The sequence below is a fragment of the Leuresthes tenuis genome, unplaced genomic scaffold (assembly GCF_036924035.1).
Source record: "Leuresthes tenuis unplaced genomic scaffold, fLeuTen1.0.hap1 SCAF_5, whole genome shotgun sequence".
NCBI classification, from domain to species: Eukaryota; Metazoa; Chordata; class Actinopteri; order Atheriniformes; family Atherinopsidae; genus Leuresthes; species Leuresthes tenuis.
Genome location: NW_027325359.1, coordinates 32,801,464 through 32,941,506, shown reverse-complemented (window position 1 = coordinate 32,941,506; position 140,043 = coordinate 32,801,464). Strand labels below are relative to the sequence as shown.

At 44.0% G+C, this 140,043-nt stretch overlaps 4 protein-coding genes across 4 annotated transcripts; 3 read left to right on the top strand and 1 right to left on the bottom strand.

Moving 5' to 3' along the window:
• Positions 1–12,907: 12,907 nt before the first annotated feature.
• klhdc4 (kelch domain containing 4) lies at positions 12,908–24,682 on the top strand. Its single transcript, XM_072386695.1, has 13 exons — positions 12,908–13,120; positions 13,320–13,411; positions 15,629–15,707; positions 16,216–16,314; positions 16,658–16,794; positions 17,010–17,102; positions 18,167–18,329; positions 18,408–18,486; positions 18,578–18,786; positions 22,155–22,386; positions 22,493–22,684; positions 22,855–22,962; positions 24,341–24,682. Exons 1-13 carry the CDS (start codon positions 13,022–13,024, stop codon positions 24,514–24,516), a joined length of 1,758 nt encoding a protein of 585 aa, XP_072242796.1. The 5' UTR covers positions 12,908–13,021; the 3' UTR covers positions 24,517–24,682.
• Positions 24,683–39,576: 14,894 nt separating this feature from the next.
• Positions 39,577–90,017, top strand: jph3b (junctophilin 3b). The gene is made up of 6 exons (XM_072386694.1): positions 39,577–40,218; positions 56,535–57,021; positions 60,858–61,223; positions 73,609–73,733; positions 75,340–76,292; positions 87,106–90,017. The coding sequence occupies exons 1-6, from the start codon at positions 39,837–39,839 to the stop codon at positions 87,184–87,186; spliced, it is 2,394 nt and encodes a 797-aa protein (XP_072242795.1). The 5' UTR covers positions 39,577–39,836; the 3' UTR covers positions 87,187–90,017.
• A 1,217-nt stretch (positions 90,018–91,234) lies between these two features.
• Positions 91,235–124,170, top strand: zcchc14 (zinc finger, CCHC domain containing 14). The gene is made up of 14 exons (XM_072386693.1): positions 91,235–92,499; positions 94,714–94,920; positions 101,966–102,173; positions 106,178–106,248; positions 106,349–106,420; positions 108,321–108,388; positions 109,609–109,787; positions 114,087–114,123; positions 117,571–118,042; positions 118,153–118,250; positions 120,263–120,360; positions 120,438–120,590; positions 121,014–122,189; positions 122,471–124,170. Exons 1-14 carry the CDS (start codon positions 92,005–92,007, stop codon positions 122,524–122,526), a joined length of 3,390 nt encoding a protein of 1,129 aa, XP_072242794.1. The 5' UTR covers positions 91,235–92,004; the 3' UTR covers positions 122,527–124,170.
• Positions 124,171–127,187: 3,017 nt separating this feature from the next.
• On the bottom strand, positions 127,188–139,652 carry map1lc3b (microtubule-associated protein 1 light chain 3 beta). The gene is made up of 4 exons (XM_072386692.1): positions 139,398–139,652; positions 134,552–134,607; positions 129,821–129,927; positions 127,188–128,190 (listed from the first exon to the last, which is right to left on the bottom strand). Exons 1-4 carry the CDS (start codon positions 139,435–139,437, stop codon positions 128,013–128,015), a joined length of 381 nt encoding a protein of 126 aa, XP_072242793.1. The 5' UTR covers positions 139,438–139,652; the 3' UTR covers positions 127,188–128,012.
• Positions 139,653–140,043: the final 391 nt, after the last annotated feature.

The window sequence follows — 140,043 nt, the reverse complement described above, 5'->3', positions numbered from 1 at the left end:
AACGGCTGATTCAGGGTGCTGAAGGTTCCCTGCTGGCACAACTCTGACCATGTGCTCATAGACATCCAACATCACAACATCTAATCAAACCTGGATGAGACTCAGAAACGGATATTAATGCCCCACAAACATCAGCAATTCATTTGGGATGAATGAAATGATTAAAAGGTCCCTGCATCTTATCTCAAGCTCAATGCAAGTCAATCCAGTTAATTATGAGCCGCCTTCAGCACATCCTGCTAACATCCTGCTGTTTACCTTAAACCTACAGACCTGCAGAAACACCTTTATGATGTCACTCTGTTAGCCATCGACACACCTGTAGGGCAAATAAAACGGCATCATCCAAACTTTTTATATGTGCACTGAGGAAAAGGTTTCTTTGCATGTTATTCATTTCCTCTGGGCAACGATAGTCAGAATTAATGGTGTTTTTAATGATAATTATATATAATTGCATATCTAAACCGAGTGGTTGAGATGTTTACAGCTGGTTTACTTGCACAAACTGTCAATAAGATACATAAAAGTCCCTGAAAATGTGATCTGTCAAATGGCAGAGAAGAGAAGAGGGCTGTGTGGTTAAGCTGCCTTAAAACACACTGAAAGCCCAAAGAGTTTAAGAAAGGACCCCGAAACACCGAAGCTGTCCTGTAAAAACGGACAAACTGTCAGGTTCATTTCTGAGCCTTTGAAGCGGATCTACATGGAGCACATAACTGATCCCTGCTGTTACTCCCTCTTATAACACGTTGGCCACACGTTTTAAAATGGCGACACTTGCTGCTATCTGCTCTTTAATGAGTTAAAGATTCTTGTTTCTGCCTTATTTACCACCAGCGTGGCTTCGCTATGACCTTTTGAGCTCATGGCTTGTCTTGTGTGCTGGAAACGTGTTTTATTTCCACAGCAGATGGAACGTAAGTGCCGTTAGATTTAGTTCAGATTTGAGTCGATTTGAGACGAATAAAACAAGCAAAAAAGAAAAGTTTCCTTTTGTTTCCATAAGTCAGTCCTCTGTTGAGATGAGCAGCAAAAAGCATAACCTACATATACTGTTTACATCTTTTTGTCCAACTAGATAAGTTGTGTGATCTATTGATAGTTTAAAATGACTTTTCTCAGATCAGTTAACTTCATAGAAGCCTGGTGCCTGTTTGTTGTATTCGGTTTGCTGTCTTTGTACCTTTGCTAATCTGCCTCTAAGTCAGCTCTGTGGCTTCTTCGGTGCAGAAGAACGACCTGTTTTAGGTTTATTTCCATGCTCTCTCTTTCATTCTTGCAGTCCTCAACAGAAAAGTTCAGATGCGCAGGAGCCACATCATCAAAGTTATGAAATATTTACAGAGTTTGTGCCTCTGCAGAGGAGAAAAATGACCAAAGATGGCTGCTTTTCTGCTCTAAACGAACACAACTTGTTGGGTAATTCTCTAAGAGTCCAAGCACACTGAGCTTTGTGAGTTCAGATGAGTGGAAGAGCAGCATTTACCCATTGTGTATTTCATGTTTTATCCAGAGAACAAAATAAAAACAAACAACAATCACAAAGTTTGTCTTTATTCCAAGATGAAAGTTTGATAAAATGTCGAGCCTCAGTTCCAGAACCCAGCGATGATCACGTGAACTGCGTCAGATTAACAGCAGAAAGTTCAGTTTAATCCCGTAAAGTATTCTGAGCATTCGATGCAGCGGGCGAGGAAGTCGACTGAACCCGGGTCAGTTTACAGTCTCGTGCTGGAGCTTATGAATGAATCCCGAACAATGCAAAGAAGAAGGTAAACGAGGCTTTACGCAGTTTTCAGCACTTTCACCTGGAAGTTCACGAGCTGCAGCAACCGAACAGTTTCTTCACTCATATCTTAAATAATTAGCTGATGAAAGTGTAGCTGCTCGTCCTTTGAGCTGATGTCATACAGTATGTAACAGAAGTGAATAAACCCCTGTGCAACATCACTAATGACTGAATGATTAAAGAATGGCATCACCTACCTTTGTTTATAGCTTGTTAAGTGGAGTATTTCCACTTATGAACGATCAAAATAATGTCTTAGAAACAAAACCTGACCCATCTGTGATTTCCACCCAGTCACCAGTGTGATGATGTAGTTAAATTTATGTTCTGCTTGGCTGGGTTGGAGTCTTCCAGAACCCCGAATGCTCCTCACAAGCACAGGCCAGACAAAGTGTTGCCATGACATGTACCCCTGGATAAGAAAAATGCTGAATGGCATTGCCTTTCCCTGGTGACTGGGCTGATGATTTTTATTCAGCCTTTTCAGCTTCAGCATGGTTATAAAACTGTGAGCTCCAGAACCTTCTCAGTTTCAGATCCTCCGGGCACGTCTGAGTGGTGGCTGGCCTGCTAAAGGCTTAAAGGGGAACTCTGGTATTTTTAAACCTTATTTCTGGCATGAAATACGTTCATCTACTCACGAGAACAGTTTGGTGAAAGTCAGCATCCTTCGGAAGATATTTAGATAACTCGAGATCCATATAACGGAGTGAACGGGGCTTAGACGATGCAACATCGTCCACAAGGACAGCACCAGTTAGCATCTATTCGCGGACATGCAGCGGCCTGTTGTTCTCTGGCCAGCTGTTCCTCTCTCTGCTTCTGCTTCCTCCTTTCCAGGAGCTCCTCATCTGTATACTCTGGCTCACAACGGTAAGAACGTCCATCGTACTCAAAGTCGTCGTCCACGTCGTCAAAATCTGATAAATATTCAAACATATTGAACAAAACTATCAGCAGCCAACTCCATGTGAAGTTAGCCGACTGTCACAGAGCACGGAGTGAATAAACTGTGCTGCAGGGGGGCGTGTGGATGAAGTGGTCCCAGTAGAGTGCCTGTGTAGAAATCCCTCCGTTAGCTCTCCTATAGCCACAAGTAGCCACATAACAGCAGCTATGAGCTAACAGAGCTATAGCACACGTTCATTCATTCATTCTTCTTAAAGTGTTGGTGAAATAAAGACAGATAATGCCTTATTTAGAGGCTGCATCGTCTGAGCCCCATTCACTCCATTATATGGATCTCCAGTTATCTAAATATCTTCCGAAGGACACCGACTTTCACCAAACTGTTCTCGGTGAGTAGATGAACGTATTTCATGCTAGAAATAAGGTCCAGGTTTAAAAATACCGGAGTTCCCCTTTAAAGTGGACTTTCCCTAACATTAAGATAACTGGGACAGTTGGTGCTGTGAGACTTCTTCCATAACTTCAGACAAACCATTTTCAGAGGAAAGTCACCACAGCTGCACTGGTTTATTTTTCCTGCTGTTGAATATTTAACTTTTTAATTGCAGGTGTTATTGCTCTTATGAGACTGGCCATAAAAATAATCAATTTGCTTTCGTATTGACCCTTTCGGCTCTTCTTTCAGAATATTCCTCTTTTCTGTTTTGTCTCGCAGGCATTTGCTTCTCTGCTCTGCTGCCCGTTAAAAAACCCCCCTCAGGAGCTCTCTTAAAGGGCCGTATTGATTTTTATCATCAGGGTGTAGCTGGAAGTAGTCATGAAGAACCTCTAAGGGACAGTCCTATATTTCCTAAATTCCTAAAAAGTTCAAGACTTTTCTCAGAAGCTATATGAATATAGCATCTGATATTTTCTCGTGATGGTATTTCTTTTTTTTTTTGCCTCCAGTCAAGTCAAAGCTTCGGAGGATGTTGAAGTCACATGTGCAGCACCAGTTAAAGTCTGAAATATGCCAGTAAAGGTTTTCTGCATCTGAAGAACACAGCGGAGCTTCAGAAGCCAGTAATACAAAAGAAGGTTGTGGGAAAGACGTGGCTTACAGCTCCAGAACAGCTTCTTAACAGCTGCATTTACTTGTTCAGGAAGTAACGGGGAGTGTGTGATGCCCTGTGGACCACTCGATAAACCAAAGCTAACATTGCAGGACCCTGATGAATGCAGCGGTTTGGAAACTACAAGTCTTTTAGACCAACTTCCAACAGAGAAGAAACAGAAGTATTTAACTGGTTTCTGATTGTCTTTGCACAGATCTTTGTGTGTTTTCTTTCACCCTGAAACAGCTGCTCCAGTGCTCTGCAGGGGTTGCACACACGCAGCAACGCTGACATGCTTACAAGTCAAAAAGAGCTGCTTTCATTGAGTCAGCAGCAGAGGAACAAACTGTTACTGCTCAGGAAGCTGCAGCATCTCTGAAGCCGCTGCAGGTTGCTGCAACATTTCACAGAGAGGCCTCAGCTGACCCGACAAACAGCCTGAGTGTGAGAGCAGATCATGTGACTGTTAAATGTGTGTGTGGGGTTGGGAACAAACGTTCATTTACACACACAATAAAACAACTGTTTGAATACATTTTTCATGGAAAATACTTTGAATTGATGTACAGAACATGTTTATCGGGCAGTTTTTTTATCAACCGGTGGAGTAAAACATGCAGCCAAGAGTCATAAAAGCTGTTTTCATTCAAGAGCAACAAGATGTGTTGTACCTGTCCTCAGGTGTCCTCCCGCAGAGTCACGATAGCCAGTGTTGGTCATCTTACTTTAAAAAAGTCATAAATTACAGTTACAAATTACTTCTCCCAAAAAGTAATTGAGTTACTAACTCAGTTACTTCTTTTTAAGAGTAATTCAAGATATTTTTCAAGAGTTACAGAGATTTGCACCACTTAATGGGCAGATTTTCCTTTTTTTATTTTTACCCAAGTTTACTTTTATTTTTGCACTTGAATTTAATTTTTAATCATTATTTTTAACATATTTTTATTTCTGTGCATGTCACATGGCAGGCTGCAGTCTACTGAGTTCAAATAAATATAAAATGTTGTAAAATACTGTTTATAGTGTTTTTATTCTTCAATCTGTCTTAATCTGATCGTGAGTAACCCGATACGATCCGTTTTCTTGTCAGATTAAGGTGTCTACATGAGCTGAATAACTCAATCTTATTGTAATTTAGCCATTAATCCGATCCGATGTGTCACTGAATGTGTCATAATTTAGCAGAAAATGTTGCTTGTTCAAAACCAGATGCTGGCATTTTCTTTCAAAAAAGTAATATGGAAATTAATAAGAAATAGAGCAATATGCATTTTCAAAATGATGAAATAGTGTGAATTATTCATTTGTATTCTTTACAGAAAGAACAGAGTTATAGAGTCATTTCTAACCCTATAAAACAGGATAAATTAGGACGAAGCTGTTGTTTTATTGGACCTCATTGTGAGCTTGTTCTGGGTCACAGCTGCTGATGAAGGCCGTGTGAGAGGAAACCAGATAAGACAGCGAATGCCGTTTAACAAACAGTCTGCATCTGCAGACGAAGGGGAACATCGACAGGTGTGAGCTCGGATTTTCACTTCCCTTCACAAACAGACTCACTCTGGTCCACACATGGAGGCGTACACACATGCACGTAGACGCTGGAGATCAAACAGTCGCTGTTTGCTTGTGTTTGTCTTTCTCTATTGTTCGTGAGGTTTAAAGGAGCAAAGAGGAAGAAGAAATGAAACACAAACGAAGAACAAATGCATTTCAACTGCAACTTCTTATTTGTTTGTTTTTTACAGAAATTAACAAAAAATCACAATTTTCAGCACGACAGATGCAAGGGTGAGCGGTTGGTGTTTGAATTACCAGCTAATCTACAGCTAACATCTGTGCATGATTGGATTACTGAAAGCACCTAACACACATCTGCCCTCAGCCTCTGTTTGAGTCAGGAAAACCGAGCAGGTAAGACTTCTTGTTAGAAAGACAAATCACAATGAAGCAAAGAAAAATGAGTCAAAACAGGCCCAAAGAGACTCAGTGGGATCCAAAAGAGAGATAAAAATATAACTAAAACTGTAAAGAATAAAGAAAATCAACCCAAAAGAGATGCAAAATTAACACTAATTGATGTCCAATCACAACAAACACCTGAGAAAAAAATTCCAGATGACCAACAAGAGCCAAAATGATCAGAGAGACAAAGATAAAAAGCTAAATGAAGACAAATATGTCAAATGACTGCATGAAATTAACTGAAAGGAGATGCACAGAAATCACAAAGATACTCTAAATAATCAGAACATGATGCCAAACAGCAAGAAAGAGACTGGCTAAAATTCAAAAACATTCGTGTACAAATTCAAAATACACTCAAATAGTTGTGAAGCCAACAGGGATAGACACCAAATTACCACCAAAATCAAATACAAACGATTACAGACACATAAAAAAGCAAAAATGAACACAGACTGCAATAAGAAACCAAAATAAAAAGCCACAAATAGTGAAAAAGACACAAAAAACATCTTTTTATGATCATGTTGTGCTGCTTTCAGTGTGTAGAGGGATCAGAAAAGCCTCCACATGCACCCATTGTCTCATTATCTGTCCATTCATCTGGACATTATTTGTTTGACTGTCTGAGTCACATAAACAGGCAGAATAAAAGGCTGAGCAGTCACATTTATGTGAAACAAAACAATGAGACTGTGTTTTCTGGCTCAGACTCTTCATCAGAGGAGGTTGGATTGGTTACCTGGAAGACGGGGAAAGCCAATTAAGCTCTGCTCTCAATAAGAAAAATCCTCCAAACAACAGCGCTGCAGCTCATCTGTTCACAGGTCGTATCCTCTCTGCTTAATCCACACACAAACAGGCTGCCAGACGCCCAGTTTGTGCGTGTTCATTTGTAATTTCCTGTCTCCTCAGGTGTCATCATGGTTACTCATCCCTTTATTCCCTTCTTCCAGCGTCAGTCACGACCAGACGTCCAGGCTAACAGGCAGGCAGCATGATGCTGAGTCACAACAGCGTTTGTGTGCTTTAATGAAGAGGGTCCCAGGTGCCTTTCAGCTCACAGGTGCTCAGAGGAGACGTCCGGGCTCCCTTTCAGCTTCACCGCCCCAATCTCCAAAGGTACGTCTGTTCAGACGTCATGTTGAATCAGATCATGATGCCAAACAATGCCAACTTATTGCAAATGTAATCTAATGAAGAGCTAAACACTAAAAGCAAATTAAACTAGAATAAAACGCACAAACTTAAACCAAAGACAAGTAGTTTAAAATCCAAACCAACTGAAATCCATCAAACACAAGTCAAATGAAATCAAATTAAAATCTAACAAACTGAGGTCAATTCTGTTAAAGTGAAGTTAAATAACTTAAACCCCAAAATTTCATCATCTGCACAAAATAAAGTCAATTAAATCTATTCAGTTCCAAGTAAAAATGAGTTAAAGTGACATCAAGTGAAACATAAACTAAAGCAAACTTGCTGACCGTCGCCTCACAGCAGAGGGTTGCAGGTTTGATTCCCACCTGGGGCACATTTGCATGTTCTCCCCGTGTATTCATGGGTTCTCTCCGGGTTCTCCGGCTTCCTCCCACTGTCCAAAAACATGCTGTTAGGTTAACTGGACTCTACAACTGTCCTTAGGAGTGAGTGTGATGGTTGTTTGTCTCGTGTGTCTCTGTGTGGCTCTGTGATGGACAGCCAGCCTGTCCAGGGTGTATCATCTCGCCTGATGACCGCTGGGATCGGCTCCAGCCCCCCCGCGACCCGACAGACGGATTAAGCAGGTATAGAAGATGGATGGATGGACAAACTTACTGTTAACAGGTGCCAAGCTCTGATTGGCTAAGGCTTCAAGAGCCCGTAGAGGATTGGCTGCCAGGGAGAGGACTTGTTGATAAAGACCTGGGATGATGACAGCAGGTGGACTCGTCTCCTCCCAACGAGCCACACCGGTGCTGTTGAGGTTTAAACCAGATTGTATGTTGGAGTTTGTAGGGGTGGGCTGCCATATTATTTTCCTGAGTTTCTCCTGTTTTATTAGTCTCGGGAGGTAAGTGGTTCTCTTTTGTTTTGAAGTTTGTTGCTCTGGCTCATCCTGAAGCCTATTAGTTTATCTCCAAGTGGACATTATATTTAATTTAGGAATAATAAATACACTTTTATGTTAAAATAATGTCTCTGTGGCTGCTTGGAGGTTGGGGAAGGTTGTGCCTTGGTTACCCCTGGACGGGCCATAACACTGTTTATGCGTGAATCTTGGCTTCCACACAGATTATATTATAATATGTTCATGGGACAATGCTGTGGAGAAAACAGAAGACCAATAAGAAGAGAAGCAGTAAGTTCAGGGGTTGTTCTGCCAGCAGTGTGGTTGGTTTAGTGAAATATGTTGTTGGGATATATGAACCTTCTGTAGATGCTCTTCACACAGTAGCAGCTCAGTTAAATATGTCCACTTTCACATTGAGATAGAAGCATAAACACGTAAAACACATATAAATAAAAGAAATTACCATACGAATAAATGATCAGTGGGTTAACTCCTATGTGTATGCAGAGCTATGTCTTCATTTGATAATTACACCTATGGGATGCCCATCAAAGGGAACCCGTGGTGCATATTTACTGTGTTTGGCTCTGACTGGTCAGACCACAGTGCTGCATCGGCTCTTTGGATGTTAAACGAGGACACTCCCCAGAGTGCAGAATGCCTCGCCAACATCCATTATTCTTTCTTAGGAAATGACTAACTCTAGATTGCCCAAAAGAATACGAACTGAGCAGCTTCTTTGTTGTTGTCGTCTTTATTCTGGAGCACAGGAGACGTAAGTCTTTGTCCATTAACGTGGTAAATGAGCACGTCTGTGTCATAGTCCTGCTGTTTATAACACTGACTTTAGGTTGGGTTACACAGGCTGAGGCTCCACCGAGGGCAGAGTCTGAGTTCCTGCTCGTTGGCTCACCTGTGCACCAGAATCATCATCGACCAGCGCTGAAGGATCAGCTTGAGCCCAGATTATCTCTCTTTTCCCATCCTTGCCTTCATGTGTCTTCCTACTGCTAATGTCTTCAGCTACCAGCACGGCTGCAGAGCAACACTTCTACCTGATTCCTGATTTACTCTCCATCAAGTCAGTCCATCCTTTGGAAGATCTCTTTGGGAATATTTATCTGTCCTGTCTCACCTCCCATATCCTTAGAAACTCCTCATGTTCAAACCAGTGGCCTCCCCAGCGAAATCTGTCTTAAATAATCAACCAAACCTGTAAGGTTTACTCTGATCTGGATCATCTCTGTGATTCCATCTCTGTGTTCTGGGAACTGTGAAACCTTCTGTATCGGGTCCTGCTTTAGACTCCGTATTAAAGCTGCGCCATACCTGGTGCAAACAGTCTATGAGTGGCGCTCATATTTTCCATGAATTTTGAACTAATGAGGCTGTTTTTAACTGGCGAACGTGAGGCGAGCGCAGCTCTTTCTCACAGCATTAAACGGCCTTAAACAGCATTAGTTCAGCCATGTTAGAGTTAGAGCCGCAACACTCCAACACACAGAAACTGGCAGAAAAGTGGCAAAAATATGAACACAAAAGCAGGGTTCAGAAGACAGCTTTAAAGGAGTCAGTGAGGCTGAATCTAAAAGATGGACTTAAAGTCAGAGGAGAGCAGCTGAACTTTTGTTTTGGCCTTGGCGCAGACAGCTCTTTGCACTCACCTGTGTTACGATCTGATCTGAGATGGTGCTCCCACATCACATTTAGTCACACAGCTGCTGCTCTGGTTCCTTTGGGCTTGGCTTTGAATTTCCCTTTTTCTTTTTACCCATTGCTGAACTTAAACCTATATCATGCAAATGGAGAGACTGAAGATTTCTGCAGAGAGGACAAGAGAAAACAGAACGGCTGCAGACTGAACAGCAAGCTGGCACACGTTGGATGCTTTGTGATTGAAAGGTGCTGATTCCCTAATCTACTGGCACCAGAGTATGGTTTTAAAAAACATTTAATCTAATTTATTATTGTTAATGTAAACTGAGTTCTGCAGTTTATGAGAATTAAGAACTAATTATGTGTTAAACTGACAGACTTGAGGGCAAAGTTGTTGTATGTAAACATGCAAAAATTACTCTTAAATGGACTCAGTTAAACTCAAATAAACAACTTTTGATAACAGTATAATTTGTATTTCCTAATAAAAGAGATGGATGCGTAGAAGTGGATGTTGTCTGCTCAGACTGTTTGAATAAGGAGGACAAAGAGCTCATAGAAATAGTGATAATTGAATGTGAATTTGTTCATTAGTTCATTTTACGGCTGCAAACTCGGTTAAAACTCGGAAAGTGCACTAATCAGATTTAATCTGTGAGAGCTACATTTTGAGCTGGTTCCTGTGAAGTGTGAACAACACTGTATTTGAGACTGGAGCAAATCTCTAACCTCGGTTAGAAGAAGCAGTTTGGGGCTTGATGTGTGTTACTTTGTCTCCTGATCTTGAGCCTTTAAGTTGTCCACTAAACCTTCCCTTTTAACTGAACGAGGCATCTCTTTTCGTCTTTTACTATAAACAATAAAGGCTCGCACACACACAGGAGACATTGTTTCGACTATGCCTGTTAAGGGGGTACGATTTTCCTCAGGTTTTGACCTTTACTCAGTCAGCTGCACACAACCCCGGTGCCTCCGGAAAACTGCAACTAGTCAAAAGTGAGTGGAGTGATAGGAAGGGAGGTCATGTGCTGTGTTTGTAGTCAGCTGATGTTACCTCGTGTGTGTGTACGAGGCTCTGTGAGGGTTTGTGTTACTGGTAAGGGAAATGAATATCACAATATGGTGACAGATGGCTGGAAAGAGCTGAGGGTCACATCAGAAGCGGCTCATTTGTGAACACAGTGGATTCCATTTTAATCGCTATCATGAGATATGAAACAATAAGAAGTGATGCAGATGACAGATTAAACCTCCATTCATCAAAACAGGAAGCAAAGAAGACTGATAAAGTGGCAGGATTTCAATCCTGAGGTTGGCAATATATCTGAAAGCACAAAGACAGCAATATCCAAGTATTGCTTTAGAGGGACGCCTTATCTCTGTGAGCGTCACACAATGAAACATGTCTCTGACCTGAAATGTAATTCATCTACGATAAGCCATGATCGAGTCCAAAGAATCACACAGCTGCCCTCTTCTGGTCATCACATGCACTCTCATCCATCTTTAAAATGATTTTCTAAGCCCAGAAATCAATAGCACAGATAGTCAGATGAGAAAGTAGCAAGAGAACCAACTCTGTGTCCTTCTTAACTTTTCATCTTTGTTGTATGAATTACATTTAGAACGCTTTTCTTTCCCTGCTTTCAGCCCGTAGCTCATTTTAAACGAACACATGATGTAAAAGTACAGTAAACATGCAGATGATTTGTTGTCAGTGCCAAACAGATGCTGTATCAGGGTGTTAAGATGTGAGTTTCTCTCTGTTACATTCCACACACACTAAAGATAAATGGACATGTGCATCCGCACACTTTAACCACTCGTGACGAGGCCAACTCCCTGCGGTAATCATCCCTGTTCGTGACAAAACTTCCAGGAATAAGCTCACAGGACCTTGTGAAATTCTAAAAATATAGCTTATCAGCTGGAGAGTTTCTGTGTTCCTCAGAGCTGGAATCAATCCTTCGTTGGCCTGCGTCCATGCTTTGGGAATCTTAAACATTTCACTGGATTGGGTTTAAATTAGTCCTGAACATCCATGAAGAGGATATCTTTAAACATTTATTGCTGATAATCCATAATTTATTCCTCTTGCAACTAAGTTTTGATTCTGATTTATTTTACAGTAATAAAAACTGACCTTTCTTATTGTCACTTTAGACATGAAAAACCCCACTTTTAAAAGCATTATTATTCTATTTCCCAAGAAAATACACAGGAGGAGCAGCACCTCATAACGTCTTTAGTATTTTTGTGTTTTTGTGATTCAATTCAATCCATTACAGCAGCTTAGCGACAATTTCTTTTGCACTGGCCATTTGCAACATGTTATCGTCCCTCTACCTCTTTACTTTCACCTCTATATGATATAGAAAATATATGTAAATAAAAAATTATTCAAAACTAGAAGAAGCTGTGAGAACAGCAGTAAAATAGTTCAATTTTAGGATAAAACCAGTTGCTGAAGTCTTGGTTGAAGGAATTTGAAGATGAAAAGACAATAGTGGAACACTGCGAAGCTGCTCGAAAAAACTCCAGCATTGATTAAATGGCTGAAAAAATTGCAGAAGTGTCAGCAGAAAGAAGCTGAAGCGTTAAAAACAACAGAAGGATTTGAAGCATAATGAAACTAAGTGAAAAAGAGTGAAATTTTGCTGATTCATTCTAAAATAGGGAAATGGAAAGTATGTCCCAGCTTAACTGGAACATTAAATTGAATTGTGAAAGTGCAAAACTGAAAGCTGAAGACCATTTCAACACAGAGATGAACATTTCTCATGAAAAAGGTCAAAGGTTAAATAGGCCAACAGAGCACTCATCTTAAGTGGGAAACAGTGAAAGAGAGAAGAAAAAAGAAAATGATTTAATTCATAGCCGCTAATTTCAACAATGGCCTGGGAAAAACACATTTTACTTCAAGGTTCAGGATGAAATTAGTCTAGAACTGGATAAATAGCTGAATGTCTTGTGACCCGTTTAAAGGTTAAATGGTGTCTCTATCTGAAAATATGCTGAAGCAGTTAGGTTGAAAAGAGGAGGGAGCTTTTTAAGGGTTCACAGCATTTTACATTCATTTCAATGGTGGCAAAATTTGAATAACAGTTAAATATTTTAAAAAGTACAAAAAATAAGAAATATCAAAAGTCATAGCATAAATCTCAGAGCGAAGCTGAACATTTTGATACATAAACTGTTAAATTCTCTTTAAGTATGCAAAGCTAGTTAAAGTACAAAAAACGTACGGAAAATATAATAATAAAGAGAAACAGGATCATTATAGTGAGAACGCTGAATCAGATTCTCACAATTCAATTTAAATTACCAGAAATGAAAGTAAACTGTTGATATGTGTGTCTAGCCGTTAGCTTGTCATCCGATGCGCTAGAGAGCGCTGCTACGTTCTGACAGCGTGTGTACGTCACGTTTGTTGCCGGAAGTAAATCGCAACCTGTCATAGGAAAAGCATGGTTGGTCTCCCTTGAGGCGCAGAATTCAGTTAAATGAAACAGCAACTTTGTTAGTAGTTTAACGACATTTAGAGGAGAAATGGGGAAAAAAGGAAAGAAAGAGAAGAAGGTAAAAGGAGCAGAAAAGACCGCCGCCAAAATGGAGAAAAAGGTCTCAAAGAGGTCCAAACGAGAAGAGGTAACACTAAATATCTGCAGCTACATGGTTATATCCGTGCTTTTCGTGTGACACAGTAGTTTTGTGTCGTTTTACCCTGGTCTACTTCGTTAATGGATTACTTTGAATTCCAGTTATGAGAGTTAATGACTGAAGATGGTTAAAAAAACAAACATTTATTCTTATTTAAATCATTCAACCTCCTTCCTTCTGTCTCCAGGAAGATTTGGAGGCTCTTATTGCTGAGTTTCAGAATCTGGATGCAAAGAAGACCCAGGTTGTAGAGACGACATGTCCGCCTCCACCACCAAGGTGAAAGATGTTGTTTTATGTTGGACCTGTAAAGATATTTAAATACGATACAAAACGTTATGCGGAACACATAACAATAAATCACCAAGCATAGTCCCACACAGCGTAACCACAGAAAGAGGACACATACACTCAGGATTATTTTCAGAAGTCCCAAAACAACCCAAATGAGATTCAAAATGACCAAAATAAGACATAAAACTACCAAAAGAGGCACAAAACGACCTTAAAGATTCCACAAAAGGACACAGATTGACGCTGGAAGGTAATCTGACCTCCATTGTCCCTTTTAACTACAGTACTGTGCAAAAGTCTTGAGACGTCCCTTATTTCTGTATATATTTCCATGAAAACTGTAAATAGCTCTTCTTTGGATGTCGGCTGCCTTTTGTTCCGTTCTCTGTCAGATGATCCCACACTGCTTCAATAATGTTGAGGTCCGGGCTCTGGGGAGGATTCATCCCTCCATAAGAGCTGTTGCCACTGATTTTCAGTCCACTTCTTGTGTCATTTGGCATAGCTCAGCCTTTTCTCCCTGTTTCCCTTCCTTAAGAATGGCTTCTTGACAGCCACCCTTCTTGACAGGCTTGGGCCAACAGTAGATGGATCAGCTGAAGGTCCAGATGCATCTCTCAGGTCCTGTCAGGTCTTTGCTGGATTTTTTCCTCTTTCTTAAGGACATCACTTTCAGATCCTGTTCATCTGCTGTAGATAGTTTTTTAGGCCTGACACTTCTTCTTTTGTCCTCCACTTGTCCAGTTTCCTCAAATGTTTTAAGGACACACTGCACACCATGCTGAGATATGCCAAGTTTTCAGCTAATAGCTCTTTGGGAATCACCTTGTTGCTGCAGAAATCCTATTTTCTGTCTGTCAAACTGTGTTTTCTTTGCTGTTTTTCATAGATGCAACTAAAGAAATGGGAACAAATGATGTGTCTTTGTGACAGGCTGCTGGTAGCAAAGTGCCTAAAGATCCAGTTTAAAATGGCTTCTTTGCTAAGTAGTCTGTTCTGTGTCGACACAACACTGGTTCATCCCTTGAGTTAGGAGCCTTTTTTCTGCCTTCATAGCTCAGAGTTAAGTGGCTGAACAAAGAAAAAAACACATTCCTCTGAAAGTGCTCAGGAACAAGGACTGAAGATGAGTGAAAAAGCAGAAAATGTCCAAAGAAAAACTGAAAAAGCTTCAGAAAGCTGCAGAACTGTTGATCAGGATACTTTAAAAGACTAAAGAAAGTCTGGCTGCTTGGAAGGAAAATAGAAAGAAATGAGGGCTGATCAGGACTTTAGCACACTGCTGTATAAATGTAAATATCATATATATATATATATATATACATATATATATCCATCCATCCATCCATTATCTGCCGCTTCTCTGGGGGTCGGGTCGCGGGGGCAGCAGCCTGAGCAGAGAAACCCAGACGTCTCTGTCCCCGGCCACTTCCTCCAGCTCTTCCGGGGGACCCCGAGGCGTTCCCAGGCCAGCCGAGAGACAGTCTCTCCAACGTGTCCTGGGTCTTCCCCCGGGTCTCCTCCCAGTGGGACGCACCTCACCAGGGAGGCGTCCAGGGGGCATCCTAACCAGATGCCACCTCATCTGACTCCTCTCGATGCGGAGGAGCAGCGGTTCTACTCCGAGCCCCTCCTGGATGACTGAGGCTCTCACCCTATCTCTAAGGGAGAGCCCAGACATCCTGCGGAGGAAGCCCATTTTGTATCCGTGATCTCGTTCTTTCGGTCTCTACCCACAGCTCGTGACCATAGGTGAGGGTAAGAACGTAGATTGACCAGTAAATAGAGAGCTTTGCCTTCTGGCTCAGCTCCTTCTGGCTCAGCTCCTTCTTCACAACGACGGGTCGGTGCAGAGCCCACAACACTGCGGACGCCGCACCAATCCGCCCGTCAGTCTCACGCTCCATTCGTCCCTCACTGTGAACAAGACCCCGAGATACTTGAACTCCTCCACTTGGGGAAGGATCTCATTCCCGACCCGGAGAGAGAGATATATATATATATAGTGTTTAACTCTTTTAAGAGTTTCAGAGATTATTAAACAAAGTAATGACTGAAAATTCACCGTTCAGTCTGATATGATGGTGTTAAATTTCACGGCGACGCATCCGTCAGAAGACAAAACCGTCAGTGGCAAATAATTAGCTTCATATCAATATATTTTGGTCTCATTAATCACTGACGTGTGTTCACTTGTTTTAGACTGAATGCGTCTTTCTCTGCCCACCCCGAGAAAGACGAGCTCATCCTGTTCGGAGGAGAATTCTTTAACGGGAAGAAGGTAATGGATGAACCCCCTCCTTCATCAATGATTCATTAAACGTTTTGCTTTGGATGCAGACGAGCTGCTTATTTGATGGTTCATCACGTTGATGTTTGTCACCTTCTTCATCATATTTACAGTTTCTTCTGCTGTATTTTTCACTGGTTGTTGCTTGTTTTGTGTTAATTTATCTGTTTTAACCATCTCTTACACATTCTACTCCATACATCACCCTGTTTAGGCTCTGCTTTGCTCATTTAACTTGAACCAATAATAAACCAACATAGAAGCTGTGCTTTCTGCTTAGTTTATGTGCAGTTTTGTCACATCTGTTTATTGTAAATATTCTTCAGACGGATTAAAACCCAGATCCACATGTTTTGTGTATGATTTGTCCGTTTTTAAGCCCTAAAGAAGACACTGAGCTCTCTACTTGCTTATTGACATCTTTTGTGCTCCCTGCAGTTTTGAATGTGCTGGCTTCATGATGAACGGCTTTAAAAACATGTTATTGTCCTTTTTGCAGACGTATCTGTACAACGATCTGTTTTTCTACAACATCAAGAAGAACAACTGGGTTAAATCTGAGATTCCCAACCCTCCTCCACCACGCTGCTCTCACCAGGTGCGCCTCCCCCCAGGAGGACTCTTATCTCCCAGTCTGCTCATGTTTCACTTTCTGCTGTTGTACAGTTTCATAATTCAGCTGCCAGAGAGCGCCGTGTTTTCCTTTATGTTTTTCCAGAATAATAAATTGGCATATACGAGGAAGGATTTTGTGATTCTTTATTTCAGCCACAAGGGGGCAGACTGCACAGCTCAGGAGAAAGTGAAACTTATCAGCAAAGTCATGGTAGTGGGAGCTGATTAAACCTGGGGACAGCAAACCTCCTTATCTCTCTGTTTATGCAGCCGCCCGTCTCCTCCATTCTGTCTCACCCCTCCTGCCCTTTTTTCCTCCCCCCCAGGCGGTGGTAGTTCCACAGGGTGGAGGCCAGCTCTGGGTGTTTGGGGGCGAGTTTGCCTCTCCAAACGGGGAACAGTTCTACCACTACAAGGACCTTTGGGTGCTGCACCTGGCTACACACACGTGGGAGAACATCAAGTACGTGCAGAAGGTCATGAAAATAAAGGCAATGATAAATTAAAGATGATGACTCGTAGATTTAGGGAGTGAATTTAACGACCCGAGTGTGGCTTTAAGGCTCTTTCATTCAAGTTGTTTTCATTTTAAATGAATGCAGGTGATTGTTTTTCTTCTACGAGGTATTTATAGACCCCATTTTGGTGTTATTAGATGAAGTTGTTGTGTTTTTCCAGAGCATCTGGTGGTCCATCGGGTCGAAGTGGCCACCGGATGGTCCTCAGCAAGAGGCAGCTGCTGGTGTTTGGAGGTTTCCATGAGAGCACCAGGTAAGCAGGCAGTTTGTGTTTAATCGTCAATATGTTGGGCTTCGTATTAATAATGCATGAAGGCAGGGCAAGTTTATTTGTACAGCACAATGCAACAACAGGGTGATTCAAAGTGCTTTAAAACAGTAGAAATAAAAAGCATGATTTCAAATTTAAATACTTTAAACTCTCCATTCACCATAATGTGAACATTAATCACATTGTGCTCGTCTTTAACATCCAGAAGTCATTTTATTTAGATGCAGAATGCAGTCAGTCTCAGCGTGCAAAGCGGATTTAAAGTGGTCATATCAGGCTGATAAAGCTGTGATGTTTTGCTCTGTTGATGCTTTGTTTCTTATGAATAAAATCAGTTTTCTCCTCAGTAATGACCTGAGTAAGCACTAACTCTGCCTTAAACACCTGCAGAATATGATCAAATGCAACTTTACGCTTCATTTAATTCCTATTCCACAGTTTATCAGCACTTTGCTTTGGATTTGCATCCAGCAGCATCACTGTTTTGGCTAATTTTTTTGTTCTCTTTAACCCTTTATCTACTGAAAAAGCCGCCCTCTATTTGATTAACACTTTACGACCCCTGAAGCCAGAAGCAACGTGACACAAAGAGAAGTCTTTAACCTCTCAAATGATCAAATGTTTTAGTGAGCAGAAAACCGGCAGACAAAGACTTTGTCACAAAAGATTAACATTCAGTGGTTCAGTTCTGCGCCTGTGAGCTAAAAATGGACTCCTGACTGTCTCTGTTTCTGTTTGATGTGTAAATGTGCAACATATGGCCAGCTTGAAAGTCAGCACAGATTCATAAGGCGGCCCGAGTTAGATGCATGAATTAGATCATTAAAGATAAGTCAAAGAGGCTTTAAAAGCCGCAGTTTTAGAGAAAGTTGGACTCATGTGTTGGATCGTGAACATGAGTCTCATCACTCGCTGTCCTCTACTTTTGGCTCATTTAGATAAATAGAAAAATAAACAGATATTTATTTATTTATAGATAGATAAACAGAAAGATGGATCATTATTTTATCCGTCCTGAAGGAAATTTTCTCCCCCTTTTCCTGCAGGGATTTTATCTACTACAACGACGTGTTCTCTTTCTCCCTGGACACCTTCTCCTGGTCACGCCTCGCTCCATCAGGCTCCGCCCCGTGCCCGCGCTCGGCCTGTCAGATGACCTCCACGCCAGACGGCACAGGTGTCATCATCTACGGCGGATACTCTAAACTGGTGCGTGTGCGGCCTGCGACCCTCCTCTGTGGTGATGTTACACTTTGTGACGGCCGTCCTTTGTGCTGCTTTTTGTAGCGAGTGAAGAAGGACGTGGAGAAGGGGACCATCCACTCCGACATGTTTCTCCTGAAGCGGGAGGGTAAAGATGACCAAGGTGGGACATTAGTCCAGCAGATGTCACGTGGCTGCGGTGCTCGCTGATATGTTCTGATATGTTCTGTGACTCGTTTTGACTCGTCTTGCAGAAAAGTGGTCGTGGTCCCGAGTCAGCCCCTCTGGTAATAAGCCGCCTCCTCGCTCCGGTTTCTCTCTGGCTGTGGGTCCAGCGGGCCGGGCGGTGCTGTTTGGTGGGGTTTGTGATGAGGAAGAGGAGGAGACGCTTGAGGGTGATTTCTACGGTGATATCTACCTGTATGATACGGTGAAGAACCGCTGGTTCCCCGGCGTGCTCAGGGTAAGCTGTGGTGTCGGTTTGTTTTCAGTAAGAAGCCATATTTCCCTGACTGTGTGTGAGCTGAGCGGTCGCTCCCACCCGGCTTTCCACGCCCGCCGCTGCCGCACAGCTCATTCACTCCTGTAAGAACGTCCTTACCTGATAAATATCCTGCCATGTTGCACAAAACTATCAGCAGCAAACGCTGTGTGAAGTTAGCCGACTGTCACAGAGCACGGAGTAAATAAACTGTGCTGCAGGGGGGCGTGTGGATGAAGTGGTCCCAGTAGAGTGCCTGTGTAGAAATCCCTCCGTTAGCTCTCCTATAGCTGCAAGTAGCCACATAACAGCAGCTATGAGCTAACAGAGCTATAGCACACGTTCATTCATTCATTCTTCTTAAGGTATTGGTGAAATAAAGACAGATAATGCCTTATTCAGAGGCTGCATCGTCTAAGCCCCGTTCACTCCGTTATATGGATCTCGAGGAATCTAAATATCTTCTGAAGGACGCCGACTTTCACCAAACTGTTCTCGGTGAGCAGATGAACGTATTTCATGCCAGAAATAAGGTCCAGGTTTAAAAATACTGGAGTTCCACTTTTAGGCGAGTGAAGAATGAGAATAAGAAATGAAAGCATGTATAAACTCCAGTTCCTCGGCAGGAAAAAGGCAGTTTTGGACCAGTTGTTTGGGGTGATGGTCTAAGATAGGGATGTCAAACTCCTGCAGGTTTTAGATGTTTCCCTGCTCCAACACACCTGATTCAGATCAATGCCTCATTAGCTGGTTTGTGCAGAATGTAACAATCTTTTGAAGAGACTCAATTAATCTGAATCAGGTGCGTTGAAGCAGGGAAACATCTAAAACCTGCAGGACAGCGGCCCTCCAGGACCGGAGTTTGACATCCCTGGTCTAAGAACACCGACTGGTCAAATACAACAGCGACATGTCTCAGTGTCGACTGCGGAGAGGAGCCCAAAGAGCCAATTTGTTGCCTGATCTGTGGAGTCACCCTGTCAGAGGCAGGGATTCTGTCTTATCTGCACTTAACTGAAGGTAGTTACCTGTTAACCGCTCTTTGATGTCTGTCCAGCATCTCTTTAAATGTGTCAGTTTGTAATATAATACACGTGTGATAACATCTTGATTTGATTTTGATTTTATTAAAGATGGAGTTCAGGTTTCCACACATTTAAATCCAATCCCTTTCTCTGACGCTTTACACACTTTACACGATCTCGTTAGATCACACAACTCCTTTCAGACCCTTTTAGCCTCGTTTTTCCTACTCATAACAGTGCTGATCACTTTCTGAGTAGGTCAGGCTCTCTCTGCCCCTCACAGAGCGGGAGACTTTGCATCTTTGCATTGCATAAAGATCAATGAACAAGGAGCCAGACGTCTGACAAGGATGTGAGATGAAAATGAAGGTATTCTGAGGACACGGTGATAGTTTCCAGAAAAATGGGTTTTATTTACCCAAAAACTATACAGGGCCCATAAAAAAAGCTCAAATTAACAAAACTGAACTGAAGTCATGACAGCAACTTAACCAACTTTAAACTGACTTCGATACAGGCTGATCAGACCAGTCTGACACATAAAGGGAAACTAAGAAGGAACCAAAACGGTTAGTTTAAACTAATTCTAATCGAGCAAGATAAGTGAATAACAGCAGTAAATAAAGACAGATGAATGAATGTATTATCCCCCATGATGCAGCAGTTCTCTGTGGTCCACTCAGCTCCTGCTGCACGCCACACTGCTGCTCCGGAAACCTCTTTCATCCCAGAGGTTTCCGGCTAAAAGAAAACTAAAGTGAACTGCATGTTCAAACAGAACTTATGTGTTTAAAAGGTGCAGCTGCGGCCTTCACCCCTCTGATAACAGCGACGGATCATTTAAATGCACCAACACGAGCGCCTTCACCTGCCGACCAACGATAAAGTGGCTGATTAAGGTTTTTATTGTCAGCTAAAGCTCAGATCACATATTATAAATGCTTCTGACCGTGACGATCGATTTAGTGAGAATCAGAAACAGCTTTTCTGCAGTTATTTCTTTATTCTAAAGAGCTGCACTCTGGCTTAAAGTTGGTGTGAAAGGAACTGTTGGACTGAGGTTTCTGTAGTGAAACCATCTTCTTCTTCTTCTTCTGTTTTAACAGCGTGGAAGACACCCAATAATTCCACTTCCTGTGATAGTGATTATCTATATTCCCGTCTTCTTTGCTGTTCTCTCATTCGCTGCGTGTGCACGTGTGCACGTGTGCACGTGGTTAACTGACGCAGTACCCGCAGCGACATAAATCTGACTTTCACGCTTTTATTGGTTCTCGTCATGAATCTATGCAGCATTTGATGTGTCCAGTAAATGCAGGAAACCCCCCTTTGGATTTATTTACAGAACTCCCTGTAACATGACATTTAATTATCGTTTTAATCTGACTCTTTAAATGCACGTTTACATTTACATAAACTGAATTACTCAAAGCTGGACTAATGCACCCAGAATCATTCAGTTGGGCTCAAACTGGCCTTGTGCCTGCAGGTTTGGACCTGGAAGTAAAAGAAGACGCCGAAAACAAAAGAAAATAAGGACAAGGGACAGCTTACGCCTCATTTCTTTTATTTGAATTAAGCATTCGGCACAAACAGAATGTACAGACCTGTAAGGCTGCCCGTCACGGTTTGATACGGTTCATTTTTCCCAACACGAACAAGCTGAAATCACACTTATTTCCACCCGTCGTAGTGGAGTTGGACATAATTCAGCCAATAGATTCTCCCCTCACACGTTCGTATCCTGGTACAAGAAGAGCAGCCCCGATAAACGATGAAGTCATCATCTCCTCGATGGAAGCAAAGCAGCTGGTGACCTAATCCAGGGAACAAAACGCCCAGTCAGGCAGCCGAATTCAGTCTTTATCTTTGAAGGATTTAACCCGAGAACGTACAGAATCTCATCAAATATATTAAAACAGAACACTGAAGTGCTCTTCTTTTATTTCCAGCTCTACAATGCCTCATAAAACAAAAAGGAGGCTCTAAAATCTGTGAAAAAATGAGGGAATTGATAAAAAATGCTAATGATACGGAGGGCTGGGAACTTGTTCTTTGGTTCCTGGGACGTGTGCATTGTACGAGGAAAACTGGGCTGCAGCAGAACCAGGTGAAAGTGGTTCAGAGCGGAGGGATAAGAGCCTAACTCCTGACTCTCTGAGGCAGTTCTGTCCTTTACGAGACTCCCTCGGTACTCCAGACATCCTTCAACACGCCTCCTAAAGCCAGCTGTTTCTCCTCACCTGCCTTTAGATTCAGGATTATTAACGCATTGAGAGCATGTTGTATGAAGCCGGTAGTTGTTTAGTTTTTATGTCTTTTCAGGGAAATAAAACGGAGAAGAAGAAACGACGGAGGGGAAAGAAGGGTGGAGGAGAGGAGGAGGGAGCAGAGACAAAGAGGGAGGGGGAGGCGGCACCTCAAGGACCCACTGAGGTCATCAAGGAGATCGTCACCGAGGACGGCACAGTGATGACCATCAAGGAAGTGATTCCTGGTCCTCAAGAGGAGGAGGAGGAGGACGAGGAGGAGGAGGAGGAGGAGGAGGAAGAGGATGACGAAGGCAAGATTCCACCCACACACAAAACTGTGGGCCAAAGCAAACAATACACCTAAAGGAGCTCAAGTTTAGCAGAATTTATGCTCAGAAGTAGTTTCCCCGACAGGTTCGGCTTCAGCCCCGCTGGTGGAGCCCTGCCCGAGGTCCAGCGCCATGGCAACAGTGCGTCAGGGCAAGCTGTTCCTGTACGGAGGGATGTTTGAGGTGGGAGACCGGCAGTTCACTCTGAATGACTTTTACTGCCTGGACCTGCATAAGATGGACCGGTGGGAGGTTCTGGTTGAAATGGATCCAAGTAAGTGAATCAACAAGCACCCATCTGAAATGTCATCAGCATCAGCCCACGCCGGCGTGTTGGGCGACACGCCGGCGTGGGCTGATTTGTCACATCGGAGGAGTAAGATGATGAGATGGGGGAGAAAGAGTGTGAGGTTTCATTTGGATTTATGATTTCTGTCTCTCCAGAGACGCAGGAGTGGCTGGAAGAGTCTGAGTCAGAGGAGGAGGAGGAGGCGGCGACAGGTGCTGAAGGAGAGGAAGAGGAGTCTGAAGAGGACAGCGAGGACGAGGAAGGCAGGAGATTATTCAGCATCTTTCATGTTTCTCACTTCTCGCCTCTTACTTAGCAACAAGTGCAGTTTGAAGATGAGGACGATCATGATATTAAACAGTTACAGGTGCAACACGTCAGAATCAGAATATTATTAGGATATTATCAAATTATTATCAGAATATTATCAAATTATTGTCCGAATATTATCAAATTATTGTCAGAATATTATTAGATTATTATCAGATTATTATCAGGTTATTATCAGAATATTATCATATTATTATCAAATTATTGTCAGAATATTATCAAATTATTGTCAGAATATTATTATCAGAATATTATCATATTATTATCAGGTTATTGTCAGATTATTATCGGAATATTATCATATTATTATCAGAATATTATCAAATTATTGTCAGAATATTATCAAATTATTGTCAGAATATTATCAAATTATTATCAGAATATTATCAAATTATTATCAGATTATTATTATATTATGATAAGGTTATTGTAAGAATATTATTATTGGATATTATCAAATTATCAGAATATTATCAAATTATTATCAGAATATTATCAGGTTATTGTCAGATTATTATCGGAATATTATCATATTATTATCAGATTATTATCAGAATATTATCATATTTTTGTCAGATTATTATCAGGGAAACTGGATGTAATCTATGTTATTTATGGGGATTTTATTATTTTTCAGTGAACTAAAATGTTCCGTCTTACTTAAACTACTTAAACTCTTCGTGTGTTTGTTACTCAGCAGCTCAACTTTAGTAGACACATATTGTACATTTAAATTCATTCTATTTTTACATCATTATTTCTATTCTTAGTTTGTTGTGTTGCTGTAATATGTAATATATTTTCTAAAAGTGGCCAATGAAGTATTATTTTTTATTAGAATATAGTGGTCGTTTCCCTCAACTTTTACCCAGGAACCAGGAGCTAAACGGAGTTCTGGGGATGATGGTTTACCCCCCAGGTCTGGGTGAGACGGCCATGTGGAACATTTCTGACAGTTTGAGCATTCTCTGTGTTTCATGTCCTCTGAGACTCAGAGTTGCATCAACTTCTGTCCTGTTCCACCTCCATGTTTAGCAAAAGGTCGGTCGGGTTCGGCAAACAGTGTGAAAAAAGCCGAGCTGTAACCCTGACTCGACTCTTTGAGTGGGTCAAGATGCACGTTTTTACACGTTCGTATCTTCAGAGGCGTTTTTAAAAGAATGCAAACGGGTCAGACCGTAGAATCCCTTCTGCAAACAGACTTCTGCCCCGTCAGGTCAGATGAAGCTGAGCCGCAGCTGCTCTCCAACTTCAAGCATGAATATTTTAAACTGCACCTTTGAGCCTTTCCGTCTGACTGTGTGTTTCCAGACGATGAAGCAGAGCACCCCGCGGTGCAGGAGGGGGAGACGGTGACCGACTACCAGACCCGCACGGAGCCGTACTGGACGGGCCTCGCACGCACCAACATGGGCCCCGACGCCAAGGATAAAAAGGTGGCGAAGGTTGCCCTCGCCATGGCTAAAGTCTTCTACGAAGACCAGTAGGGGATCTCACAGAACTGTCTGAGTTCTGAGTACTTTTACCTTTATGACCTTTCATGGACATCTTTGGAACTGTGGAGCATGTTGGAAGAATTTCACATGTCTTAAAAAAAGCACAAATGATCCAATGAGCTGTGTGAACCATTGCATTTAAGGTGGTATTTACGTTAATTTTCAATAAAAATATCTTCATTCGCTGACTTTACGACAACAGAAGTGGTCACAGTTAGCATGTTAGCACACAGAAGGGAACACAAACATTGTGTTTACGTCACCCTCCTCACTCTGGATTAGTTTCCAACAACGTGGCTCCTCTGCTACTAATCGTCTTCCTGTGTCCGTAAATATGGCTGCTTTATTGTTCCGAACAGGTACCAGACAGCAAAGTCTACCAGAGGCTTTCCTTTTAGTTCTGAATGTAGCTTTGAGTTGGGGCTCAGCTTCCACCTTACATCCAGCTACAGATGTTGATTATGGCAGATTTAAATGGTGCCGGGATTCAAACGGATAGTTCTGATCAGAAATGTTTTACCAGCAGACAGCAGACACGACTTTTCCAGGTTACAATGAATCAGTGGCCTCAACACAGTGCGAGCTCTGTCCAAATGTACCTTTTTCTCCAGCTGTTTCCTTTGAGGTGGGAGCGTATGCAGTCCCTATGCAGGAAAGCTGCTGGCATCATCACAGCCGCGGTTTCTTTCAGTCTGTCACGATTTAGGTTTGATTCATGTCTTGTCTCCTCATTTCCTGTTTTATTTTGAAATCACGAACTTCTCGTTTCAGATATCTTGCCCTTCCTCCTGTGCCAAATTGTCTGATTGTCTTCCCTGATTCCCAAAGTGTTTCCACCTGTTCCTCTTGTGGTGAAATAGTCTCCCTCTGTCAGAGCCAGTGTGTCGTGTTTTTTCCACGAGCCTCATGCTAGCGTTTTGTCCCTCAGATCCTCCTGCAGAGCATCATCCTTTTATTCCACAGCCATAGTTTATTTCTCACGGTAGGGTTTCATAGCCTGTTTTGTTCCTCTGTTTTTGGAGCGATTCTGATTTGTTAACTTTTCATAGAAACGTTTTCTGAATTATCGTTAATGTTTCTTATCGCCTCCATTAGAAGGAGAGAGTTTAGTTTCATAGAGCCTCTGTTTAAAAGAGTCTTTTGTTTAACAGGAGAGCGGGAGAGTTTATTTTGTGATATTTAATTGTTCACAGCCCTTTTGTTTTCCTCCTCGAGTGGAGAGGGTTTATATTTGGAGAACTTTCATTGCTGCACTCCTCTCCACCACAGTTATTGAGGAGAGTGCTTCAGGTGTTTCACAGCCCTTTTGTTTGCTCTGTGTGGAGATCCTCAACCTGCCTGTTGTTAATAAACTGAAACTGACCCTGCATCTGTGTCCTGAGGCCGTGACGCAGCCAACCTATCATATGAGTGGAAATGCTGACCCTGACATGTTAGAAATGATCATGGAAATCCCGTCCACCTTCAGTGGGAACAGATGGAAACTCAAACATGGCTGGTATTATGGTGATGAGTCTGAAGCCGTGTTAAATGAAACTGACCCACAGGTGACACACAGATGCTCTCTGGGGCTAATGGTCCCACTGAAAATGGTCTCTTTTTCACCTAAAACACTCCAGGAAAGCGGCCTCTTTGATATTCACTGTTCTGCTGCCTCACGCAGGCAGACAAATGGAGTTGTGACAGTTCCCTCCGTTTGGTGCTTTAATGTGGAGAAAAAAGTCAAATAAATAGTAGACTGACAAATTAATCATACGAAGGTATGGAGCTGTGCGAGTTACACTTGAAAAAGCTGTTAAAGTGGAGATGTGATGTCAAGATTTTTCATTGAATCAAACAAGCGTGGAGTCAGGGAAGCGCTGCGTGGTCAAACCGACCCGGCAGATACTGGACTGGAGACCGTTTGTATGGCCAGCTGAGGGGTAATGGTGTGAAATACCAAGCTTTAAGTCATCTGTCCCATATCAGCTCCATAAACGCTGGGCTTCCCTTTAGCTCCATTCCTCTGAGCCCATTTCTGATGAGGCTTGGGCCAACAGTAGATGGATCAGCTGAAGGTCCAGATGCATCTCTCAGGTCCTGTCAGGTCTTTGCTGGATTTTTTCCTCTTTCTTAAGGACATCACTTTCAGATCCTGTTCATCTGCTGTAGATAGTTTTTTAGGCCTGACACTTCTTCTTTTGTCCTCCACTTGTCCAGTTTCCTCAAATGTTTTAAGGACACACTGCACACCATGCTGAGATATGCCAAGTTTTCAGCTAATAGCTCTTTGGGAATCACCTTGTTGCTGCAGAAATCCTATTTTCTGTCTGTCAAACTGTGTTTTCTTTGCTGTTTTTCATAGATGCAGCTAAAGAAATGGGAACAAATGATGTGTCTTTGTGACAGGCTGCTAGTAACAAAGTGCCTAAAGATCCAGTTTAAAATGGCTTCTTTGCTAAGTTGTCTGTTCTGTGTCGACACAACACTGGTTCATCCCTTGAGTTAGGAGCCTTTTTTCTGCCTGAAGGGTTCATAGACTTTTGCACTGAACAGTAAATACTGAAGAGAATATGCTGTTGGTAGCAAAGCTTTATCCTTTTGAGGCACAGTGAAGCAGCATGATGTGAAGTTGTGGGTGGAGATGAAGACACATTTTACTCTCTGTGATGTAACCTTCAAGGTTTTCCTTATGGGCTTTTTTTCCCGTCTCTTTTAAGACTTTTAAAACTCCCCAAACTCATTCGTTTTCATCCTCCACTCACGCCAGCTGGAATCTTCTTCCCTCTGTGTAACAGAATAATGGATTTCCAGATATGATTGTCTGCTGTACCCCCTGCAGACAGCCTCAAGCAACACATTAGCTTCGTTTGACTTTTATTCCTCTCCAAGAGGAGGAAGAGGACAGGAGAGGAAGCTGAGGAACGACTGCAATCACCAGAAGCTGGGAGGGATGTGAGGAAGCAGAGGAGAGCCCGAGCGACTGAGGAAGATGGGATGACAGGATGGCGGAAACGGCACGAAAGGGGAGGATGATGAGCAGGGGATGCAGGGGCAGGACGAGTGCACGATGTGTCAGGAAAGACATCAGTCACAGCAGGAGCACCAGCCTATCCCTCTGTGACCTATTTTATCCTCCGTCAGCAGGCTGAAGGAGGGATGAGAAGAGGCTGATGAATAATAGAGGCGAAGGAGAGATGGATGAGAATGAGGCTGCCTTCCTCCCTCAAAGACCCTCTTCTCCCCTTTTTTTTCCGACTGCGGGACAAAAAAAGACTTTTATAAATAACTAAAGAGATTTTTTGGGCGTGCTGCTGACGTGGAGGAGTGTAACCGTCAGAGATATGTCGGCGAGGAACGAGTGTTTGACAGGAAGAGAAACCTGTGGAGTGCCGTTCTATCGGTTCAAGGCAGAGGAAAACATCTGTCTGAACTTTAATCACAAGAACGAGGGAAATGTTGAAGTTCCCTTTCTGGCAACCAAAATAAATGTGTATTTTTGACTTGTTTTGATCATGAGACGGAAACTTCCTGCACACGCTTATTGACCCCTCAGAGAAGCGCTCTTATCGACTGCTTGGAGATGTAACGCTGTTCAAACAGAGCAGACGGGGAGCAGACGCAGCGAGCTGCTTGATTGGTCTTATTTCACTGGGCTTGTTGCATCACATATGGAAAACCTGGCCTTTGAAATGGCTCTAAAAGTGTTTTAGAGCTCAATTACGCGTCTGTACCTCTCACACCAGTGTGTAAAGTGTGTAAAGTTAATGAAGATGATCACAGAAAATGTGTTTTTGGTTGTGAGGCCAAGTTTACCCCAGGTTGGGAAAAGGTTTGGGTTTGTTCGCTGCACCTCAGGGACAACAATGAAGAAGACCCAGTACGACAGCGGCTCTGCAGGGTGACTGAAGCTAAAAGTCGAGGCTGTTCCAGCTTTAAAATGCTGGAGTCTGAGCTGCAGATAGTGTCTGCGCTGTGCTGGCATCAGGCATGCAGACGGATGTGGCAGAAACCTCGTGGTTCCAGAGGAGAAAAGCAGCGAAGGAGGCTGATGGAACTTTGTGAAGGAGACAACTGAACGTATCCGTTTGCTGCTTCTAAAACTGCACAGAAACAGTTACATGGTGGCACCGAGCGTCCTGCTGTGATCCTCAACAGCTGTCATACGGACGGATCTCGTCATGTCATGTTTGAAATGGGGTAACTGTAGTAGAGCGCCTTCCCAAGTCACCGCCATCCTGTAGCAAACCTCCAGGAATTCCACCAATCACAGGCCAGATCCTGTTGTTCTCGGGAGGAGGCCTCCCCCACGAGAAAGCTCTCCCTCAGTCTAAATTAATTACAAACTTTTTATGACGTGTGCAAAGCTAATCGAGAAGCATCCAAGATAAGGAATGAAATGACAGGAAATAATCATGACGTGTCCACTTTAAGCCTCTTACAGTTAAGCTACTTTCTTTAAATGTGATAATACACTTTTTTTCCATGATAAAACCGTAAATGAAGACACAACATTGGCCGCAGATGTTGTCAGGGATCTGAGAGCCGACTTTGAATGTCAACTTCTGTGGGTGGTAATCCCTTTGTCCCTATCAGGGAATCACACTAATGCTCTGACTCTGTCATTAACCTGCTGGCGTCGGCCTTCCTTTCCTGCTTCCCTCCACCTTTTCTCACTGTCCTAACAAAGAGTTTGAGGGCTTTAGCCTTAATCCCCAAACTCACGGTGATTTTATTACCGTAATCTGGGCTGGAATTGGCTTAGCTTGTCCAGACACTGGCAGGCAGAAGGACAACAACAGCAAAAGGGCAGCTGCAGGGGAGGAGCCGAGGACGCCAGAAGACAAAAGGTCAAAGAGGTGTTGCTCCATGTCAGAGATGGATTTTTATATCATTTCTATCACACTCAGTGGGTCCACATGATGAGATTAACTGGATTACAGCTACAGTTGGGTTCTGCTCCTTATCTGAGGGTAATTATCCTTGGATATATGGCGGTGAATGAATGGAATCACTGGCACAAAGCATGTCATACCCCGGTACCATAGGTGGCGCTGTCCCCATTTCAGCTATCGCTAATAGAGCCACTTCCTGTTGACGTCTTCACCACCAACAACAACAAACTCAGGCATTCAGAAAGATGGCGAACGCAGAGCGAGATGAAGCTGCGTCCCTCTCCATCTGTGATGAGCTGGTTATGGCACAGACGATGCACAGCGGAGCATTCTCCATCGCGTTGTTTCTTTCTTTCTGACGACAACAACAGGAACATCGTCTCCTTCCACTTCCGGGTGACGATCGCGGGAAAAAATCTGGAGCATGCGCAGAACGCTCGATCAGTGGGCAATCGGATCGAGTTATCTCGGGTCTTAATCCAATCGCCAGTAACCCGATCCGTTTTTTTTTGTCAGATTAAGGTGTCTACATGAGCTGAATAACTCAATCTCATTGTAATTTAGTGTTTAATCCGATCCGATGGCGCTCATGAAACCGTTCTGAATGTCTTAAGATGAATTCAGAAAACCCAAACTGACACAAGACATATATAATATTAGCTAAAGACAGTAGTGATAGGTACTGAAATGAAGCTCCAAAGTGGAAGCAAAACCACTTTGTTCGTCACGGCTGGATTTATATGGGAAGGTGCAGTAATGTGTGCTTATTTATGTGGATTTTTAAAGAAAAAAACCAACTTGTCTTTGCAGTATTTTGATTATCATCTTATAGGGATTCTGTACCTGTGATCTCATAAGCTGCTTACACTCCATTTAACCAGTTCAGACCTGAGCAGCCCTCTGAACATGGCTGCAGAAACCCTCGTCTTACTTTAGGGGTTTTCCCAGTCCTTCATGTGTTAGATAACAAATGACAAAATGGCTTTTACTATCTGTGGCACCGCCCCCCTGTTACAGGTGGAACATCACTGAGGAGATCATCCTCAGCTGAGGCCCTGAGGATCAGCGGGGAGCTGTGAGGTTGTACCGGAGGTCAAAAGTGTTACCCCAGGTCATGTGATGCACCTGTACTGTCTGTCTAAAATGAGCCCCTTCTGTAAAAAACACACGCTTATCCTTGATGGAGGTACACACACCTTCTGTATGTGTGTGTTTCTGTGGATAACAACCGGCTGAGAACAGGCAAATTTCTTCTCTTTTAGCGAGTGCTGATCTAATCGAACCCACAGTGACGCCATCCACGGGAGAACCACCCGGAGAGGTCCAAGGGCTGAAGTGTGAAACTGATTCAAACCTGATTAGTCAAAGATAAATGTTTTGGAGGCCGACATTTGATTCAAAAGCAGAATAATTAGACGAGAAGTACCACCAACACACTGATCTAAAAGAGTTGATCTCACCAAAGGCACCAAAAATAAGTAATTTACTGACTTTAGATGTTTCACTTTTTTTCCATAACAGCCTAAATTATTAAAGTCTTTTTTTGTATTTTTGTTCATTTTATATCCAGGCAACAAGATCCAGCTTAGAGAAGAACCTATGAAAGCGTGTTGGTGTTTAAATGCACCCAAACTGCAGAGATTAGAGTCCATGAGGAGCAGGACACTGTTAACACTGTGCAGTACGTATATTACCTCATTATTCATCTTTAGTTTTAACGTCACGACCAGACCACCTTCATGTAAATGTGCTCTCAGTTATCCTGCTAAAGATGATGTAAAGGAGAGATTTTTTTCCACGGGAACAAAAGACGAGGCTTGACAAACAAAAAAGTAACATAAATGATAAACTTTTGGATTGTTAAACTCAATAAAGTGATGTATTTCTGTGTAGACAGTCTAAATGAACTTGAAACTGGAACCATATCAAGCGATAAATGAGCTTTTGTACAAACTGTAAGCTTTTCTTTCACATTGTGAATAAGATGCAGACTATGATTTGTGGCTGTTCTTAGTTGTTACCAGTTTCTTCTTCTTCTGTGAATTGTTTTCTGTTAGAACCGTGGAGCGTGTACACGGTGCTTTGGCTGGTTTGAGTCCAGTTAAATGTATACATGCAGGAGAAGTCTTTTTTTGGTATGATTTAGGTCAGATTAACACGTTTACATCTACTTTCAAAGTCCTTTTTTTCCCAGACAAAAAGAATAATTACATTTTTTTTTTTTTAAATGTGCTGTAAGTACTAACTATATTAACAAAAGTACTCACTCACCCTTTCAGATAATTAAATCCAGGTGTTCAGTCACTCCCGTGGCCACAGGTGTATGAATCCAAGCACCTCGGCGTGCAGACTGCTTCTACAACAGAACGGGTCGCTCTCAGGAGCTCAGTGAGTTCCAGCGTGGTGCCGTGTTAGGATGCCAAACGAGCAACAGGTCGTGAAGTTTCCTCGCTGCTAAATATTCCACAGCCAGCTGTCAGTGGTGTTATAACAGAGTGGCAGCGACTGGGAACGACAGCAGCTCGGCCACGAAGTGGTCGGCCACGTAAAATGACAGAGCGGGGTCAGAGGTCGCCGACTTTCTGCTGAGTCAGTCGCTGCAGACCTCCAAACTTCATGTTGCCTTCAGATTAGCTCAAGAACGGTGCGTCGAGAGCTTCATGGAATGGGTTTCCATGGTAACTGCATCCAAGCCACACATCACCAAGTGCAATGCAAAGCACTGGATGCAGCGGTGTAAAGCTGCCGCCACCGGACTGTACAGCAGTGGAGACGCGTTCTCTGGAGGGACGAATCACGCTTCTGATGGAGAGTCTGGGTTTGGCGGTTGCCAGGGGAACGGTACTTGTCTGACTGCATCGTGCCAAGTGTAAAGTCTGGTGGAGGGGGGGTTATGGTGTGGGGTTGTTCTTCAGGACCTGGGCTTGGCCTCTTAGTTCCAGTGAAAGGAACTCTGAATGCTTCAGATACCAAGAGATTTTGGACCATTTCATGCTCCCAAGTCTGTGGAAACAGTTTGGGGACGGACCCTATCCTGTCCCAGCATGGCTGCGCACCAGAGCACAAAGCAAGGTCCATAAAGACATGGATGAGCCAGTTTGGTGTGGAAGAACCTGACTGGCCTGCACAGAGTCCTGACCTCAGCCTGATGGAACACCTTTGGGATGAATCAGAGCAGAGACTGAGAGTCAGACCTTCAGTCTGACCTCACTAATGAGCCTCTGGAAGAAAGGTAAAAAACTCCCACAAACACACTCCTAAACCTTGTGGAAAGCTTTCCGAGAAGAGTTGAAGCTGTTCTAGCTGCAAAGGGTGGGCCGACGTCATATTGAACCCTCTGGATTAAGAGTGGGATGTTAGTTAGGCTCATATGCATGTAAAGAATGCATTGTAAAACCAGGAAGCTACAAATATTTTACACAAATAGCTAATTCTTGTCTTTTAGTCCTGATCTCCGAGGTGAGAGAAGCATATTTTTCAGTGCTCACTTGTTTAATAATTATGTTGTCTGCTCATAAAACTGGAGAGGAAACTATACAGTAAGTCACAATAAACAGCAAGATGCACAATGTTTACAATAAACCAAATGGGATGTAGAACACAGCCAAGTCATCCCATTTCAAGCGGCGCTCTTTCCTTTGGGCACCGTCAAGAGGTTTTTGCTGAGGTTTCAGCAGAAATGGGGAAAAGGCAGAAAATTATGTGGTGAATAATGGGATGCTCCTCTTATTGAACGGGAGTATGAATCATATTAGCTTCCAGCTTAATGGAAAATAAAACATCAGAATAATATGGAAAAGGCTGAAAATAATCAAATATTGAGTGAGGACGTTGTTGGCACAATAACTCAGAAATAACTGAAATATGACACGAGCTGTACGGAATATAATAGATCTGCTTCCCTCAGCCTGTAACCCTTCTGTGGGAGACTGAGATCATTGCAATCACCTTAAACTCCAGCTGTATTATTATCTTATCATTATATTTCTGGTTCTTGTGAATCAGATGTTATTTTTTATGGCTCTTTTCACCCAGACTGAATGAAGTATTGCAAACTAAAACTCTTTGTCTCTTGATTTACTGACCTCTCAGATCTTTTCAGAACTTCTTAAAAAGCTCCTTCCAACAAGTTCAGAATATATTTTCTATAATAATAACCATCTTACCAGGATGAGGTCTTTTTCTTTTTCTAGAAACAAACTTCTGTCTCTGCTCAGCAGTACTCACACAAACATACTTTGTGGTTTCTGAGTGTTAATCTAGTGTTTTGGCTCCCGAGAGGGCACTTGAGGGCAGTTTAGCACACGTTTTGGCTCCCAAGAGGGCACTTTAGCATGCGATTTGGCTCTCGAGAGGACACCTTAGCATGCGTCTTGGCTCCAATGAGAGCAGTTTAGCACGCGTTTTGGCTCCCGAGAGGACACTTGAGGGCAGTTTAGCACACGTTTTGGCTCCCGAGAGAACACTTGAGGGCAGTTTAGCAGACGTTTTGGCTCCCAAGAGGGCACTTCAGCATGCGATTTGGCTCCCGAGAGGACACTTTAGCACACGTTTTGGCTCCCGAGAGGACATTTGAGGGCAGTTTAGCGCACGTTTTGGCTCCAATGAGGGCACTTGAGGGCACTTTAGCACACGTCTTGGCTCCCAAGAGGACACTTGAGGGCAGTTTAGCACACGTTTTGGCTCCCGAGAGGGCACTTGAGGGCAGTTTAGCAGACGTTTTGGCTCCCAAGAGGGCACTTTAGCATGCGATTTGGCTCCCGAGAGGACACTTTAGCACACGTTTTGGCTCCCGAGAGGACATTTGAGGGCAGTTTAGCACACGTTTTGGCTCCAATGAGGGCACTTGAGGGCACTTTAGCACACGTCTTGGCTCCCAAGAGGACACTTGAGGGCAGTTTAGCACACGTTTTGGCTCCCAAGATGGCACTTTAGCATGCGATTTGGCTCCCGAGAGGACACTTTAGCACACGTTTTGGCTCCCGAAAGGATACTTGAGAGCACTTTAGCACGTGTTTTGGCTCCCGAGAGGACACTTGAAGGCAGTTTAGCACATGTTTAGGCTCCCGAGAGGATACTTGAGGGCACTTTAGCACGCGTTTTGGCTCCCAAGAGGACACTTTAGCATGCGTTTTGGCTCCCGAGAGGACACTTGAGGGCACTTTAGCATGCGTTTTGGCTCCCAAGAGGACACTTTAACACACATTTTGGCTCCTGAGAGGGCAGGTTAACGCACATTTTGGCTCCTGAGAGGACACTTGAGGGCAGTTTAGCACACATTTTGGCTCCTGAGAGGACACTTTAGCACACATTTTGGCTCCTGAGAGGGAAGGTTAACACATTTTGGCTCCCGAGAGGACACTTTAGCACACATTTTGGCTCCTGAGAGGGAAGGTTAACACATTTTGGCTCCCGAGAGGGCAGGTTAACACACATTTTGGCTCCTGAGAGGACACTTTAACACACATTTTGGCTCCCGAGAGGCCAGGTTAACACACATTTTGGCTCCTGAGAGGACACTTTAGCACACATTTTGGCTCCTGAGAGGGAAGGTTAACACATTTTGGCTCCTGAGAGGGCAGGTTAACACACATTTTGGCTCCTGAGAGGACACTTTAACACACATTTTGGCTCCCGAGAGGCCAGGTTAACACACATTTTGGCTCCTGAGAGGGCACTTTAACACACATTTTGGCTCCCAAGAGGACACTTTAACACACATTTTGGCTCCTGAGAGGGCAGGTTAACGCACATTTTGGCTCCTGAGAGGACACTTATTCATTTCAATAAAAAACACAAACATGCTCAATTAACTGTTTTGGACCTTTAAAACATAAACATAGGTTGCAAATATGAACAAATAAATGTAAAATTAAAATAAAGTAATGCATTATACATTATTTACCATAAAAGCACGTATAATTACAGGCGTTTTTTACCTTATCACCTTCAAAACAAAGTAAGTGCAAAGTAATACAGAGAGCTACACCAGTGCTTTGTATTCCCAGAGTTCCAAATAGTGGAATATTATAGGTAAAATTGAGATGTAATCAAACTATATACAAATATTTCAAACAATACAATATGGGACAAAGTTTATTTGTTTGTGCCACTCTGCAAAGCAGTTTCTGTCCACAACCAGACACAGCGCCACAAGTCTGGCACTTCCAGGGGGTGAGATTTCTTTTTTTGTCAACCTGGTGGCAGTTTATGCAACTCCTGCGGCCTTTCAGGCTGGCATCTGTTACCACGGTAACGGGAACAGGAATGTGGTCATCCCTCCTCTTGGTGGACACACCCATCCCGTCCACCCCACACAGCTGGGACACCAAAAACATGGTGTGGTTCTGCGGTGGGTGGAGTAGTACTGCAGCAGCTGGTCAACACCACCCATGTTCCTGTTGTAGGCGATGACTGGGGTGGGGCAGGAGATGTTGTTCACTGCCCAGCGTCCATCTTTCTTCTTCAGCCTCCTCTTGACCACCTCTCCAGAAACTGCTGGATGGATTGTGGAGCACAATGACACCAGGGACCCCTCCCTGATCCATCTCACCGCGCCTTTCTCTGATTTCCTGTTCAGAGCATTTTCTCTCCCTTTTGGACATCCTTTCCTATTCTCCCTGTACGTTCCACAGGCTCCAAACTTCAAGTTGCCCAAGTCATGGAACAACTGGGGGCTTGTGTAGAAATTGTCCATGCAAACATGGTAGCCGGTCCTGAGATTTGATGGCTGGATCAGTTGCATCACTGCATCATATGAGAGCCCATGAACTGTGTGTGTGTGTGTTTTTCCTGAGTAAATGTTGAAATTTACTGTGTAGCCATTGCTTGAGTCAGCCAAAACAAATAATTTGATCCCCCACCTGGTTGGTTTGTCCTTCATGAACTGGGTCATGCCAGTTTTTGCCTTGGTGGCCACCATTCTCTCATCCACAGCCAATTCCCTTAATAATATGCCTGACAGGCACAGAGGATGTCATTGATGAGGGGCTTGATCCTGAACAGATTGTCATGCTCTGGTGTTCCCTTCTTCTCATAATTTTTCTTATCCTCCTCTGGGACCCTGGGGTGGATGTTCCAAAGCAGAGCCCTGAAACGGTCCCTCGCCATCACTGTAGCTGGAAACGGCACAGATGTAATGGTGTTCTGTTTCAAGGAATCTGCGATGCTTGGCAGTGACACCAAAGAAGTATATGTAAGGAGCCCAGGGAACTTGTAGAGCTCTTCCACATCAGCATCAGCCCATTTGTACTTCTTTCCCATTTCTTTGCTCTTTGCTGCACGCTTGTTGGTTTTGGTGCAGAGTGTTCGCACTGTGGCAGGGGAAAAGTACAGCTGGACCTAATCTGTCTTCTCCTACCACACCCTCTCCGGGCAGGCCTCTGTGTCGAGGGTCCACTGTCCTCATATCTGTGAATTATGGGTTAGTCAGTATTATACACATGACAATAAGAAATAAAAAAGTAGAGATTTTTCAGGTTAATGCTCATATGCACATGATGGATAGTGACTACAAATGTAGGCATTAAAATTCTAATTCTCTGGCTCCCTAAAACAATGTGAAAAGAGGGTACTTTAGCATTCGTTTTGGTTCCAAAGAGAGCACTTTAGTACGTGTTTTGGCTCCAAAGAGGGCACCTCAGCACGCGTTTTGGCTCCAAAGAGAGCACTTGAGGGCACTTTAGCACGCGTTTTGGCTCTCGAGTGAGCACTTGAGGGCAGTTAAGCACACGTTTTGGCTCCAAAGAGGGCACTTTAGCACGCGTTTTGGCTCCAAAGAGAGCACTTGAGGGCACTTTAGCACGCGTTTTGGCTCTCGAGTGAGTACTTGAGAGCACTTTAGCACGCGTTTTGGCTCCCGAGTGAGCACTTGAGGGCAGTTTAGCACACGTTTTGGCTCCAAAGAGGGCACTTTAGCACGCGTTTTGGCTCCAAAGAGGGAACTTTAGCACGCGTTTTGGCTCTTGAATGAGTACTTAAGGGCACTTTAGCACGTGTTTTGGCTCCCGAGTGAGCTCTTGAGGGCAGTTTAGCACACGTTTTGCTTCCAAAGAGAGCACTTTAGTACGCGTTTTGGCTCCAAAGAGGACACTTTAGTACGCGTTTTGGCTCCAAAGAGGACACTTTAGCACGCGTTTTGGCTCCAAAGAGGGCACCTCAGCACACGTTTTGGCTCTCGAGTGAGCACTTGAGGGCACTTTAGCACGCGTTTTGGCTCCCGAGTGAGCACTTGAGGGCAGTTTAGCACACGTTTTGCTTCCAAAGAGAGCACTTTAGTACGCGTTTTGGCTCCAAAGAGGACACTTTAGTACGCGTTTTGGCTCCAAAGAGGACACTTTAGTACGCGTTTTGGCTCCAAAGAGGACACTTTAGCACGCGTTTTGGCTCCAAAGAGGGCACCTCAGCACACATTTTGGCTCTCGAGTGAGCACTTGAGGGCAGTTTAGCACACGTTTTGGTTCCAAAGAGGGCACTTTAGCACGCGTTTTGGCTCCAAAGAGGGCACTTTAGTACCCGTTTTGGCTCCAATAAGGGCACTTTAGTACCCGTTTTGGCTCCAAAGAGGGCACTTTAGTACGTGTTTTGGCTCCAAAGAGGGCACTTTAGCATCCAAAGAGGGCACTTTAGCATGTGTTTTTCAACAATTGGGCCACAAGCCCCCCCCCATGCACGCCACTGCTGCCGTAGAGGATTTTGAGGATGAAGCTAATGAGTGAATGGACATTAAAACATTGAGGACACATAACAAACTGGCACCTAATTTCTTTACCTCATCCTGTTGTCTTCTTCCTTTACAGTCATCTTTAGACTTTTTGATGAAGTCAACAAGGTTGAAAAATGCAAGAGGAAGAAATACCTTGTGAAAGATAAAGAGCTACAGGTGATGGAGGAATAGAAGGTAACCTGCGCACGCGTCTGTCTCTTTAAAAGCCGGAGTGTGCTATTGAGCAGGGGAAGGGGGGGTGGTTAGCTGCATTGGAACAGTCCTCTCTAATGAGCAGATTTTCTGAGAGAGAGACATACACAGATAAAGCAGGAGAGAGAGAGATACAGAGATCCAGCCGTCAGAGGAGACCGTAAGACCAAGGCGGCAGGCAGGCAGGCGGGCTGTGCGTCAGCCGGCGCTCCATAGGGAAACATGGAGATGAGCAGGAGATGCTGAAGAGGACAGAGCACAACGTAACAGGATCATATAGATGGATGTTATTTCATCAAACGGGCAACGTGAAGGCAACCCACGCAGAGGATAAACCACTTATGGACGCAGTGGATTAAAGACCTGCAGACAGACTGAGACAGAGACAGGCAGAAGGGGAATAGAAGAGGAGAAATTAATCATTTCAGTTGTTTATTTTCATTGTGTGTGTGTGTGTGCGCACTTTCTGCCAGAAAGAGTCGTGTGTGTGTGTGTGTGTGTGTGTGGCTGCATATATTGTATGCCTGCATAAGGTAGGAGACTGCATTGCTGCTCTCCAGCACCACAGGACAGACGAAAAAAAGGCAGCCAAGCAGAATACCTTATTTGTTTTGCCCGGTTTTACTCTCTCTATGAATTTGTGTTCCACAGCTGTGCGACATAGCACAGGAAAGGTGTGTGTGGGGCTAAGAATGCTCAGAAGATGGAGAAGTCTGAAGTGAGGCAAAGAGTCTGACTTTAAATGTTTTTTGGTTAGATCACCCGAAGCGGAGTGGAAGAAGATTCATTTCAGAGGAGAGTCTTTTTTATGTCAAACATGCCCCAGCTTCTGGTGGGGCTCTGCTGCTGATCAGGGTGGCGTTTGTGTTGGAGGTTTGGAGGATCCAAGGGCTGCCACCGGGGAAACTTCTTGGCTCTGCACCCCAGAGAGGTGGTGGCATCATCAGGTAGGAGGCGGCAGAAGGAGTAGGCCTGAGCGAGAAGCAGGAGCGAGTAGGAGGAAGAGTTCTGCGTTTGTGTCGTAGACTGTGTAGGCAGGCCGACTGAAGGCCGACGGAGCTGCCTGATGGTCGAAACTCCAGCTGGGGGAGGATAATGGCAGCTCTGGCCCCCCTCGCCTCCTCTCTCACCTGCATGAGCCACAAACAAGCTGTGAAGTGCTAGCCAAAGCAACTGAGAGCCCACCAAGAGGATGGTGTGAACAGCGTCTCGCTACCTTTCCCACCTTATCGGGAGAGCCCTGACACAGCTGTGAGGGGCCACGTTCTGTCGTTCACCTCGTTTCTCCTTCTTCTGCTCCGAGCCAGTTGAAAACAGAGGCGCATCTCTTGATTTGTGTGGGAGCTCTCTCCCTCCCACTCCTCCCTCCTCCTCACCCCAACCTCCTCCAACCTACAAACTCAGCTCAATGGATTGCTTCTAGCACCAACCTGTCCTTCTTTTTTCTCCCTTTCTTTTCTTTTTCTTTTCTTTTTCTTTTTGTCGAGGCTTTAGGGGAATTGCCAAGACCTGTTTCATGCATGTCCACTGGCGGCAGGTTCAACTTTGACGATGGGGGGTCATACTGCGGAGGGTGGGAGGAGGGCAAGGCGCATGGCTACGGGATCTGCACAGGACCCAAAGGCCAGGGCGAGTACTGTGGTTCCTGGGCCCACGGCTTTGAACTGTTGGGCGTCTACACTTGGCCCAGCGGGAATACCTACCAGGGCACCTGGGCTCAGGGGAAGAGACATGGCGTGGGCGTTGAGAACAAAGGCCGCTGGGTGTACAAGGGCGAGTGGACGCATGGCTTTAAAGGACGCTACGGTGTGCGGCAGAGCACGGGGACGAGTGGAAAGTACGAGGGGACGTGGAACAACGGCTTACAGGACGGATATGGAACGGAGACGTACTCGGATGGAGGTAAGAGCAACAGGGGAGACACGTGGTCAGATGCATTGTGGGTGTTTGGAGGTTGTTGCTTGTCCGTGTGAAATATTTGACAACTGTCCCCAGTGAAAGCAACATGTTACAGCGTGAAGATTGTTGAGCTGGCAACAGATGTTCAGTAGGAGGAATATTTCCACAGGTTATCTCAGGTCAACCTGAAACACACACACACACATTTATGCAGAGGCAGGCGGCTGAATCAGGACACTCTTTGAACATTTATATATTCATCTCTTTCTTCCTCCTCTTCTTCACTTTCCTCTGCGCGAGGACACATTGTGCATTTTGGGGCCTTTGATTCAGGCCACTCGGTCTTCAGGGATGTGTAAAAGGTTGGTGGGACAGATAAGGACAACAGCTCCCATATAACGAAGCTCAAAGCATTTTGCTTTAGAAAACAAATGAGTGAGAAAGTGCCATCAAATCCACATCTTTACCCCTGATGTCCTCGTTTACAAGCCCGTGAAAAAGGTTTTCCTTGTGTTCTCTGAATTAAACAAAGGCCCAGTTTCCTTGTGTTTGATTTGAATATCGCACTGACATTTCAGAATTAAAGGCTAGATTTGTTAAACCAACATGGTCTCAGAGCTGTCACAAAACAAGTGTTGATTCGTGGTCTCAGACAGGACCTTTTATTATCTATTTCTGAAAAGACAGACAGTGACATGTAAGCTTTCAGGCCCCCGCAACAGCTATAAAACTGATGTGTCTTTTACATCTTGTTTTCTTACTGAACACCTAAACAACATGGTTATGTTTGGACATGAAAATCTACGCGTTTAGGTTTAGGAAACATCCCGGCTCGCCTTAAAGTAGACTCAGACTGTCAGACTGTCTGCTGCATGTTCGACTCCTGCTTTTTCTGGTTTATAAGGCAACAAATGTTTCTGTTTTGTGTTTTTGTGTTGCTTAGTCTGATAAAGAGCAGAAGTGGGACGTGGTACTCGAATGAATATTCTATGGATCATTTATCTTTGCAGAAGTTTTTGTCCAGCAGGTGGAGTTTGCATTAGCGTATTTTTCTTTTCCTTCTGCAAGAGTTAAATCACTTTTGTTTTGCACCTGCTTCCCATTTAGCCATGAGCCATCAACTTCTGGTGCTAAACACGCTTCGGATGCATAAAAACCCATGCCGCTGCATGCCATTTGATATTATCACATGCTGATTTCATCCTCTGCCTTGGGGCTAAGGGGCTCGCTGTCTCGCCAAAGCATTTCTGAAAGTAGCGATTTGATTCCCGAGACTTTTAATCAGGGTAAGGTTTCTAAAGCCACATTTCATTCAGCTTAATACATATAAACTAAACTTCTGTTGTTATGTATAAATATCATAATACTGCAATAAAAAGCCAAAATGTTAATTATTCACGCCATCGTTCATTTAAAGGACTTTGTCATTTGTCGACTATCATCTGAATCAGTGTAACATTTGCCGTGAAATTGAAATCAGTCCCAGTTTGATTCTCTTAGACTGCAGCTCAGTTCAATCACTGTTAATGAAACACACACAATGGGTCTAATAATAGAAACACACATACACACGTGCATTCAATCTGATGGTATGTGTGAGAGTGCAGAACTGACAGCAGCATACATGCGGCTAAAGCTTTGTTACATAACTCTACAATGCTCTCCACGCACACACACACAGTTAATCCTGAGCAGTTGCTAAAATCCACAGACCAGACTTAGTTGATGGGTTGATTCGGGACAAACTAGGAGAGGTCAGCTTGATAGATAACCAGACAGATGGGCTGGATAGACCAATAGATGAACAGAATGGTAGATGAGTGGAGCAGTTAGATAATGAACAGATAATATACAGATGCATCTCTGGAAGGGCGGGTGATTATGATGATTATTATGAGAGATACTCTCTAATCAGGAGCTGAGTGAGATCATTACTGAAAGACAAAAACGGACCTCCCAGAGAGGGGCGTGTTGGAGAATAACTGAAGCTCTGTGAAGTATCTGAACCCACATACGGTAAATGCAGCAGAGATTGGCCTAGTTATGAGTGTTTATCTAGCTCCACCGGTACACAGTGTCCTTATTATGACAGCATGCATCTGTAAGATAAAAATAATTATCTTTGATAGAGTAAGTTACCAACGACACAGAAGAGGAAATTGATCAATAGCTACAAGGTGATAAATCCAGTGTCCAAAGAGGGGATGTATATGATTGGTTTAATGGATAATAAACCTTCCTGACTGTTTTCCTCACAGCTTTATCTTAGCTCAGTGCTAATTTAGACTCTTTTCTCACTGTATCAACTTGATTTTATAGTCTGCAAACATTGTACTGAACTATGATATGGAGAGAGAAGGTCTAAGCCACGCCTAATTTCTTCATATATTTCTAGGAAAACTGGGAAATAGTTGCAGTGATTTACTGAAACATGTTCAAACATGGATATAAATCCAGAACCTGAGGCAGAAACAGAGTTTTTTTTATCAGTTCTCAGCAGCTTTAAAGTGAATATCTGGTCTGAGCTCCTTTATTCTCCAACACAGCCTGAACCCTCTGAGACCAGCTTTCTGTCATTTCTTTAAGGAGTCTTCAGGAATAGTTCTCCAGGCTTCTTGAAGGACATCCCAAAGCTCTTCTTTGGATGTGGGCTGCCTTTTGTTCCGTTCTCTGTCAGATGATCCCACACTGCTTCAATAATGTTGAGGTCCGGGCTCTGGGGAGGATTCATCCCTCCATAAGACCTGTTGCCACTGATTTTCAGTCCACTTCTTGTGTCATTTGGCATAGCTCAGCCTTTTCTCCCTGTTTCCCTTCCTTAAGAATGGCTTCTTGACAGCCACCCTTCCATGGAGACCATTTCTGATGAGGCTTGGGCCAACAGTAGATGGATCAGCTGAAGGTCCAGATGCATCTCTCAGGTCCTGTCAGGTCACAGCTGGATTTTTTCCTCTTTCTTAAGGACATCACTTTCAGATCCTGTTCATCTGCTGTAGATAGTTTTTTAGTCCTGACACTTCTTCTTTTGTCCTCCACTTGTCCAGTTTCCTCAAATGTTTTAAGGACACACTGCACACCATGCTGAGATATGCCAAGTTTTCAGCTAATAGCTCTTTGGGAATCACCTTGTTGCTGCAGAAATGCTATTTTCTGTCTGTCAAACTGTGTTTTCTTTGCTGTTTTTCATAGATGCAACTAAAGAAATGGGAACAAATGATGCGTCTTTATAACAGGTTCCCAGTAACAGGCCCTAAAAATACCATTAAAAAATAATTCTTGAATGATTCATAGGTCAGTCTTAAGTGGGTCAATGAGCAACAAAAACACATTCCTCTTAAAATGATCAGAGGAATGAGCTGAAAATTAGTAATAAATAAATAAAAAGCAGCCAATCCCCAAAGAAAAGCTCTGAAAGAAAGTCTGTCTGCTTGGAATCAAATCCCACTGTCATGTGTTCCTTAGATACAAATGGAAGTTAATGAAACACGGGGAACCTGCAGCTATGGTCCATTCAGCCACGTCCAGTTAGAACAGGAGCCTGGTTCAAACTGCCAGCTGTAAGCCAGACCTGTCAGCTCAGTTAATACAATCAGCCTTTAATGAGGAAATCTTGCAGCTGAAGAGAGAGGGAGCGGCAAAGACAGTTGACCCAGACATTAACTTCTGTAAAGACTGCTGTGGGCATGTCAACATGCTGCCCAACGGTTCCACTACTCTTTGCTAAACCAGGTTTTTCTATTTTCAGCATTTTGCAGACAGAGCTGTGTAGAAATCAGTGTTTCCTGGGGTATTATGGGGTTTATTTCTTTTTTAAAAAGTGAACTCTCCTCCATTCTTCAGTGTGGTTATTGGCTAGTTTTTTGGCTACTCTAATTATATGTTAAAATCACCTCTTTTTACACAGCAGTCACACTTTTTAAGCTTGTTTAGGTTCTAAAAGGCACTTTGTCAGCTATTCACAATGACATGTACAGCTCTTCCTATCAGAGTTATGCACTCTTTGTACAATATGCAGGCCTTTTTCTCCACAGCAAACTAATGAACAGATTTGGAACAATGTGTTTTCCGGGGCAATGTGTCTTACCCGAGGACATTTAGACACTCGGACGCACCGGGGATCGAGCCCACAATCTTCCAGTTAAATGACGACCGCTCCACCAGATGATTCATCGATGCCCCAGTCTGTGTTATTTGTTTCTTATTGTATCTTGATTAGCATCATGATGACGGAGGCGACTTTGTAGATGAGAGATTTGGGTCAGCTGTGAAGTAACTCCACAGGATGACACTTGTTGATGTTTTGGCTCAAGAAAACTTTAAAAACTGGAGGCCACAATTAAAGAAGCTTCGTCTCTTTTCGGTGTATCTTGCGTTCCCAGATAAATTGTGCAGCCTGTAAATGTCAGCGCATATTAAGACAGTTTGATGGGATGTTGTTATGTCTGAGTACCGCTGCTCTCATACTGATGCTGACAGTCCACCTCTGCAACCTCAGGGCTCTGTCATGTCCAATGTAATATCAGTCAAAGCCTTCCAAGGTGCTCTGCTGCCTGCATACTCTGGAAGCACACTGTGCACTTAGAGTCAGCTGCTTCTGCCCTCCATCTACACCCGAAGCCACATTGTGAGGAATCACTCCTCTGTCTTCACCGCTGCCTTTCATTCCTCTCCTACCTTTGCCAACAACCCTGCACACTCTCCTCCCACCTCTCTTCTTCCTCCCTCGCTCAACTGCATTTCCACGGAGCTGCTCTGTACAGTAGGGTTTCCATAGCAACGCTCACAGACATGCAGCAGGTCACTGTGTCACGAGGGACTGAGTGTTCCTCTCCGCTATTGGTTGCCCGACCGGCTCTACGGGGCTCTGATTGGCTGACTCGGCCTTCCGGGCTAATGGTGTTTACTGAGATGAAGAGCTAAGCTGACTGATTACCAACCGCACACACAGAGGCAGAGACAGGCAGCGGAGCAGATAAATGAAAAGACAGCACAGATTCAGTAATCACTTTAGTGAGAAATGGACTCACAAAGAGAGATTACAGCTGTCATTGTATACAACATGGGTAACAGCGAGAGATTACAACAGAAATAGCTGCTGCGTTTGACTCGCTTATATCCCAGAGTCACACCCTCAGAGGCCCACTTTAAACCCTGCTCTAACCCATATGAGGACAAAATACTGAGAGGAAAATGTGTGGCATCACTTATATCTTTGCTGGCGTTCCATTACTTGAGGCTTCTGAAACCCCCTTCATGTCCCATCAGATACACTACGGCGCAGTTTCATTTGGTCCGCATTAACTCACCCAGCGAGGGAGCTTAAGGCTACTGTCACAAGGCCGCTAATAATTCCAGCTTTTGACATAATTGATTAACTTCCCTGACAATAATAGCAACTGAAGAAGCCTTTTGGATGAGAAACATCTTCAGGAACCAGGAGGAAGTCCGGTTGTCCTAATTCAACGCATGGGGTCATTTTTTGGAAGGACACAACCAGAGCAAACTTTAGTGCTTCAATTCGCTTCCAGCCTTTGTGGCCGGATGTGTAAGATATGTGGAGTTTGCCACCAAAACTATATCAGCTGTGTTTTACACTGAGCCTCTTCCTCTGTGGTTGTTTTGATCAGTTTATTCTGACAGCGAATGGAGGTGTAATGCTGTTAAGTCTTGGAGACTTTCATCACCTCTGTCATCTGAAAAGTGCAGGTTGTCAGTTTGATCTCTTGTGTCGTTTGAATGATTTTGATTGCTTTAAGTAAGCGCAGATAAGGAGACAGCAGGCTTGTTGTGAACCTGACATAGAGAGTAAACCTATATCATGTCCATGCTCATGATGATGCTGTGGTCAGAGCAGCATCTGTGTCTGCGTGCCCCCTCTGGGACTCAGTGATGACCGAGCCCTTAATTCTGTTACGCTTCCTGTCATCTATCAGGAGTTTGCACAGTTTCAGAGGTTGAACTCTGAATCCTCGCCGGTGCAGAAGTCCCGCTGCTTTTCCAGGTTTCTCCTTTGTGTTGTTACCCTTCAGCCAATCTTTTCTCCCTTTCTCTTTAAAGATTTTAAACTCTTTAACTTGCCCGATAATGTTCAGCAGCCGTGATGTTTGCTGTATGGTGCTGCCAGCGTGTCAGCTGTCAGGGTAACTCTGCCTGCTGTTTTTTGATTTCCCTCAAACCCGATGACGTCAGTGTTTTGATGAATGTTTGACTTCTGGCGGCTCCGGGTTAGGGAGCTGAAAACGAAAATATTTGCCCCTCTCTGCCCCCAATCTCCTCCCTGTTGCTGAGATGTGCTGTTCAGCTGCTAACATGTGAGAAATTTTAAGTTAGACTAAACAATAAAGTTAATCTTTTTCAAAATATGGAGGCCATAAACTGCCAAAAAGGGCAAAATAAAAACATTTTAAATTTAATGTTCTTTTATATTAATTTACCTTGGTGTAAAGACCCCTGGTTTGTTTTATTTTATGCTTTTTAATTCCTTTCTGTTGTTATTTCTCAAGGCACATTCAGGCAGCCTCCACACTCTGATGCTGATCAATCAATGGGTGAGAATCTGAACCCAGGACTCGTTTAAAGCCTCCTCCGTTGCATTAATGAAGCCTCAAAAGCCTCAAAAAGAAGATGGAATAAATCAAAACAAACAGATAAACAAAGGGGAAGAGAAATGAAGAAACAAGTTCATTTTAAAATGGTGTGAAAATAAGAATAATAATAAATGACAAAAAATAAAGGATAGTTTATTAAACTAATAAAATGATGAATAAGTTAAATAATAAGAAATTTAGACATAAATCTTTTCAGGAATGAATAAAAAACAAATTAAAAATGCTTAAAAGGGTTAATTAAATGAGAAAGTAAGTGAATATTGCATCATTTTAAGAATAAGGTATCCTTACAAAGCCAAATAAAGTTATTTATATTTGAATATAAACTCATTATTTATACACTTATCGAGCCACATATATAGTTTTTTATCTTCCACACGTAAACAGACAAAGTCGTGTGACGTGCGGTCGAAAAAGGATTTAAATGTAACTTGGATTCTTGCTTTTCTAACAGAAACCAGAAGTTCCTTTTCAGCTCTGTATTATGCTGCGTTTTTGTAAGATTTCCTTATTTCTCTCAAACATGCGAATGTGTTGTGCTGCGGTACATTTTCCTGTAATCAGGATCAAGCTGTTCAGCCAATCTGACACTCAGAGAAACAGCAGTCACCAATAAAAAGCAGTGAAGCAGAACATTGAACAGATAAAGACACAATATTACTCGGTATGAACCGTATCCAGTAAAGTCCAGATTAATCCAGCCTCAGTCCTTGGTGAAACTGTCTTTCGGTGTGATATTTATCTGCTCCAGCTGCTTTAAACTCATAGGTTTTCATCCGATGTGTGACTCAACGTGAACTCAACCTGTTGTATTTGAACTAAAGCTAAAGTACCGATGAGATCATCAGATAACGGTGTTAAAACCAGCCGACTGTCCCTCCTCTGCGGGTCTGTTTCACGAAATTTCAGAGCAGATAAATAATCCTCAAATAGAAATCTGCAAGACTCGGACAGAAAAAGGGTCTCAGCTCAATCTTTTAAACGGATAACAGTCTCATTTATGCAGGCAGAGGTTTAGCTTTGATCCGAGCTCCGCTGCTTTCGGCCATCGTCTGTCCTGCTTGTGTTGCACATGCCTGTCTGGCTGTTTTGACCTGTCCTTACCTGCCTGTCTGGTTGCAGTTTTTCTCCCCGCTTCATATATTAGCTCATCCTCTGGAGGATCCTGGCAAAATTCTCTGATTTTTGTCGTTAATAAATCTGTATTACAATCAGCATTACGTCATGTAATACAACATTCTCCCTTTCTATTTTCCCGCAAACTTGCTCTATTTGTGGCCCAACGAAATACTCAGAATTGTCACTTGAATTCTGTGTTTTTGTTCAATTTCCAGGACATTGCTAATCCGCACCTCTTCTGCTACCACAACACGTCCTCTGCAGGCTTCAGCTTATGTAATGCTGGTTTGATGTTTGTAGTGAGGATTAGTGCTGCAGTCTGAAACATAAAAAACTCCAAATATCTGTGTTGGAAGTCTGCCCTGCTCCACTGCTGATGCAGTACTAACCGCACAGCCTAATGAGGGAGTTTGCTCAGTAGGTGCTAGTGATGCTACAGAGTCACGGCTCTGGGAGGGAGGGAAGAGGATCCACAGTCCATGTTTTACTTTTGCTGAAATAGTTTGATTATCTGCGTTTTTTTTCCTCATGGTTTGAATTTATTTCTTCATTGTTACAATATAAAAAAACATCATCCATCGTTTAGTCGAGATCTATTGATTCCATCAGGTTAGTCTTGGTTTACTTGTGTTCTTTGATTTAGCAAAGTTCCTGTTTTACTTTTACTCGGTACTTGCCTCATATACATATTAGCTTAATATAGGTTTTATTTATTGTTGCAGTTTGGGTTGCTTTACTTCCTGTGTTATTTTGTAGAACCTACAAACATGCCTGTCTCTCTTTTACACCTGGGTTCAGTTCCCGGTTGTACAAAAGTCTTCAGTCTAGCCTGGTTTGTTTACATTTAGCTTTCAAGGAGCCAGACTCTCTGAAACATCCAAAATGTCTGAAGGAGTGGTATCGCAGGTCGTCCCTCCCTGCTGCTGTTAGACTGTACAACCAGCACTGACCACAATGCACATTTTACATGTTAAAAAGAGCACAATGTGCAATTTCATCCCTATCATTTGCAATATCTCCATGTACAATCACTGCAACACTGTAAATACGTTATAAATATCAATCCATACTTATTCCGTTTGCATATATTCTGGCTGCTAAAGTGATTCGTTCCATATTGAATGTGGTGTAATCAACACAATCGCTGCACATTCACAAATATAAAATTAGGTATATGCCAATTTTTTTCTATCTTACTGTCCTTGCTGCTAAAAAAGGATTATATTATCTTATCTTGTAACTTTTAAAGTGGTCATGAGCAACAGTTTTCTGAAGGTCCTCTAAAATTTTTCTTTGGACATTGGCTCCTTTTTTCTCTTTTTCTAAAGATAACACAGTTTGACAGACAGAAAATAGGATTTCTGCAGCAACAAGGTGATTCCCAAAGAGCTATTAGCTGAAAACTTGGCATATCTCAGCATGGTGTGCAGTGTGTCCTTAAAACATTTGAGGAAACTGGACAAGTGGAGGACAAAAGAAGAAGTGTCAGGCCTAAAAAACTATCTACAGCAGATGAAGAGGATCTGAAAGTGATGTCCTTAAGAAAGAGGAAAAAATCCAGCTGTGACCTGACAGGACCTGAGAGATGCATCTGGACCTTCAGCTGATCCATCTACTGTTGGCCCAAGCCTCATCAGAAATGGTCTCCATGGAAGGGTGGCTGTCAAGAAGCCATTCTTAAGGAAGGGAAACAGGGAGAAAAGGCTGAGCTGTGCCAAATGACACAAGAAGTGGACTGAAAATCAGTGGCAACAGGTCTTATGGAGGGATGAATCCTCCCCAGAGCCCGGACCTCAACATTATTGAAGCAGTGTGGGATCATCTGACAGAGAACGGAACAAAAGGCAGCCCACATCCAAAGAAGAGCTTTGGGATGTCCTTCAAGAAGCCTGGAGAACTATTCCTGAAGACTCCTTAAAGAAATGACAGAAAGCTGGTCTCAGAGGGTTCAGGCTGTGTTGGAGAATAAAGGAGCTCAGACCAGATATTCACTTTAAAGCTGCTGAGGACTGATCAAACTCTGTTTTCACCTTCATTACTTTAGTACTTTTTTATGTGGATGATACGCACGTTTATGTTTGCACATGCTTCAGTGAAGCAGGATGCATCTATCTCCTATTTTCCTGACAATATATAAAAATTAGTGGTGGTTCAAGATTTTTGAACAATATTGAACACAGTTCATTTTTCTTTCTTCTACTTTAGATCGTTAATTCGATCATTGTTTGCTCTTTTCCTGATTTGTTCTTATTCATTTGGGCTTTATCTAAATGTCTGGTTTTTTTTTAGGAAGCTTTTCACTTCAGAGTTTTTTTCAGTTCACAGGTTTATCAAACTCAGTGTCCTGCATTTAAAGATTTAAAGAGAAATTGTTGATAATATTGTGGATTGCTTAAAACAATGTTATTGATTATATGGTTATATGGAAACCTCCAGTCGCAATAACAGGTCTTAAACACAAAGAAAAGCCTCATCGTGTCTGATCTTACATCTTTTATACACACAAAGTGCATGTGCTAACAGGGCACAACAGCACATTTATAATACATAGAATAAACATGCTCAGCTCTTGCCAGCTTGTGTTACTCTGTGCTCTCTCCTTGTAAGTGTTGACCACCACAAATCGATATTTCAAAGCGTAAAGCTGCCTAAAAAGCAACACACAAGCACTACAACTCTATGATAACTGGTTGAAAGTTATAGCTGTCGTCAGAAAACAAACAAACTGTAAAAGCTGTATCTAAGTATTTTGACATGTCTTAAAGCGCTGTATCCTCAGAATGAAACAGACTTTGAGAGGCAGATGGTTAAAAACCTCGAAACAGAGAACAGATACGTACATTTGTTAAAGAGACAATTATGAATTCAGCCCGGGGGTCGGCACATGATCGAATCGCTGTGCCTCTATGATGTTTCCGCAGCTTTGATCTCGCTGCTTAAACTCTTTTCGTGCGACTGCCTAATGCCCGCAGTCGCCGCAGCCCAAGTTAGACGCCCATATGATTTCAGAGCGCTTCCTGTTGGCCCTCCAGGCAGAATCAGTGAAATTGTTTTGGCATGTAAGCTGTGAAGCGGATTCTCCTCACAACACTTTAGGCCTGGGGTTGAGGCCTTGTCACATTCACAAGTCTGTTTTTTCTAAATGCGTCTGTGACAGGTTCATAGTGAGCATCAGGAGCTAATCTAATGTTGCACATCTCTCTTGTCAGAGAGTAGGTTAAACATTGAGGCTGGTTTTATGACTTTATATAAACAGCTTCTGCCATTCCACTTATTTTCTCCAGAAAATTGAAAATAGTTTTGTTACAAGAAGAAAATCGCTGCAAACAGCCAGCTCCTTACTGTATTTTTAAGCACCACGGAGAGCGACAGGCAGACTTGGAAAAAGCAGCCTGCTGCTTCACTGAATATTTCATTTACTCAGGCATTGCTGATTAAGGGGTTATATACGCTTCCAAGAAATCATAGAAAACAAAAGCCCACATGCTGCTTCACATAGATTTACTCATTTCAGTTTCTCAGGTACACAAGGCTGTAACTGAAGAAGTCAGCAACACTGCAGCCCTGAATAAATCTTATCCTCCTGAGGGCCGTAAGGTTCAGATTCAGATGTGTGTTTCAGGAAAGTCTTGACCCCTCTTACATGGTTAGCTGGAAGGATTGTGTGAGCTGTATTTTGTTAGCTTTTATTACTCTCTACAGTACGTTCACATTTAATGGAGCTGACGCAACATATTCAAGATACTGAGAAGTAATATTCAGGTTGATGTCCAGTGACTTTATCCAGTACTTTTCAATTAACAGCTTTATTTATATAGCATATTTCATATAAGTTTAATGCAAAGTGCTTTAAAGAGCAAAGCGAGGCTTTAAAAGACACGTGGAATAAAAACTATGATAAAAATAAGTGATTAGCAACACTTATACTTGTTAATCACGGTTTTATTTCTAAGATAAGGCAGAGCTTGGCCATCAAGGATTTTAAATGCTATTGTAAGATCGCTATGAAGTCAATATAGAGAGGCTAACATGGGAGAAATGTGATTTCTGTAAGTCAGTACTCTTGACGCAGCATTTTTGATTAATAGAAATATTTTCAAGGAATTAATTGGACACTTGGCTAAAATGGCATTGCAGTAGTCCAGCCAAGATGGATTGAATGCATGGACCAGTTTTTCCGCATTGCTTTAAGAGATGATACTCTTATTTTTTGTCATATATACATCAAGGAGGCTGCAATAGACACTGGTTTAATTAATTCATTTATTTAGAGACAAATCCTGATAAAAAATTACTCCAAAGTTCCCTGCACTGGTAGAAGAGGTAATGCCATCCAGGTTAACAATGATTGAATAATAAGTGTCTAAGATTTTTTCAGGACCATAATTACCTTGTTCTTGAATTAATTATTAAGTAGAGAAAAGGGTAATCCAGGCCTTCAGATCTCCATGACATACCTGTAACTTCAGTAACTGATACATTTCCTCAAGCTTCATTGATAAATAGAGCCAAGTGTCATAAGCTTAAAAGTGGAAATGCTTGCCATGTTTTCTGAGAATACAAGAACGGTCCGTTCAGTTTCATCTCATAAGTTCTCGTAAGTAATTTCCAAGTTTCCAGGTTGTCAGGAAACCCACCCCCGAGAAGTCAGATTTCCAACTTGAGAAATTGGCCCCAACCAGTCAAAATCCAACATGGCGGCCTCACTCATAAAAAAGTGATGAGAACTGCTGATCTGTCAACGCTTCTATCAGTATGTATCTGTCAGGAACCGTGGGGATTTAGGACACAGATGCAGGGTCTCTTGGGTTCAGAAGGTTTATTTAAATAAATAAACACAAACAGAGCAATGCAGGGCGATCTCCAAGCAGCGCAAAAGAAAAAGGCTATAAAACTCCTGAGCGCTCTCCTCCGTACCTATGGTGGAGAAGGAGCGCAGCTATGAAATTTACAAAACATAAAACTCTCCACGCTGGGAGGAAAACAGAAAAGCTATGAATAGTTAACAAAACAAAGACGCGCTCTCCTAACGAGGCGGAGTAAAACAAAAGACGCACTCTTCCAAAACAGAGGCTCTATGAAAATTTAACTTAAAGCTCTCCTTTAACGGAGGCGACTATGACAAGTAAGAACAAAAATATCTCCTTGAAAATGGAGGAACAACCAAGGCTATGAAACTTACCTTATACAATAAATAAACTATGGCTATGAACAATTTACAAATGAGACAGCACTGCAGGCTCGTGGTTTCTATGGCACATGGAAGACACAAAGGGCCGGTAATGTAGCTCATGAGAAGACAACACACTGGCGACGAGACAAGGGAAACGCAGACTATTTGAACACATGAGGGACCAAGGGGAACAGGTGGAAACACTTGGGAATCAGGGAAGACAATCAGACGCATGACACGGGAGGACAAGATCATTGACTTTTCAAAATAAAATAGGAAATGACGAGACAAGACATGAAACAGAACGTAAATCGTGACAGTATCTGATAGAATCAGTCACAAATGCCCCACTGTGCAACTTCTATGGTGTATTGTTTCTAATGTGTTGTTAGATTCAGGTTTTTATTTGTCACATGCATAAATACAAGATCAACACGCAATGAAATGTTTCTGAATTCTAAACTTGTATTGCTGACATGAGCTTGACTGATCGATGGACAAACCCTACTGATTTTCTGATCTTTTTTGCTTATTTCAGTTGCCACTGAGCCTGGGCGAAAAGGCAGAGTAGCTCTGGATAGGTAGTGAGTCCATCCCAGGGCCTCAGCATTAATATGCTGTAGTTTATTAATGTAATATGTGTATAAAACACCGGCAAGTTGTTAATTCACTTTAATGTTTATATGTGAAATGTGTATGTGCTTCACCATGTCTTTCCAATTAGCCGTTACTTCCACTAAATATTTGGATGAAGACAGGCTAGCTTCCTGCTTGTTTTTAAGTCATGATGCTATGCTAAGCTAAGCTAAGCTAAACTAATTGTTTTCTGGTCCCAATAAAAGGTTTTTAGTCATTGATCTTTAGTTTTCTACTTTTAGTTTTTCAGAGATATTCCATAGTTAAGTTGTGGTTGGAATTTTGTTTAGCTGTGTGCAGCTTCTCTGTCCTGCTTTGTCTTTTGTATTTTTCCAATTTTGAGCCCAGGTAGGCTGCAAATAGCCTGCTAAGTCTTAGCATGTAGCATAGATATAGGATGATTCACTTTATAAACCCCATTTTTTTCAGTAATCTTATTATATATAGCCGCTCAGTTTCTTCTCCTTCTGCAGTGTCAGCACAAGTGCTTTCACTCTGAAACTTTCTCACAAGTTTCAGGCCTCTGTTTCACAGCATTCTGATGATAATTTAATGAAATGGTCATCTCATCAAGCTGTGGCGGAAGTGTTTGTTTGTTTGCGAGTACGCATGTGTGTTTCTCTTTGAACTATCCGTCATATGCCCACACAGCTGTGTTCTGACATGATTACAAAGGCCTGGCCAGATGTGCTGGCCATCTGTCTCTGACATAGACTCTGTATGCGTGTGCCTTTGTGTGTGTGTGAGGGTTTGAGGGATAACAGGCTGCATATAGTCCTGATGACAGGGGTAGTTTCAGATATAACACCACTTCACACTTTTGAAAGCTGTGTCTGCGCTCGCTGTGCTCGTGTGAAAGCGTGTCTCAGTGTGCGATGGGCTTAAAAGGTTGACTTCATTCAGGACTTCCCATTTTACTGACACTTTAGCCCACAAGGGAAGTGTTTGTGCGTATTTGCAATAGAGATGGAGAACGTGGTTGCAGACCTTATATGGTCATGTAGTCGGGAGTGTTTGCTATAGAATGAATCAGAGTGCTGTTACATCAGAGGTACGGGCAGGCGGGATGGATCACTTGCTCTTCGATTGGAACACACACTTCCGCTTTAGTGTAAGCGAGACAGAGAGGAATAATGGAAACACACTCAGATGCCCTACTTTTCATGTAAGGGCTGTGATGCAGCAGGGAATGCGGGTGGTGCAGAAAGATGGTGTGAATGAATGGGCGTGACAAGAGAAAGCCAGTCCCATGTACGCCTCCCAAACACAATACACAAAAATGTGAGCAGAACAACAAATCAGAAACAACCTCATAGTTGATGAATGTTTTAGTTTTCTTGCCTCTTCGATGTCATTAGTTTTTATTCTCTTATGGTCAAACAAAATAAAAGCACAAATCGCCTCCAGTACGCAAACATCTTGAGCAACCCCATCATTTCCTTATACACTACCATGAAAACAGGATATAGGTTAGATGTACCGTAAATATAAATACAGAAAATAAAGCAGAAACAGAGTTTTTTTTATCAGTTCTCAGCAGCTTTAAAGTGAATCCCAGACATTTAGATAAAGCCAAAATGAATAAGAACAAATCAGGAAAAGAGCAAACAATGATCGAATTAACGATCTAAAGTAGAAGAAAGAAAAATTAACTGTGTTCAATATTGTTCAAAAATCTTGAACCACCACTAATGTTTATATATTGTCAGGAAAATAGGAGATAGATGCATCCTGCTTCACTGAAGCATGTGCAAACATAAACGTGCGTATCATCCACATAAAAAAGTACTGAAGTAATGAAGGTGAAAACAGAGTTTGATCAGTTCTCAGCAGCTTTAAAGTGAATATCTGGTCTGAGCTCCTTTATTCTCCAGCACAGCCTGAACCCTCTGAGACAAGCTTTCTGTCATTTCTTTAAGGAGTCTTCAGGAATAGTTCTCCAGGCTTCTTGAAGGACATCCCAAAGCTCTTCTTTGGATGTGGGCTGCCTTTTGTTCCGTTCTCTGTCAGATGATCCCACACTGCTTCAATAATGTTGAGGTCCGGGCTCTGGGGAGGATTCATCCCTCCATAAGACCTGTTGCCACTGATTTTCAGTCCACTTCTTGTGTCATTTGGCATAGCTCAGCCTTTTCTCCCTGTTTCCCTTCCTTAAGAATGGCTTCTTGACAGCCACCCTTCCATGCAGACCATTTCTGATGAGGCTTGGGCCAACAGTAGATGGATCAGCTGAAGGTCCAGATGCATCTCTCAGGTCCTGTCAGGTCACAGCTGGATTTTTTCCTCTTTCTTAAGGACATCACTTTCAGATCCTGTTCATCTGCTGTAGATAGTTTTTTAGGCCTGACACTTCTTCTTTTGTCCTCCACTTGTCCAGTTTCCTCAAATGTTTTAAGGACACACTGCACCATGTTCTGTTTGCTTATTTAGGAGCTACTTCAGTTAGCATTAGTCCAGCCCTTCTGACCTATTTTTTGTTATCATCGTAACTTTTTCTTAAACCGGAATAAGTCTCTCTGAGATAAAAGATTTCTATTGCTAGAAGGTCCTGGTCTTTCATGCTGTCGGGTTTATTAGCTCTGACACAAGCAGGGCATTAAAGTATATTCTTAAACTTAGGAAACAACCTGGGTTATGTCCTCTTTAAACAGCTCTGATCACCGCTTTCATTCAGTCATGGCTGGGCAGTGAACATATTGAAGACATATTTAAGGGATATTTATGTGTTTGCAGCACCATGTGTAAATCAAACCTAATACATATTTGTTTTGCTTTCTCTAAAGGGACATTTCAGGGCCAGTGGGTTGGCGGGATGCGTCATGGTTATGGAGTCCGTCAGAGTGTCCCGTACGGCATGGCGGCCGTCATCCGCTCCCCTCTGCGTACCTCCATAAACTCTCTCCGCTCCGGTTCAGAGCACAGCAATGGTACAGCTCTGCTTGACCGGACAGGGGCGGTGGTTCCTGGTCCTCCTGCGGTCCCTGGCACTTTGACCACCAGTGTCTCCATGTGTAGCACAGGCAGCAGCGGCAGCAGCCCCGCGGTGTCCCGTGGAGGCTTTGTGCTGACCGCACAAAGTGAGGCTGAGCTGCTGAAGGGGAAGAGGAAGGGCGGGCTGTTTCGGAGGTCCATTCTGTCTGGTCTCAAGCTGAGGAAGTCGGAGTCCAGGAGCTCTCTGGCCTCACAGAGGTCCAAACAGAGCTCATTTAGGAGTGAGGCTGGGATGAGCACCGTGTCCTCTGCTGCATCCGATATCAACTCAACTATCAGGTAAAGACAACACAGTCACAGATAATGTTTATAAGACGATGAAAGCTGTGGTTTTATTTTAGAATATGTACACAATTCAGTGATAAATCAGCATTCAGAGCGCATACTGTCAAAAATCCACAATTAACTCAAAATAAAGCCGCCTGAGAGCCACATCTCAATCATGATTCACAAGTTATACACACATTATGTCATCATACATCACTCCTGATGGGGAAAAAACATCTGGATACATTGTGCAGCGTACTCACACTTTAAATGTTCCTCTGATTTTTAGACAATCCACCAAACTCCTGGTTGTTAAACATGGACAAATCATATTTTCACGCTGCCGTCATCATGGCCAACATAATTTACAGTTTAAGAGATTGATTAAAATTGATTTGCGGAGGTTAGGGCACACAAAGTAGAATTATACCAAATAAACCAGAGAAAACACAAAACAGGTGTCCAAAATGTGTTGGAGTCACAGTAAGGGCACAGAGATAGTTTTCCACAGCTGTGCAACATGATTTTTAAAGCCTTGAAATGGTGATAAATCAAAAAGTTTAGATTTATTTGTGATGTCCAAAAAGTAATTTCACAATTTTGAGCCTTTATTGGTAAACCTTAACATTTTATGTTGTGGACCAACGCAGTTTTTAACTAATTCTGTGTCCGTCCTTTGAGTCTTTAATCCCTTTAATTTTCTATAGAATGAATGAAGGAATTAATAGAACATTTAAAATAAAATCATCACTCCCTGCTTCTCGCATCATCAAGGAATGTTTATCACACTAAGTATGAAACAACATTTTTAGTTTTGTTGGGTTGCGTCAGCAGTGATTCATTCACTTTTATTGTAAGAAGAATGCATGCGATGACTGTGGGTCGTGTTCAGTTGAGACTGGCGTCTTCTGAGATAATGTGATGACGCAGTATGAAGGGAAACTGCCCTTCATCCAGAGGACACAGATTCCAGGAAACAGCAAACACCTGCTCTTCTTAACTGACTTCAAAGTGGATTGGCATGCAAACCGTCGGGCACTTTGGGTCAAATGAAATATCAACTGGTCAGCTGGCCTGGATCCTGTTAAAACATGCCCTGCCCCATTTGTTGCACGCACATCAGCATTTATAGCCTTAATGTAAGGAATCAGACATCAAGTTCAAAGTACGTTGAATTGAGGGACCTTATTCTTAAAGGAATCAATTAGAAGACAACGAGAGTCAGCAGCTCTTAACTTGTTTGTTGGCGAAGTTCCTGACAGCAGCTTATCGCGTCTGATTAAGTATCAGCAAGGCTTTAAACGTGCGCAGAGATGCTTCTTTAAGGCCTGAAATCAGTGGCTGGTGCGTGTTATGAACATATTATAGAAAAAAAAATAAAACATGCAACAGGTGATCATAAATCTAATAAACAGACAAACGGGGAAGTTGTTTAAGATGCATTTTTTCCTCGAGACATCCTGAAAAAGTTTCATGACTCTAGTTTCTTATTGTTTTCGGTCATTATAATGAGACTTTCCTAAGGTCAAGTTGGCCTGTTAACAAAAAAAGAACAAATAAAACACCTGTTTTTAAAGGTCTTACAACATTAATTAATCATGAGCAAAATCAACCATCTTCTGCTTTGAATCTGCCGAGCATCAGCCACAGCCTCAGAGCGGTGAGGTCAGAGGTCAGACAGCTCATATGTTGGAGGAACCCATCCTGAGGACTCACTGGCTGCATTTTTACAGCATCTTTACATGCACGGTTAGAAACCAGTTAAATGAGAAGCAGGCTCATTTCGAGCCCTGTCACAAAGCTTTGATCTGAGAAGTGCAGCCCGGTCCGATCACGGGCTCGGCCCTGGCAGCGCGTGCACGGCTTCGGCCCTGGCAGCGCGTGCACGGCTTCGGCCCTGGCAGCGCGTGCACGGCTTCATTCACTGCAGGGTTGATTTAAGAAGGTGAGCAGGGATCTCACATGTCCACATAAAGAGGTTTTCACCCAGACTCCGTTTAAGAGAAATGAGAAGGAAGGGCGTTTATTTACAAAAGGTCATTTAAAAGTGAGTGGCGGAGGTGAGTGTCACGGCCTCGGGACACAGGTGCAGGTCGGTTCAGATTCATTATAGGAACGAAGCACAGCAAGGCAGGATGAGGATCTCCTCACAGAGCAAAAATCCTAAACACTTTCCTCTAGAACTATAGCTGAGGACGAGTGCAGCTTTGAAAGTTAACATGAACAAAAAACCTCTCCACTCCAGGAGGAAAACAGAAAAGCTTTGAACGATAACAAAACAAGGTCACGCTCTCCTATTGAGGCAGATTTAAACAAGGATGCTCTCTTAGAAAACCGAGGCGCTATGAAATGTTAACTATTAACTTAAAGCTCGTCTTTAAAGGTCTTAAAGAACACAACACAAAACCGCTCCACTAGGAGAGGGACTAAACATTACAAATCAAAACTCTCCAAAAACAACTTACCGTGAGTTAATAAATACATAAACTATGGATAAATTACACATAAATATGCTCTGCAGGAGAGTCGCTCGACTGCAGGCTCGAGGCAAGACTGTGATTCAGGACGCGACATACTGGCACAGGACAAAGGAAACGCATTGAACACATGAGGGACCAAAGGGAACAGGTGGAAACACTTTGGGAATCAGGGAAGACAATCTGACGCTTGACACGGGAGGAAGGGCAAGATACCTGAAACGAGAGGAGAAAGTTAGTGATATTTCAAATTAAATTGGAAATGATGAGACAAGACATGGAACAGAACATAAATCGTGACAGTAAGGAGACTATGCTTCCAGGTAAAAGGCAACTGGAGAAACGCGCTGATCGGGTCAGAAAAGCATGGTAATTAAGATAATGCTCGGTACATAAGGAGCTTTAAACACAGCCAGACATTACGAGTTAACGCAGCTGAACATTTTAACAAAGGTGAAGGGGAGGCTTCGAAAGCTCTGCATCATGATGAGAAGACGAGAAAGCAACCATGCCTCCACCACCAGTCCACTCAGGAAGTCTGCAAAGAGAAAAATCATCTCCAAACAGGACTGTGACGACCCAGACACACCGACCATAACAGCAAACATCATGCTTTGGAGTTCATTTCAACATATGACCCTCACAAGGCAGCTGGAGAGGAAATGGATGAAAAATCTTTGAAGTTTGAAGCCATCTGGAGGCTCTTTATTTATCTTCCCTGTTTTCATTCATTCACTAATAACCTTTGGTTTCACTTGCTGTTTAGCAAGTTTTAAGCGACACAATTAGGTTTAGGAAATTATTAGAATTTCAATCTAACATGACACAAAAACTGTGAATTTTCACCAGGCGCCTTCAGAAGTGACACCAGAGACTAATTTTCTGACAAAACAGCAGCTTATGAGGCCGTTAAAACATGCCACTCACTGATAAATGTCCACCAACAGTTTAACAGATGATGGAGCACACAAGAGTAAAGTAGTTGGATATGTTGGAACCTGTCATTGGAATGAATTATACAGTAAAATGTTAATTTATCATCTGTATCTTTGCTGAAATTTTGAAACCAGGCTAACCACCTCCTGTGTGACCACGAATCAGTCTTCATCTCACTCATATTTTCCTAAAATACGAGCAATAAGAGCAGAGTTTTATGTGCGCACTACTCAGGTTATCATTTAAAGAGCTGTTGAAATAAAATCATCCTTTTTTAAACTTGTTTTCTCTTGTGGAAAGCTGACTTTAACTGTGCATGATATGTAAAAGTTTTCTGACCTTCTGTGATAGATTAATTTAACTTTTTGTGTCTCCAGAAGTTTGTTGCATCTAAAAATGTTTGCTTCACACCAACAACACTTTTTCTCTCTGCAGCCTCGGAGACGCAGATGCTGAGTTGGCTGTGGTGGACGACGATGTGGACGCCACGGCCACGGAGACCTACAACGGGGAGTGGAAGAACGACAAGCGGACCGGGTTCGGTGTGAGTCGGCGGTCCGACGGGCTGCAGTACGAGGGCGAGTGGCTCAGCAACAAACGGCACGGCTATGGCTGCACCACGTTCCCTGACGGCACCAAGGAGGAGGGGAAGTACAAGCAGAACATCCTGGTGAGCGGCAAGAGGAAGAACCTGATCCCCCTCCGGGCCAGTAAGATCCGGGAGAAGGTGGACCGAGCCGTGGCGGAGGCGCAGAGGGCGGCAGACATCGCCCGGCAGAAGGCTGATATCGCCCTGTCCAGGTGAGATCTCCATCTCTGTTTGTCTTTGTCTCTTTTCTTTAGAAGTAACATGTGCTGGCAGCTGTTGGTCCCCTGAAGCTGCCCAGGCTCAGCAGGAGAAAGTGAACTCTATGTCTTTTACATTATACACCATTATTTATTGATGCCTCTGATGAGAGGTGTCAGGTTGGCCTTTGGAGGCTGCTCTCAATCCAAGAGACCAGACCAGGCAATTTTTAGTCCAAATAATAATAATAATGTGTATAAAAGAACTTTTGAGTAAGAAAACAGCTAATTGCTTCTTTATGGATTGAGCAACATCTTGATAAGTGAATATTTTTCTTAATGGGACTCAAACTTGGCTCTTTTGCACCCGTCTCCCACCTGCTTAGAAGCATGTTTGACCATATAATAATTACATTTATGATTGTTACAGTTTTGGAAGGCAAACCAAGCATATAATGAGTTTGTAGCGCAGACTGCGGTTTGATTTCACACTCTTCCATTTTGTGTTGTGGACCAATGTGGCCAAAGAGATCAACTTTGATGCTAAATAAGATCAGCAGGGTTCCTCTGCCCGCTGTACCTTTATGTGTACCCGTGTCTTCACTGTGGACTTAACACTACATCAGCAAGTTTAGCCGCAGTGCTACGTTCTTCCAAATACAGGCTAATACTCTTTATCTCACAGGGACTCATTAAATATCATCCAGCGTCAGCAGTGTTTCTGCTCCTTCTCCAGCAGTCTACGTATAAAGACAGCAATATTACCTCTGGGCTGACGTAGTTGTTCCAGGACTTTCACTAATGTTAATACTGCAGCTTCATGTGCTTTGATTATCATATGATCATCTGTACCCTTCCTTCACATCTGTTCATCAAGTCCACCCCCAGGAGAAGAGTGCGCCGCCCCTACACACTTGTAGATGGCTCTGGTCCATGTTGTAATTTAGATCAATGGCAGATTAAGAGCAGGATTAAGGTTAACGTGAAATTAGAGTTAAGGGGGTTATGGCACAAGTGAAAGAACAAGTGAAGCGCGACTGTCTGGAGCTCTTAAAGCTGCTGTGCAGAAAGGAAATGAGAGTCAGCTCTCATTATAAATGCTGATTTGATTTCAACATTGAGCACATCAGAGTTTGGGATGTTAATGTGGCCAGAGCCGCTGTTTTGTCAAGGTTTTTTACTAAAGTCCCATCCCCCAGTTATTCTACATCCTCTAACAGATAACCTGCTCCAACCAGTTCTAAAATACCAAGGAAAGTATCTGTGTTCTTGAATGGTTATACTGGTGTTTAAGCTGAACACCCCTGACATCCAAAGCCCTGAGTATGAACAAGCTTACAAAAGTGACTGGTTGAATCTCCACAGGATTAATCTGTGTGATGAAACTGAAAGAAACCGAATAGCTGAATCAATCCTTGATTAGCTCGCTATGAAACACGACCCGGTTCACATTCTGCTACTGTTTGTTTAAACTGTCCGTTATCTGCTAACAGTATCTCTGTAATCTGGACAGAAAAGCACAGCAAGAGAGGTTTGATGAGTTAAAAGGTCCCAAACCAGAGTCCGGCTTTCAACACTTTATTTTATTATGACATGCATGAAAAACATCTGATTTATAGCTGCTACACCAACTATAAAGTTGAATGTTTCTGTGCCCGATGGTCCACACAGTTCCAGGTTATTCTGAAAAACAACAAGTTTAATTTAAATAGCATGTAGCTTTGTTTAAAGAAAAGGATAAATGACAACAAAGAATAAACTCTAATATGAATTAAATACTTATAGCAGTAAGTGTCCAGCTGTGGACAGCGAGCAACAGCTGGTCTGCAGATCTGAGACCATGGCAGGGGTGAAAAGGTCACTAATGTTAGGAGGGGGCACAGAGCTGATGAACGCTCGCTCTGCTACGCCTCACTGCAGGCACAGAGGCTACTGAAGGTGTCCTGCCACTGGTCAGCTGAGTCCGTCAGGAGTTGTTTCAGACATGATGGATATCTTATTCCTGTGTGTGTCATTGTCTGAAGCCAAGGTGATTCCACCCCCTATAACTATATGTGTGTACAGTGAATCTCCAAGGCTTTAAGGCCCCAAAACAGTGACTTTGGTTTTAAGTGACTTCAAAAGTAGAAAATGAAAGGTCATCCAGACTTTTATGTCTCTAAGACAGCCATGTAGTTCCAGTTACTGATTATTTTCCTCGGGCTTCGTAGATACACAGAACTGGGTGATATTAGCATAACAGTTGAGGTGAATACCATGTTTCCTGATGGTGTTCCCCAAAGGAAGTTTGCATAGAATAGAACTGGTCCCAGCTCAGATCCCAGAGGGACATCATAACTAACTGGTATGTGCAAAGAATACATGATTTAACTCATTGTTTCATACAAAAATGGGATCTATCAAATGTAAATGACTTAAACCAGTCGCTACACTCGATCCCAACTATTTGTTTAAGTCTTTAAGATGTTTTCCAGAGGTGTCACATACAGAAATGAGCTCTGACAGCAGAGACCAGATAAGATCGCCAGAAACTTTAACTAGTTTTAGTGCTGTGATGTAACTCTCATTCAGACTATTTAGAAACAGGCAAGTAGCTGTTTTAAGAAAACTTTTTGTCGAGGAATTTTTGTTAATTGGCTAAAATATCTGTATGATTCCTTAAATTTAACATCTCTTCTCGGGAAACTTTGAATGCATTATTCAGACACTTGGGTTGACACTTTGTTTCATCTGCATCGGTGCTAGAGAGACGTAATCCTTTTGGTTTTATATGGTTGTAAAGTGATCACTTTGCTTTCTCATATGGTCACTGCTCATTCCTGACTGGCTGACGTCCTTACAGAATAACGCTGAGCAGAACTCTTAGATTCTTCTTTTCCCTGGTGCTGGAGACATCCTACTTGAAATAGCATGTTTTTATCATATATGTTCTCAATTTAACACAGAATCTCTGCACCTGTTGCAGCTGCAACAAAGATCAGACTCACCTGAACAAACACAGCAACATTAATACAGTTCCATAATAATCAAGAGAGCAACATCCACATCTTACTGCTTGTAGCCTACAGTTGTTAACAAGAGTTGTTTGAACAGTTTAAGAAGCAGGTAAAGTGCATTTCAGCTGCATCTCTTTCAGGTTATCTGTTCAACAGTCACAGGCTTCCAGTGGATCCATGTGAGCAGCAGAAGCTGAGATAAACGGCTGCAGAGTGACAGCACTCTGAGGCGGTGAATGAAGCAGCTGTCTTAAAGAGGATTAGCTTTACTATCTGATTAGCAGATGACCTTGGAACAGATCAGTAACGAGTTGCATTCTGACCTCCGGCTCATCACTACAGAATGTGTTCAGGTGCAGACCGCCTGATTTCATTCAGTGTAGAGATGCTGTTAAGGTGGAAATGATGAGACTCTAAACATTAAGAGGCAGCAAGAGACATGGAAAGGTAAAATAAAGGAAATTCCACATCATGCTAATGCTGGCAGACGGACAGACAGCACGGAGAAGTTGAACTAACGCACACACCCATCCACACAAACCTTCTCTTGCTTATAAGCTTACTGGTGTGGTATGTGAATGCAGCTGCTGGACATGTTTGTGTACATGCAGGATGAGCTGAGTGAGTAAAGAAGCAATCCTCTTAGCCCAGATGACAGTCCTCTGCTGAGGCAGTGGGACCACAGCAGCTAACAGCTCACACTGTTAATAAGTCAGGCACGCAGAACAAGGACAGACAGATTAAAGGTAAGGAAGACATCAGTCAGTCCGTTTCTCAGATTACGAGGATAAGTGTTCTCCTTTTTAGGCATTATGTAGGTTTTACAGCCACTATAACTCTACCTGTAAGTCTAAAGGGTGCAAAGAACAGTGCAATCATTTTTAATTATCCTTTCTTCTTTCAAAGTCACAGACAGTAATGAAAACACAAGGTGTGAAAGGAACCAAAGCAGTAATATCTCCCTTTAACTCTCCAAGAATTATGCAAATTAGCAATGCTTGATTGTAAGATTTTAGAGATTCTTATCAGCAGATGCTTCTTTTTTTTCATTGTTTCATTCAAAGGTTTCCGGCTTTTCTAACTTCTGATTCCAATCAGATTTGTTGACGTCATAAGCCTCAAGCTTCACACTTTTACCTGACGACGGATCCCGCAACCCATCCCCTGGAGATTTGTGCTCAAACATCTTTAGTTTGAACCAAAATCTCGTCTCTTGTCCACAGATTCTGCATTTTCTTATTTTAAAGCCTGTTTAGAGACTAAGACATGTCTGACGCAGACAGATGTACGTAATGTAAGACCTCGGGTTTTGTATGCTGAGGAAGATTGTGCTCAGATATTTAGAGGGCAGGAGCTCATGCATAAAGATGGCCTTGAATTATTTTTGGGGACAGACTGAGTGTCCTTGTTTAAAGTAGGGTGTCACTTCTTGCAGGCTTAAAGCAGAAAAGCTACTTGAACTTACTTCTTGATGGCAAACACAACATATTTCATATCTATATAAATGGGTGAGGCACAGCGGAGCATCTCATTTAGCATGCTATCATTCTGAATATTATCACTTAGCATTTATCTAGAATCTGCTATTCAACAGGGTGACTAAGACGTCTCGAATCAAAGCAAAACATTTAGAAAACAAACAGTAAATAGACTAAAGTAAAAGTAATCTTTCTCATTCGTGTCCTGTGACCCAGAAAAAGTGGGTTGTGGTGTATTTGCTATGTTCAGGACGTCTTTTTGGGCTGCAGACCTCAGGTTAAGGGTTTGATTTCTCTGATTTAAGGCTTCCTGCTGCCACTGTATGCCACAGCTCATCCTGTTTAGAAAAAAAATTCACATTACTCTTCAATTATATCAATATATATTCACATTACTCAGTTTGATTTTGATTCAAAACATTATATTGAGTATATATGGAATATATTGTAGACCACTGTGTGCAAAAAAGCAGAAGAAATATTGAAACCAATCTATTTGGAGAGCTTGTAATCAGAAAGGTGAAACTGATTACACTACAAATACTCTTAAAATCAATCCAAAGGCTTATGTTCTATCTCAATTACAAGGTGTCTGTTTCTGATTTTCTGTCGTAGAACACGGTGTGTAAATAATTTAGAACCACCTTCTCTGAGGTTCTAGGAGAGCTGGTCTGATACTGAATGGTGACATGAAACCAACTGTTGCAGATGGGTCCAATCGGATCATTATCTGAGCTGTTAAAGTGAAGGAATTCACCCAGCAGAGATTGTAGGAGCCTGAGTAGTGCAGTCTGCACCGTTATTCCACTTTTTTGTTCAGGGATTTAATTTTTCCGAACTAATGTCTATAAAATCTCTTTTCAACACTCAAATTGAATAATTAAAAAAATAAATGGATCACTGAAGGACTGCTGTTACAATTTTGTTGGTGGCGGACAGAAGAGAACCCAAATGTCTCTTCTCTGGAGGTTTATTTAAAGACTGAAATGTGGCAGACAAGCGATGAACAGAACTACAGAGAAGAACCGAGAAGACGTAACGGCGAGGATCTGACACTGACTGAGACAAACCAAGGAAGGGGAAACTAATGAGGAAGGGGCTGCAGCTGTGGCAGATGGAGTGGAGAGGACAGGTGTGAAAGTGACAGGGATACTGTGGATACTGCGGGTAATGAACACAGGACTGAATGCAGGGATATAGATAAAGTAGGGTGGAGAGTTGGGAACCCAGAGGCACAAAGCTGGCACCCTGAAACCGCTGCACACGGCTGAGGTCACAGTTCAAAGCCCTCCATGAGTAGTCGTCCGGTGGGTAGCAAGGTCCAGGAGAGTGTTATGGCTGTGGGGAGCCATAACACTGTGGTAACCACTGCCTGTACCACTCCCTGTGGTCTCGGCCCGCTGTGGTGGATGGGAGAACGAGAAGAAGCCCAGTTGCACACCTGAGAAGACATACCATGAAGAACTGGAATAAATCCAGGGTCAACCAAGCAAGCGTTCAACTTCCTTGTTTTTATTGAGCATTCCTTCAACATTCAGTGATTTTTTTTGTCTTTAATGCAGTGATAGAGCCAGATTAATGTTGCCGGCTCCCTGGAAACAGAAACAGTCACATTTAAAAACCGCAGCGTGCTTTTCAGCATCTTAGATCAACAGAAGCAACATAAAGTTCTCAACACACTGCAGAATTCCTGAAAGTTGAGGGGGTGTTTGCTCAGTGCAGGCAGGGCAGGTAGGGGATGCAGGTTTATTGTTTTCCAGTTGGGAAAATGGTCCAAATCAAACTTTACGCTCCAGTTTGACCGAACTGTACCTACAGTTTTAGCCTGGCCCGCCGCTCAGCTGCTTTACACACATACACCCACAGAAAAGTCTAACCCAGATTCAGACGGCAGCGCAGCACAGGACAGCCTCTGTTTGTGTGCACGTCCCAGAACAGCAGGGTATTTCCTTGTGGAACACCAGGAGAAACCCTGAGAGGTGAAACAGTCACCGGATAATTGCTGCAATTATTTCTCTCGGAGCAAAGTGAAAAAACTGGTTCAAGGATGAGCTGGCTCCTTCTCTGACTTCCAGGACTGTGTGTGTTGCTAATACAGCTCAAAGGCTGTTGTGGAACATTAGTCCAACTTTACACGGACGTGTCAGCAAGAGGAAAGGTCAAAGGTGAGGTTTGTCTCTGGAACTGATTCCTACATCTGGGGGGGAAGTTTAGAATCTGCCTGATGTTACAGTAAATCCTGGATGTGTGTGTGTGTGTGTTTGTGTGATACCCGGCTGATGTGCCCTCATTGCTGCTGTCACATGTGCTGATGTAACTGATGTGTCATTGGGCTACCTGTGATTAGTTAGTACCAGATAAATACACCAGTGACTCACTGTGCTTTGTGGATGGAGACACTCCTGTGACCTCATTTCATCAGTTACCCTAAAGCCCAAACACACAAACTCACAGCTACTCACACACACTGTTTCCATCACATTAGTGCACATTACATTGACTTACATTAATTTCCTGGAGTCCGACACTAACCTTAAATTGGTTTTCCTACAAGAATCAACTGATTTACTTGCAGGATGACTTGGTTTTGTCCTCACAAAGCAGGCAAGTGAATGAGAGAGAGATCTGTGTAAACAGATTTATGTCCACACAACACGAGCGATGCAAGCACCAACACGCACGATTAGCAGTGATGCAAACTGGAAAGCTCTGTGAGATATGAATCATCATCAGCATCAGCTGGTTCAGCGTGATGGCAGAGATGATGGAGGAGCTTAGAGTGTGAGGCCTGGATTAGACTTCTCTCCTTTTGCTCTCCTCAGCCCATCTCATTGCATCTTCTATCCATCGCTCTCTTTAACTCTTCCTGCACGTCATTATTCTACTTAACTTATTTGGCCTTGATATTCCTTCTCATTCGGTTGGTGCCTTTTCCTGCACAATTTCAGAATGTCTCACGATGAGAAAGTGAGCTCATGATCAGCCTCATATGTAGAATCATGTAAAAAAGGAAGAATGCCCAATTTTAAGGTTTCATATAAAAATCTGAACACATAACATGTAAGACTGTATCATTCGTTATTTGAAGTCTGATCCAGCAGCTTGTAGCAGCAGCAGCTAAGTGTAAAACTAAGTGAACCCCTGATCCAGCTGCAGTGAGTTGCAGTAATGGTTTCCTGTGGGACGTTATCAGTCTCTCTCATGGTTGTGGAGGAATCTTGGCCCACTCTCCTCTCCAGCGTTGCTTCAGCTCATTGAGGTTTGCAGCATTGGTTTCTGCACAGCTCTCTTAAGGTCCCACCACAGCATTTCAGTCAGGCTGAGGTCTGGACTCTGACTGGACCATTGCAACACCTTGATTCTTTTCTTTTTCACACATTCTGCTGTAGATCTGCTGCTGTGTTTGGGATCTTTGTCCTGTTGATGAGCCAGTTTCAGTCCAGCTTTAGCTGTGGGACAGATGGCCTCACATTTGACTCTAGAATACTTTGGTATCCAGAGGAGTTCATGTTGGACTCAATGACTGCAAGGTGCCCAGGTCCTGTGGCTGCAGAACAAGCCCAGATCATCAGCCCTCCACCACCGTGCTTGACAGCTGGTATGAGGTGTTTGTGCTGATATGCTGTGTTTGGTTTCCTCCAAACGTGCTGCTGTGCATTATGACCAAACATCTCCACTTTGGTCTGGTCTGTCCAAAGGACATTGTTCCAGAAGTCTTGAGCTTTGTTCAGATGCAGCTTTGCAAACCTAAGCTGTGCTGCCATGTTCTTTTTAGAGAGAAGAGGCTTTCTCCTGCAGCCCTTCCAAACAAGCCATCCTTGTTCAGTCTTTTTCTAACTGTGCTGTCATGACCTTTAACCTTTAACATGCTACCTGAGGCCTGTAGAGTCTGAGATGTAGCTCTGGGCTTCTTCACCTTGGGGTGAACTTGCTGGGACGTCCACTCCTGGGAAGATTGACAGCTGTCCTGAATGTTTTCCACTTGTGAATAATCTTTCTCTCTGTAGAATGATGGACTCCAGATAGTTTGGAAATGGTCTTATAACCCTTCCCAGATTGATGGGCAGCAACAATTGCTGGGTTCACTTAGTTTTTCCCACACTGCTTCTGTGTTTTTGCTCAGTTTTTGTTAAATAAGCAGTGGGATGGTGTAATACAAAACATAATTTGTTGTTTATCTCAGGTTGTGTTTTTCTGATTTTAAGATACCTGATAAATACCTGATAATGACCCCTCCTGATTCATATAATCCATAGAATTAACAGGTTGTATCTTCCTTCCAAATGGCCTTTTAATATTATTATTATTGCTCCATCAATAATGACAAGCTGCCCTGGCTTAGAAGCAAAACGAGCCCAAACCATGATACTATCTTTGCCATACTGGAATAGGATGTGTCTCTTTATCATTTTAACTAAAATTTAACTCTATTTTGGTCTCATCTTTCCACGTTTCACATAATGCAAAAATGCAAAAAAATATTTTACAGCCTTGACATTGCAGTTATTCTACATACAGAAATGACAGAACTTATGTTTGGTCACCCTCAGTGACCACTTTTATTCGCTATTTGAGTTTTCTCAAAGATGAAATCATGTGATCATATCAATACAACACATACTGCAAGAATAAATGTACTTTATAATACTGTATCATCAACCATGTCTGCATGGAGTCATATAACATGTAACAGGTGATATACAGGTGTTGTTTCAGTGCTGGTGGCTTACAAAACTCTCTTTCATGTAGGAGACATTACTGCTTGTCCTCCTTTTGCTTTCATGCAGAGGTTGTCAGACTCATGGACACTGCTGTAATTATGCTGTCTCACAATTAACCAGGCGGTGATTCATTGATGTTCACTACGTAACACGTTTTAACTCCATCTTCTTTTCAGTCTATCCCCCTGCCTTCTCCATTCTCCATCCTCACCCTCTGCACCTCTCTTTTGTCAAAGTCTCTCCTCCTCCTCTCCTCATCACCTCACTCCATCTCGCCTCTCTTCTCTTCCCACCCTCCATCTGCAGCTCTTTTTTTCTTCCCTTTTGGACAGGTTGCTGTGTTGTATAATTAAGCCCTCTGCTTTTGAACAGGTCGCTCCTTTCTCTCCAGGAAGAAACAGGTTCTTCCCTAGGAAGACAGGAGTGGGACAGGAAGTTGTGGGGGAAAAGATGGCAGAGACAATGAGGATCTCTTTTATGAGCAGATCAGATAGATTGTGCTTACTTGGGAAGCAGTAAGTATAGCTACAATTTTAGTTAATAAGAAAAGAAAATTACATGTGAAACACAAACACAGTCTTCTACAATCCCCCTTTACACCTCACCTCCCCAACCACCAACAGGCTGCGTTCACATGGTGATGTTGTGTGTACTGGATCTGGCATAGTGGTGCTTACACAGAGTAGCAGAGAGGAAAGAAATCAATAGCCATCGACATGCAACACTGCATCAAGACTGTTACTGCCTGGAGAAAGGAGGGAGGGATGGAGAGACTGTTGTATACAAGTGGAGAACCCTTGGCAAGACAGTCTGCAAGAGGAGTGGAAAGTGAGAAATGACTGCGAGAGAAGGGTTGTAACTGAAAAGATCTATTTGATATAATTGAAGAGAAAGAAAAGAAGGTGGGACAACAAGAGGGAGGTGAAAAGGGGATTGTTATAAAGACGGAAGGCGCAATTAGAGACAAGGAGAAAGAAAATAAAAGAGACATGAAAAGGAGGCTGCAAATGAGCTGTTTGAAAGATGAAGAGGATGCAGAAAACCTGTCAAAAAGAAAGGAAAGGAAGTCAAATTGAAAACATTTTCTGGCACAATAGATTGCAGCACCTGTAAACAGAAGAATACACCTATCTCTGTAATAACTGTCCTGCTGTGTTGGGTATCATGTAATGTGTTGATTCCTGTTGTTCAGACTGTGTGCGTTTCTTACTCTATGGCTCAGGTATCTTTATAACGAGATTTGCCAGCTAGTGAGACACAATAGAACAGATAACCCAGGTATGAATGATGCCAATTCTATGATTAGTACCTAAAAAATAAAAGGTTTGTGAGAGCACAAACAGGAGGCGATTAATGTGGATGTTTTTTTTTTACGGTTCTGCAATCACAAGAAAAAATGTCCCCTCACGGTGCAGTAAAAGGGACAAAAACAGGATTATTAAGAAGCCAGCAAAAGCTAGATTCTTGCAAAAGTAATCTGGCTACTGATGGCACACGGTGGGAAATGTAAATATAAGTTTAACCTAGTTGGAAAATTATACCTAAACCTGAAATTCATTTTTAATAGTTGTTAACAATTTAATAGTTTCTGGCTTGGCTGGGCATTAGCATGATGAGGCTAGCATATAATGCTAACAACTAGCATATAATGCTAACAACTAGCATGTAGATGGTGAGAGCCGTTGTTTGCATATAGATATAAACCAGTTGTCCCTTTAATGTGAGGCACAACCAATTCAGTGTTCGCTGTAAAGGCAAATCTGTTTAACAAGGCAATTCAAAGCATTTACAGAAAGCATAAAACACTGAAAAAACAAAATACATGAACAACAATGCATATTGGGGTGTGGTTATGGGGGTGGTCCATGTTTAGTTTTCACTCCGAGGACAGAAAACTGTTCCAGATATCCAGAAGTTTCATAACATGCCAGAAGATCTGAAATGTATTTTGGCCTTAAACCATGACACTTTTTGAACTAACAGCAGTATTTAAAACCAACATTATAACGGACATCAAGCTAGTGCGGACACATAGGAACTGGAGTAATATAAGCCACTTCTCTTGGTGAGGACTCTGCAGTTGTCTTGGCTGCAGTTATATTTGGCAGACCAGAGCATATACTGATAGAGGTGCACTGTTGGGTAGATAGCCGCCTGTTTAGATTTTAGAAGATATTTTTGTATGGATCAGGTCTACATAGAGGTGATAATTACTCCTGCACTGTTGTTCTCATATGACTATCAAATCCTTCATTTAGATGGCATGATTGATCAAATACACGTTTATGATGCCACCTGCGTTACATGATATTTTGCACTGTTCAGCCACACCAATGAATCTACTGAAAGGCTGATTACGAAGCAGCGCGCTGCTGGGGGAGCTTGGGACCTGGCATTCATAAGGATATTACTTTGACACACACACACCACCACCAGCAACCGTATGTACCCCTCCACTTCACAAAACTCCTCAACAATATCTCAAGGAACACATAATGAGGCCTATAACACGGATCCTGCTGTCAAACCTCAAATCCAATTCTGGTCGAGCATTTGTTGAATGATTTTCAGGTGCCTGACACAAAAAGACAGCTCATGAGGTTCGGTGTCCATAGCGCCGTTATGGTGGCATGAGGGAAACTTACACTATATTGTGCAGGTGGTTCTAATGCTGTTGCTGACTGTCGTGTATTCACATGGATAACTAGACGTCAGAAAGAGGGTTAGACGTTCAAAAGGGTGTCTGACATAAGGTTCATGTTGAAGAGAAAAGGTTTAGCTTGTCAATCAGATTAATAAAGCTCAGTGAGGAGATTATGAACTTGTGTCTATCCTGTGTAGGTTGAACAGTGAACACCTTTCTGTTATATCACAGTCAGTGATTGTGTTTTGAATCTTTTCTTCATTTTTTAATTGATTAAAGGAGGATGCTGTGTCACTTCACAATAAGAAGGTTCCCGGTTCAACTCTCAGCCGAGGCTTTTCTGTGTGGAGTTTGCATCTTCTGCTTGTGTATTTGTGGGTCTTCAGAGGGTATTCTGGCTTCTTCTGACTGTTGCCTGTTGGGTTAAATGGTGATTTGAGACTGATTGGCCTTTTGATGGACTGGTGACCGTATGGGATAAAGTGGGAATGGAAAATGAATGCTGAAAGGTGAGGCTTGCTTTCCTTTTTTGTACTGAATTTGTGGCGTTTTGTGTTTCAGGACGGCTCATGCGCAGGGTAAAGCAGAGGCGGCGATGGGAGCAGCTCAGAAAGCCCAGGAGGAGAGTCGCATGGCGAGGGTCACTGCCAAGCAGTTCTCCCCGTCCTTCCAGCACCCTGGAAATGGTGGGCTCACACTCCCATGAACTCTCTGTCACCAGAATCATAAACTTTTCTTACTTCCCGCACGTCTGTATCCATGTGGACAGATATTCCAAAAAAAAGCGAGCAAACTTGCATCCAACAACAAAGAAAAACTCCCTTAGTCGTGTATTTATGTGTGTGTGTGGGTTGGTGATAAAGGTCAGTGTGGGCCACCCTCCAGCTTTGTGATTCTGCCTCTGTCACTCACACCTGTAGAGCGCCGCAGGTAGCCGGAGCATGTGAACATGCAGGGTGACACACACGCACACGCTGACTTTATGACACATACTGTACACTTCCACAGATCACACACACATACCTGGGATGACAGTGATTGCTCTTTTGCCAACTTTTCTGCTCTCAGCCCTCACACCACTAAAAAAACCCTCTCCGTGTTATTGTGAGTGCATCTATGTCAGGAAGCATCAGCGCTGACATTTACTGTGGCGACCCGGGCATCATCATCATCCACCCCACTGCTTCCTTCACATCTGTTTACCGATTTAAAAAAAACTGTGAGAAGTTATGATCTGAAAAGGTGGTCAAACAAGGTGGAGCGACGCGATGTTTTCACCTCTCGAATCAATTCTTCTTCTGTGAAATTTATTGTGCAGCTAACAAAACAAAAGCAGCTGTCTTTGTGATATCCAGCACTGTACCCATGACAGAGTTTGCAGCTTCAGCATCATTAATGGTGCCTGTGCAAAAGCGTTTGTTAATATTTTGCTTAATATTGTGTGTAACTTGTCCCACAGCTTTGAGAAAATACAAGAAACAACAAAACATGCGGCTCGATTGGGAGTGTGTACTCCAACTTATGGTAATGATTGATTTAATCACGTCTATTAGTGTGCTGATATCTTTTTTAAAGTAGCAGAAAGCAACTGTAATGCACGTGCACGTGCACGTGCACATGCACATGCAATAATCATACTGCTTCGTCCCAAAGTTACATAAGCACTGTGTCTATAGTGGCAGGTTTACATAAACGTATTAATCAGCTTTTATAGACACACAATTATCTGATGCACCATCAGTTAGAGGTTCCCGACCTTTTTTCCTGGATTTACTCTCACTTGTATTTAGAAAAAAGCTGCGCCCCCTCCCCGCTGTGGACACAGGTGCGCACACACACTCAGTATAATCTCTGCCACCACTTTACAGAGCTATAAGCCACACTTTTACTTTGATAAAAAGGAAAAATAACACAAAAACGAATGGCCGCCTTGAGCTTGTGGCCCCCCGAGTCACGGTGAGGTGTTGCTTTTGTCCCATCGGCCCCCAAGCGATCAGCTGCAGATGTGTTGTGTATCACAAGTCAGCAAAGTATAAAATTACATTTTTTCTTATGGTCCAAACATGTGCTGAGATCATCTGTGGGTAATTAAAACATTAAATATTAAAACATTAATCATTTCTTACAGTCCCTACAATCAATACATTTAAATGTGATTTCTGTCACTGTTTCCTACAGTCTCCTGTGCTCTTATTCAGGTGTAAAGCAACAGTTATGTACTGCCAACAAACATGGCTGCTGCTTCTTCACCTCCTCCCTAAATGTCCATCGTTTTTCTCGTGTTCTGTCCAGGTATGGAGGTGCAGCGGCCCAAGCGTCAGGTATCCAGCGAAGTGGAGGGTGAGGGGTTGTCGAGTAGTGCCGGTACGGCCGAAAGTCCAGATCTCTACATGAAGAGTGCGGGCTCTGATGACCCCTCCAACGATGCCGCCACCCCTGACCTCAGCCCGCCTTCTTCGTCGCCCCCCCACACTCCGCCTCCTCCTGCCCGGCCGTCCCAGCGCAGCAAGAGCGCCCGTTTCCACCGGCAGAGCGCTGTGGACCACGGGGACAGAGGGAAGGAGGGAGGAGAAAAGGATGAGAAGGGTGGAGGAGGAGGGCAGACTGAGATTCAGGTACTGATGGAGGGAGGCAACAGGGGAGGTGAAGAAGGAGGAGTAAAGGGGGAGTATCTGCGGGCCAACAGCTGGAGCGAGGACAAGAGGAGGGGAATGTTGTCGAAAGGAGGGAGCGGGGTCAGCGGGCGAGGAGCGAGCCGGACCAACGGACACAAACACAGCTCCTCTAATCACAAATCGCGGGAACACGGCTCATCCAATCACAGACAGGCCAGAGGGGACAGGTGGTCAGAGTCATCCTCGTCTGCCCCTTGGACGTCTGGGCACAGGGGCGTGCACGGCAGAGGAGGCCGACTGCTGGAGCAGGACGAGGAGAAAATGAGCAACTATGAGATGGAGATGAAGCCTTTACAGCCCAGAGACTCCACCACCCACAAAGCCCATGGGCACGGGGAGGAGAGGCACGCTCACGGAGAGGGGCGCTCGCACGGCGCGCAGCGACAGAGGCATAAGAACCGAGATGTGAGGGAGGGGGGGAAAGACTCAGCACACAACCTGGACAGACAGGGGGAGAAGATGGATTCACGGCCTCTACGCCGGGACCTCACCCTCTCCCCCCCTCTGAGATCCTCCCCCATCACGCCCGAGCGGCCTGACCTCAGCCTCACGCAGAGCAAAGGGAACTCGGTAAGGCTCACACACAAGCACACGTGCTCAGAGATGCTGGGAGTGGGGGGGCTGCAGCATCCTTACTGGTGGATTGTTCAGTAAACAGTTGAATCATTTTCTCAGATGATAAGTACCATGAACGGGGGGTCGAGTTTACTGGCATCACACCTCAACAGAAGGCATCTTTTAGGGCAAATGTGGCTGTGTGTGCAATAAAACCACCCAACCCACATCGGGACATGTAGCTCAGTGGGATGCGTCCTTGCTTTTTCAGCACTGTTTGTCGTTGGTGGGCATTTTGAAATCGTAGCTTCATCCACGCTGTGGATTTCGGGGGCCGTGTGTGGGGTGAAATCTTGTTCGCTGCTTCCTGTCTCACTGGTTATTTAGTAGGTTAGGTGATATTATCGGTTGCTGCTGTCACAAATCTGCTGGTTTAACGTGTTTAGAATAAGAACAACTGTGAAAAAAGGAAATCAGACCTGTTTGGAGTTACCCAGAAACATTTTCAGTGTCTTCCTATCGCATATACCTGATGCTTTGTTGAGTTTCCATATGTAATCTGCTGTTTTTGTTTTGACACACAGCATGTTGGTATTAAGTTTACTGTCTCTTGTAGCTTAAAAGCTTCTAAAATGTTGCACTTTTAAATCAATCATGAGGTTATTCTAGATTTTCTCTCAGCACTCCACACTCTGACTCACCTCCAGCAACTTTTCTCTCCTGAAAAGATTTTAGTTTCACAAAACTGGTGACGGCTGAGACTGGACGTCACATATTCCCATTCATAGAGAAATGCTAGAATCTAACCCTGCAAACATGGAATTTATTGGTGCAACGTTGCCTTGTGTAGCTTTGAATCTCCGTGACGAGTCCTGGTGTGAAAACAAAGCGAAATAGTTTTCCACACAACAATGTGGGACTTTTCCCGTCCCAGTGGAGACGGGACATCAGGTCATGAAGCCATTTTCTGGGGATTTAAGGATCCCCCCCCCCCCCCTTTGAAGTTAATTGGAAGTGTTAATTTGAAATTCATCTTCACAATTACTTACATTGAAAATTCAAATCCTTGTAGTCTTTCTCTTTGCTTTCCCAAAGTTTTCCAGACATACTCCAGTAACACTTTTCCCTGCATTCGCTGCATAAATCCATCCGATAAACCCCAGAACAAAAACACTGCCCCGCTGTGTTGTCATGTGTCAAATGTCGAGCACGAGCTGTTCCGGATGATCGAGGATTTTCACTGACAGTGATGAACACTCTCATTTATTAGCGAGCTTCACACGGACACACTTGCACTGGGAGCCTTTTAATACTCTCAGAGGGAAGCAGCTGCAAAGCAGACTGGCAGAGTCAGCATTTTCCTGCGGTTAATTTGTTATGGTTCAGTATCAGACATGATAAGATGTGTCATCTGATACTGTCTTATTTCTGGGGGTCTGGCAGGTCATCTCTGATGTTTATGATCACATTTGCACGTTTCGCTGTTGATTCCATCACTTGGTTCAGATAAACTTCTTTAAAAACCTGTTTCAGCATCAATCTGTCTCCACAAATTAGCCTTTTGAGCACATTTCATAATAACTGAGATTAGAATAATCCCACAAAGAAAGGTTTCTTTTTCCAAAAAAGCAGGATCAATAAAAAAGGATAAAAGAGATTGATGATTATCTCCTATAATCTGATACTATAACAGCCTGCATCGCTCTGTCTGGCTCTGTCTGGATGGCTTTCTGCAAGATTTGGATACCTGGCTCCAGAGATTTGCAGCCATTAGAGCATTAATGATGTTGGGTTGAACTGCGTTCACAAGCCAAAGGTTATGGAGAGAGTTTCGCTCAGGGCCAGTCAAACACTTGGACACCAATGTGAAAAGACCATTTCTTGATTTCTTTCCTGAGCCATCAGATCGGAACATGACCAAAAATTCAAGATGGAGGACCTGAAGAGTGAAAACAGTGAAAAACAAAAGATACACCGACTGTTAAACCTCGATAAACTTATTTTAAACCTACAAACCCCATTTCCAGGAGAGTTGTTTTCTAAAATGCAGTTTTAAATCTGTAATTTGTTTGAACCATTATTTGAGTATTAAAGGAATGATTTTTACTGTCTTTACTGACCAACAAATCTAGAATTTGATGCAGCAAAACACTTAAAAACGTCAGAAAGGCAAAGAAATGAAGAAAAGTTTACTGAATATGTAAGGAAAAATGCTCTGGAAGCTTCTACAACCAGCAGGTTACCTGCTGACAGGTGAGGGTGTCAGGATTGGGTATAAAAGCAGCTTCCACCAAAGGTTCAGTCTCTCCAACAAGGAAGTTCAGGAAATATTCCTCAGAGTCAGACTGTAAAGAACTTTGGTCTTTCAGCATCTACAGAGCAGAATATTGGGAACAGATTCAGGGAGTCTGGGGAAATCTCAGTGTGGAAAGGCCAAGGACAGAAAGCCCTGTTGGATGAGCTCGGAGCCCTCAGGCAGCACTGCAGGAGAAACCGTCAGGCCACCATGATCAATACAGCCACATGGGCTCAGGAGGAGCTGGGAAAAGCATTTCCACTCAACACAGTCCACGGCTGCATCCAGAAATGTGACCTGAAGCTGCATCACACCAGGAGGAAGCCATATATCAGCTCTGAGCAGAACCACGGCCCAGTTCTCTGGACTCCAGCTCATCTCAGAGGGACAGAAAGACAGTGGACACGTGTTCTGTGGGCAGATGAGTCCACGTTTCAGCTGCTTCTGGGAAAAACTGATGAGAAAGAGCATCCAGGCTGTTATCAGAGAAAGGTTTAAAGCCAGCGTCTGTGATGGTCTGGGGCTGCAGCAGAGTCCATGGCATGGAGGGCTTCATCTGGGTGAAGGTACCACTGATGCACAGCTGGATGTTGGAGTTCTGGAGAGACAGATGCTGCCATCAAGGTGCCGTCTTTTCCCGGGTGAATACAGAGTTTATACAGAGTTTGTACATTGATTATTTAGGTTGTATCCTGGATTGTTTCCAGCTGCTTATCAGTTGGTTTCATGGCGCTTGAGCCCTGAATTCGTCTCACTTATATCTGATGTCAGAGGGAAAATATCTGCTTGTAACTTTCCCAAAGTGACAGTGAAACATTCACACTCACTTCACACCATGACGGCCTGCTGTGTGCAGGTGAGAGTGGAATTGTATTTTTTTTCACTCTCCCTTTTTCATTTCTAACTCTACTATTCACAGCTTTTCTCGTGCACTCAACCCAGAGCATCACTTTCACCGTCTCCCCGGAGAGACCGGCACAAAATGTGTGCTGTTCTCCCTGTTTTTAAATGCTGTCAAACCCCTTACATCCACTCAATGATGCTCTGCTTTTCACTCCAGCTTCCAGTGTGGATGTTCACATGCATTTTAAAGGCTTTCTGCTCACAGTGTGCCTTATGTGCTTCCACTCAGTGATCATAGTCTGAGCCTGGGAGTGGGGGAGGAGGCTGAAAAAACGCAGAGCAACGTTAGCATTCATTTATAGTTGTATTTGTGGCCACCTGATGAGTGTTCATTCATATTTAGTCTCCCCTGTAGGGAAACATCTGGCTTTTTGTTCACAAGCCCACTTAAATAATTTGATGCTGCGCAGTTTGCAAACAGTAGACAGAACTTGCTGAACATCTGTCTGCTGCTGAGAAACTGAGGCTGAACCAGAGACTGTCTTCGACATGCATTCTAAGATAGAGAAAGTCTGTGGGAAAACAACTCCACTTCTCATCCACTTTCTCTAACCTGGGGGTTATGATAAAAGGTGTCATTTTTTCTTACTGTACATTACTGCTACACACTTCTCTTTCATCGAAAATGCTCCATTTTAGCTCCTGTTTCTCTAAAACCACCCGGCTGATCTTATTCAGATGTCATTCAGTAAAGGAAGAAAAACCCGGACACATCAGTGTTTCTGGAGGGAGAGAAAGACTTTAATTTAAACTTGAAGCTTTTTACCCTTTTGTTCCTTTTACATGGGAAAAAAAGCTACAGTACTAAATAGGGTTTCACTATTTACTAAATAGTAAATAGGCAGAAACAGAGTTTTTTTATCAGTTCTCAGCAGCTTTAAAGTGAATATCTGGTCTGAGCTCCTTTATTCTCCAACACAGCCTGAACCCTCTGAGACAAGCTTTCTGTCATTTCTTTAAGGAGTCTTCAGGAATAGTTCTCCAGGCTTCTTGAAGGACATCCCAAAGCTCTTCTTTGGATGTGGGCTGCCTTTTGTTCCGTTCTCTGTCAGATGATCCCACACTGCTTCAATAATGTTGAGGTCCGGGCTCTGGGGAGGATTCATCCCTCCATAAGACCTGTTGCCACTGATTTTCAGTCCACTTCTTGTGTCATTTGGCACAGCTCAGCCTTTTCTCCCTGTTTCCCTTCCTTAAGAACGGCTTCTTGACAGCCACCCTTCCATGGAGACCATTTCTGATGAGGCTTGGGCCAACAGTAGATGGATCAGCTGAAGGTCCAGATGCATCTCTCAGGTCCTGTCAAGTCACAGCTGGATTTTTTCCTCTTTCTTAAGGACATCACTTTCAGATCCTGTTCATCTGCTGTAGATAGTTTTTTAGGCCTGACACTTCTTCTTTTGTCCTCCACTTGTCCAGTTTCCTCAAATGTTTTAAGGACACACTGCACACCATGCTGAGATATGCCAAGTTTTCAGCTCTTTGGGAATCACCTTGTTGCTGCAGAAATCCTATTTTCTGTCTGTCAAACTGTGTTATCTTTGCTGTTTTTCATAGATGCAACTAAAGAAATGGGAACAAATGATGTGTCTTTGTGACAGGCTGCTGGTAACAAAGTGCCTAAAGATCCAGTTTAAAATGGCTTCTTTGCTAAGTTGTCTGTTCTGTGTCGACACAACACTGGTTCATCCCTTGAGTTAGGAGCCTTTTTTCTGCCTGAATGGTTCATAGGTCAGAGTTAAGTGGCTTAAATAAAAAAGGGCTGGACTGAAAATGAGTGAAAAAGCAGAAAATGTCCAAAAAAACACTTTGAAAGAGCTTCAAAAAGCCTGTAGTACTATTGATCAGGACACTTTAAAGATTACAGGAAAGTCTGGCTGCTTGGGATCAAAATATAAAGCACTGAGGGCTGGATCAGGACTTAACCCACTAAAGAGAAGGGAGGAACCCAAATAACTTAGTGTGACCTCTTTACATTTGCAGGCTCAATCACCATGAATGACCCATTTTATTCAGTCGTTGGATCAATTGTTATGATAGAAGTATCGATTATTGCAGCTTTACATTTCAGTACTTTGGACCTCTGCACTGATTCTAACTGGACATCAGTTTGTCGTGTCATGTCTGTCATGTCAGTGCCACACATTGATTTGTCTAAAAGGATTTGTTTCACACTGTCATGTGGATACATCCCATCCCTGGTGACATAACACAACGTTATCCCACACATTAAGATAATCCTGTGGGAGAGGCACAACCTGAAAGATTTTCTTTAATATATTTGTGCTATTAGGAAGCAGGGGGGGGGGGGGGGGGGGGGGGGATTACACTGTTGTAACGTGATTTTTTTGGCTGTGTCTTGACTCAGGCCCAAACACACTAATCCTGGGTGATAATATGGTCGCTGCATTAGCTAATGAAAGCAACAGGAAAATGGGCAGCGAGTGAAAACGCGAGCTCTGCCTCACACTCACTTTGCTTGTGTGCAAGCTGCTACATTCGGCTCCTCTCACACAACTTGCTCACTTCGGCAGGGATATTTCTGCGGCAGTGCGATGGCTCTGGCACTGGCTGGCGGCAGATGATGCTGCTACCTGCTACGTTGCAGCGCGAGGCTTGGAGCACGCACACATGCACACATACAGTACACAGATACAGAACCCCAGCGGTCCTCTCTGCACCTTAGTAACAGCAGAATGGAAAACTAGCCCCTTCCTCACAGAAAGCCCCCTATTGGTTAACCAGCGCTCAGTTGCTAGGCAACAGCGTATGCCTTGCTTCAGCGGCGGCCAATCGGTGGGTGTGTGTCGGTAACCAGGGGGGAGGAGGGGTGGAGGTGGGCTGCTTGTGTATATGTGTTTGCAGCTGCAGAGAAGCAAGTGAAATTTGTATAAAACAGGTTCACGGTAACACAGATACTATGACACACAGCGAGCGCCACGGGAGCGCGCGCTGGGGCAGCTCCGACGCACACGCACGCACCTTCAGTCAATCAAACAGTCGGTTGAAGTTTCTTCCTGCATGCTACGTTGTCCCGGTGTAAGTTTCCGGGAGCAGACAGAAACATTAAAACAGATGTGCGTTATTGTTCCCACTGCTGCATGAAGCCTCCGAACCGGAATGGATTTGCACCTCTGTGTCCACTCAAAGGTGTCGTGAGTCACCGTGGAGCGCAGAAAGGAGCCTCTCAGCCGCACCTTCCTACATGTAGATGGTTCCCCAGATGACCGAGTGACTTAATGACTTTGCACAATGATAACTAACAGGATGACAAAGAGAACACACAAAGTAAAGGGATAAAACTTTATGTGAAGAAGGAGATTTGCAGATAATATTCATGTCTCCAGAGACTCGTACACAATAGAGCCCGCTCCTGTGTTAGCCCAGCTGTAGATGTCAGAACCAAAAGGCCAGTGCTGCCTGCTTCAAAGCATGTGTGGCAAACCTACTCCAGGGAAGGCTTAAACAGGTGTATGCGTGCATCATGCTCCTCCTGATCCTGGTCAGCACTTGTGCTGTTTGGTTGCTCTGCAGTTTCGCTGAAGCCTTCCTGGGAAGGCCACAAAAGAAAGCATTACAGTTGTGTAAGTGATAAAAGCACAAAGGGGTCTCTGCGTGGGAGAGACACAGCCCTGTGTTGGCCGTATGATAAAAGCTGCTGTTTTAAATTCAGATGAGGATCAAAAAGCACATCAAGGTTACTAACTCCAGGCTTTTGTTCAAGGATTCAGAGTCTCTGCACAACTTCTGCTCTAATTATTTCAACTTTATTTGATCCACTTTAGAGTATTTTTGTGGGGTAAAAGTGGTGTGATGGTGGATTAACAAGCTTACCTGCGCCACTAAGTGATGCAACCTGCCGTAAAACTCTACCAGCGAGGGCGTGGACGAGGAATATCTGAAGGGATGTGATGTGGTGTCTGGTTCCGGGACACCAGCAGCAGATCTTTTGGGCTCTGTGAGTCTTTGTGGACTGTGTTTGCCTTCAGCTAATGTCATCAGATCCCGTCGGGTTGGTATCAGGAGACTTTGGAGGCCAGGTGTTGACACATGGGAGGTGTGACAGGTCTGCAAGAAAATGTTTGGGTTGGTGTCAGAGTAACATCTGCGAGAACGCCAGGAAGCAGGAGTTTCTACCACAATACTGCAGTGTTACTCACTTTGCCTGTCTTAATGTCGTGGCTGAAAAGTTTGGATGCTGTAGATAAAGTCAGAATGAAGCGATCTGCAAATCTCCTGTACCAATAGAACATAGAAAACATATCAACATTAACTGGTTAAACAACAATTAAATAGAGATTAAACAACCAGTTTCAGGTTCGAGGCATGAAGCTCTCTTAGATTGCACTTAATCTGGTAAAGTTTCCCTAAATTACCATATAACCACATTTACATCAAGCAGTCAGATCAGTCTGAATTAATTTGATGTTAAGTGCTTACAAATATCAGTGATGTACTTTAAGTGCATGTATTGCACACTCAGAGCCACAGAGTCCTTCTCCTGGGCCTCAGTTTGGCTGTAAAGTGAAGTTTCTGATGGGAGCTGACACTTCTGCTCCAAACCAGAGGTTTTTCTGTAAAGTCTGTAGCTCCTTATCTCTGAAAGATGCCACAGATTGGTTGAATCTCTTCCTTCTCTGAGGTGGAGAGCAAAGTTGATGGTGCTTCGTTAATTATTGACTGATTGGGCCAAGCGGCTGCAGTTGCTAATCAGCCAATCGCATGGCCGCAACTCAACGCATTTGAATCTATATACATATAAATATCCTTCCCTTTATGAGCACAGTGTCCCATCTTCTGATGGCCACTTCCAGCAGGATAATGTCACAGAGCTCATATCATCTCAAACATCACAATGAGTTCCCTGGACTCAGTCTCAGTCCAACAGCAGCTTTGGGATGTGGAGGAACGGGAGATTCGCATCATAGATGTGCAGCCGACACATCTGCAGCATCTGCGTGATGCTGTCATGTCAGTGTGGACCAAAATCTCTGAGGAATGTTTCCAACATCTTGTTGAAAGAATGCCACAAAGAATGAAGTCCGTTCTGAAGGCAGAAGGAGGTCCAAGCTTTTACGAGCAGGGTGTAGCTGATAAAGTGAGCGTAGTTCTGCTCCTGCAGACGCAGAGTTGTCCACATTCATACCGTTATGCAGCTTAGAATCAGGAAATTTCCACCTCTAAACCTGGGCTGTGTGCTACGTTTTCAGATGATGTGGAAATAACTTTAAATCAAAACACACAGAACACAGCTACTGGCCTTCTTCTCGTGATGCTGCACTTCACACAGGAACATATTTCAGTGAGTTCGTCCTCCACAACAGAACTGCATAGACTGGCTTAGTCACTTATTAGCTCAGACTAAAGACTTGAGATCCAAAGATAAGTAAATTAACTGATTACTCACTAATTTCCATGTTACAGCTTCTTTGTGTTATGTACACATATCCAAATGAATAGTTAAATGCATAGATATTAGAGCTGCATCGGTTTCATAACTCAAACAAATCATGTTGCTCAGATGGGATAGTTTCCATATGACTGACTATCTGATTATGTTCCTCTGCAAATTAAACAAGTGGACTGAACAATAATCTAATTATAACATAATCAGCAACCCTCTTTTAAACACTGGAGACCCCAGTGTAAAAACTCCATAATGGCTTTGTGATATGCGGGATAAAAAGCGTGACATGGACAATCCGATCTGCGCCTGAATGAGCTCTGATCAGCAGAAACCTCTCTGGACGGATTCTGCCACAATAACGACCGTGCTGGTGTTCCTCTCCGTCTGCAGCCACAGTTGAAATTAATTATCAGAATGAATCCTCCTGTGTCTGCACATCCTGGTATCAAGAGCAGAATAATTTGAGAAGGAAAGCAATGATTTCAGTGAGTATTCTTGACTCCTTTGCTCATGGACAGTTGGGGAGAAAGTCTGGCCTTCACCCACATGACCCAGCTTGTCAGCAAGCATCTGCTGAAAGGTCACATAACAAGAGACACCCTTAAATAAAGGGCTGTTTTATTTATCTTAAGATGCTAATTTAACCTTTTTTGTTTGTTTTCTTTTCATTGAAAGTGGAGGAAATAAGGCTTCCAGACAAAACGGCAAAGAGGAAAAAACAAAAGCAGACCAGCTTGATCAGATGAGCCATAGACTGGTTCCTATGATACAGCATACAGTTAAACATGAAAAAAGTCAAATCATCTTAGTCCTAATCACATGGTTTTTAAAGCATAAACCTAAGAAGGTGGTTTAGATGACTAAACCTAACCAGGCAGTGAATGAAAGTATGAAAAACCCTCCACAGTTCCTCTGCCACACCCGACACACCAAGATTTTCCCATCAATTCAAAGCTTTTTGAGTAGTTTGAGTGCTCAGAGCCACCGTACATACAAACTGATTCACTTTGTCTCTCAGCGCAAAGCACTTTATGACTATTTAAAGAATACATAGATGCAGAATTAGAGGAAGTGTTGGGGCAGGTTATTGTGGAGGAGCTTGGAATTGGAAATGATACGTAGGTTACTTTAAACAAGAAAAAGGTAAATCGGTTATTTATTTCTCTTTGTTTTCTATAACCCAGCCAGCGAGATGACATAGTGGAAATATATAGATGTAGAGCCCTTCTTGAGACACTATCCATAATGCAAAAATATGCAACAGATGGATTAATAAAACGCATCAAAAGCCTTTAGTTTGACATAAAGTGGACTTTTTCTCACTGAAATCAAACTAAATCAAATTTCCCAACCTCTGAGGCTGAAAAATTAGGCCAATATGTAACAGGAAAATCTGCACTTGAAGGTTTTACTCAAAGGGAATTCGTGCTTTTCGATGCTCAGACTAACTGGGACTGTGCAGACATGCGTGTTGTTCTGCTGATCGTCTTTGCCTGGTACGCTGCTTTCTGATTGGAGATTAATCCGTGCACATGCATAGTCGCAGCCATGCTCAATCTTTTGGTTACCGTCGCCGTCCGGCAAACACACAAACCACGAGTTGCCTGTACTGTTTATAATGGAGTAAACACGATAGCCACACGTTCATTTTCATGGAGAACGTTGGTCCCCTCGTGGCCGAAGTGAACTTTAAATAAATCCTCTCATTGATTGGTTTTAGCAGCATTTTCCAACACAGGAGCTCAGCGCTGCTGTCGGGGTTAAACCTACCACCCTCAAAGCGTCACAGTACTCCACCTGACACCCATACTTCCTTAGAAATAAACCCCAGTGCTGCAGGGGAACAGTGAAAGACCTTCCTCCATCTGAAGTGACAGTTAGCACAAATCACCCGACAGCTGAGGCGGGATGATTGACGCGCACAGTTTGGAATGAGACCCACAAATCCAAACACTTCCATATAAGAGCTGTGAAACTTTCCATTAATAAAGTCAAATCTTCCAAAGCACTGATTGAATAAAGCCTTTAAACTTTCATATCTGTTGATCTCATTCTGGACATCATGCTTATCGGCACACGGACAGTTAAAAAACTCTTTGCTGCTGTTTGAGAGGGAAGATGGACGGATATAAACGACTGGGCTGAATGTTTTCTCTGTATGAAAACAGCCTCAAGTGTGTGTCCTTATTATTGACACTTTCCCTTTTCTCTCTCCCACGCAGGCTTACAGCTCCATCCTGGTTGTCATGGTGATTCTGCTCAACATTGGAGTGGCTATTTTGTTTATTCACTTTTTTATTTAAAGACAGCCCTGCTTTCAGAGTCAACCTCCCTATGCTACAACAACTATTAATTCATGAGTATTTCGGCGATTCTGCTGCCCCGTTGCGCTCCGGCCGAGGGACGACCAGGACCAAGAAATCCACCATCATTCGGGCTAAAGGTGGCTAATCCGGGCTAAGCTTGGTCCTGGAAGAGTTGTGGAAGAGAAGCCCAAAGAAGTGGACTGCAGAGGGGGTAACAGTCCAGATAACTGGACTACAGGGAGATGACATAGTCTGTACTTAAGTGAGCTTTGATAGTTCACGCCTGGACCCAAGTGGGCTGAACTGGTCTGACTCTCAGGCCAGCGAGTGTGCAGACAGGACTCACAAACTTTTTCATCTTCAAATCATAGTTTTCAACAGATTTGTAACTTATAATTTATTTATTAACATTTTCTCTCATGTACGATATGTTGATGGCTATATTCTCTATTTTGTAACCTTCCACTCCTCTTTATAAGACTCCTGCCTTTTAGTTCCTCCGCCAGCCCGGATGTTGTTACCGATGGTTCACGTTGTGTGTTCGCTGCGTTGGCCGACACAGACTCATGAAGCTCTCTGATGTCTCTGTTCTCATTCTTCATCTCATTCTGGATGAGTCGTGGGAAAAAGAAAGTGAACCCTGAATTATACGGGTTTATGTATCAGGACATAAAAAAGAAAAATGGTCCTCACCAGGTGTTAAAATGAAGGAAAACACAACCTCAGATCAACAACACACTGCGCCATTATTTACTGACAAAAAAATTAAGCGGTGTGTGAAAAACTAAGTGAACCCTTACAGCTTCCACAGGTATTAAGAGGCTAAGTGGCCGCCAGCTGCTGCTGATCAATGGTCAGATTAATTGATCATCAGTCGGTGAGCAGCTCCATAAAAGCAGAAGTTCTAAAAGTTCTAAAACACCTCATACCAGCTGTCAAGCACGGTGGTGGAGGGCTGATGATCTGGGCTGGTTCTGCAGCCACAGGACCTGGGCACCTTGCAGTCATTGAGTCCACCATGAACTCCTCTGGATACCAAAGTATTCTAGAGTCAGATGTGAGGCCATCTGTCCCACAGCTAAAGCTGGGCTGAAACTGGCTCATCAACAGGACAAAGATCCCAAACACAGCAGCAGATCTACAGCAGAATGTGGGAAAAAGAAAAGAATCAAGGTGTTGCAATGGTCCAGTCAGAGTCCAGACCTCAGCCTGACTGAAATGCTGTGGTGGGACCTTAAGAGAGCTGTGCAGAAACCAATGCTACAAACCTCAATGAGCTGAAGCACCGCTGGAGAGAAGAGTGGCCAAGATTCCTCCAGAACCATGAGAGAGACTGATAACGTCCCACAGGAAACCATTACTGCAGCTCACTGCTGCTGAAGCTGCTGCTGCAAGCTGCTGGATCAGGGGTTCACTTAGTTTTTCACATGCTGTTTCTGTGCTTTGGCTCGGTTTTTCTTAATGTGTTGTTCATCTGAAGCTGTATTTATCTCATTTAATTACCAGGTAAGGACCAGATGAAAGTCTTTCATGAGGTCTTCACACCTTAAACCTTGGAATTAAAACAGGGTGTACTTTCTTTTCAACTCGACTCTATACCTGTGTCAAACTTTGACGCGTCTCCTTCCCTGTATCTCTGTGTGTGGTCTCCAAGTAGCTCAGAGGCCTTTCACGCTGTTCATGAACTTTATCAGAGCGTTTCATGAGGACAAACCGCTGCACATCCAGCCTACGAGCGTCAGCTGCCAGCTGTGCTCGCTGCATCTCTCCCTCCCACTCTGCCCACCCCCACACACACCAGACAGAGGATGGAGCTTCCTTTGAGTCGCTGCTTGTTTAAGGCAGATCATCCTTGGCAAAGCCCTGCGCCCACTCTACCACCAGATGATTATTTAGAGGGAATACTGCCCCTGGTGAAGCATCTGCACCGTCACAAGTACAATTTTAAAGGCAGAGTCTCCTACTGCTTCTCTCCAAACTTAACCCAAAGACAATGACAACATCTTTTATACTATACTTGCAAGATATCTGAAAAGAATACATAGTAGTCGCCACCTGCCTTGCTTTTGTAGTGCAAACTGATCAGAGTACAACAATGCATGCACCGTAATATCTTAGTTGTGTGTTGACTCTGAAGACAAAGCTTCAGAAACACATGAGGCGTGTTGGGTTTTGAAAGGAGCAGTGTCTGCAAACCTGCCTGTTTGACACCAATTTTTTTTGTGATGAACAAATCAAAATCCTCGTGAAGCTCGGTGTAGGAAGCAGGGGCCGGGAACAGATCAGGATTCATCACTTGAACTCTTCTGTTACGAGCCTCTCAGCCACAGGCGGACCTTCTGCTGGTGACCCATGTGGAGGACCAGCCTCTGTTTGTATGTCTGCCCATCCTTCACCTTTCACATGATTGGATCATTGGTAACAACATCCTGGAGGGCCGTGGGGGGGATTGCTGTTGTTTTTCTCTCCGACAGCATTTCTCAAACTTCGGGTCGGAGCAGAAACTCGGCTGTGGGCTCGTTTCTGGTGTTTTCCCACCTTAGTATGACAGCTCTGTCTAATGTGCCTGCAGCCTGAGAGGCAGAACAGTGGATTTTCTTTCATTTCGGCTCCCAGACTGAGACAGGTTTAAGAGGCTCTGCTGTATGCCATCAGCCTGGTGACGATGCCCTGCGCCACCCTGTTAGTCTGCAGCATGCTACAGCATGCCAAGCTCTTTCTATAGTTTCACTTCTTCCTCTTATCTCTTCTTTCTTTCTTTCTTTCTTTCTTTCTTTCTTTCTCTTTCTTTCTTTCTGGGAATTACTCTGTTTTTGTTTTTCAGTTGTGTGGAGAAAATAATGAAAGTGTTTCAAAGAAAACTCTTCGCCTCGTGTGTTCTTTAAATCTCGCCATCCCTGCGTTGTGCTTCATACTTTGTGTGTGCAGTTTTGCAGCATCCCCGATGCAGAGATGGATGGGGCCTGGCTGGAGAGGAGTGTAGTTACTATAGCAACCGTCTCCTCAGGTGGGGCTTCGTGGGTGGGGCTTACTTTTTGTTGTTGATGTGAGGGGAGGAAGATGAACTCCTGAAAAAACGATAAGATGGTGGAATGGAATTATTAATAAGAGTTGTAGCAAGTAAATCTGATTGAGGTGAACAATTCTGACTGATTTGTAGTCAGTGAACGTGTTTTTAAAATCTGTGAAGATGTAAGATCACATTCAGCAGATGTAGACATCTGGCGCCATCTTCTGGACATTAACATGAACTACAAACAGCAACAGGACACACATTACATATAAAGTTGTTTTTTAACACACAAAAAAAGTTCAAATATGTGCTTGAAAATTCATTAAATGGCGTCTGTGATTCCTCCTTAATGATATCCCCAGTGTGCCATCCTAAAGATCAATAACTTAATACTATATGGATTATTTCTCAGTTTTCTCACAATACTGCCAACATCCAAAGAAGAGCTTTGGGATGTCCTTCAAGAAGCCTGGAGAACTATTCCTGAAGACTCCTTAAAGAAATGACAGAAAGCTTTTTGATCGCGAAGTATGTTTTCACATCCAAGGAATCTGTTGTGGTGAAATGACAATAAACATAAGCAGACAAATACAGGTAGAGATAGATGAAGATCAAATAATAAGTAAAGTTACGATAAACGCACAAATAAAACTAACGGTATGTACAGAAGAGAGGAAAAATGCTGTTTGGACAGTGTAAGTAATGCCAGGATGTGCAAAGTATGTATGAAACTAAAAGAAACAATCATTCTTGTAAAGAAATAATTTATAGTTAACCATTTGGAGCAAAATAAACGACTTTCATAATGATGGCTGTCATACAAACTCACGCCGAACGTTTTTCTGACACTTTTGTGACCCGATAACTCAACTGAGATCCTTATGAAAACATGAGAAAAGATGTGGAGTAGGGGCCAGCGGAAATCCCTCCCAACCAATCACAAAACACGCCTTCATTACAGACAGGTCTCTCGGCCAATCAGAGGAGATTATTCTTTATGGTGGGCTTGTCTTGTTGCCAGATTTGGGAAAACGTTACAGACAGCTGTTTTTTTCTCGCTGTAGGACTTATGTCAGAAAGCAGGGAGCCCTCAGCCACCACTTGCACTACGTTGATTCACGCACAGTGGAAAATAACATCGCTGAGACTTTCCACAGCAGTGTTTCCGGAGGTAATGTTTCGGAAACGTTATAATGTATTTCCCGGTTGTCTCTCTCAGCAGCTTCGGGCTGCTCAAGTTTTGCGTTTAAACTTTAACTAAAGCTCCTCTTACAAGTTTAAGGAGACCATGACGGTGGAGCTCGACAGGAAGGAGTTGCTGTGCCGTGCAGGACCAGAGAGCGGGCCAGCTCCGACCCAGAAGTCTCTGTGAGATTACGCGTCTCCTTGAATGGGGCGGCGTGTTTGGATCCTGCGTGTCTTTCTGCAACAATTGTTTGCGTGCAGTCCGGAGGTCTGCGGTCCGACCGGCGGAGGGGGGCACGGTGGAGGGGCTGCTGTCGGCCGTGCTGCGCGGTGAAAAAAACAACACACCTTCTGGACTGCACATGAGGCGACTCTGGTGAGATTATGTTCAGAAAAGGCCCGAGCTGCTGGTCCGCCAACAAAGGAAACGACTGTTGCCTCTTTGATTTCACGACCGTGGCCGCTGTGCGTGGACACAGACACTGACAGCGTGGGGTGGGAAACGGCGACTTAAAGTTGGCCACGCTTGCGTATTTACGCACGAACACACCAAAGTTGACTCCCGGCTGAAAGTCTGAAACTTTAAGTGCAGTTTTTATTTGGGTGGATGTGTGAGGATGGTGGAGAGCCGGAGCTGTGTCCAAAGGGAGGGGGTGTACCGCTGGTTCTCCTCACTCACCTCAGCCCAGAGAGCGGAGTTCCTGTGCGGCCTGCTGGACCTCTGCGTCCCCATCGAGCTCCGCTTCCTCGGCTCCTGCCTGGAGGATCTGGCCCGTAAGGACTATCACTCCCTGCGGGATGCGGAGATCAAAGCCAACAACCCTGCGGACTTGTCGGGCCTCACCAACATCACGGATGAGGTCGTGCGCAGCAAGTTGCTGGTGTCCCTCGCGCTGCTCGGCTCGGACAACCGGGAGGCTGCGGGGGTCCTGTACCGGACCCTGACCCACATAGACGCGGTGATTAATAACTACGGGCTGGCGCTGAACGACGGTAGGACGGAGGAGCAGTTTCTGCTGCTGTTCACCATGGCCTCCAACCACCCGGCCTTCAGCTTCCACCAGAAGCAGGTGCTGAGGCAGCAGCTCGGCCAGATCCAAGACATCCTGCAGGTGAGTGTGGAGAGGGTTCAGAACAGGGTCAGAAGTTTGGCACCGGGGAAGGAAAGGGTGGTGCAAGTTGAAATGGTCACCGTCAGAAAGTGAAGCAGGACGGAGAGAGGAGCAGTGTAGTTCCAGAGCAGAACTTTATCAGCCAGAATCTTTATTAAGAACAAGGCAGTGAACTTTCATGAAACCGACAGCTCCTTGCATGTTGCACGTGTCAGCCTGGAAAAGTCCTGCATACAGAGGAAGAGACTTTCAGTGGTGTTAATGTAGAGCGACTCCATCAGAGGAAGTGAAAGCAGCTACATTAACACCATCCTGGGTGTGAACGACATCATACAAGCAAAATCCTGCTGGCTGAGAACATGTGACGAAACAACAAGTTCAGTGGTTTCACAGGTGCATGCATGGACCTGTGAAACCACCCTGCACTGCCGTCCAGGGTTTCCAGCCCCTCTGACCACAGGTGGGGGCTTTTTCTGCTGGTGGGGGACAAGAAAGTGTCACCAGTGCAGGTGGAACACGAGCTAATCACAGAGGAAATAAATTACAAACAGCGCAGCACACTTACATGTTGCCTCAACACCAAATTGCAGGTGAGACGCTGTCAATGACAGACTGCCTGTGAATGCAACAGAGCGCAGCCCTGTGATGATCAGCAGGTAAATTACACATGTGTTGGCGAAAGCCACAAACTGTAAGTCTTTCGTTGATGAATCACATTTATTATGTCAAGACTGATGTTTTTAGAATTTTTAAATCCAGTCTTGTGTAAAAGAAAAGTGACTCTCCTTTTCTAAGGTTTTGTATGTATTTAAGTATAACATCAGACAAGCAGCAACACATGACATATGACACCATGTCGTTATAAATTTAACAAAACTGAGAAAAAACACAGAAAGTGTGTTAAAAACTAAGTGAACCCCTGATCCAACAGCTTCAGCAGCAGTGTGTGTAAAACTAAGTGAACCCCTGATCCAGCAGCTTCAGCAGCAGTGAGTTGCAGTAATGGTTTCCTGTGGGACGTTATCAGTCTCTCTCATGGTTCTGGAGGAATCTCGGCCACTCTTCTCTCCAGCGCTGCTTCAGCTCATTGAGGTTTGCAGCATTGGTTTCTGCACAGCTCTCTTAAGGTCCCACCACAGCATTTCAGTCAGGCTGAGGTCTGGACTCTGACTGGACCGTTGCAACACCTTGATTCTTTTCTTTTTCACACATTCTGTTGTAGATCTGCTGCTGTGTTTGGGATCATTGTCCTGTTGATGAGCCAGTTTCAGCCCAGCTTTAGCTGTGGGACAGATGGCCTCACATTTGACTCTAGAATACTTTGGTATCCAGAGGAGTTCATGGTGGACTCAATGACTGCAAGGTGCCCAGGTCCTGTGGCTGCAGAACCAGCCCACATCATCAGCCCTCCACCACCGTGCTTGACAGCTGGTATGAGGTGTTTGTGCTGATATGCTGTGTTTGGTTTCCTCCAAACGTGCTGCTGTGCATTAGGACCAAACATCTCCACTTTGGTCTGGTCTGTCCAAAGGACATTGTTCCAGAAGTCTTGAGCTTTGTTCAGATGCAGCTTTGCAAACCTAAGCTGTGCTGCCATGTTCTTTTTAGAGAGAAGAGGCTTTCTCCTGCAGCCCTTCCAAACAAGCCATCCTTGTTCAGTCTTTTTCTAACTGTGCTGTCATGACCTTTAACCTTTAGCATGCTAACTGAGGCCTGTAGAGTCTGAGATGTAGCTCTGGGCTTTTTCACCTTGGGGTGAACTTGCTGGGACGTCCACTCCTGGGAAGATTGACAGCTGTCCTGAATGTTTTCCACTTGTGAATAATCTTTCTCTCTGTAGAATGATGGACTCCAGATAGTTTGGAAATGGCCTTATAACCCTTCCCAGATTGATGGGCAGCAACAGCTGCTTCTCTAAGATCATTGCTGATGTCTTTCCTCCTTGGCATCGTGTTAACACACACCTGAAAACTGCAGAGCAGCAAACTGTGTTAAATCCACTAAACGTTGGGGTAAAAACTAAAGAAAAACTGATTGAGGATTAACAGAATATTAATTGTCTGTAGCTTCTCCTGAGATCTGAACATATAACTGTGAAAAGGCGTTTTTGTGCAGACCAGATATGAGCAGCTAAAGCCCTCGTCTCCACCTGCACGTTACAGGTCGTCATATTTTTACTCTTCCGCCTCATACTGAGTGAGTTTGTTATTCCAGGCGAGCGTAGGAGGAGGAGCAGCTCCTGCAGCAGGGTCCAGCAGTGATGGAGACGCTGTTTGTTATGCTCAGCCACATCACCACCATCGCCATCAGGCCGTATTGGTGCCTCAGGCCTTGCTGTCCTCCTCCCTGCCTGATGCCAGCGCACCCTACCTGCCTCTGTCCTGCCCGCCATGCCACTCCCACTGCACCTGCTGGAACATGGTAGGGAGCAAGTGCTAATGTTCGCCTGCATTTAAAAGGTTCCTGCTGTTTAAATTTAAAAAGGGGCTTCAGTTGGAGTCATTTCACAACAAAACTGACTGACGTATCGTACTGCTGCATATGCTGCAATGTTTAAAGCTTTCTCTGTTTTAAATTGAGCTTCTTTCTGTCTTTGAATGATCACATCAGTCTTTATTATGCTGAGATCGCTCACACGAAGATGGTTTCAACTGGAAACTTGTTTTGGAAGCAGGCACGAACATCTCCACAGATGTTGGACTTATTAACCGTTACTGATCAGAAGAAGCGGGGGGGTGGGGCTCCGAAATCGAAGGGAAGGAGAGCGTTGTTGACTGGTGAGGGTGTCAGGATTGGGTATAAAAGGAGCATCCGTGAAAGTTTTAGTCTTTCTGAGCAAGGATGGGGCATTGCTCACCACTTGGTGTCAAAAGAACTTCGGTCTTTCAGCATCTCCAGAGCAGAGTATTGTGAAAGATTCAGGGAATCTGGGGGAATCCAGGCTGTTATCAGAGAAAGGTTTAAAGCCAGCGTCTGTGATGGTCTGGGGCTGCAGCAGAGTCCATGGCATGGAGGGCTTCATCTGGGTGAAGGTACCACTGATGCAGAGCTGGATGTTGGAGTTCTGGAGAGACAGATGCTGCCATCAAGGTGCCGTCTTTTCCCGGGAGGTCCGTGGTTATTTCAGCAGGACGATGCCAGACCTCATTCTGCAGGACTTCCAGCAGCTTCATACACACAGTGTGTGAGCTCGGCTGCCTGCCTGCAGTCCACATCTGTCTCCTGCTGCAGATGTTGGAGCATCATGAAGAGGAGAACCAGACAACAGCAACCAGGGACTGTTGAGCAGCTGAGATCTGGGATTCAGCAGGAATGGACTCAGATTCCTGTGAAAAACTCAGCTCCCAAAGCATTAAGTTTCTATCCCAACCTTTTTTCGTAGCGTGTTGCTGCATCTAATTTCAAATAAGACACTAATTTCTTTGGACTTGTCTGTTGATTAAAGGTTCAAACAAATGAAAAAATTCCAGATTGAAATATTTCTGCATTTAAAAAAAAAGTTTTTAGATGTTCGGAACAAACTTCACCTTTAAAAGCTCAGTGAAGCAGCCAGTTTTAATGCTGTGTCACGTGATCAGGAGAACATTTTAACAGCAATCTCACAGGCTCGCCACAAAGAGCCTAAATATTGATGATATGAAAAAGAGGAGCTGAGGCTGCTGTTTATGTCCAGATGTGGACTTTGAGCCTGGATGTGTTGTGATGAAAAGTCATGGAGGGGGATTTCCAGATGATGCAGGAAGTGGTTCATTAACTGTGGATCATCGTGTAGAGGTTTGAAGGTTTATTCAGAGGAAATCGGTAGAGAAACAAACTGATACGAGAAAAGAATTGGGAAGGAAAGACTTTATTTTGTCCCTTAGTTTGACACAGTTCTGCAGTCTGGTCTCCCAGAAACAGGCAGGCAGCGGTGTGTTTTAAAGAGTGAGCAGTGAGGGGAAAGTACCCAGCTCAGAGAGGAGCGTTTGTATTTAGTGTTTTGTTGCCCTTGGCTCCTGCTTAGTGCAGGTCAGCACATTTCTCTATGCTGAAATCAACCCTCTGTGGTGAGTGTGTGAGTGTGTGTGTCTCCAGTGAATCCCCAGGAAGTTATAAAGGCTCTCTCCTGCTCTCGCTGGCTGTCTTTCCTGCTCTTAGCGCTCTGAAGGGAATGACAGAGGTTCATAGAAAACCTGAGCAGTCGAATACAAGAACTGCAGCTTTTAGCAGTGATATGTGCGACAAAGTAGCTGAATGCTGGAACAGGGAAGCACAGCTTAAGATAGCTGTGGTGTTCAGCAGATAAGAAAGCATGGATACCTTGACTCTGGGTCCATTATTGAAGTTCCTCATGTAGCCCCGCAGCCAACAGATCAACATCTGAGCTGCAACATATGTTTCTTAACAGAAATGTTGCAGGATTTGATGTAAAAACAAAAGCAGGAATCTATCCGCCTCCCCTCACCTCTCTTTGACTTGCTGGAAAAGTTGAAAAGAAGTTAAAAGCATCGATGGGATCTGGAGGATTTTGTTGCCTCGTCCTCGCTCGTCTCACAGTAGTCGGGTTTAAATCCACATTTTCTGATGTTGTGCGTCAGAAAAGGTTGATAAATGTTGTTTTCACTCTCACTTCAGGTGCTTTCAGGTTACTGATCACATTAATCATCAGTTGTTTCTGCTTTTAAGTGCAGCGGTTTTCAGCTTTTTCCAGTTATGATCCTGAATATAATCAGGCTGCTGGTTGTGGCTCCGCCCCAACCTCTCTGAGACTTGTTTATGCACAAATTAATGTTCACTTTTACAGGTGATGTCATGTACAGATCATTTCCTGGTCTAAAATATGATACTTCAGATTTAATCCAGTTCATAATAATCCAGTTAAATTAGTCCAATTAGTGATGGTTATATTCATTTTATGCTAACTCATACAAAAGGATCCACCCACAACAGGATTTATATTATCTTCTGAGTGCTTTTCTATATTTCTGATAGTAGGAACATGTTTGTTCTACAGCAAATCGTATGCATTTGTTTGAGGGGAAGTCGGAGCCGCTCAGTTGATTGCAGTTTTCAATTTGAGCCACTAGATGTCACTATATCCTTTAAAAATAGGGATTGCTTTGTATTTGTCAGGCATATTTGATCGATTTTTTTAGGTCATTTTTGGTCTATTTTGTTTTGCTGTTCATTTGTGTGACAATTCATAAAATTACAATAATCCTGAGAAATTTGTAACCATCACTTTAAGTATCAGTCTAGTAAAATAAGTAAATGTGGTAGAAGTATGATAAATGCGTATTAGTAGCACAAAACTATAAATATTCCTCCATTACACACCAGACAGACTTTGGAGCCTCTTTAGTTTGTTTTCCCTCATGAATTTTAAGTCAATGTTCTTAACCTTCTTCTAACACGAAACAGCTGGACGTGAGTAGTTCCAGAGGAAAAATACAGTTTGGTGGTTTAAAGAACTAATGCCTGGGCCAGACCTGCAGAACTGCCTCATTATTTGCCTGCTTTATACGTCCATAAAACCAACGCCAGCATCAGAATTAGCAGGCGAGTAAAGCTGACTTTTGAATGCGAGCTGTCAGATCAGTCTGGTTCTCAGCGAGCTTCACATGTTTGTTAAATATTTGCAGCATCTTCCTGTTGTTGTTATTTTGGTCTCATCCTTCCTGATGATTCATGTTTCTCACTGTTCTTACTTCATGTGTCTTCATGTGTCGTCGGCTGCAGTCTGCAGACGGAGCAGAGCGTCTGCAGGTTGGCTGAGTAACATGCGGATGTGGCAGCAGCACACGTAATTGTTTTCAGATCTGCTGCCTGCATGATTTCAGGGAAAAGCACGTACTGTTTTGGATTTTCTTAGAATGGGTAAAGCGGCACACTCATGTCTGAGTCAGCATTTTGAGGTGGTTTCCTGAAGAACTGTGAATCAAAAATCTGATTAGCGTGTTTGTCACTTGTTTAGTCAGAAAAACAGTTGATAAGTCACAGTTTGGCTTGAATCACTTTGGGCTAAATTTATATAGCGCCAGATGACAACAATTGTCATCTCAAGGCACTTAAACAATATAGTCCAATTCAAGCCAATTGGAATTCAATTCATTGTAATCATAATCCAATTAATTCATATGGAGCCAATCAAAAAAATTATATCCTAGCTAAGGAAACTAACAGATTGCACCGAAACTTGTCTTCAGTCCAATCTCCCATCCTGAGCCTGTGGCGACTGTGGAAAGGAACGACTCCCTTTAACAGGAAGAAACCTCTGGCAGAACCAGAACCAGGAAGAAACCTCTGGCAGAACCAGAACCAGGAAGAAACCTCTGGCAGAACCAGAACCAGGAAGGGTGACCATCCAACTCGACCAGCTGGGGTTTGAGAAGACAGAAAAGAGGGAAAAGAGGGGGGAAAAACACCATAACACCATTCAAAGGATACCTGTTGGAACAGGGAAACATAGGTTAATAACCACAATAATGTCACATGGACATAAAATCATTTGAGAAATTAAACAGGGGGAAAAAGAGAGCAAAGTGAGGAAAGGTGTGACAGATGAGGTCCCCCAGCAGTCTGAGCCTATAGCAGCTTAACTATGGGATGTTTCAGGATGTAAATGTAAGACCATGCTAAAATGACTGATATCAGGTGGGAGGAGGCACCCTCTTGGCTGAATATTGGCAAAATATTTGTGTTTTCCATATGGAAAACTTGCCTCGCCCAAATTTACTTCACCTCTTCACGTTCTTGCTCGATTCGGTTGCTCCATGCACAGTTTTTAAGAAGCACAGTATTCCAGATTGTGCTCTGTAAATGTTATAGTAATGAGCGAAGATGGGTCAGTTTTTTGTTTGCACTCCAAGCCAACAATCGGCATGTCTGGAAGCAACTGTGAGTGTCGTCTCCTCCTGTTCTTTCCATGTCAGACTCTGTCAACATCGTCTTTTCGTGTCTGTCGGTTAAAGATCTCTCTCTAACTCACACAGTCTCCCAACAACTTGATCATGACTCAGGGGAGACCAGCTGTGTTTACCCGAAAAGCACAAATGTCAACACTGCTTTGTTGACATTTTTTAATCTTGATGACTTTCTGGTGTCTCTGATTGTATGACGTTCGTACCATCGCCTCCTTCTGCACTGGTGAGATATGTCTTCAGACTTATATTGTACGTCCTGGCTGGCAGTTGGGCGTCTTTGCAGGATATCTTATTTGGTTTGTTCAGCAACATAAGGAGATCCAGCAGGAAGTCTTGTTGTTGCTGGTATTTCATGATGATTTGGTGCATTTCATGATAATTTGGTGCATAGGAGCCCCAGGTCAGGGCTGATATTGTGGAGCACACCGCTCTAACCAATGCTGCCGATGCTGAAACGTCTGCAGCTTGTGTGTTAGCGCACACTGATGCAGCCCTGAGGTGCTTCAGCACATTTAGCAGATAAATTCAGTTAAAATTGATTGTTTTTTTAAATTTACTCACATTCTTTTAGAAAAAATTGGCGACCCTGAAAGCTTCTAAAATCTCAGCAATTTACAGTGAAAGTTAGTATAACTACTGGTGGAAATGGTCTCAGTTTCATGGTCTAACTCCTCCAAACAGTTATGCGAAATTATTTTATTTCAGCTGAATTTGCTTTGCACAGACTTAGAGTAAATTCAGGAATGTTTTTAACATTTTTATTATTTTCACGTAGAAGTAACAATTGTAGATTGTTTTTACAAGGGAAAATCCCTTTAGTCATAGCCACGTCTTTTCTAATTAAATGTATTAATTAATCAGAATTTTATTCCACAAAAGATTGTTGTACATGACAAAAGTGTTTAAGTTATGATTTTGAACCGCATTAAATCAATTCACAGTATTTAATATTTCAGTGAACAGCTTCAGTTAAATGTGTGTCTGGATGTCAGCGTTTCATCCACTGCTGCTACTTCAGGCCATTTCTATAAATGTAGAAGTCGACAGGCTCCGTTAAATATTGGTTTGCTTTCTCCTCACTTTGTTTTAGCTCTGTGCCAACCCAGAGAGGACATAACTTTGTTTGTTCTAGCTGTAGCACCACAGACTTTTAAGTATTCATCCACAGTACTAATAAAATAATGAAAAAACAGTCCTGAGACATTTCTATATATTTTCTTCCAAGCAGCCAGACTTTCCTTTAATCTTTAAAGTGTCCTAATCAATAGTTCTTCAGTATTTGTGAAGGTCTTTCAAAGTTTTTCTTTGGACATTTTGTGCTTTTTCACTCATTTTCAGTTCAGTTTTTCTTTGTTAAGTCACTTAACTCTGACCTTCGAACCCTTCAGGCAGAAAAAAAGGCTCCTAACTCAAGGGATGAACCAGTGTTGTGTCGATAACAGACAACTTAGCAAAGAAGCCATTTTAAACTGGATCTTTAGGCACTTTGCTACTAGCAGCCTGTCACAAAGACACATCATTTGTTCCCATTTCTTTAGTTGCATCTATGAAAAACAGCAAAGAAAACACAGTTTGACAGACAGAAAATAGGATTTCTGCAGCAACAAGGTGATTCCCAAAGAGCTGTTAGCTGAAAACTTGGCATATCTCAGCATGGTGTGCAGTGTGTCCTTAAAACATTTGAGGAAACTGGACAAGTGGAGGACAAAAGAAGAAGTGTCAGGCCTAAAAAACTATCTACAGCAGATGAACAGGATCTGAAAGTGATGTCCTTAAGAAAGAGGAAAAAATCCAGCTGTGACCTGACAGGACCTGAGAGATGCATCTGGACCTTCAGCTGATCCATCTACTGTTGGCCCAAGCCTCATCAGAAATGGTCTCCATGGAAGGGTGGCTGTCAAGAAGCCCTTCTTAAGGAAGGGAAACAGGGAGAAAAGGCTGAGCTGTGCCAAATGACACAAGAAGTGGACTGAAAATCAGTGGCAACAGGTCTTATGGAGGGATGAATCCTCCCCAGAGCCCGGACCTCAACATTATTGAAGCAGTGTGGGATCATCTGACAGAGAACGGAACAAAAGGCAGCCCACATCCAAAGAAGAGCTTTGGGATGTCCTTCAAGAAGCCTGGAGAACTATTCCTGAAGACTCCTTAAAGAAATGACAGAAAGCTTGTCTCAGAGGGTTCAGGCTGTGTTGGAGAATAAAGGAGCTCAGACCAGATATTCCCTTTAAAGCTGCTGGGAACTGAGAAAAAACTCTGTTTCTGCCTCACATTCTGATTTATATTCATGTTTCAGTTAATCAGTGCAACTACTTTAGTTTTCTTGGCCGTATAGAAAGAAATGAGAGATGGTTTGAGACTTTAGCACAGAACTAAAAAGTTTATATTTCACCAAATACAAAAACCAAAAACTGCTACTTTACTGCACATTGAGATATTTAACATTGAGCACTTCTGCTCCTGAACAGAAAACCTCATTTTATCATCGCACAGCTCTGTGTTCTACAATTAAAATGAATAAAAGTGTGTCTGATCATCCCTGAACTTGAACTTTTCTTCTCCAGAGCCAGACCAGAGAGGCCGGGACAATCTCAGGCATTGCCTTGGGACAAGGAGACCAAGCCATCAGCCAGGAGCTCACTGCTCCCCACCCAGACATCCGTCCTCCACCCCCTCCGCCTCCACCTACACATTTGCCTCCATCACTGCCTGCTGGGCAGAGCCAGGATTCTGCAGCACCAACCAAAAGCCACCAGGGGAGAGCAGGAAAAGGTGAGCAGATGTGTGAGTGTCGTGGTGTTAAGTCCATTTGAACAAGATGCAGCATGTTGGCACAAATCAACACCACAGTGCAGCTGAAAGAATGTTCCCCTCAGGCCTGGGTGTGTCTGTGGTTTCAGGTTCAGAGGGATTTTTCAGGACAGTCCTCACCAGACCTTTTGAAACCACTGAAGGTTTCATATCGTGACAAAAAAACCCATCTTGATCGGCCCAAACACTCGCTTAATGATGCATGAAGACAGCCCTCGCTTTGAAAGATAAATTCTCTCTGAGATGTTTGGTTTTTTCCATGAAGAAGTAGTTCAGGCACCTGCCTCGAACCTCCGTCCTCACCAACTCAAACCCTGTCGAGCATTGCAGGACTGATTCCCAGATCGTGTTACTTAAACAGCTTACACACCGTGTGCTCTGTATTTCCTAACAAAGGCGCTTACCAAACAACACGCTTTCAGCGTATGAAGGAGCAGCTGGAAAGTCGACTGCTCAGTTCCATTAGCAGGAGATTAGTTTCTACTCCTAGCTACAGCTTTCACATCATAGATTGGATAAGAAAACCTGAAATATGGAGACTCAGAATCCCTTTTTTCCTTTGGAATAATGAGTGCTCACTTTGACTTTGGTTTTCGGAGCTAACGGCTCATATCTATCGAATCTCTTTCCAACTCGACTGCTTTAATGATCAATAAATGATTATAAAGAGACACTTTACAGAAAATAACAAACCTCTGATTTGAGGCTGGCCCCCTGATATAATTCACAGCTGCTGCTTTAAAGCAGACTGCGAGAAAGGTGGAGAGAAAATGGCGTTCCTCTGACGTAGAAGAGCATCAAAAATTCATTTTTAAATGAGTGAATGTGATTCAGTGTGATGTTATTGTTCGTTCCTCAGCCTACAGCTCTCTGTTGAAGGTGTAAAGACTAATATTAAGTCACAGTGCATGGGGTACAAGGTGTCAGTTTCCTTATAATATTCCACTTTATACACTGTGAACACAGGAATAAATCCCTTTCTTTCACCAACCGAATCACCCACTGATTCCACATCCTCTTATTGTACATTTGGGACTATAGTGTGAGAGGAAGGTCTGAATTCTAATGATTATTCTTATTATTAAACCAGGGGCTTATTTTTAGCATTTCATACCTTTTCAATAAAGCTAACAGCAGTGCTTCATCCCCCTTTCCTGCTCTCACACTGAATTTGGTTTCCTTTATCCAAACGAATCACTCAAGACGCCTTCTGTTATCAGCTTCTGGTGGAGCTGGCAGGCAGCTGCTGTGTCAGGGTGTACTGTATGTGGTTTAAGGTGGGATAAACCTCCACGCCTGTCTGTAACTCAACCCTCAGCTATCTGGCTGCCTCGTGGTCACACAGCATTGCTGTCACCAGTATAAAACGCACACATAATGAAGTTTAGATAGCAAGCTAAACATGACCAACCTGCAAGTCTTGAAACTTTATGCTTGCTCTAAAAAAAGAAACCAACTGTCAGTGTAAAGTAATAAAAACAGGGAGCATGAGGGATGTTTATCAGGGTGTTATCTCTTCTGCTGATAACTTAGGGTTTCAATCACGCCATCAGCTGCACGTTGTACGCACACACACACACACACACACACACACACACACACACACACTTCTGAGCTTGGTAGTTTAGTCTAGATGAGAGTCAGTATCAGCACTCAGATCCCTGCACAGCCAGCACCCAACATGCACCACCCTGTCTCTGCTGCGTGTCTCTGCAGGTTTCCTGTAGTTTCAAACATGCCGTGTAGTCAAATACATCTGAATCAATACCTGGAGGTCTCCTCCACACACACACAGACACACATTCACACAATCCCTCCATCAAATGACACGGATCCAAAGGTTGTGGAGTAGCCCAAACCTGCCTCTGCACCTGAGGAATGCAACTAAGAAGCAGACATGTGCGTAAATAATCCAGAATGTGTGAACTCGCTGCCAAATGCATGCACAGATGAGTACAGACAGGCAGAAAAGTCTTTATTGTTATTCACTGGCACACTTCTGCAAAAGCACGCTTAATATAGCCACTAAAATGTAGCTATTTTGTGTTCTTCAGTTACTTTAAATCACTGTTTATAATATACAATTCGAATCTTTCATCAAACTGACAGTAATTAGTGTGGTTTTAAAGGTCCTTTGGATGCATCTCAATGATCTGCTTCGGTTTTACTTCAGCAGGTCGTAACATTACACGTCATTACAGGCTTTGAAGTTCAACCGAATCCTTTATTTCCTTCATGAGTTAAATCCCAAGTCAGAAAAAGTCTGAAAAATAATGAATAAATCATTTTACTTAAACTTGAGCATGAACCCAGTATATTTCATGTTTTGTTTCACTGGTTTATATTCATCCGTTTCTGAATTTAGAGCCTGCAACATGTTCTAAACAGAGTTGGGACGTAAATCTTTTCCCACTTTGTCATGTTGTCATTTATTCTCTCAACACTTCAGCGTTTCAGCTGTTATGTTGCCCCGTTCTCCACCAAACGCATCTTAAAGTGTCCAACAGTCATTGTTTAAACCTTCTGTACTGGGGACAGGTCAGGACTGCAGGCAGCAGTGCGGGGGGGTGGTTGTTTCTCTGCTGGGGACAGGTCAGGACTGCAGGCAGCCAGTCCAGCACCCGTACCTCTTCTTCCTCAGCCAGGCCTTTGGAATGTGTCAGAATGTGGTTTTCCATGGTCTGCTTGAACAATGCTGGGACGTCCCTGGAAAAGATGTGGCCTTGAAGGCAGCATATGTTGCTGTAAAATCTCAGTGAACTTTTCTGCATTAATGCTGCCGTCACAGAAGTGGAAATGAGCTTTGCCCCCTGATCCAACCCCATACCATCACAGAGCCTGGCTGCAGGGACTGGTTGCTGACAGCAGGCTGGATGCTGCTTTTGCTCTTTGCTCCATTTCTTCCACCAAAGATCTGGAATACTGATGGGTCTGACCACAGCACACGTTTCCACCGTGTGACGGTCCATCCCAGACGCCTCCGAGCCCAGAGAAGTGGACGCCGCCTCTGGACGAGGTTAACATCAGGCTTCTTTTCTGCACAGTAAAGCTTGTGAATGGAACTCTGTATTGTAGAGCTTGACAAAGGTTTCCACAGTAATCCCTTGTCCATGTGCTTCTATCAGCTGTTGATGAATGACGGTTCTTGATGCATCTGAGGGGTCAGAGGTCACGGGTGTCCTTTACACTGAAACTCCTCCAGGTTCCTTGAATGCTCAAAGACTCTGTGATGGAAGCTGCTTTTGGACCAAACCTGATGAAAAGCGCCTATTGAAATAACCTGTTTAAAGCCTCATTAATGATCCTTAATTGCCCCCATCTCAGCTTTATCTGGGGTGTGTTGCAGCCCATCTGAAACGTTTGTATAGCAACAAATGAAGTAAAGTTAATGGGGCATTAGACGAATGGATATCATTGTAACGTTGTTAAAGGAAGAAAAGGTTGGACTATGGAAATGAGGCGTTTCAGGACTCGGGTTCAGTGTCTTCTGTGGGACAAATCCACTCCTTTGGGGATGGATTTTATGACTCTCAGGAGAGGAGAAAACCTAAAAAACATTACATGACCTCTTTAACTTAAACTGAAACTGTCTCATGAGGAAATATTCTTGCTGCAGTGCAAAGTCACCCTGTAACAGTGATGAGCCTCCTCGTAAACTCAAAGCTCGGCGCTCAGCTCAGGCACAGAGGATTGAAGAGTCTCAGCAACCTTTTGATGCTAGCAGTGAAACATCCAGCCCTGATCTTTGACCTTCCCGTGGAGACGACTGCAGCACTTTAAACCACTTGAGCTGGAGCTTCTGACTCTGTCTTCACACAGTTTATTATGTTATGAAGCCGAGCCAAGTTTAAATCCCTTCAGGCCTTTCAGACTAATCAGCCCGAAGTGACTGACGTGTAAAAGCAGCTGTCTCAGATATGCGCCACGTGTTTAATCACCTGTGAAATGATGTGTGCTTCTTTCAGCGGTGATTGAGAGGCTGGTGCTGCGAGGCGTCACACACAAGTCAGAGGATGCCAGCGAATACGTGTTCGAGGTGAACATTTGTTTTTCACATCTTCATGTTTTATTCTTTCTCTTAAACTTCCTTCCTCTGCTCCATCACTCCCCTCTTCTTCCGTCTTCTGCTGCTCCAGGTGAGCTGGTCGGACGGTTTCATGTCCTCCGTTGTCAGAAGTCAGCAGGAGGTGTCGGCGCTCATGTCCCAGGTTAGGTCTGCCTCCGACACACTTTGCCCCCGGCAGAGAGACTTCAGATGATAGTTTTACTAGGTGGTATTTTTTTAAACTTTTGTCAGGATTCAGTGTCTTTGTACTGTGTGAATTTTCATCAGACATGACGCAAAGTTTGCTTTCTGGTCCCGGATTCAATTCAATTCAATTTATTTATATAGCGCCAGATTACAACAATTGTCATCTCAAGGCACTTAAGTAATATAGTCCAATTCAAGCCAATTGGAATTCAATTCATTGTAATCATAATCCAATTAATTCATATAGAGCCAATTCAAAAAAATAATATCCTAGCTAAGGAAACCAACAGATTGCACCGAAACTTGTCTTCAGTCCAATCTCCCGTCCTGAGCCTGAGGGACTGTGGAAAGGAACGACTCCCTTTAACAGGAAGAAACCTCTGGCAGAACCAGAACCAGGAAGAAACCTCTGGCAGAACCAGAACCAGGAAGGAACCTCTGGCAGAACCAGACTCAGGAAGAAACCTCTGGCAGAACCAGAACCAGGAAGAAACCTCTGGCAGAACCAGACTCAGGAAGAAACCTCTGGCAGAACCAGGACCAGGAAGAAACCTCTGGCAGAACCAGAACCAAGAAGAAACCTCTGGCAGAACCAGACTCAGGAAGAAACCTCTGGCAGAACCAGGAAGGGTGGCCATCTGCCTCGACCAGGATGTGTCGCACTTTTTTGTGTCGTTGTGAGACTCGAATCAACTCAGATTTATTTACTTGATGCCAATTCACAACAAAAAGTCGTCTCAAAGGACTTTAAAGATGAGCTTCTGTGGTAAATGACTTGGAACAGGGCAGAGGGATGTTGAATCTCTGCTGGATTCATTAAACTAATTCTAATGAATAATTCTAATTAAATCAATTGTAATGGCATTGAATTGAACTACCGTATTTTTCGGACCATAAGGCGCACTTAAAATCCTTTAATTTCCTCAGAAATTGACAGTGCACCTAATGTATGAATTAATTCTGGTTGTGCTTTCTGACCTAGAACAGATTTTATGTGGTACATGGCGCTCAGAAATTTGTGAAAATGTTTTAGCACGGCCTTGGTAAACTACGAAGCTGCACTGCTGGATGGATTGAGCATTACGGGCCACCGTAGTCAGGAGCCTGGCAGAGTAATACGATCTGTGCTCCAACATTAAGGTGTGAGCATTCAGTCATTCATTTTCTGTACCCGCTGACCCAAAAATGGCTCCTGTTCAGAGACGAAGCGGATTCAAACTCAACGCTATCAGACTTTTCTGAGTTTTGTTTCATTTAATGTGCCTTATAACCCGAAAAATACGGTATATCTTTGAAGTGCCCTGAGATTACTTTAGTTGTGGAGGATTTGAATTCAAGCCACCGTCCTGGGCCACACATTCGCTGTGGCGTGCTCCGGTGGCTCAACAGACTCGATTTCCAGGTTTAGTTCTTCTGTCCCAATCCAAACCCGAGGTTCCAGATCTGAGTTGGAAACTTACGATGTGCAATTTCCATTTGATAAATTACAAATGTTTTGAGTTGAATGTTGAAGAAAGCTTTGCCACCGAGGTCTGTCCTCGACTTCGGTCAGCGTTGGTCCAACTGACCGTCCCCAAGACTCAGTCTAAATCCCTGCTGGGCAGATTTCCTCCCTGCGGGTAAAGCTGTGTCCATGAACCGTTCAAAACAGCAAACCAAATTTGGTTGGTCTAAAACTGTGCTTCCTGAATTACACTCGGCTGTTTTTTTTTTTAATATGTAAAGGTGAATAAATCTATGAATGAATGCATTTTAAATGACTTTCCCTTCTGTTTTGGACTCATCTGTGTCAGTATCATCAGAAGGGAACCGACACGTAGTTTTGGTCTCATTTATGTCGAATGTTTCCCTGTAAGCTGTCGCAGGTGTTTCCTGATGAAGCACTGGAGAAGTTCCTCCCTCAGCCCTCGGAGGTCAACCCGAGGTGAGTCCCATAACCTCACCTGCAGAGGTCTTGCTTTTGGAGTTGTTTTAAGGTGGAAGACGTCAGAGAAGTGGAGGAATGATATGTTTCGAGATGCTGGCAGTGTGGTGAAAATCAGTTTAACAGCTTGGGTCTGCAGCTTCTTCTGTTGTCCTGATCATAACTTAAAGGGGAACTCTGGTATTTTTAAAGCTAGACCTTATTTGTTATTACACAGGCACTCTACTGGGACCACTTCATCCACACGCCTCCCTGCAGCACAGTTTATTCACTCCGTGCTCTGTGACAGTCGGCTAACTTCACACAGAGTTTGCTGCTGATAGTTTTGTGCAACATGGCAGGATATTTATCAGATTCTGACAACGTGACGACTTTGAGTAAGATGGACGGCCTTATTGGAGTGAATAAACTGTGCTTCAGGGGGGCGTGTGGATGAAGTGGTCCCAGTAGAGTGCCTGTGTAGAAATCCCTCCGTTAGCTCTCCTATAGCTGCAAGTAGCCACATAACAGCAGCTATGAGCTAACAGAGCTATAGCACACGTTCATTCATTCATTCTTCTTAAAGTATTGGTGAACTAAAGACAGATAATGCCTTATTTAGAGGCTGCATCCTCTAAGCCCCGTTCACTCCGTTATATGGATCTCCAGTTATCTAAATATCTTCCGAAGGACGCCGACTTTCACCAAACTGTTCTCGGTGAGTAGATGAATGTATTTCATGCCAGAAATAAGGTCCAGCTTTAAAAATACTGGAGTTCCCCTTTAAGCATTTTGATGTGTTAAGATATTGGATGTTTCTTTATGAGTCACAGTAGTCAAGCAGCTAAACATCTTTAAAGCTGTTGTTTTACTTAACTTTTAATGGTTTGACTTCTCACCTTCCCCTTATTCGGTTCCATTAGTAGAAAACCTTTGAAAGACCCTCAGAAAGCCTGGGAGACATTGCTCAATACCACTTTCAAATATTACAAGAAAGTCTGTCTCTTTGGAAGCAAAATGTACAAAAATGACTTGTTTTGAAATAAAAACACATTTTATTGTTACGTCTTTATGTTGATGTATTTTTTCTTCTTAAAGCTATCAAAGTCGGTGTGTTCAAGCCTAAAAGATGTCGTATCGGGTCATGCTGGGTTCTTATCTCACATCAGATGCTCTCAGTTTCTGGTTTGTGGCTCCAGCTCGTTGACTCCCTGCTGACTCGTGCCTCTGCCCTCACCCAGGTGTCTGACTGCCCTCCCCTGCCACGTCCTCCAGCACCACAGCCTCCAGCTGTTCTTCACCTCCACCAGGCCTCTGTCGCCCAGCTGTCCCTCCTCTTCCCCCTCCTCCGGACCGCAGCAACAGTCCTCCCTTCCCGGCTCTCCTGTAGTCTCAACCTGCCCGTCCTCCTCCAGCTCCAGTAAGTCTTTTTGTTGTTGTTTTAAATTTCGAAAAATAAGAGACAATACGTGGCAGAAATCCTTCGATGAGCTTTTATAGACTGTAAAACTTGTCTTTATAGAGGGCAACAGGAATATAAAACAGGAGATGTCTATTCTTGGATGCAGAGAAAGAAGGTGCCAGGGAGGGGCATGCAAAGATGTCATGCTTGTGTTCTGGTGTTTGGGATGAGGGAGGGGAAGAGGTAACGGAAAGGCCAAGGCTGTGAGTCTGAGTCCTGGTTGGCTGCAGAGAAGAGGTGAGACGGCAGGCAGGATTTTCAGTCTGATTCTGAGGTGTTGCAGGGAGCCGGCTCGGTCTATTTCAGTCCGGTGTGGGAATTCACTGTTGCGTGTTTGTGTTGGGAAGCCTGGAGTGTGGTGACCTCATGGCGGTGTGTGTGTCGGATCTGCGACTGTGACTTCATCCCAGAGAGTATTTATAGCAGCCAGTGCCGTGTTTTTCTGTGCACTTGAACTTTGAGCATGTGTTTATGCCTCTGTGGGTGTGTTTCAGACTCACAGGAGCGGCAGTGTGAATGCGTCCAGCTTTGCTCTAACACACCCTTCACCACAATGTGGGACAGTCCATCCTGCAAACACTGAGCTGGGATACGAGGCTGTAACGGCACACATTTGCACGGACACACGGGTCACTGCGTGGACGCTTCTGGTTCAGGCGTTTATTTCAGTGAGGCGTGCAGAATTCAGTGGTTCCCATGGAATAAGTCAGGACTAACTGTACACACAGAAGATGTTGTGTTGGAGCTTTAAAAATGTCTGTTTGCAGCACGTTTGTGTGCATGAAGTAACACGCGTGCATAAAAATGTGTGGTCATGTGTGGGTGTGACTCTTCTCATTCAGCTTGATTAAGTTATTATTTAAAATGAAGTTGTTTACATGTTTAAAAACGACCTTTGTCAAAAATAATGGACTCGCCGAACGTGGAGGATTGAAAAAGGGAAAATAAACAAATAAAAATAAAGAGCAAACTTTGACAAGATGAATTATTGATGAATGACTTCTGACTGATGGAAGGAGAACAGAGTCCACCTGAACACCTCCTGCAGAGGTGATGCTGCCATCTCCTCTGGTCCTTTACATCAGCCCATATCATCAGTGATGGAAGGAGAACAGAGTCCACCTGAACACCTCCTGCTGAGGTGATGCTGCCATCTCCTCTGGTCCTTTACATCAGCCCATATCATCAGTGATGGAAGGAGAACAGAGTCCACCTGAACACCTCCTGCAGAGGTGATGCTGCCATCTCCTCTGGTCCTTTACATCAGCCCATATCATCAGTGATGGAAGGAGAACAGAGTCCACATGAACTCCTCCTGCAGAGGTGATGGCTGCCATCTCCTCTGGTCCTTTACATCAGCCCATATCATCAGTGATGGAAGGAGAACAGAGTCCACCTGAACACCTCCTGCAGAGGTGATGCTGCCATCTCCTCTGGTCCTTTACATCAGCCCATATCATCAGTGATGGAAGGAGAACAGAGTCCACATGAACTCCTCCTGCAGAGGTGATGGCTGCCATCTCCTCTGGTCCTTTACATCAGCCCATATCATCAGTGATGGAAGGAGAACAGAGTCCACATGAACTCCTCCTGCAGAGGTGATGGCTGCCATCTCCTCTGGTCCTTTACATCAGCCCATATCATCAGTGATGGAAGGAGAACAGAGTCCATCTGAACACCTCCTGCTGAGGTGATGGCTGCCATCTCCTCTGGTCCTTTACATCAGCCCATATCATCAGTGATGGAAGGAGAACAGAGTCCACCTGAACACCTCCTGCAGAGGTGATGCTGCCATCTCCCCTGGTCCTTTACATCAGCCCATATCATCAGTGATGGAAGGAGAACAGAGTCCACCTGAACACCTCCTGCAGAGGTGATGGCTGCCATCTCCCCTGGTCCTTTACATCAGCCCATATCATCAGTGATGGAAGGAGAACAGAGTCCACCTGAACACCTCCTGCTGAGGTGATGGCTGCCATCTCCTCTGGTCCTTTACATCAGCCCATATCATCAGTGATGGAAGGAGAACAGAGTCCACCTGAACACCTCCTGCAGAGGTGATGGCTGCCATCTCCTCTGGTCCTTTACATCAGCCCATATCATCAGTGATGGAAGGAGAACAGAGTCCACCTGAACACCTCCTGCAGAGGTGATGGCTGCCATCTCCTCTGGTCCTTTACATCAGCCCATATCATCAGTGATGGAAGGAGAACAGAGTCCACCTGAACACCTCCTGCTGAGGTGATGGCTGCCATCTCCCCTGGTCCTTTACATCAGCCCATATCATCAGAGATGGAAGGAGAACAGAGTCCACCTGAACACCTCCTGCTGAGGTGATGGCTGCCATCTCCTCTGGTCCTTTACATCAGCCCATATCATCAGTGATGGAAGGAGAACAGAGTCCACCTGAACACCTCCTGCAGAGGTGATGGCTGCCATCTCCTCTGGTCCTTTACATCAGCCCATATCATCAGTGATGGAAGGAGAACAGAGTCCACCTGAACTCCTCCTGCAGAGGTGATGGCTGCCATCTCCTCTGGTCCTTTACATCAGCCCATATCATCAGTGATGGAAGGAGAACAGAGTCCACCTGAACACCTCCTGCAGAGGGGATGCTGCCATCTCCTCTGGTCCTTTACATCAGCCCATATCATCAGTGATGGAAGGAGAACAGAGTCCACATGAACTCCTCCTGCAGAGGTGATGGCTGCCATCTCCTCTGGTCCTTTACATCAGCCCATATCATCAGTGATGGAAGGAGAACAGAGTCCATCTGAACACCTCCTGCAGAGGTGATGGCTGCCATCTCCTCTGGTCCTTTACATCAGCCCATATCATCAGTGACGGAAGGAGAACAGAGTCCACCTGAACACCTCCTGCAGAGGTGATGGCTGCCATCTCCTCTGGTCCTTTACATCAGCCCATATCATCAGTGATGGAAGGAGAACAGAGTCCACCTGAACACCTCCTGCAGAGGTGATGCTGCCATCTCCTCTGGTCCTTTACATCAGCCCATATCATCAGTGATGGAAGGAGAACAGAGTCCACCTGAACACCTCCTGCAGAGGTGATGGCTGCCATCTCCTCTGGTCCTTTACATCAGCCCATATCATCAGTGATGGAAGGAGAACAGAGTCCACCTGAACACCTCCTGCAGAGGTGATGGCTGCCATCTCCTCTGGTCCTTTACATCAGCCCATATCATCAGTGATGGAAGGAGAACAGAGTCCACCTGAACACCTCCTGCAGAGGTGATGGCTGCCATCTCCTCTGGTCCTTTACATCAGCCCATATCATCAGTGATGGAAGGAGAACAGAGTCCACCTGAACACCTCCTGCAGAGGTGATGGCTGCCATCTCCTCTGGTCCTTTACATCAGCCCATATCATCACTGATGGTGGAAACGTGCTGGTTTCCTTCAGCCAGTCATCTTTCATTGGACCAAACTAAAGCATCGTCTCCTTGGTGATTCATCTCACTTCCATCCAACCATCCACAGTCCATGGCTGCTTCTCTTCAGCCACTGTGAGCTGCTTTTCTTCTCTTCAGGTGTTACTGATGCTTTACTTTGGCTTCTCTGGATGGAAATCCCATTTCCTTCAGCTGCTTTCTTCCAGTTCAGACACAAACACTGAGTCCTATCTCCGGCCATTTGTTTTTCATTTCTTTAGTTGAACATTTTCTATTTTTCAGACGTGTTGCTTTGAGTTTTCTGTCCCGGCTCTTTGACCTGTAGCTTCTTCTTCTTTTACAACCTTCCTGTTTTATTTGTACTTGCTTCATATTTTAGACCCAGCTGACTGGAAACAACCAACATCTTTTGCCACAGTCTGAGGTGAATTACCTTCTTGTAGGAGTTTTATAATCCCCTCCATTGTTCCCTCTCTTGTTGGGGCCAAGTTTCCTGTCAGTTGAGTTATTCCATATTTTTTTTCCTAGACTTCATTTGAAAATAAAATTGGACAAAGTTAAAAATCTAGCGGGACCGGGCAGGATCTGGGTCCAGTTGGTGGTGGAAAAGCGTGTTTATTTTGGCCCACATGCTGGGCCTGTACTGAAGGAGAGCTTCAGTAAGTGCTGTCGACGCCCTCCCTGATCCTTTGATGTCAGAGGTCAAATCAAGGCGCCCTTACAAATAACAAATGGTTAAAAGTCCCAAAAATAGAAAATGCGGCGCAGAAAGAGGAAACGGTCCCCGTTGGGAAGTGTTTGCTGGCAACGATGATGCTGATGTTTGTGTTTCTCTGCCTCTCACAGATCTCGGCTGTATGGTGCAGTACAGAGGAGCGAACAGGTAAGATTTCTGTCCCTCTGGCTTTCATGCATCTAACCTCCCTGTAGCGATCCGTGTGTGTGTTAAAGGGGAACTCCGGTATTTTTAAACCGAGACCTTATTTCTGGCATGAAACGTTTAGATTCCTCGAGATCCATATAACGGAGTGAACGGGGCTTAGAGGATGCAGCCTCTAAATAAGGCATTATCTGTCTTTATTTCACCAATACTTATAAAGCGCCAGATTACAACAATTGTCATCTCAAGGCACTTAAGTAATGAAGTCCAATTCAAGCCAATTGGAATTCAATTCATTGTAATCATAATCCAATTAATTCATATAGAGCCAATTCAAAAAATAATATCCTAGCTAAGGAAACCAACAGATTGCACCGAAACTTGTCTTCAGTCCAATCTCCCGTCCTGAGCCTGAGGGACTGTGGAAAGGAACGACTCCCTTTAACAGGAAGAAACCTCTGGCAGAACCAGAACCAGGAAGAAACCTCTGGCAGAACCAGAACCAGGAAGAAACCTCTGGCAGAACCAGAACCAGGAAGAAACCTCTGGCAGAACCAGACTCAAGAAGAAACCTCTGGCAGAACCAGAACCAGGAAGGGTGGCCATCCGCCTCGACCAGCTGGGGTTTGAGAAGACAGAAAAGAGGGGGGAAAAACACCATAACACCATTCAAAGGATATCTGTTGGAACAGGGAAACACAAGTTAATAACCACAATAATGTCACATGGACATAAAATGGAAAAAGATGGAAAAAGAGAGCAAAGTGAGGAAAGGTGTGACAGATGAGGTCCCCCAGCAGTCTGAGCCTATAGCAGCTTAACTATGGGATGTTTCAGGATCACCTGAGCCATTTAATGAGCTGTGCTGCAGGGGGGCGTGTGGATGAAGTGGTCCCAGTAGAGTGCCTGTGTAGAAATCCCTCCGTTAGCTCTCCTATAGCTGCAAGTAGCCACATAACAGCAGCTATGAGCTAACAGAGCTATAGCACACGTTCATTCATTCATTCTTCTTAAAGTATTGGTGAAATAAAGACAGATAAGGCCTTATTTAGAGGCTGCATCGTCTAAGCCCCGTTCACTCCGTTATATGGATCTCAAGTTATCTAAATATCTTCCGAAGGACGCCGACTTTCACCAAACTGTTCTCGGTGAGCAGATGAACGTATTTCATGCCAGAAATAAGGTTTAAAAATACTGGAGTTTTACCACCAGGTGAAGTCTGTTAATACAGAGATGCATCACAATGGATCCTTTCTGGTCAACAAACGAAACATTGTCCACGTGTAATTTCATCACAGACTGCCTGTCTTACCAGGCAGCTGCGTTCTTTCAGGTTTTTCAGGAAATCCACCTTTCGGGCAGTTCTGGAACAGTCAGCAGCTCCAGGCAGGTTTTAGGTGTGATCATCGTCAACAGCAGCAGCTCCCTGTGTGCGTAAAGCTAACAGCACCAGCTCTGTCCAAACCAGCGGAGGAAGAGCACAACAAATGTGCTTTCCCAAAAAGAACTTCCCAAATGTAACAAACCCGGTGTGTCAGGTTAGATTATTAAGTGTGTTTCTGTTTTGGTGACTTTAACACAAACCTCGGTGTGATGATATCTGGGCTACAACTAAAACAAGCGGTTCAGACATGCAGCGTTTCCCACACACAGACTTCTCTTTGGAAACTTACAGGCATCACTTCACATGTTTGTAACAGTAAAAGCCCATTTATTCATCCTCTGTTAATCATCACACAGCCTCAACACTTCCTCTCCGTCCAGTCTGAATCAGAACAGGATCTTTAAGGGTTTCTGTCGCCATTTTACTCCTTTAAAGATTTGTTCAATGAACTAAGAACAATTAGAAAAAGTTGTTTAAAGAATCTGATTATAGAATTGTCAGTTTTAGCATCAATATTCAGCATGTTTATGAAGTTATCTTTTGCTTGGCATTGGCCACTGAACACATCTCTGAAATGCTAATACATAATAAGCCCAAGATTCTCCTGCTGACATCTGAATTTTGGCCTTAAAGGAGAAAGAGAAAGCACAAACTCACTCAATTCGAAGGTTTCACATATGAGTTTATAAGGAAAAACTAAGTCCACCCTCGCTGCTTCCACAGGAATTAAGAGGATAAGTCACAGCCTGGTGCTGCTCATCAATGCACTGATTAATTGATCATCAACAAATGATCTGTGAAAGCAGAAGTTTTGCTTGTTCTGCAGCCACAGGACCTGGGCACCTTGCAGTCATTGAGTCCACCATGAACTCCTCTGGATACCAAAGTATTCTAGAGTCAAATGTGAGGCCATCTGTCACACAGCTAAAGCTGGGCTGAAACTGGCTCATCAACAGGACAATGATCCCAAACACAGCAGCAGATCTACAGCAGAATGTGTGAAAAAGAAAAGAATCAAGGTGTTGCAATGGTCCAGTCAGAGTCCAGACCTCAGCCTGACTGAAATGCTGTGGTGGGACCTTAAGAGAGCTGTGCAGAAACCAATGCTGCAAACCTCAATGAGCTGAAGCACCGCTGGAGAGAAGAGTGGCCAAGATTCCTCCAGAACCATGAGAGAGACTGATAACGTCCCACAGGAAACCATCACTGCAGCTCACTGCTGCTGAAGCTGCTGGATCAGGGGTTCACTTAGTTTTTCACTCACTGCTGCTGAAGCTGCTGGATCAGGGGTTCACTTAGTTTTACACTCACTGCTGCTGAAGCTGCTGGATCAGGGGTTCACTTAGTTTTACACTCACTGCTGCTGAAGCTGCTGGATCAGGGGTTCACTTAGTTTTACACTCACTGCTGCTGAAGCTGCTGGATCAGGGGTTCACTTAGTTTTACACTCACTGCTGCTGAAGCTGCTGGATCAGGGGTTCACTTAGTTTTACACTCACTGCTGCTGAAGCTGCTGCTGAAGCTGCTGGATCAGGGGTTCACTTAGTTTTACACTTAGCTGCTGCTGCAAGCTGCTGGATCAGAGGTTCACTTAGTTTTACACTCACTGCTGCTGAAGCTGCTGCTGCAAGCTGCTGGATCAGGGGTTCACTTAGTTTTACACTTAGCTGCTTCTACAAGCTGCTGGATCAGGGGTTCACTTAGTTTTACACTCACTGCTGCTGAAACTGCTTCTGCAAGCTGCTGGATCGGGGGTTCACTTAGTTTTTCACTTAGCTGCTGCTACAAGCTGCTGGATCGGGGGTTCACTTAGTTTTTCCCTTAGCTGCTGCTACAAGCTGCTGGATCGGGGGTTCACTTAGTTTTTCCACACACTGCTTCTGTTCAGTAAATGATGACACGGTGTAATATGCTGGTTTATTTGACCTTGGTGGAAGAACCTGATGACTTTTTAATAGAGGGTGTACTCTTTCAGATCAGGCCGCCTCTTCTGTTGCATCTATTCACACAAACTTTTTAGCTGCTGCTGATGAGGACTTTTGCTTCCTCTGTCCTCTCGTCTTTAGGGCGGTGTACAGGGTGGCCAGCGTCCAGCCCGTCGTCAGCACCCACAGCTCCGTTTTGACTCGCTCCACTCCTCAGCTCTCCTCCCTTCCCGCTCCCCCTCCTCTTCCTCCCTCTGCTCCTCCTCTCCAGCACTCCCCCCAGCTGTCCTCCCTGCCTCCCCCTATGCAAGCCTTGCCCACCAGGAGCTCCACAGGAGTTGACGCCTCCTCCCAGCTGCACCTCCATCATGGTCAGCCTCACTCGTACTCCCAGCCCCAGCTCCATCTCCATCAGCCCAGCACGCAGCCCCTCCACCCGCCCCACTCCCAGCAGATGCTCCACACACATTCCCAGCCTCGCTCCCAGTCCCATCCTCTATCACCGCCCCATTCCCAACCCAGCACCCCGGAGCAGAACGGCATCCTGGACTGGCTCCGCAGGCTTCGGCTGCATAAGTACTACCCCGTCTTCAAGCAGCTCACCATGGAGGAGGTGGGTGCAGCTCGACTTCCTGCCGTGTATTTATAGAAGATTAATCCTGATTCGGCTGCAGTCGTGTGCAGCGGTTCTTTTCAAACTCTGTTTCTCTGGATGACTTTCAGTTTTTGGCGCTGACGGAGGAGGACCTCAACAAGTACGACCTGACCCAAGGAGCAAAGAAGAAGCTCAAGACCCAGCTGGAGCTACAAAAATCCGCAGAGTAAGCTGCAGATAGCGCTGATTGGATTTGTCTGTATGTTTGGCTCTTTGTGAGCCTCAAAGCAGCTGAAGAGCAGCACTTTGGCTCCGAACATCTGGAGAAAATCACGGGAGCAGATTTCTAACAGACGGCAGCACTCAGAAGTTGTTCTGAGCTTCCAAACCTGCATCTGCCCGCTCTTAAATGAATTCTCACATTTTAGTGGTGCAGTTCAGGGAGGTTTCAGGGATAAAGTGCTAACTTTACTTGTGATTGACTCCCAGACAAGGTGTTTTTGAGCAGCGCTGAACTCCACGTACCAGGCAGGCTGATCGGCTGCTGATTTGTCACAGCTTTTAACCTGCAGCGGTCCATAAATGGTCAATGGTTAACCGGCTGATGATGGGTCACAGAGATAAGATGTACTTAACCAACAGAAACCCGTGTGGAAAAAGAAAAAAACACAGATGTGTGTCGCTCATTTTAAACATCGACACACACTCACCTGCTGTGATTGTGTTCTTATTATCTTTTGATTGTGTTTCCATTCCCAGCATCAGCAGGTTTCCATCAGGCAGGTGAGAACTTGTGTGTTTTAAATGGGACACACCAGGTGGAAAGTTCCTGCAGTGGTTTTCCAGAGCGACAGATGTTTGAATAGAAGAAGAAGAGTGTTTGTGTTGAGAGGACAATGTCTCCCTCCGGTGGACACAGAAGAGCTTTTTGTTTTGAGGATTTGTTATGTGAACAAAACATTAGCTCCTATAAAACCTGATATTTCTGTTTATTATACAGTCTTGTAAAAAAAAGTCTGGAGACACTCCAAATTTCTTTATATACTGACAAGAATCTGGGAGACGTGCAAACAAATATAAATCAGAATCTGAGGCAGAAACAGAGTTTTTTTCATCAGTTCTCAGCAGCTTTAAAGTGAATATCTGGTCTGAGCTCCTTTATTCTCCAACACAGCCTGAACCCTCTGAGACAAGCTTTCTGTCATTTCTTTAAGGAGTCTTCAGGAATAGTTCTCCAGGCTTCTTGAAGGACATCCCAAAGCTCTTCTTTGGATGTGGGCTGCCTTTTGTTCCGTTCTCTGTCAGATGATCCCACACTGCTTCAATAATGTTGAGGTCCGGGCTCTGGGGAGGATTCATCCCTCCATAAGACCTGTTGCCACTGATTTTCAGTCCACTTCTTGTGTCATTTGGCACAGCTCAGCCTTTTCTCCCTGTTTCCCTTCCTTAAGAACGGCTTCTTGACAGCCACCCTTCCATGGAGACCATTTCTGATGAGGCTTGGGCCAACAGTAGATGGATCAGCTGAAGGTCCAGATGCATCTCTCAGGTCCTGTCAGGTCTTTGCTGGATTTTTTCCTCTTTCTTAAGGACATCACTTTCAGATCCTGTTCATCTGCTGTAGATAGTTTTTTAGGCCTGACACTTCTTCTTTTGTCCTCCACTTGTCCAGTTTCCTCAAATGTTTTAAGGACACACTGCACACCATGCTGAGATATGCCAAGTTTTCAGCTAATAGCTCTTTGGGAATCACCTTGTTGCTGCAGAAATCCTATTTTCTGTCTGTCAAACTGTGTTTTCTTTGCTGTTTTTCATAGATGCAACTAAAGAAATGGGAACAAATGATGTGTCTTTGTGACAGGCTGCTGGTAACAAAGTGCCTAAAGATCCAGTTTAAAATGGCTTCTTTGCTAAGTTGTCTGTTCTGTGTCGACACAACACTGGTTCATCCCTTGAGTTAGGAGCCTTTTTCCTGCCTGAATGGTTCATAGCTCAGAGTTAAGTGGCTTAAATAAAAAATTATTTTAAAAAACAGAAAATGTCCAAAGAAACACTTTGAAAGACCTTCGGAAAGCCTGAAGAACTATTGATCAGGACACTTTAAAGATTGTAAGAAAGTCTGGCTGCTTGGAAAAAAATATGAAGAAATGAGAGGAGGTTTGAGATTTTCTCAGTATTGTAAAAAGATCAAATGAATAGAAAAAGTTTTCCCTGACGTCTGTGCTGGCGTGTCCCCAGCAGGGAAATGAAGATGGAGAAGCGGCCCTGTAGTGGCATCGCCAGGGTGACGCCCTCCAGTCACATGGGACCCTTGGCTCACTCCAGCTCCTCTGCAGGTGACTGAACTCTGTTAGATAACATTTAGCTTCATAGAAAACAGTCCAAAAGCCTTGAATCGTCAAATGTTTTGCAGGAGAGCTGCGCGTGGATGTGGACGGCGTGCTGCACCATCACCCAGTGTGCACGGACAGCAGCTCGTCCTCGGGCTACTCCAGCTCTTCCTGCTCCCCTCGGACGCCACACTGCTGTGACTCCGCCTTCGACAGGACCAGAGAGGTTCACAGACGTACGTTTCCTCACACAACTGCTGAATTACACAAATGAGGCAGAGTCCAATGAGTTTTGGACTGGATGAGTGCAGCAGTTTGACAGTTTTAGTGACAGATGATTATTTTATTATTTACTTAACTGGGTCAATCTTTTTAAATCAATTCATTCCCACTAAGATACAGAAAATTTAAATTTAAGATTTCCTCTATTTCATCATGAAAGATGACCATTTTAAACCCTTTAATGGTGAATTTAGATGAATTCATTCAGTCGCGATCTACAGCTTCTCCACTAGAGGGCAGTAAAATCTGACACACAGGAGGTGGCCGGAGGAATTCCTGATGAAGGATGAAGGGATTGTGAAAACAAAGCGGTGAATTAGATGATGGGGATAAGAAAAATCTCAGTTGACATTTACCTTCAGGCGATCATGTTTCAGGTGCGCCGGGTCCCGATGCAGCCGGAGGTGTTTCAGAGAAGGACCGCTCCTGCCTCTTTATCCTGAACTCCAGCTGCCCCGCAGGTTCCAGTCGTCCCACCGCCCAGGTCCTCCCCGTCCAGACGGATCCAGCTCCTCCTCTCCCCCCGTCCTGCTCCTCCCACCACCCCTTCGGCCTCCCACAGACTCCCTACCCCCAGGCCAGTTACCCTCAGTCGCTGCTCTCTCCGGTGTCCAACCCGGCACGGATCCTCACCTCCCCACGCAAGCCCAGGCCCTCTCCGCTGTGCACGGAGGACAGGACTAAGCCGCTGGGTGGGGGTCTTCCTGCAGGCGCAGCGGGCTTCAGTTCGGGGCTCGGGGTGGGCGTGAGGCTGGAGAACCTGTTCTCTGGGCTCGCCGTGGACGGCCCATCCGGGCTTCCGGGTGCTGTGGGTCTGATGGTGGAGACCAGTTCTGCTCTGACCTCCACCTCCAACAGCCTCCACCATGTGTCCCACCCCCCTCTTCTCTTCCACCTCTCATCCTCTTCGTCTCCCTCTCCATCCGGATACTACTCCTACCCTCCCACCTCATCTTCTTCATCCTCCTTCTCCTCCTCCTGCACCTCCTCAAAGCCCAACTCCAGCGGTGCAGGTGGCTATGTTTCTATGGCAACAGCCGGCTCCGTTCCCGTGGCTGCAGTCCCCGGCAACACTTACTACCCAGCTCAGCCTTCCTCCAGCCCCTCCTCGTCCCCCTCCTCTGCCTCTTCTTTGGATCAGAGTTCGGGTCACAGCCAGTCCGTGTGTGTTTGCAGCTCTTGTGGTTGTCGGGGGAACTGCGGTGCTTACGGGGCGTTGCCTGGATACGCTGCCGGCTACCTACAGCCGTTCTCGGCCGGGCCCTCCCTCTTCACCCTGGGTCCTCTGCTCCATCTCAGCCCCCTCATAGCCTCATCCAGCGCTGCCGGGGCCGCCCCCTTGTCCTACCCGATGATGGTCCCGCCTCCTCTCTACCGCCAAAGCCCTGCAGCTCAGGACCAGCAGCAGGGCTTTGGCTTCTACCAGCCTCACGGCATCATGGGAAATGGAGGCCAGAAACGAGCGGTAGGAAATGTGTCGTGTTATAACTGCGGTGCCAATGGACACAGAGCAGAGGACTGCAAGCAGCCACCGATGGATTCAACGCAGCAGGGTGAGTGGAGGACACGAGATTTTAAAAAATCAGTGATGCTTCAACCACTGAAACTTCTCTTTAAGATGGATTCACTAAAAAAAGACCAGGCTTAATGACTCTAAATAATAATAATAATAATCAATAAATAGAATTGGGTCTTTAAATGATGCACTACTCCTGAGAGTTTCGTGTTCGTTTCCCCACTTATAGTTTATTTCCTTCTATAATCCTTTGACATGAACCCTTTTCGGTTGTTTGCTGCATTTGAATAACAGCTGTTCCTCTGCTGTGTTTCTCAGGGACGTTTCGGCTGAAATACACTCCTCACTCTGACAGTAAGGACTCAGGGGACTAATCAGCAGAAGCAGCAGCAGCGTTTGAACTGTCGCACTCGACACAACTGTACCTCATAGTCCCGCTGACGCCGGCGGGCGGCGGTCGCAGAGAAGAAGAGAAAAGAGGACAGACAGAGCGGTGAAGCACAGCCAGTCTGTTCAAAGACTGTTGTTTTCAAACCGGGACGCCTTCTGTCCTCTAATGTTTTAACAGAGCTTTCAGAGAGATGACGGGGCAACGCAGGAGAAACCCTCCCGAGATTCTCAAAGAGAGCTGGATCTTTTTAAACTCTGCGTGATCTCAGAAATGAAGCTGAAACTCAGAGAAACCCGCAGTCCTGTTACCAGTGTTTCAAAACCACCTTCCCCACCAAACAGTGGAGCATTTACAGTTCTTTACAGTTCTGCATGGCTCGCAAACCAAAGGCACAGCATTTCCGTGGACAAATACCCTCCTGGACAGCAAGTTTGATGCATTTTCCACTTGTTTGAATCACTTTTTCTGATAGATGGGCTGAGCGTGCAGCTCGGTATCATCCTTCTGTTCCACGGCCGAACAAATCGACCACAACTAATATCAAGAGACTCTGTTTTGGGGCTTTTTTAGATGCAGTGACTTTTAAGTGTCAGTAAAACTCTTCAGGTGTGTAAAGAGCATCAAGAAACTCCACATTTTCTGCTGAATATACCCATAAAACTTCCATTTTTCCCACCATGTCTCTTAGTTCTGGAACTGTTTAGTAGAACCTTCCTCCTCACACAGCATCACCTCTGCAGGCGGAGGAGGCGTGTCTGCCTGCCCTCCTCCAGGTTAAAGCTGAGTTAATAAACTGGAAATCCTTCTCAGTTTCTGGGACTGTAAAGGAAAGCTGCACCAGCCATCCTCTGGTTCGTGGTGTTCCTTCACCGCTGCCTGGAGCTGAACCGCAGGCTGTGGCGTGTAAAGATGTGGAAGTGAGTGCTGCCATGTTGCAGTCTGGGAGCAGGCGGCGCCATTTCCTGTGATTTACGTGCATTTTTCCACCTCTTTCTTTATAACACAGTCTGTGTGCCGAAGCCGTCACAGCTGCAGCCTTTCTACCTCTGAGCTACACATGTTTGAGAAAAGTGTTCATCGGTGCCGAGCAAGCACTGCGGCATGAGTTCAAAACATCTCAAAGGGTCAGTTTCCCCTGAGTTCAGTTTCATTGTTCTTTTAATCATATTTTGGATGTAAGATGGAGTTGTTTCCACTCCAGCTGAGACAGAGCTGCCCTTTCTTTTGTATGTCACGTCTTTACACAGGCGTTTCTGGGCAGGACCCAGATCAGTGCAGACACGAGGACGGACGGTCCTTCAGATGAAACTGGATCTGTTCCCCTGGAGGGCACGGCGTGGCGATGAGGGATGTTTATTTAAATAATCCACTTAAAGTATGTTTAAGAACTTCTGTCTGTAGTTTGAAATAAGTCAGAAATGTGCTTCCAGATGTTTATCTGAATGTTAAAGAAATCCGTTTTTTGTTCTTTGCAGCACAGCTCGGTGAACTCGTACTCCAGCATCTTTCTTTTAAATGTGCTTCTTCCAAGTATTTTTGTGCCAATGTTTGAACAAAGTTCATAATTACCCAGTTGGTTTGTAGTCAGATTTTATATCGCTTTAAAACTTGATTGTTTTATTTGACATTTGAGGGAAAAACATGTTTGAATAAAAGATTTTTTTTTTTGATTCATCAAATTGTCCGTGTGTTTATTTATTAGGTCAAAGGGTGACGTTAATTATTTAAATTAATGTTGTGATTTAATTTATGCAAAGCGGAGCCTGACCTGCCCTGAAGAAATCCTGTTTAAAAGTACTTTCTTAAATAAAAAAAAAGTACTTTTTTAGTTTTAAAAATACTCCAGATGTGGCAGATGCATGTTGACTGATCAGCTGATGAGCTCCATAGAGTTTTAAAGAGTCCTTATGAGATAAGATATAATAATAATAATAATAAGACACAGGGTGGCTGCTGCCGGTACCTCACAGGAAGTTATGTGTTTAAATGTGTGTGCGTGTACGAGCGTGTGTGTAAATGTGTGTGCGTGTACGAGCGTGTGTGTAAATGTGTGTAAATGTGTGTGCGTGCACGAGCGTGTGTGTAAATGTGTGTGCGTGTACGAGCGTGTGTGTAAATGTGTGTAAATGGGTGTGCGTGCACGAGCGTGTGTGTAAATGTGCGTGCGTGTACGAGCGTGTGTGTAAATGTGCGTGCGTGTACGAGCGTGTGTGTAAATGTGTGTGCGTGCACGAGCGTGTGTGTAAATGTGTGTAAATGCACGAGCGTGTGTAAATGTGTGTAAATGGGTGTGCGTGCACGAGCGTGTGTGTAAATGTGCGTGCGTGTACGAGCGTGTGTGTAAATGTGCGTGCGTGTACGAGCGTGTGTGTAAATGTGTGTGCGTGTACGAGCGTGTGTGTAAATGTGTGTGCGTGTACGAGCGTGTGTAAATGTGTGTAAATGTGCGTGCGTGTACGAGCGTGTGTGTAAATGTGTGTAAATGCACGAGCGTGTGTAAATGTGTGTAAATGTGCGTGCGTGTACGAGCGTGTGTGTAAATGTGTGTGCGTGCACGAGCGTGTGTGTAAATGTGTGTAAATGCACGAGCGTGTGTGTAAATGTGTGTAAATGTGTGTGCGTGTACGAGCGTGTGTGTAAATGTGTGTGCGTGTACGAGCGTGTGTGTAAATGTGTGTAAATGTGTGTGTGTGTACGAGCGTGTGTGTAAATGTGTGTACGAGCGTGTGTGTAAATGTGTGTAAATGCACGAGCGTGTGTGTAAATGTGTGTAAATGTGTGTGCGTGTACGAGCGTGTGTGTAAATGTGTGTGCGTGTACGAGCGTGTGTGTAAATGTGTGTAAATGTGTGTGCGTGTACGAGCGTGTGTGTAAATGTGTGTGCGTGCACGAGCGTGTGTGTAAATGTGTGTACGAGCGTGTGTGTAAATGTGTGTGCGTGTACGAGCGTGTGTGTAAATGTGTGTGCGTGCACGAGCGTGTGTGTAAATGTGTGTAAATGCACGAGCGTCTGTAAATGTGTGTGCGTGCACGAGTGTGTGTGTAAATGTGTGTACGAGCGTGTGTGTAAATGTGTGTAAATGTGTGTGCGTGTACGAGCGTGTGTGTAAATGTGTGTAAATGTGTGTGCGTGTACGAGCGTGTGTGTAAATGTGTGTGCGTGCACGAGCGTGTGTGTAAATGTGTGTACGAGCGTGTGTGTAAATGTGTGTGCGTGTACGAGCGTGTGTAAATGTGTGTGCGTGCACGAGCGTGTGTAAATGTGTGTGCGTGCACGAGCGTGTGTGTACGAGCGTGTGTGTAAATGTGTGTGCGTGCACGAGCATGTGTGTAAATGTGTGTACGAGCGTGTGTGTAAATGTGTGTACGAGCGTGTGTGTAAATGTGTGTGCGTGCACGAGCGTGTGTGTAAATGTGTGTAAATGTGTGTGCGTGCACGAGCGTGTGTGTAAATGTGTGTAAATGTGTGTGCGTGTACGAGCGTGTGTGTAAAAGTGTGTGCGTGCACGAGCGTGTGTGTAAATGTGTGTAAATGTGTGTGCGTGTACGAGCGTGTGTGTAAAAGTGTGTGCGTGCACGAGCGTGTGTAAATGTGTGTAAATGTGTGTAAATGTGTGTGCGTGTACATCAATAAATATATTATCTTGAATGTTTTGCACTTGTTAATAATAATCATTGATAATAATTAAATAATTATTATTGATAATTAAATAATCATTGATATTAAATAGTTATTGATAATAATGAGATAATTATTGATATTAATGAGATAATACCACTTGTGACCTCTCTGGACTCCATGAAATGAACTTGTAGCCGTTCCCAGACTGATGGCAGCTGCTGTCAATCTGATGTTTTCAGATGATTAAATCCTGAGACGTAACTGGATATTTTTACCCAAAAACAATGTTTTATCAGTTTTCTAACAGCCTGTGACTGAGAATCAACAGAAAGAGAAACAGAGGCCTTTTTTTTCTCCTTTTATTGTTTACAAAATACCAACATAAATACATAAAGGAGGCTGTGTGATATTGCTGTGTGTGGATGTGTGTGTGTGAGAAACAGAGGAGCAGGCAGAAAGGACAGCGCTGAAACAAATGCTCCACCCCTCTGTAACAAACACACAGGAAACAAACATACTGCAGACGCTGAGGAGTCGGGACAACGACATTAAATAAAAACGGTGATAATACTGCAATATAAAGCAGCTAAATCTCAATCTGTTAAGAAGGTAATGAGGAGGAGAGGGGGAGGAGGAGCTCTGCAGCACAGGAAGTGTGAGGAGCTGCACACAGACAGGCAGGATGTTAAGGTGCAGCCCTTAAACCCCCCCCCCCGGCAGGTGCACCTTCCCACAGTTACAGCTCTGGGGAATCTTCCCCGTAGGTCAGGCCCCTGGTTCAATCACCTCTGGCATTACGTGGGAGAAAAACGAGAAAAATGCGAGGACATGGCACCGCACCGCCCCCCCCTCCCCTCCCCTCATCAGTATTTACAAAAACACCACCATCCTCCATTCGCTCATGCAAACAGGCCGGGCTCCTTGTAGTGTCCAAAATCTGCTTGGTTACACTCTCATTGGAGCCTCTCTTATACTCAAAGTCAATATAATCTGCACGCCAAGGCTTTTTTTCTCTTTAAATATTTCTTTTTTTGCAAACTACAATCATCAGTTTCAAGAGCAAAGCAGTTTCCTAACATCTCTGTTACAGTGAAGACGCTTTAGGCTACCAGGCGGGGGGGGGGGGGGGGTAAAAACACCAAAGAAGGGAATGTGACGAGAGACGCAGCAGAGACCAGCTGATCCAGAACCCTCTCCGTTTCATTTCAGAGTGTCTCAGGCAGAAATAATCCCGTCGACTGCGATAAAAACCTTTAAAAACACGAGTCCAGGTGCCTTTTTCACTCTCTGCCGTCTCCAAACACAACAACACTAAGTTGTTAGTTGTCTAATGAATATAGAAATGTGGACACGGGTAAGCGGTGGAGCCTCACCACCATGTAACGTCACTACCTGAAAGGGCTGGAAATAGACATATTTATATCTGTAAATACACATTTAGATCTGTAAATAGATATAAATATATCTATTTACAGCCAAGGGAGGAGACATGTAACCACAAAACTGAAAGTAACTGCCGTCGACACTCAGAGACTCTGTGAGCCGGAGTCTCTGCCAGATTTGGGGGTTTCTCTAGCTAAACTCTGCTGTTCCGGTCGACCTCGTGGCTTAATGCTACTACATGAAGGTGGTGTCATACAAACTGTCCCTCTGCTCACTGTGGTCAGAATATTAGGTGTCACACTCTTAACCGATCTGAGCGCAAACATGATTAAATGCCGTGTTTAGACCTGTTTTTAGCTCTTACGGACTAGACTAAAGAGGTGTGTGGCGAGAAACATGGAGGGCATGGCTAAAAACTACAACTGTCCAGTCGTCGGAAGAGAGGTGGAAGTGAGGAAGGCGGTTCACTGGGCGGTCGTGGCGGTGCCGAAGGTCTCCTGGGAGGCGTACACCATGTAGAGGAAGCCGTCTTGGTCCCGCTCCCGCTCGTAAACCTCAGAGATGGCCGCCGACACGGACACCATGCTGTGGCCGTTGACCAGCAGGAAGAAAGCCTGGTTGGAGTTTAGCTGGAGGCGCCTCCTGGTGGAGAGAGAGACAGAAAATGGTCACCTCCTGCTGTTCTTTGTCCAAGCTTCAGGACACACTTACACTGAGCTGTGGTGTGGGTCTGCAGCTCTGAAACTACACATGATCTTACAACAGGAGCTTTAGACTCTTAAAGGGGAACTCCGGGATTTTTAAACCTGGACCTTATTTCTGGCATGAAATACGTTCATCTACTCACCGAGAACAGTTTGGTGAAAGTCGGCGTCCTTCAGAAGATATTTAGATAACTGGAGATCCATATAACGGAGTGAACGGGGCTTAGAGGATGCAGCCTCTAAATAAGGCATTATCTGTCTTTATTTCACCAATACTTTAAGAAGAATGAATGAATGAACGTGTGCTATAGCTCTGTTAGCTCATAGCTGCTGTTATGTGGCTACTTGCAACTATAGGAGAGCTAACGGAGGGATTTCTACACTGGCACTCTACTGGGACCACTTCATCCACACGCCCCCCTGCAGCACAGTTTATTCACTCCGTGCTCTGTGACAGTCGGCTAACTTCACACAGAGTTTGCTGCTGATAGTTTTGTGCAACATGGCAGGATATTTATCAGATTTTGACAATGTGAACGACGACTTTGAGTAAGATGGACGTTCTTACCGGAGTAAATGAGCTGTGCTGCAGCCATGCGTGCCTTATTCAGAGGCTGCATCGTCTAAGCCCCGTTCACTCCGTTATATGGACCTCGAGGAATCTAAATATCTTCCGAAGGACGCCGACTTTCACCAAACTGTATTATATTGTATCACAAACGTATTTCATGCCAGAAATAAGGTCCAGGTTTAAAAATACCGGAGTTCCTCTTTAATGTGTGATGTCATGGGCTGCTTTCCTAATATTTATCCTCAGGAGTCACAGTTAGTACGACTGGAGGAAAATAACCATGTGCTGTTGAGAAAGTCGGGAAATATGGGACAGAAGCCTTTCCTTTGTGCCATAAAGGATGGAGCTCAGCTCAGATCATGGCTTTTTCCATCTTGTGTGGTGTGATGTTGTTTTTATGGCAGGTTAAAAAGTAAACTAGGTTTTCGGGTGTGTCACCTTGGCTAAAAGGGGAGAAAAATGCCAACATTTTGAGGTTTAAATGATACGTGTTGGGAAAATATTGTGAGCGTGACACTAGTTTAAAACAGATAAAACATAGATAAAACAGTTTAAAACACTTTCTACATGAACCTTATTATTGGAGTAAGTCTTCATCTACTTCGGGTGTGTCCTTTCAGGCGTTTCTTTTAACAGATTAAAATGATAGATTAGTCGGAAAAGTCCAACTTCCTGCGATCATTTTAGGCTTTAAATCATGTTTCTACTGTAAAGTATGTCTGAGCAACAGGGCTCCAGAGAGCGATGGGTTTTATCAGCCGCTGAGGCCAAAATCCTGTTTCCTGGGAACATTTTTCTTGACTGAGCGTCGCACTTTCATGTGTTTTTGGATGCTTTCTCAAAGCTGCGAGCTCGGGCCTTTTGCATCGTCACCCTTGAAGATATCACAGGAAACGAAAAGGGGGAAACTAAAAAGTTGAGTGAAAGAGATGAAGGTGAGAGCTGAAGAAAAGAGAAAATGGGAACAGGAAGAGCAGGAATTCAGACTGAAGTGTACCTGATAATCTTGATGAGTTCACTCATGTTGACGTGGTCTGGCACCAGAAACTTGGTCTTGTCCAGGATGGGGAGCTGTTTTTCTCCTTTATATCTCTCAATGATCACCTGCAGGAGACAAACACGCCATCAATCATCAGCTCCTTCCATCTTAGTCCAGCTGGACGGGTTCTGAAGCAGATGCCCCGACAGCTGGAACTGTGCTGGGACCAGTGTTCACCATCAAAAGTTAAAGTTAAATGACCGACTGGTGGCTCCGATCAGGGACCGACAGATCAGGCTGAAAGGGGAATAAACTCCTAAAGTAAACCCACAGTGACAGAAACACACACGGCAATTCAGCAGTGTGTGGCATCTGTGAGCCGAAGTAAGCCGGACGGGACCATAAAAGCCATAAAAACATCCCCCAGCTGGACTCGCCAAACCTGAGACCAGAGAACAGAGGCGAAGCGGCTAAACCTGAAGTCAGTGGAGCACACGGCCGGCAGACTCTTTCACAGATAAACACAAAGAAGACAATGTGGGGATAAACATCAGTCAGGCTGCACACCAACAACCCAAAGCTGGTCCCAGAGCAGTTAGCATTGTTACTGCAGATAACAGGGTCATAGATCAACCAATTATCCGTCCAGAAGGTTCAGAGGGCGAGGACGCTGTGACCAGCTGAAGGGTCACGTTGTGCGGAGTCAGCGTTTTGTTCTGAGCACACAGTGGAATTAAAGCTCTTAAAAAGAAGAAGAAGAGAACTGGCCAAATCTACAAGATGTGACAAAACGACGGGATCTTTGCTGCATCTGAACCGGTTTCTGTTGGCGACACGAGGAGCTACTCTCAGACGAGTGAGGCGGTAACGCGCCGCCGCTCACGCCCACCCTTCACGCTACGCAGGATTAGGTTTGCACATCGCTGAAGCTGCAACCATTTCACAGGCAGCTGGCTGGAAAATGTGGACAAGAAGTCCTGAAGACGTCCGTGTTCTCACACGTTCTAAAGTCTTTTCAGTGAAAACAGCTCACGTTTCCTTTCAGCCGCCTTAAACAGCCAAAGGTTAAAGCACCAGGTGCTTTCCAGCTGTTTAGGTTTGTCCGGTGATTACTAAAGACCTCTTCCTCTGCTACTGGTAACCCACGAGGGTTCGATAAGACAGAGGCGCCTTTCATCCGTTATCCTTCAATCGGACTCACCAGACATCCGTCTAACAGAGCCGTCCAGTAGAAACAGTGGGAGCAGTATCTGAGTCGTAAGAGATGAAGAAGAAGAAGGAACATGGCGCCCTGACGGAAACACAAACAGCTGTTTGTTCATGCAGGGTCAGAGCATCACAGCTGATTCAGACTCCTCTGATGCTGTTTCAAGCTATTTGATCATATCATGGACATTAACATGATTATCATCATTAGTTTCACTTAATTTCCCTAAAGGGAAAAAAGAGAAACTTTTTAAAAAGCCGTTTTACCAGAATAAAAGTGACTTTGTGGTGGTTGATAAGTGAGTCAGACCAGATGAATCCAGTTGTATTTCCTCACTTTAAAATAAAGCAGCGCTCTGATCATTGAATTTAACGTTCACACAGCAGCTCCTAATGCTCAGCTTCTTGCGTTTTTCACCTTATAATTTAAATGCGGCCGCCATCGGACTCCAGTGTCTGCGGTCCTGGAGTGACCCGCATGCACAGAAGAAGACGCCGTGATGTCACACGCAGCACGCCGCGTTAACAGAAGCAAACAGGCGGCTGCACGTGTCAGCGTGTGTTAATCCTGATACAAAACCTCACTTTCTTTCCTCCGATCAGCTCCATCTGTGCTTGTTTCAGTCCATCGTTTACATTTGATCTCGCCGCGTCCCGCCTCCTCCGGCGCCGAATCGTGACGTCTGTCTCGCATCAATGACGTAAAAGTTTGATAAAATGTGAAACATACCTGCAGTCTGAACGCAGCCTGTGGATCAGGTACATTTGACCTCATTTTATTCGTTTTTTCTGTTTAAAAACTTTAAAGAAAGAAAGATTCTGGATCTAAAACCTGCACGAAGGCATGGTGCTTCCAACAGGTGATTAAACCTGCTGGCTTCTCCCCAAGACAAACCAGCTCTGAGAAACCCGAACTCGTCCCTCAGGGGTTCTGTTGCCTGTGGTACTGGTCCGCTGGCCGGCTGCCACACAACATGCTCAGCTTCACTCAGACGTCCCTTTAATTCATGGGCTGCATCAGCTTTAAAGCTCCGCTATGAGGTGTACGTTTTATTAGTGAGGAGGAAAAAAAGCTCCACAGAAATCAGTCCAGATGTCGGACACAGAAAAACTAATTGATTGATGTCCTGATCGAGATTATTGATGAGAGTCTCGACCAGATATTCATTTTAAAGTCTTGATTTGAACTTTTCGAGCGCTTCGTGGTCAGGCACCAGGTTACGTGTCTGAACTTCTTCGCCCTCATGTCCCCAGCAGGTCTCTCAGGTCTGCCAACCCGGGTCTTCTGGTTGTGCCTCGAACCAGGTGCAGAACCAGAGGAGACAGAGCCTCCAGGCTGTCGCACCCAGGCTGTGGAAGTTTTCCTCAGGACCTGAGAGACTTAGCTACCGTGGACATGTTGAAAAAACATCTTAAAACATAGCTGTTCAGGCTGGCTTTTAAGGAGTCGTAGAGTTATTTCGTCTGATTCTGTCTGTTGGTTTTGTCTTTGTATTGTTATTTTATTTGTGTGTGTGCCTGTTTCATGACTTTAACTCGATGCCTTGACGTTGCTGTGAAGCACTTTGTGAGTTTTTTCCTCTGCGAAAAGTGCCAAATAAATTAATTTTACTTACTTACTAATCATGTAAAACACCAATGTGAGATAAGCTGGAAGTCTTTTAGCGGCAGTTATGATACGAGTTGGTTTACTTCTCTATTCTTTACCATGACCGCAGCATCTTTATTAAAAGAAAGGAGACATCTCGCTCCCTAAATCCCTCGTGGCTGCAGATTATTTTCATAGAGTCAGTTGTACCAACTGTAGCTCATGAATATGAGGACAACATGGTGAACATGAACGTGATAAGAACAAATTACTCCAACTATCCAAAGTGTGTGTGTGTGTGTGTAAAATCACAGTTTACTGGATTCTGCTCCAGCGCAGTCGTCTTTTACTGATGAACTTCCCTCAACATCATTCCCTCATCTCATGAAGTTTCATTCTTTGACTATTTAACTGTTTTCAGTGTCTGAAGTGCTGTTCTCTCAGTTCAGAGGGGCAGGGTAGCCGTTAGCTGAGGGGCTAACGGTCTAAAACGACTCAAACTGATAGCAGCTGAAGTGAGCATCATATTATGGATATTAAAGGTCTTCACTCTGGCCTCAGGTACGAGCACGTTCTGTAGCAGGTAGAAAACCCCAAATACAACATTAGCTACTATAAGATTTTTAGGCTTGTGTTGTCTTTAATACTGAAAATTCAGCCTTTGTCCACAGTCCTCCTTACTGAGCATGCTCAGACCGCTGTGACTGCAGGAAAGACACGGTTACTGAGAACTTTTAACTTTAAAGAATTCAAATAATAAATAATAATAATAATAAATAAGTGTTGTGCACTGACAACACAAAGCGAGCCAGAGCAACACGGAGGGCCTGAAACTAACATTCAGATAATCAGACAGCTCCATCAGACACTTGGCACACAGATAAATACTTCACGGTGGCTGTTGGACTGCTCTTCTTTTCCATTTTTTAAATATTCCCACACAGAAGACGGTTTTAGCTGTTTTACAAAGTGGCCGAAGTTAGCCAACAGGGATCAAAACCCGAGACAGAACGCTTTAAACGATCCTGATCACCACCATCCCAGCTGATGACTGGGATCTTAGTCGCATTAACTAAAGAACAGGATTTAATTGGCTGCCACGGCACAAATATCATTGGCAGGAAATATGAGGGAGAACATTACATCACTTTATCCTCACAGAGCAACTGGTTGTTTGCTTCTGATTAAAGTGTAAAACATCACATTTTGGAACCTGGATAATCATTAGTTGTAAGCCACTTTATGTTTTAATGTAAGCACCCAAATGTTAATAACTTACATCTGTGCAATGTTTTTAGCATTAAGAAAGTGTCTAATAAGTTAGTTTATGACATCATTTCAGTGAAATTTGAACAGAAAAGCACTTTTCTTTAGTGGGAACGTTGCAGAGTGAGGCAGCGCCTCATCTGTCAGCGATAATCAGCCCGTCACAGAGGCTTCTGCCCCCCCACCCCTACAGGCTCCACCGGGGCTGTCTGGACGGCGTTGCATTACAGTGACACAGCGCATCTGCCTCTGGTCTCAACACCAAGTATGACACGGCAGTTTCTAACCCCAGGAGAGCACACAGGAAACGAGACGAGAGGCCTTACATGGGGGGGCAGCAGATGGAGAGCTGCACTGATACTCGACCTCAGAACCATAAAATGAGCAGGTGAAACACGAGGTGTGCTTCTGTTTATTAGCGGTTGCCAGGGACCGACAGACAGATAACTTATTAACAAATGCACTCATACCCGTTTCCCTGCAGGCCTTCTAGAAACAGCTGCCAACCCAGATGATCAAACAAAGACAACCAGAAAGGTAATCTGACATTTAAACGCATCTCTTCACCCAGGAAGTGTGCGGTCAGGCTTTCTGCTGCAGAAAGCCTGCAGGCTGCTGCTGTGCACATCAGGCTCAGATGTTGCTTTCAGTTTCAAGCTTGTAAAAAAAAAAAAAGTAGCTCAACTCACAGGGATCTTGTTCGGGTGCTGCTCTCGGATCAGTCTGACATCTTCTACTCGCTGCTCTGTGGGAGGAGAAAACAGTCAGGTTAAAGAAGGAGAAACAAACTGACATTTACATAAAGTCTCTCCACGGCTGAAGTATTTGGTTATCACGTGTACACGGTCATTAGAAGGTGCTGTTCAACAGGTTTGGGAGCTGTTGTGACGCTCATATCTGAGCCGAAGCTGCGCCACATCTGCAGCTACGACGACTCTTTTGGCTCAGATCTGCAGTGAAACATTCACTCAAACCAACATAACATGATTACAGTCCTGCAGCTGAATCCCAGGCACAACAGCAACATCTGCTATTTAACAACCTGCTTAGTGCAGTAAGGCTCTCCAGTGAAATCATAATGGGCTTTCCTAAAATCCACTCATGCTGCAACAGCATTGTTCCACAGCGATTAGCAGATTATTGGGTGAAAATTATGATCCACTCATTTCCTACTCAAACGTGTGTCTGGTTTTCCTTCATCAGAAGTGGATGATGAGCACAAACCACAGCTGTATCATTACAACAGTCAGTATTTTGTACTCAGCTGCTGTTTCTGTGAACACACACAGGTCAAAGTGGACTGAAAGTGCTTCATATACTCGCCTTAGTCTGCCTCATCTGCTAAATGTTACAGCTTCTTTGACAACGATGACCTCATTACTGTTGTTCTCCCATCAACAAGAAGTCCTGCTGTGTCTCATAAAGAAAGGGCAACAAATGCAGCAGGTTCTGTGTTGTGGGAGCCTGCAGACATGCAGCGTTCTGACACCTCCATGTGCAAACATTAAAAGAGTGTCGGGCCACACCTGTCAGTCTTTCAAATGAAGATGCCAAACCGAGAAAACTGCTGCAAACTCAAATTTCTGCTCCTCCTGTCCACAGTTTAACAGTGTGTGCAGTTTATTAAACTGTTCAGTGACCAAACGCATGTGGATGAAAACGACGCTACAAATTTAAAAATAGTCGTAATAATATGCTGTAAACACTGTAAAAATAAGCTGTGAACACATTCACATTTGGAGGCTCCGTGCAAAGTGTTTCTTTTGGTTTTTTGTTGTAATCTAACACAGAATGAACCTGATTTTAATTCCGTGTGTGAAGGGTGTGTCAGCAGCGCACGCCATCTAAAATGATCAGACCACGCACGGAAGATGCTAAATAGGTGTGACTGGTGCAAAGCCAGCACCGAGACGAATGTGGCCTGATGTCCTACATCCTTCATTTAAGGGCTGCAGAGAACGTCTGAAATTTGTGCAGCAGTCACTTTTTCTGAATCTAAGCTCTAAGCTTTATTCATTTTACACCAGAAGCTGCATGTTTAAGCAGATCTTTTAAATGGGTGCACCCACTGAAATAAGCCAGATAACCCAGTGATGGTGGATGTTCTGGACCACGGTTCCTAATAATCACAATTGCTTTGGAATTATTGGGATTAGGGCTGCCACGATTAGTCGACTATTAAATTCGCCGACGACTAATTTAATAGTCGATGCTTTGTTTTTCTCTCAAAGCTGCTGCGTCTGCCTTTCTGTCCTTGACACACATGCACAGTCGTGGTAACCGGGGGTCAGCCGTGATGTCACAGGAAGTTAAACCAGACGGGCTCTGGTATCATGGCTACCCGGCAACAGAGCTCAAAGGTGTGGGAGCATTTTAAGAAAACTAAAGACACGGCACGGCAGCACAACGACGATGCACGAGCACCTGAAAAGAAAGCATGTTGTTGTGGCTGACTGTGAAGAGGGACCTCATCTTGGTAAGCTAACTGGCTAGTTAGCTGCTAAAATTAGCATATCTCTGTTTATGCTAAAATTAGCGTAAACAGAGAGTTAACTTGCTACTTACTCATATTGATAGCTGTTAACATTAGCGATGACGATGGGATTAATTAGCCTTAGCACACATATTTCATGTGTTTTCTGTAACGTTATAACAGTGATGTGTTTGAATAGGAACGCTAATGTTTTCTAACGTTACCTTTCAGAGCTAAAATGGACGCTTTGTTACAAAGATAGCTACAATCAAATGTCCTGACTGAGTCCAAACTGAACATGTTGGTGTTATATTTGAGTCAGCGAGACCAAACCTTTTAGTGAATAATTCCTGAGTTTCAGGTGCCTCCCTCATCTGATTTAAATGCAGCTAAGTTTGATGCCAGAGACAAATGAAGGAAAGAACAACCTAAAAAGTATTTATTTTGTGTGTTTGCTACACAGTTAAATAACTGTTTGTTGCAACAAGCTGCATATTTCATCAAAGGGTTAATGAACTATGATATTAATTGTCTTTTTTTTAGTTAACATATACCTTAAAAACACTACAAGCTGAAAGCTAATGGTGGTTATATAAGAGCAGCTGCATCCTGGTGCGATAAGCTGTAAGTTTTACATTCAATATACCTATTTAGTCGACTATTAAAATAACAGTTTGTGGCAGCTGTAGTTGGGATATTTAATAAGTTTGAACGGGACAGCGAATCTCAACCCAACACCACACCACAGACAGCGAGCCAACAGTAAAATTGATCTATTTGTCCATGAGTTGCTGTTCGAAGCCTGACTTTAGAGACGATAAACCTGGGCCGGCCCACTCGAGTTCTCGTGAAAATCAGCACCTGCAGATAAGCTGCTGCCACTGCTGAGCTGTGTGATGCAGGACTGAAGGCATGTTAAACGCCGTCACATCGTACTCAAACGCCACATGTTGCCAGGCGATTCAGTTGGTGGTTTACATCCAGTCTGAGCTTGCTGGTGTGCCACGTCTCTCCACAATAATAAGCTAAAAGGTCAGGTCAGTAGCTCATCTGAAGCTAAAATGTGGGCCAGAACAAACAGGCACATGATATCAGACTAAATCAACGGATTGTGAAAGGTGGGACTCTCAAGGCCAACACCAGCGCCTGGTTGTCAAATTGGGTTCAGGCAACAAAGTGGAACATGCAGGAAGAAGCAGGAAACCCAGAGATCCTCCGGTGGAGACGCTGAAAAGGAAATCAGGTGCTGTTGGCGGGAGCCAAGCGATCACTTGGCTGCCAGCTGTCAGAGTCGGTGGCAGATTTGAGTTGCTGGTATTCAGCCTTGTGACCTGACACTGAGAAATGTTTACTCTGAGGATAAACTGTGCAGCCACTGTAAGAACGTCTAACTGAATCAACCGATTACATGCTGCTGCCAAATGTTTGTTTTCCTGAGGCCATTTCATGCCAAACTGGAGGAACTGTATCACACAGGAACAGGGAAGCTCTGATGTGTCAGCCTCTGGTGACCAGAACAAGACCGACGCTTTCTGAGTCAAAAGGGGAAAATAAAAGGCACCAAAAGGAAGCTGCTGACCTCAGAGTCTGTTTTCTGTCCTGTCATCATCTGGGAATTACTCTAACGGCAACTGGGAAGTTTATTGTCAATTCATTCATTTTATTATTGGACAAACAGACACTTGAACCCGATGAGTCAGATCGGCCATTTTACGTTGGCACGGTTTCCATTTTTTATCCTTAATTTGCATTTAGAAGACCTGGATAAGAAAAGAATATTTAAAAAAGAAGTTTGGAAGCAGACATGACGCACAAAAACATGAAAAAGATGAGACTGACCAGCCGTGGTGACGATTATCACAAACAGACCAGATCTGTTTCACTGCTTAAAGTAAAAACTCTGCTGCTGTTGTGACTCCATTAAAAAATATACTTTTTGGGCCAGAAAGCCCAAATAAAACCAGCACACAAACATTTGTTTCTGCCCTCACAGGCGCTGTGAACCAGCTGAGTCTGGGTGGAATTACAGTGAGAAAAACAGAAGTTCATTTGGTGCAGATCACCAAAACAGTTTGACCCGTGACGCGGTGTTTCCCACGAGGCTGCCATCTCACGCACATGTTGCGCAAATGTGGACCAATTACATGCCGTCACACCATTAGTCACACTGGGAAATGTAATCCTGCAGCAAACGTGTTCAGGTTATTTACTCGTTCCTTCAACAACAAGACCAGATAACAGTCTCAGGTCGAAGCATCTCACCTCCACAGCAGGGCTCTTACTTATCAGTGCTTTCACTTTTCATCATCAAAGAAAAACGCTTTTACACCAGTTTGGCCAAGCTGATCAAATTATAGCATCAAAGAGCGAGTTTCATCCGTTTTAAGTGACTTTTGGACAGTATATCTCTGATAATACCATCTGTAATCAAGACTTTTAGCATTGCACAGACTGTAAATACGTTGTAGATTTAATCAGCCTTGTGAAAATCATGATTAAAGCTCTAAAATCTTATCCTGAATGGAAACAGGTTTGTACCATCTCCAGAGGGGCAATAAATAATGTGGGCTTTGTATGCAGCCATGATGGCTCAGGAAACGTAACTGAAACTATAATCTGCATCGAGGCACATTTGCGCACGTTTGGTGTCATTGTTTAAGCTTTAAACTGCTGTCTTGTCCCCAACAGACCGTCCCATCCCCCAATCCTGCAGCTCTCCTTCTCTCAGAACCGCATTTCGACACCACTTTGTTTTCTCCCTCAGTCCTGATTCAAGTAAACACCACAGAGAGGCAGGCCTGCAGCAAATAGCCGCATCCCAGCCTTTTCTACCGCACGGTTCCATATCTACACCTGATTACCATCAATGCTTTCGGTCTTATTTTCACTAACACGAACCGAGGACAGGTTCGGTCTTGTAGTTTTAACCGAAAAGACACAAATCTGTGAGCAGAAGTAGACAAAATGAACGCTGAGTGACGACCAGCTCCTACATGACCTCTCCGCTAAAGTTCTGACAAAAACAAACAGAACAGCTGGTCGCAAGCACAGCTCAGACCTACCGAATGTCCTTCTTTGTTTGAAGGTTTTCTCCGAAGGCATTATGCGTCAAAGTCCGTCAGCTGGCGGCGGAGGAAAACGGGGGAAGCGGCGGAGCAACGAAGTGAAAAGCTTTAAAAAACGCGTTCTTCGCTCTTTGTTTGGCGCAAAGACTCCAGCGGGCAGCTGCTCGGTCAAATGTGAGCGAGAGTTTTCGAGGTGCTTTGATGTCGTCGCTTCCTTCCTTCCTCAGTCTGTGTGTTTATCTGGACGAGCTCGAGCAGGCAAAACAAACCTGTCAGCTGATCTCTGACGTCACGCGCCCTCCCCTTTTCAACAACTTCCCCCGAAACCGTCGCGAATCCGCGATTAATAGCTCAAATCTGACCCACCAGGGCTGTTTTTAATAAGAATACAATACTGTTCAAAAGCTGTGAGCTCATTTATTAGCATATCTACAGAAAAACAGGCGCAAACATGTATGAGAGGTGATATTTTTCTCTTCAACACTCTTCAACATGTGTTACAACTAAGGCGGATCATGAGCACAATCTTCCATCAAAGCTTCTGCTTTGAAGCAACAACCTGCAACCTACAGCCTCAATAAGACACGGTTTAAGTAGAGCATCAGAGGAACCAAGCCGGACTACTGGTGAATTGGAGCTTTGC

Bases quoted from the DNA above. Each gene is read 5' to 3' on its own strand.
- zcchc14 (XM_072386693.1), top strand. From the start codon at position 92,005: ATGGTGGAGAGCCGGAGCTGTGTCCAAAGGGAGGGGGTGTACCGCTGG. The intron at 106,421-108,320 runs GTTAGGTCTGCC...TTTCCCTGTAAG, and splicing joins TGTCGGCGCTCATGTCCCAG to CTGTCGCAGGTGTTTCCTGA. The intron at 118,251-120,262 runs GTAAGCTGCAGA...GCGTGTCCCCAG, and splicing joins GAGCTACAAAAATCCGCAGA to CAGGGAAATGAAGATGGAGA.
- klhdc4 (XM_072386695.1), top strand. From the start codon at position 13,022: ATGGGGAAAAAAGGAAAGAAAGAGAAGAAGGTAAAAGGAGCAGAAAAG. The intron at 13,412-15,628 runs GTGAAAGATGTT...CACTTGTTTTAG, and splicing joins TGTCCGCCTCCACCACCAAG to ACTGAATGCGTCTTTCTCTG. The intron at 18,330-18,407 runs GTGCGTGTGCGG...TGCTTTTTGTAG, and splicing joins ACGGCGGATACTCTAAACTG to CGAGTGAAGAAGGACGTGGA.
- map1lc3b (XM_072386692.1), bottom strand. From the start codon at position 139,437: ATGCCTTCGGAGAAAACCTTCAAACAAAGAAGGACATTCG. The intron at 134,608-139,397 runs GTAGGTCTGAGC...CTCCTCCCACAG, and splicing joins CAAACAAAGAAGGACATTCG to AGCAGCGAGTAGAAGATGTC. The intron at 128,191-129,820 runs GTACACTTCAGT...TCTCTCCACCAG, and splicing joins GAACTCATCAAGATTATCAG to GAGGCGCCTCCAGCTAAACT.
- jph3b (XM_072386694.1), top strand. From the start codon at position 39,837: ATGTCCACTGGCGGCAGGTTCAACTTTGACGATGGGGGGTCATACTGC. The intron at 40,219-56,534 runs GTAAGAGCAACA...CTTTCTCTAAAG, and splicing joins GGAGACGTACTCGGATGGAG to GGACATTTCAGGGCCAGTGG. The intron at 73,734-75,339 runs GTGGGCTCACAC...TGTTCTGTCCAG, and splicing joins CTTCCAGCACCCTGGAAATG to GTATGGAGGTGCAGCGGCCC.